This window comes from Elephas maximus, chromosome 4 (assembly GCF_024166365.1).
Source record: "Elephas maximus indicus isolate mEleMax1 chromosome 4, mEleMax1 primary haplotype, whole genome shotgun sequence".
In the NCBI taxonomy this organism is placed as follows: Eukaryota; Metazoa; Chordata; class Mammalia; order Proboscidea; family Elephantidae; genus Elephas; species Elephas maximus.
In genome coordinates, this window is record NC_064822.1 from 187,794,918 (window position 1) to 187,905,706 (window position 110,789).

Consider the following 110,789-nt stretch of genomic DNA (forward strand, 5'->3'; position numbering starts at 1 on the left):
GTTGCCCCAGAAACACTCAAACTCAGGACATTTCAGATAGAACCCTTCATCCTCCACCTCACCCAGCAGGGTCCACCACGCATCCTGGAGCCCTGGTCAGCACCCCCTCCTCTCTCGCCCTACCTGCTGACCCCCAATATGCCCAGGAGGTCCTTCTGCTTGCCCTCCTAGCCCTGTCCCAAGTCCACACCCTCCTGTCTCTCCACCGCTTGTGTCTCCCAGGTCACCCTGGCTCCCGTTGCCAGTCTCATGCCTCTGTCCCCACATGCCCTGATATCCGCCTGCCCTTCCCATGCTCCACTGTCCACTTTTCCAGAGACACACCCAGCTCCCTCCCTCCCCAGGCTCTGGTACACACTGCTGACTGCATATTTTCCGGGGGTCTGTCCACCTACTCCCTGTAAAACGTGAAGACCCTGGAGACATCCTTGACTGTGGCCACCCTGCCCAAAGGGCTCTTCCTTCCCTGGGATTGGCAAGGCTCATGCTGATGCTGTAATCTTTGGTCCAGGCTGGACACCAATGGGATTCTTTCCCAAAAATATGAAGCTGGAAGCAAGGAGCATGAGGCCTGGGGGTCCTGGGGTGGGTGGGGCCTGGTGTGGGGCCTTTGGTGGATGGGGTATGGGATGGGTGGGGCCTTGGGTGGGCTGGGGCCTTGTAGTGGTAGGTGGGGCCTGGGGTGGGTGGGGCCTGGTCCTTACTGACAGTCGCCTACTTGGGGCCCCATGGCTGGGGTCCTCAGACCAGCCTGGGACTTTTCCTTCTGCAGGTTTGTTTCTTGATCCTTCCTTCAATTCACTCCCCTCCCTAACAACAACCTCTAATTCCTTAAGCTGCTCATATGAGGTTCCTGTCGTAACCGAAAGAGTTAACAAATCCTTCGTGCTCTTCCTTGTCCCAGTCACCCAGCCCCCGTCCTCTCCCTCCCAGCAGGTGTGTTGCGGCCCTGGCACTGCCTGAGATCCCCCACCTCACCCCAAAGTGGCAGACAGTGAGGGGCCTTGCCAACGCTCCCTGAGGCCCCAGACGGGGCGGGTCTGCAGCTCTTGGCTCTCTCCAAGCCTCCCTCCCCCCAACAGCTCACAGCTTCCCCCCTCTGAATCGGGTTAGGGCGTGCATCCATCGGAAACCCTGGTGGCAGAGTGGTTAAGAGGTCAGTGGTTCGAATCCGCCAGGTGCTCCTTGGAAAATCTATGAGGCAGTTCTACTCTGTCCTGTAGGGTTGCTATGAGTCGGAATCGACTCGATGGCAGTGGGTGTAGTGGTGGGTGCATCCACCACCTTCTTTAGCCTGTCGCCAACCTGGACAGGTAGAACCATTACCCGGTTTGGCAGAGGAGGACAGGAAGGCTCAGACACCAGGAAGAACTCGGTGGAGCTCAGGCCTGGGTGGCCTCAGGTGCTCTCTCCTCGCTCACTGCCAAGGGCACAGAACAGAGCTTACTGAGGCCACCAGAGGCTCCATGGGGTCATGCGTCCCCCTCCTGGTCCTCAGCTGCCTCTGGGGGCTCAAAGGCAGGATGGAGCCACAGAGGTCCAGCCTTCAGGAGCCAAACACACCCTTCTGCCACCCAGCTGGTGTCCAAGTGCAGGGAGAAACAGCTCTGCAAGGGGTCTTGTCTCTGCCCAAAGCTCCTTAGCCACTGAGAGCACACCTGGGGTGTCTGAGGAGGTGCCATGAGCACCTGAGAGGGAGCATTGACCCAGGAGGAGGTGGAGACACTCCCACCCCACGCTGAGCTCTGAGCTCTGAACGGGGAGACTCCAGCAAAGGAAACCTGCCTTCCACGGACATCCGCTCTTCACCCTGATAGGTCGATTTTACTAATTTAGCCAATGTAAAGAGAGGCCTGGCTCAGCCCAGTGTTTCCTCCAGCCTCAGTGTCCTGATTTGTACCGGAGCAGGTGGTATTTCCCAGCACTGACTGCCCCCTTCCACAGCCGTGGGCTTGGGGCTGGGCGCCCTGCCACCGGGTGGCCTGGCGGCTGTGACTGAGACCACGTGGGTGGCACAGAGGCTGTGGGCGCCAAGGCTGCTGCTGACGCTCCCTCTGGCTCCCTCGGGCGATGACAGGAGCTGACGGCTTGGCAGCGGCTCCTGGGGAGGCAGCAGCCCGGCTGGCGGCCTGGCCGGTGGGGATGGCAGGAGGGGGCTCCCAGGGAGGAGAACAAAGAGCTGAGGGTGCTGGGCTTTGGGATGGGGTGAGGGGTAGGGTGCTGGATCGACTACGAGTGGATGGTCCCCATGGAGACTACAGCATGGGAGCAGAGGGTGCAGGACTTGGAGCCTCCCTCATGGCTGTGTGAGCCCAGGCAGGTCACTTAGCCCCTCTGAGCTTCAGTTTCCACTTCTGTACAATTGGAACAATACTATCTACACCATGGTCCACTGCTGTATCACCAGCACTTCAACTGTGTGTGGCACACAGTAGATGCTCAATATGACACATAGTAGGTGCTCAATAAATATATTTGGAGCCAATGAATAAGCAGAGTTAATAGAGCATGGGATTGGCTAATCTATGCTTAGCACCAACCAAAACCCAACCCCTTTGCCGTCGAGGCAATTCCGACTCATAGAGACCCTATAGGACACTGCCTGGCAAAGAGTTGTTAGTTGTGTCGAGTTGATCCTGACTCATGACCACTGCATGTGATCAGAGCAGAGCTGTCGCATAGGGTTTCCAAGGCTCTAATCTTTACGGAAGCAGGCCGCAACATCTTTCTCCCATGGAGTGGCTGCTGGGTTCGAACTGCTGACCTTTCTTTCAGTTAGCAGATGAGCACTTAACTCTTGGGCCATCAGGGCTCCTTGTAACCTCATTGTTTTGGGTCACTAAGTCAATTCTGACTCATAGTCACTCTTCGTGACAGAGCAGAATTGCCCCACAGAATTTCCTTGGCTGTAATCTTTACAGACAGAACCCTGGTGGTGCAGGGGTTAGGTGCCTGGCTGCTAACTGAAATGTTGGTGGTTCAAAGCCACCAGCCAGCTCCGTGGGAGAAAGATATGACAGTCTGCTTCCGTCAAGATTTACAGCCTTGGAAACCCTATGAGGCAGTTCTGCTGTGTCCTATAGGGTCGCTATGAGTCAGAAACGACTTGACGGCAATGGGTTTGGTTTTTGGGGGGGATCTTTGCAGAAGCAGACGCTAGGCCTTTCACCCACAGAGCTGCTAGGTGGGTTTGAACAGCACAACTTCCAGTTAGCAGGCAAGCACTTAACCATTGCAGCACCAGGGTTCCTTGCCTGGCACGTGCTGTCGTGTGCCATGGGTTGGTTCTGACAAGTACTGGTGTCTTTGTGATTACTGTGGTAGAGACGATTGATCAAGGGTGCAGAGAACTGAGCTGGCGTGGAGTCCCAGACTCAATTAGAAGGAAGCTGGCCAATGCGTTTGGAGGATAAGGTGGGAAAGGGGACAAGGTTGGAGATGTCCCCAGGACCAAGACACGCAGATCTGAGGCCACATCCAGGAGGCTGGACTTTATCCTGAGAGCAGGGGGAGATGACCACGTGGCTGGGGACTAGCAGGATGAGGCGAGACTGTCCTGGCCATCAGGAGGCTGCTGGGAACCCCGCCCTAGCCACAGGAGAGGGTTGGGGAGAGGGGCAACAGCACGGGTGGACAACTTTTCCAGGCAACTCAGTTGAGCAGGAGAGAAACAGGGTGAAAGCTGGAGGTGACGGGGGATGAACAGACGGCTTGTTTGTTAGGTCAGGAGACTCGGGCAGGTGTACACGCAGGTGGTGGAGACCTGGCATGCAGGGGTGCTGAAGATGCGGAGAAGGAGGTACGGCCTAGAGGAGTCCTGGAGGGAGGCAGAAGCTGGAGGGGAGGGAAGGAGGGACCCAGGGAAGTCCGCAGCTTGGGCTTAGGCTGGCAGGGATCTCTTAGCTCAGGGGACTACAAGACATCATCATCTTCAAGACAGGGGGCTGGGAGTCCCCAGAGAGCTGTGAGGAGGGGGCTGGTCTAAATAGCCTGTAGGGGAGAGCAGACGAGGGCTATGAGCCCTGCTGGAGCACGGGAGGCCCAGGTCAGCTCAAACCATACACGGGAGGGAAATTACTGCCCTGGCACACGTCGGGGACCAGAGCCGACTTCGAGGCCCTGTAGATGGGTGGGAGTTTGGCAGGCTTTTCGGGGTGATGCCAGCTTCTGTGACAACCTTCTAAGGACCTCGACATAACCACCCAGCCTCCCAATGCAACGTTCTACTTCCGGGGCCAGATCTCTGGGGCACCAGCTAGGAAGGTGTGGACAGCCCTGGAGGGCCCTAGGGTTCCCTTGCATTATGGGGAAACTGTGTGGAGGCACTGGCTATGGCACAGGGAGCAGGAGGCCTGGCCTGGAGAGGGTGCTGTGTGACTTAGGGCAGGTCACCTCTTTCTTGACCTCTGTGCTCAAGAAGTTCTCAAACGGCCCTTCTGGCCTAGTGCTGGAATTCTGTGCCAGCTCCCAGTCGTCACAGCAGAAGAGGAGCAGAAGGACTAGTGCCGTATGCTCAGCCAGCTCTCAGAGAATGGTGGCCCATCCAGGTGTCTGGCCCGGCCAGGAACGGCACGTGGAGGTTATTTCTAGGGCCAGCCCCTCACAGCAGCTGCTTAGAGGAGGATTCTCAGGCTACATTCTGGCTTAACGGGAAAGACTGCTGTAATTGATTAGTGATGTCTGCTCTGGGCACGCACGGAAGGCACACATGGAGGACACACATTCAGACTATGGTGTGTATGACTGCCACAGCAGCAACACCATATTACTTAGCGGGATTCTTCCCTCTTCCCGAGAGCTGCATTTGGTTTCCGTGCTGGTCTGGCTGCTACAGCTTGTGGGAAGAGAGCCTGGGGCTCATTTGGAGAAGGGGACCAGGATGGGCAGGGGGCTTGCAGCCAGGTTACCTGAAGGACAGTTGCAGGTCAGGGTGTTGTCCGGGAGGAGCAGGCTTCAAGGAGCTCCTGCTGATGTCCCCAAGACTCCCCAGGACCAGTCTGGAGGGAGCCGAGGGTTCTGAGCAGCCCAGGAGGTGGGGTGGGGGACAGAGGGAAGAAGCTATAAACATGACAGATGGAAGGGCCTTCCGACCAGCAGAGATACAGAAAATGGAGGAGGGCCCTGGGGAAGTGGGGCACGATGGGCGTAGAAGGCTTGCAGGCATGTGGGCTCCTTCCTGCCTGAATGCAGGGGCTTCCCTTCCAAAGAAGGGGGCAGGGGCAGCTGCGCCAGGAAGCCGGCCAGGCCTTCCCAGCTCCGCTGTATACATCCCCAGGACATTGCCTTTCACCAGGGATAACAGCAGGGAGATTTCAGGCATCGGCAAAAGCGGGGGTGCTTCCTGGGGCTCTTCTGCTGGCTCACCTGGTGCCTAAATGTTTCCCGAGAGCCTGCTGGGAGGCAGGAATGGAGCTGGGGGCCCGGCAGTGGATAGCAGAGGGCCCAGTGGTCAGGGAGGGGCTGGTTGGCGTCTGCTGGGTCTCTTGGGGACCATCATTGGTTTGCTGCTTGCCGGGAGTCCAAACCAGCATGAGGCTGGCTCACAGTCCTTATCCCATGGGATCGTCACAACCTTGTACGGCAGGTATCATTATCTCTGTTTTACAGGTGAGGCAATGGGCAAATCACCTGGCCTGTGACCTAGCAACAGACCGAGTTCCAGCGGCATTCTTGCCTGCTCACAGAACTGTATCTCCCAGTGCGGGGGTGCGGGGGGAGACTTCCAGCTGGAGACGTGGAGTCCCAGCCACGCCTGTCACTAGAGCCCAGCCCGCCCAGCTGCCTCCTGGGCTCCTGATCCCCCCCAGCAAGGCCCAGAGACTTAGGGCCCTGCTGCTGGGCAGGGACAGAGGTAGAGGGTCCAGTGGCTGTGGTCCTGTGGTGGGCTGGAGGTCGGCTGTCTGGGTGAGTGCATTCCTGGCCGGACTGGCAGGTCCTGCTGCCCAGTGGACGCAGGGGTCAGAGCAATGGGAGCCACTGAGGGCCTGCAAGAGGGGGACAGGCATGGTCTGAGGTCCGAATGGAGGAGAGCCCTGGCTCAGATGTGGGCAGCGGGGTGCTCAGGGTGAGCAGGGAGCCCAGGGTGGGGCATGCAGACAGGGAGGAGGGGGTCACTAGAAGTGGATTCTGAAGGCAGGTGGGCAGGACATGGGGTGTCATCGGATGTGGGGTGAGGGTCGGAGGCGAGGCATGAAGGCACCCAGATTGGGGTCTGTCTTGGAGCTGGGTGTCATCACTTCCCAGCTCTCCTCTACCAGCACATTTGTCCGGGGGTCTGCGCCCACCCGATGGCCCTGCTGTCTGCTCAGTCCCTCCTGGACACCTGCGCTCTACCCCAGACCCATGTCCTCAGTGTCTTATCTGAGCCTCCCACAGACCCTCTGGTGTGAGTGGGAGTGGCATGTGGGCTGCAGTCAGCGGAGGCCTGGGGTGAGCGGAGGCCTGGGGTCAGTGGAGGGCTGGGGTCAGCAGAGGACTGGGGTCAGGAGAGGGGTGGGGTACTTGGTCCTTGTCTGGCCTTCCCCAGCCTGAGCCGAGACCCTTCTCATTTGTTCCTTTCTGGGTCTCATGCAAAGCCTCCTTTGTTCCCTCTTACCCATGTCTGGTTCGGCACCGCCATTGGCTTGGCACCAAGGTTGGCCCGGCTCTGGGGTCAGACAGTGGTGTCGGGGCGGGGCAGCTCCTGATAGGCCATCCCAGGGTAAGGAGAATGCCTGGATCCGCCTGATGCCCAGAGCTGTCCTGAGGAGAGTTGGATGAGCCCGCCACGCCCCAGTGATGGTAGCCCATTGTCGGGGTATGCTCCCTGATATGCACCAAGACCCATGATGCAGGCAGGCTTTCACCTGTTCCCCGATGGGGACACTGGGCTCGGGGGGGGGGGTGCTGCACCCCACTGTGTCCTCAAGTCCTGCCACCATGGCCCACTCTTCCCCTTGGAGCTGGTGCTGAGTTGGTGCTCCTAGGACCCGGCCATCACGGGGCCCAGGCACTTCCCTCCAGTGGACCCCTCCCGACATCTCTCTACCCCCACCATGTCTGCCCAGGCATCCAGCCTCCCTTCCACTGCCCGAGGGGCCTCACCAGCCCCCACCTTCCTGGGGCCTTGTGGTCATGGGCTAGCATTTGGTCATGCTGAGGAGGAAGGGACTGAAGTCAGCAGCCTCTGCACCCTAACCCCTGCTTGCCACTTCCTCCTTCAAACCAGATCTGCTACTGGTTCCTGCCTCTATGATTGTTAGCTACCGTCAACTCCACCCCAGGCTCATGGTGAACCCATGCACAAAAGGACAAAACGCTGCTCAGTCTGTCCATTGCTGCTCTGACTACCATGATCCATTGGGCCTTCATTGGCTGATTTTCGGAAGTAGATTGCCAGGCCTTTCTTCCTGGTTCATCTTAGTCTGGAAGCTCCACTGCAATCTGTTCAACGTCATAGCAATATGTAAGCCTCCACTAACAGGTAGGTGGCTGCACATGAGGTGGACTGGCCAGGAATTGAACCAGGTCTCCTGCATAGAAGGCAAGAATTCGACTGCTGAACCCCCAGCTGCCCCCATTCCTGCCTCTAGGCCTTTGCTTATGCAGCCCCTCTGCTTGGAGTACCCTTCTCCCTCTGCCCATGTCCCCTGGGCTCCCCAAGCACCTCCCCTGGGCAGTCCTCTCTGCTCCCGCGGAGGGGAAAGAGCCTCCGTTGTGTGCTCCAGCCTCTCCCTGCTGCCCAGCAGGGTGTGGTCACTATCAGCTAGTAGGCTACACACCCTCTGGGCCCCTCAAGGGCAGGGCCTGGGCTGAGCTACTCTGGGTCTCCAGCTTTGCCTCCAGCTTTGTCAGTAATATAATTGGAAGCTTATTGAATATGAGCCACCTCCTTGCCCACTCCACATTGCACCCATTTTTCAGACAAGGAAACTGAGGCCGTGAGAGTTGAAGCGCGGGATCCAAGGCTACACAGAAAGCGCAGGGACGCAGGGACAGGAGCCCTTGGAGCAGGTCCCGTGTGGGGCCGGGGTGACCTGGCCAGGACCCTGGACAGCACAGCAGAGCCTGGGGCAGCGGCGTTGTCGTGGTCCCTGGAACAATGTGCTGGAGGTTTCTGACCTGGCCCTGGCGGGGGGCAGGGGGAGGGAAAGGGCTGGGTGAAGGGCTGAGAAGGTGTCCTGGAGCCTGCAGACTGGCCTTCCAGTGCCAACATCACCATCTACTTACTGGACAGGTTTCAAAGCCTCTTGGAGTCACAGTCTCCTCATCTGCAGTCTTGTGTCACAGAAAAGCTGAGGACCTGGCCAAGTAAACCGTTAAAATGCACCTCATGCGTAGCTACCACCTGTCTGTCAGTGGAGGCTTGCGTGTTGCTCTAATGCTGAGCCGGCTTCAGCAGAGCTTCCAGACTAAGATGGACTAGGAAGAAAGGCCTGGCAATCTACTTCTGAAAATCAGCCAAATGGGTCACAATGATCCAGTCCCATTGTGCATGGAATTGCCTTACATGGAGGCTCAGGAGGGGTAGGTGGCCAGGATGCTGGGAGGGGCACCAGGGGCTGGCCTTGCTTCACGAGAGCTGTCAGGGCTGCATCCTCCTGGCTCCTGCAGTCTGCAGAGGGTGGCTGGCTCTGTCTGGGCTTGGCTGGGCCTCAGTCCCAGCTCCGGAGGACTCCAAGCTGGAGCAGCATGGCCTGGGGCAGGGGACACCATTCCTGGGGCGTGTCTTGGGCCAGTTGTCCAGTCGCAAAACGCCTCATCGTCCAGGCAAATCTGACTGATGGCTCAGCTAAGTGCCGAGAGCTTGTTTTCTACAGGATCGTCTCCATGCCTGGCTTCCTGGGTCAGATGGGAGGGAGCTCATTTGGACAACAGCCTGACTGGGAGCTCCTGGGGCCTTTCCATACCTTGTCACTTTACCTCTGAGCAAGCCCAGGAGTGAGCTAGTACGTCGCCTTTCTCCCCATGCTAAGAAAATGGAGGTTCAGAGAAACAGGAATGTTCTAAGCTTCTGTACAAGTTGGTGGCAGAGCTGGGTTAGAATCAGATCCCCAGGCTTGGTATCTAGGGTTGTGATGGGGTTACAGCTACCACTTGCTGGGTGCCGACTATGTACCACACCCTCGAGGTAGTGATTAGTGCATCTGTTTTATAGAAGAAGAGACTGAGGGTCAGGGTTACAGCTGTAAGCAGCAGAAGCAGGATGTGAACCAGTGGTCAGGGAGTGGTTCAGGAGTTGGGACCATCATTGTAGTGTGTACCAAGCTGGGGTGGAGGTGGGGAGAGCCCAGGGTCCCTGACAGGGTGTGGCTTTTCCACCCTGGGTTCCGGGCTTAGAGGAAGGCCTGGGATGAGCCACATGCTAGACAGCTAGACTGAAGGACTTTGCCAGGTGACCTGCCTCTGGACTGTCTCAGGATCCAGACACACCTGGGCTGGCAGGTGGAGCCCTTGGAGGGGTCTAATGTTGCAGAGGTGAGGACACAAACCAGGCTCCATCCTTCAGGCTCCAGTTTGGTGTCACCTCTCCCGGGGAGCCTCTCCCAGATCCCCCAGCTCACACTGACCCCCAGTTCCCCTGAATTCCCCTGGCCTTCCCTGCCATGGAGATTCCCAGGGCCTAACAGGGGGCTTGGTGTGTTGTAGGAGCCCAGACCTGCTGAGTTTCCTGCACGTTGGGTACGAGCCAGGCACCGTCCTGGACCTGAGGAGTGTGCAAACGCCTAGAACCGCACCCCCAGCAGCACCCCACACTCCTCTCACACCCTCCCTGAATACCCCACACTCCCCACCCTTCATGACACCCTGATGCTCGTAGAAAAGTTGGAGATGACACAAAGATTCCACACGTAGAGTAAGGAACCACCCATCAGCTTACCACCAGGGGTAACAGTTTGCCCTGTATGCTTCCCATCTCATTTTTTCTCCCACTTTCCCTCTATTTTTCATTCTTTTTAACACTCAGAACTGGGTGCACTCCCTCCGTGTGTCCTGCTTCACCCACTCACCGATGCTTACCGAGCTGGCGCGTCATGTTCCTGCTACACCGCGCCAGCCACGTGATTTTAACGGCTGCTTGAAAGCCCTGGACGTACTGTGCTTTTTCAAGCTGGTACCCTCTGGCCAGGCACTTAGCTTGTTCCCTCTCTATTAGTTTGTCTTACTGTGGTGGCTTGCATGTTGCTGTGATACTGGAACTTATGGCACTGGTATTTCAAATACCAGCAGGGTCACCCACGATGGACAGGTTTGAGTGGAGCTTCTAGACTAAGACTACGAAGAAAGGCCTAGTGATCTACTTCCAAAAATTAGTCAATGGAAAACCTATGGATCACAACAGAACATTGTCTGATGTGTCGTTGTTGTTGTTAGGTGCCATCGAGTCGGTTCCGACCCATAATTACCCTATCTATGCACAACAGAACGAAACACTGCCCGGTCCTGAGCCGTCCTTACAATCATTGCTATGCTTGACCCCATTCTTGCAGCCACTGTGTCAGTCCACCTCCTCGAGGGTCTTCCTCTTTTCCACTGACTCTGTACTTTGCCAAGCATGATGTCCTTCTCCAGGGACTGATCCCTCCTGATAACATGTCCAAAGTATGTAAGACATAGTCTCGCCATCCTTGCTTCTAAGGAGCATTCTGGTTGCACTTCTTCCAAGACAGAATTGTTCATTCTTTTGGCAGTCCATGGTATATTCAATATTCTTCGCCAACACCACAGTTCAAAGGCTTCAATTCTTCTTCAGTCTTCCTTATCCATTGTCCAGCTTTCACACGCATATGATGTGACTGAAAATACAGTGGCTTGGGTCAGACACACGTTAAGTCTTCAAGGTGACATCTTAGCTTTTCAACACTCTAAAGAGACCCTTTGCAGCAGATTTGCCCAATGCAATGCGTCTTTTGATTTCCTGACTGCCAGTGCTAGATTATAAGGAAGGTGCAGGATGTGGCTGTGCGTGGGATCGCCGGGAGTCCAGGCTGACTCGGGGACAACTAACAACAACAACAACAAGCAGACTGCAGCCATTGCTGCGGAACAGATGCCTGGAAGGGAAATTTCTCCCCCAAGGGATATCACACGACTCTCTTCCTAGACTTGGAGACTTTGCACCGGCTGGTCCTTCTGCTGGAAACCCTGGTGGTGTAGTGGTTAGGAGCTACGTCTGCTAACCAAGAGGCTGGCAGTTCGAACCCACCAGGCACTCCTTGGAAACTCTGTGGGGGCAGTTCTACTCTGTCATATAGGGTCGCTATGAGCCGGAATTGACTGGACGGCTATGAACTTGGTTTGGTCCCTCTGCTGGGCTGTCCTTTGCCCATCTATCCTCAATTCATTGCTGTTAGCTGCTGCCCAGTCAGCCCCTGACTCATGGTGACCCCATGTACAATGGAGAGAAATGCTGTCTGGCCCCCCACCCCCATGATCTATTGCGAATAAGACCGATGTAATCCATAGGGTTTTCATCGGTGAACCTTTGGAAGTAGATCACCAGGCCTTTTTTCCTAGTTTGTCTTGGTCTGGAAGCTCCACTGGAACCTGTGCGGCATCATAGCAACATGCGAGCCTCTGCTGACAGATGGGTGGTGGTTGCGCATGAGGTGCACTGGCTGGGAATCGAACCCGGAAAGGCGAGAATTCTACCACTGAACCTGCACTGCCCGTCTACCCTCATGATAGAGTCTTCTTCCTCTGGTGTGCACACAGCACCTCAGAAGCCTCCCCGGGCTGCAACTGCCTGGCCTTTCTCCCTGTGCCCCCCGCTGCCCTCTTCTCCCTGGCGTGGGAAGCTTCTGCAACCTACCTGCCTCTCTGAGGGCAGAGAGTCTGCCTTCTCTCCTTTCTCTTCCCCGGCCTCCAGAACACAGTAGGCACCTGGGAAATGCTCCCCAGCAGGACGAGCCATCCCCTGGCTGGTTCAGCAGTGTGGGATCGTGTGGTGTTTCTATTACTCTCCATGAACAAGTGCCACTGTGTTATTAAATTTTTCCAAAAGCAGAATGTCGGCTGTGTTTGCCAGATGGGTTGCTCTTTTAGGAATGGGTCTATCCTGGCCCATCCATCGTTCCTCATTCCCATGCCTTTCAGAGCCCATTCATTGGGCACCTACTAAGTTCCAGGTCCCATGGGATGCAGTGCTGGGGCCTGAAGGAGTTGGACCCTCAGGGTGCAGCCTGAACCATGGTAGGTATGGGGGTTACATGAGACAGTACCTGGGACTGGGTGAGGAGCTCAGGTTTTGCTCCCAAGGATGAGCCAGGCATACAGCAGGTGCTCAATAAATGCTGTTCTAGGAGCTGCGGATGGGATAGGACTGGACGGATGAAGAAGCTGGCCTTGGAGGTAAGTGTCAAAGGAACTTCTCTGTTCTCGCTCAGGGAACCCTCAGGCCTAATCCTCCACTGTCCCAAAGCAAGTGTCCCCCCAAACTCCTCAGGCCACTGCCAGGCTGGGGCTTCGTCCTTGATAGGCAGCCGGTGAAGTCCACTGAGACTTTGAGCCCAAGGCTGAGACCCAGGCAGACTTGCAGCTCTCTCGACCGTCTCCCTTGGGTCGTTGCACCTGGAAGCCAGCAGCCCTGGGAGAAGAAAGGGATGCTTCCCTGTTGAATTCAGATGGGCTTTTGTGCTCTGCGGAGTCGGGAGTACCAGGACCCCTGTCCAGGCTGCTGTTACCAAGCCAATGTGTCCTCCTGCCTTGCCTGCCTGCCACATCAAGCTTGTACATCCAGCCTGGCCTCTTCACTCCTCCCCAGAAGTGCCCCAGCCCGGGGTGAGAGAAGTGGGGTCGGTGGACAAGGAGCCAGGAGGAGGGTGACTGCCCAGCCCAGGCCTCGATCGTCTCTCTCTGCAGCTCCAGTTTCTCCCCCTCATCGCCTCTATCAGATTTGCCAGAGCAAGTTCTAAAAAGATAAACCTGACCAAGTCAAGCTCCTGCTTAAAACCCCTCTGTGGCTCCCCATTGCCTCTGGTAAGGTCCAGCCCCTTAGCTGGGCATCTCAGGATCTTTGTCATCTGGCTCCTGCCATCCTCCGGTCCTCCTCACATTTTTGCCTCATCTCCCCTCTCTCTACACTCCCTCTTTCTCCAACCCCACTGAATTCACCATCCCAAACACCCCGAGGCCTCTCAGGATCCCAGGCCTTTGCACATACTTTTCTCTAGGCCTGGAAGAACTCCACACTCTTTGGCTCACTCACTGGGCATCCCCACCTCCAGGAAGCCACACCAGGTAGCTCTCCCCACTTCCCCCACCTGCACTGTCTGGGCAGACCCTGTGAGGGAGTTGTTTCATGTCTCCGTATGCCTCCATGAGCAGACTGGGCTGTCCCCAAGGGCAGGCTGAGCGTGCAGGGCCCGCACAACGTCCTGGAGGGAGGGGGCTGTGGGTGATCTGATGAATGGAGGGTTGGAGGGCACAGTGCTGCCCTGTGCTGTGTGTGTGAGGTGGGCGGGAAGGGGGGAGGCATAAACATTTTCCAAGGTGTATTAGATGGACCATCTAACCTCCCCGTCAGTCTGGGGAGCCCAGCATAGGTGACCTGGGCCCTGGACTACACAAGGACCTTGAGGGCAGCCCCCCAGCCTGTGGGCAGGGAGCTAGAGCATATGAGCGGCTTCTCGAATTCCCAAGGAAGGGACCACCGCAGCCAGGGTGCTAACCCTCTCCTACCCCCAAAGGCAGGGCATCTTCAAATCGGTTCCAGGTTCACTGAGGTCCTGACCTTCTTACCTGCCCCACCCCGGGCTCGGGGACTGGGGACCTGGGACCCCCAGAGGTAGAGTATGGGGGGGGCGTGGGCCTATTCAGACTGGGAGCTAGGGTCCGCTCCTCTCCAGAAGCAGAGCGGAAAGGGAAATCCCAGGCCCCCAGCGGGAGCAGACGGGTCAGGGTGCCCCGCGGCCCCGGGAGAGGTCCAGGCGGGAGCCCGCAGCGCCCGGAAGGAGCCGCGCACACCCTAGCCCGCGGGCCCGCCGCGCGGCCTCGGATGCGGAGGTGAGAGCGCTCGGCCCGCCCTGCGCGCGGCCGGACCGGGGCCGAGGGCGGTGCGGGCGCGGGCGCGGGGCGCGGGGCGCGGGGCGCGGCGGGCGGCCGCCTTCCCCTTCCGCCGCCGGCCCGCTCCGCCCGCCTGGCCGGGCCCTCCGCTGCGGGATGCGGGCGCCGAGGCCTGGCCGGCCGGGCGGGGGAGCGGGCGGCGGGGGCGGGGCGGGGCGCGGGCGCGGGCGGGGGCGGCGGGGGGCCCCCCGCCCCCCGAAGGAGGAGTCTGGCTCCCACTTGCTGCCTCGGACGCGCGGCGAAGCGGCCGCTGCCGGAGGAGCCCCCGCCCGTGCGCGCCGCCCTCCCCGGAGCCGGGCCCCTGCCTCCCTCCGCGCGCGCTGCTGCTCGCGGCCGCCGCGGCCGCCGAAGAGGAGCCCGGGGCCAGGTAGGGCCGGGGGCGGGCGCGGGCGGGGCGCGGGGCCGGGACCCTCGGCGGGCGCGGGGTGACGCCCGTGGCACAGCGCAGGGGCGCCCGCAAAGTTACTTTGGCCGCCTTTGCCGGGTGCTGGCGCCCCGGCCGGGCACCCTCGCCGCTGCCCTGTCCGCGGGGCGGATGCCGCCGGGAGGTGGCTCGGCCGGGGTGCGGGACTGTGGCCGGGGCCGAGGGGTCAGCGAAACTTTTCCCCTGCTCGCCGGTCGCTGCTGGTTGCTGGCAGAGTGGCTGGTAGAGCGAGCGGGCCGGAGGGGTGCAAGTGATGATGTGGTGACAATAGCCGCTCGGGGTTCTTGAGAGCTTACTGTGCGCAGCGAAGCCCCTGCCGGGACTTGAGGGTGGGGGGTATGGGGGACTAATGCTGGCTGAGTGGCTACTTTTGCTCTCCATTGCTGGAAACTCCATTCACCTACCTATCTATCCATCCATCCATTCATTCACTCAACAAATATTTACTGCTGCCTGCTATGTGCTCGGCCCAGGGGATTCCATGGCTAACCAGACAGGTCCCAGCCTTCACAGGCAATATTTCACCGGATGCCCAGCTAAGGAGCAGTTCAGTCCCTTAGGTATTTATTCTGTGACATGTTACAGGACAGTCAATTCAAGCACAGTGTCCTTTAACCTGCTGGAGACAGAGAGGGCAGTCTGAGAGCTGGTGTGCCCAGGAGCCTGTGCCAGGCCACTGTGGCTTGGGGTTCTGGGCCCACCCCCCTCCATTCCTCCCGGGTCAGGCTCTGTGGCTGGAGGTGGGTTCAGGAAGTCCCACACTGGAGCTGGCCCCCACCCTGCCCAGTGCTAGGCAGCCCTCTCCCAGAAGCCTGGTTGCCTCCCCCTCCCCATTTCCAAGGCCCTTATTGAATCGCCCGGAGGAGAGCTTGTTAAGTGGCAGACAATTATGAAATTAAACCCGGGGAACAAAGTGGGCCGGCTGGTGAATGGCTGAGCTGGCTCGACAGGAGTTGAGTGGGGGTGGGAGACTTGTTAGCGGGGATCCGCCGAGCAGTGGGGCTCAGGCAGACAGGAACACCATCAATATCCTGACTGGTCTTTGCAAAAAAAAAAAAAAAAATTACCCTAACTTCATGGATAATCTATCACATTGGGTAAAAATGCTCTGGGGGCTGTCAGAGAGCCCCCAGCTAACTGCCACGTCCAAGTTGGAAGCAAGGCCTTGGTCTGTGGGAGCCAGCGTGCTACCAAACCTTTTGGAGAGAGGGTCGGTCCTCTGCAGTGTGCTGCCTGCATGGGGCTGGGCCGGGGCAGGCTGGAGAGTACATCGGGGTTTTAGAGCCGGTGATGGTAGGGAGGCATTCTAGAACAAGGCGCAGTCTTCCGGGGACCGCTGGGTAGAGCCATGCATAATAAACTGTGCTTCACAACGATGCTTGGCTCCCTGCAAATTGTCTTTCCGAGTGGCAGCCCCACAACACTTGTAAAATCTGTCTTCTCAAGATGGATTTCAGGGAAATGGTTACATTTTTTCCAGTGCTCACTTGTTGGAGGTACATTAGTTGGCTGATGGCCAGTCAAAAGGTGATAACCCAGGCACCAAGGTTTCATCGTGTGCCCAGAAGCAGTGCAATGTGGGGCCGCCTTCCTCTTGATTTCTCAGCCCCAGGAAAATTTTGGAACACCTGGATTGGATTCGATTCCTCCAGTGTTGATGTGGGTAGGCTCTGAGGGTCACCTATGTTTTGGAGTCCTTTGCTGAGACTGTAGTGAGGAGGTAACGGCTGTGAGTGGGCTTAGAACCTTAGGAGCTAATGCCTTGTCAACTGTGATTATGGGGGGGTAGGGCAGGCCTGAAGTTAGGCAAGACACCCTGGACTTTGGGGTCTTTCTGCTAGAGCCCAGACTATATCAGAAATGCACAGACCAACGCAGAGAATAATGAGCCCAGAGAAGCCTGCTTTTAAAAATTCCCCAGCCCACCCGTGAGACTATGAAATTTTCATCCCGTGGAAGCGATTTAAGCGTATTTGTTTTCTCTTGAACTTGCTACATTCCCACTCAGCCAGTGACGCCCCCTCGTATGCTCACTTGACACAGGACACACACCTCTGTCCACTTGTTTGAGGAATCAGGATGGTCGCTGGATTTCACGGGAGGGAGAAAAAGTCAGCCAGTGCGGACTTCTGGAAAGAAGGAAACGCTCTCCAAAGTGCAGTCTTCCTTTAATCTATCAAAGAAGATTCCATTTCCCCGTTTCAGGCCCGTGAACTGATCATGAACAGAGGGCCAGAGAAAATTAATCAGTGAGGCAAAGACTTTTAACAAGTAAATATTATGCACAGAAAAACATGCAATTAGTGGAGGTTAGTTAACCCTTTCAAGTGGCGGGAGCTGCCGTTAAGAGTGGAATTTCTGCCTTCTCCCCGGATTGTCTGTCAGAATCTTTAACGTGACAAGGTAACATGTCTCTCCCATCGCCCCTCCCTCCCCGGGAACAGAAAAAAGGGTCTTTTCAAGCATCCTCCTTTCAATTCCTCTTCTCCCTGAGATCTCCCTGTTTGGCAATAGGTACCTTTGTCTCCCTGCACCTCTGCAGGGAGGGACCCTGGGGGAAAGGGCTCCCCAGATGAAGGGGCCCAGGAATGAGTTCTCAGGCCCACTCTGTACCCGCAGGTCAAAGTTAAATGAGAGACAGACCTGTTTCGTGGGGTCTTCTTTTTGGCCCAGACACTTCGTCCTCTAGGATCAGAAGGACCAAACGCTCAGGGTGGGCGGGGGAATGGGGGAGACTGGTAGGAATGCTCCACATAGCCACAGCCAGGTGTCCTGGACTGTGCTGGCCTTCTGAAAGCTGTTTCTGAAGCGGTGACTCCTGGATGTGCTTGCTCCCACATTATCAGACCATCAGCTAGCGTCCTCTCCAGACTGCCCTTGAAATTGTCTGACTTGGGTCTGAAAAGGTGGCTAAAATGTAAAAAGCAAAACCGACTCCAAGGGAAAAAAGAAAAAGAGGCTCCTTTTTTGGGAATGGTGTTGGAGGGGAAGGTAGAAACCTTCCTTGGTTAATTTGGTTCATGGTGGCTCTCCCTGGTGACCTGGCCATTCTGCTGCCGAAACAGAAGCTTTACTTTATCCTGACTTTTTTTACTCTGATGAGACCAGGCTTAGTTATGCTGTATTTCTATTTAAAATATCTGGAGCTGACGAGGACAGCCAATCTCATGAAAAATATCATAACAGATTGAGATTATATGTATTAATTTTGAGCTCACATAGTGACTTTAGATGTTGCTGTGAATTACCCTTTGGGGGGTTTCCTTGAGCATGAACCCAGCTTGATGCTAGACCCTGGTCGCACATCATAAATAGAAGCAGCTACCGTGGAAAGGAGCCCACCTCGCCCCTCTGGCTGATATTGATCTGCGGGAATTCAGAGCCAGGCACTTTGGAAACCCCTCTCTCCACCACCCTGGTCTCCACCTGGAAGTTTGCTTCCTGTAATGTCGCTTGTCAATTGCATGTCTTTGCGTTGCCATCCGCTCCTTCCAAGAAAAGATTTGAGGCGCAGCGTTGGTGCACACGACAAGACTTTCCGGCATCGTCCATGCTAATTTCATCACTTTAAGGAGAAAATGATGTCTGCTTCCCATTTCCAGCGTACCCCTCGTTTCCTCTTCATTTCATTCTCTTGCATTCTCCCGCAGTCCCGCAGCCTGCAAGACTGCAAGATAGATTGCACCGACCACCTGAGAGATGGGAGCCTTTCTCCACACCCTGCCCTTCCCCTGCCATAAGGAAGGGCTTTTATGGTTTGGGCGTTCATGGAAAGGGTTCCCTCCCCCAGTCTTCGCCTGCCCCGGGTTCCCTGTACAACAGGGAGGAGAAGGAGGAGAATGGAGTTCAGCTTTGTAAGTTTGTCTTTCAGGCACATTAGTTCATTGACCGCACTTTGGAGGTTTAATACTGCATTCCAAATGCCCCCATGATTACAAAAAAATACACTTCAACTGATCATAAAAATGGCAAAACCTCCATCTCCGACTTAAGTGTAGAATTACCATTGTCCTGATTTGAGTATGCTTCCGTGACATCTGCTTAATAGATTGCCCTGAAAACTGTCAATTCACGTTCACTTTCTCCGCAAAATGTAGCTGAATACGAGGCAGCGTAGACCCCTCTGCTTCCCACTGCCCCCCAACCGTGTACGCACCCAAACCCCCATTTGTGTTGCGTGTGACTTGATATAGAGGCGGAAAGGGACCCAGACTGCTGGGTGTTACACATCTGCCTCTTCCTTCCTTTTGTGGGTGGGTCTGTCTGTGTGCACATTTGAAACGGATCTGGGTAGCTTCCCATTTTCAGCTCCGCAGATAACGTGAATCTGCAAGTGTTTTATTTCCAAAACTAGGGCATAGCACTTTGGGGAAGAAAAACCCGTCCTTTCGCCATTATTTATGTGATTACTGATCTGCTAGATGGATCTAGAAAGCACCAAGAATTACAATAATTTACGGAGTGGAGTGTTGGTTTTCCAGCGTATTTCTCGGCCTGAGCTTTGTAAATTTCTGTGCGTCTCGGGCCTCGTTCTCTGCGATGGGGACGGGGGATATTCAGAATTTGCAGACGAGCCATGTGAACTGCCGGCATTCCTGGATAAAATTAAAGGAATAAATGAGCAGCTATTTGCGGCAGACAGGGCAGGATCCAGTAAGCAGCACTCTTCGTCATTCTAAAATAAAAGTACATAATTGGAAAATGAAGCAGCAGCAACGGCTGGGGGGCAGGGGCGTAGAGGAATTAGAAAGTGTAATTTAAAATCATGTAGTCATAATTCAAAATGGGCCCAGCTAAAAGGTTTTTAAGTGGTATTCGCTTTAAAGTCACTCGTGGTTGATCCTTTTTTTTTTTTTTTTCCCAAGGAACAGGGTCTAGTTTTCACTCCGTTTTGGATCCCTTCATCAGCTCGTTCAGGTGAGCTGCTGATACCAGCTACAGGCCAGTACTGCCTTCCCTCTGAGAGTCCACAGTGGGCAACGAGGGAGGCCACACGTAAGCTCTATCCTTTTAGGGACATGGTGGGATTAGGTCTGATTTTTTCCCCCACATTGGGCTATTTGTTCCTTTTCCTTTCCTAAGGAATTCTTGTTTTTACCAGTTTACGACATTTTCGTCTATTGCATATTCTTTGGCACAAGCAAGATAAGGGAACAAGATACAATGTAAAAGTGATTTTTGAGCTCGGGTGGAAGCGTGGCTAGTGAGAGAATTCATCCCAGACCCCACACCTTGGTACCTTTCCGTTAAACAGTACGTCCTGCATTTTGCTCGGGCGGGGGGCTTGTCACCACAGCCCGACATCGTCACGTTGCAGCTAAGTTCACGACAAAGCTTCAGAGAGCAGCCGTCTGCTGAGCTGAGGCGCCTTTTTCTTAGAGTCACTTTGGGCGAACGGTGAAGATGATTAGTTGTGTTCTGGGCTGACCAGTTAGTCAGACAGGCTGGGGCTGCCCGGCCGCCCCTGCAGGCGGTTAGAGGAGGAGACGTGGGCTTGGAGCAACGATGCCATTGGAATCCCAGCACAGAGCTCTCCGGGCTTTAGGATCAGAGAGCATTCCCCCGCAGCGAGGAAGGCCTTTGGGACTCTGTGGTGGCCTCTCTAGCCAGTCACAGATTGCCACCCGAGTTTAGGACTCAGGACTACAGGATTACTGTCCTGGCCTCACAGTTATTGTTCAGAACGCGCCACGGACGGAACAGAAACGTGCCCTTTGGGGGTGGTTGCCTTAACTGCCTCGAGCTGAGTGGACTTTGATTAGGGTGGCCTTGACCTTCCAAATCAGGTCACCTTTGAGAGCGAGAGAGGATGCTGCTTATGTTGATGTCTGTCAGACAACAGGCGTGAACTGGGACTGTCCCGGGCCATGGTCTGGGGCCCCCACTACACTGACTTTGGGGAGCCTGTGTGGGGTGGAAGTAGATGCTTCTGGTATATGCAGAGTGGGTCTGTCTTGGGAGCCTTCAGACCACTGATCCTCGTGGTGCGAATGCTCCAAGAGGCCCCCCGCTTATCTGTTAGGACAGATTTAGGCAGCGGGACCGCCGGTGTCTCCTTTGCAAAAATCGACCTGCTGCCTAGGGGGCTCCATGTAAGCTGAGGCCCTTCTCAATCTCTCTTCTGGGCCTCCAGCACATACTGTCTGGACTTACAGTTTGGGGGGCCTCCTCTGGGCCTAGAGACCCTGCCCCTGTACCTCCTCACCTGTTTATCTGTCTGGCTGCCCCCCACTGTGCCCCATGCCCAGTTTCACAGCTGAGTCATTTGGGGAACAGGGTCTGGCAGGAAGGAGGGGCAGTAGGTGATGAGGGGCTGACTGGGGCCCTGCAGTGCCGTGGGTGAGGAGGGTAGTGACGCGTTTGCCTGGAGGAGCTAGTCCAGGGCCAGGTTGTGCTGGTCTGTCCAGTCACAACCACCCTGGGAATAAATCAGTGGGCGACATACCCAGTAACGGGGCGTAGGTAGGGAAGAGGCCGGGAGCCCCAGAGTTCCAGGCAGATGAGGAGGGATCTGCCCGATTATCTGAACAGCCAGAGCCAATTTATGTAATTGCTGTCAGTAAGTTGTACACCTGTACGAAGTTGAATTGGCAACAGTTATGTGGTAGATATATTCACAACAATGATAAACAAAAAACGAAAAAAGAATAGCTTCTGAGGATGAATTTGGTTCCTTGGTTTGGAGGTTTAGGGTCATGGTTTCATGGGACATTCCAGTTAATTGGCCTAATAATGTGTTTAGTGCTTCCGTTCTACCTCCTAGTTCATTGCGTAGTGCCTGGGATCTTAGAAGCTTGCAAGCAGCCATCCAAGGCGCAACAATTGGTGTCTGTTCACCTGGAGCAACAGAGGAAAAAAGAGAGTCAGGAATAGGCGGAGAAAATGGGATGTGTGGGCTAACTGCCTCCATGAACAACTGCCTTCTTTGCCATGAGACCAGAAGAACTGGATGGTGCCCAGCTACCATTACTGAACATTTTGGTCAAAGATTCCATAGAAGAATCCTGACCAAAAGGGGGAAAATGCAGAACAGAATTTCAAATTCTTGTGGAATCCGTACTTTCTGGAGACGTGGAGGCTGGATGAACCCCTGAAACAATTGCCCTGAGGTCATCTTTAAACCTTAAATCAAAAATATCCCCTGAAGTCTTCTTAAAACCAAACAATAGTTAAGAATGTTTGCCTTATGCATTGTGCTCTTTTAAAAACTATATGAGATCAAATTGACAACAGCAACTCCAAAGATTAGACAAGAAGCTTAGGGGGCAGTGAGTTTATGTTAACGGGGGAGGAACAACTCAGAAAAGAGGATGAGAATGGTTGCACAACTCGAAGAATGTAATCAGTGTCACTAAATGGTACATGTCAAAACGGTTGAATTGGCGTATGTTCCGGCTGGGATCCCATGAACATTTCTGCTCGATCCTTGGAAGTTCCTGCATAGCTGCTGGGTTCCATTGGAACTTTCTAACCAGAGAGGAAGGGACATTTATTGAGCACTGATTGTATGCTGGGCCCTAAACTAGCTGCCTTTATGTGTGCTACTTCCTTTAATCCTCCTACCTGCCCCCGAGGAATGTTTTAGCAATCCTTACGTTGAGGTAAGAAAAACCCAGGTCCAGGGAGGGTAAAGCTGCTTTTGAGCCCTGTTGTCAGACTTGAAAGCCTGTGCTGTTTCTCTCAGTCATTCACTCACTCATTGATTCACTCACTCACTCATTCATTCGCTCCTTCACCCACTCATCATTCATTTACTCATTCATGCATTCACTCATTCACTCATTCGTTCATTTGCTAACTCATTCACTCATTCACACCCACTCATCATTCATTTACTCATTCATTCACTCATTCACCCACTCATCATTCATTCATGGACTAGTCTCTGATTTCTCATTCAGCTCAGACACAGAACTAGACTGTGTGACGGGAGCTTTGATAAGGGCAGCCCTGGGGGTCTGGGTGGGGGGCTTCTAACCCAGCCTGGGGGGGTGAGGGAGGATGTCTGAGTCAGTGACCCGAGTCATTGTGAGGACTGAGTGGGTGTGAGCCAGTAGACAGGTGGGTGCAGGAGTGGAGGTCGTGGGCATTTGAGGTGTCAGGGAAACCCTGAGTGATTGACTTAGGTCTGAATGGTGAGACGGAGTCCAGGGAGGTCAAGTGTGGCCTCATAAGCTGATCTGAGGAGCTAGGGCTTTGCCTCAGGGTTGTGGGGTGCTAATGAGGAGGTTTAAGTGTGGGGAGGGGATGGTGAGGTGAATCAGAAGTACGTATTAGGACATTTGTTCTGGAAGCTGGTTTGGTGCGGCCAGGGCAACGGGAGGACAAGGCTGCAGCAGGGGAGCCCAATAAGGGGGGCATGGAGGTGACACTTTCCTAGACAGGGGGCTTGGAGGTGACCCTCTTCTAGACATGGGGCCTGGAGGTGACCCTCTCCTAGACGTGGGGCCTGGAGGTGACCCTATCCTAGACGTGGGGCCTGGAGGTGACCCTGTCCTAGACGTGGGGCCTGGAGGTGACCCTGTCCTAGACGTGGGGCCTGGAGGTGACCCTGTCCTAGACGTCAGGCCTGGAGGTGACCCTGTCCTAGACGTGGGGCCTGGAGGTGACCCTCTCCTAGACGTGGGGCCTGGAGGTGACCCTGTCCTAGACGTGGGGCCTGGAGGTGACCCTCTCCTAGACATGAGGCTTGGTGTTAACCCTCTCCTACACATGGCGCTTGGAGGTGACCCTGTCCTAGACATGGGGCCTGGAGGTGACCCTCTCCTAGACATGGGGCTTGGTGTTAACCCTCTCCTACACATGGGGCTTGGAGGCGACCCTCTTGGGGCCTGGAGGTGACTCTTCTGGACTAGGGGCTTAGAGGTGACCTCTTCTAGACACGGGGTTTGCAGTGACCCTCTCCTAGACATGGGGCCTGGACGTGACCCTCTCCTAGACATGGGGCCTGGAGGTGACCCTTTCTTAGACCTGGGACCTGGAGGTGACTCTTTTCTAGATATGGGGCTGTAAGTACCCTCTCCTAGTCATAGACTCCCCGTACAGTCAGCGCTTAACAGCTTCTTGCCTCTTGGTGCCCCAGCTGACCCCCAGGTTCACCCTCTGTAACCCTGGCCTAACTGGACGCGTGGAACCTGAGGTCTAAAAAATAAATGCCTTTGAGGGGAAAACAAAAGGAGAAGCTATCTTTTGAGAGAATAAGACTTTTGAAAAACAAGCCCTTAAAAGCAGAAGGAATTGTCCAGTGAGTGCTGGGCTGAGAGAAGCTGGCATCTTTCAGCCTGAGCTCACAGGACCTTCACAGAGGGGCAGGAACACCGAGACGGGGTGAATGAGGAAACAAACACAGCGAGGTTAAGTGACCTGCTCAACATCCCATAGCTCAGAAGCATCTGAGCCTGAACCACACTCCCTCTAACTTCAAAGCCCAGGCTCTTCTCCTTTGTGGAAGCTCGCCAAGGGCTAACAGCAGAAACAGCAATCACCAAAGAGACCATTCATTGAGTGCTTCCTCTGCCTCAGGGCCCTTGCACTTGCTATTTCCTCTGCCTTGGTTCTCTTCCCTCAGGGCTGGACATGGCTGGCTCCCTCCTACCTCTTTTTAGAGAGGTCTTTCTTGATCATCCAATTTAAAGTAACCATTCCCCTGCCCCCCCATTACTCATGATCCCATCATCCTGCTCTGTCTTCTGACTACCTGCCCTGCCCATTGCCATCAAGTCAACCCCAACTCCTGTTGACCCCATAGGACAGAGTAGAACTGTCCGTAGGGTTTCCTAGGCTGTAATCTTTGCCAGGTTTTTTCTCCTGCAGAGTGACTGGTGGGTTCAAACCACCTGCCTTTCAGTTAAGAGCTGAGCACTTTGACCACGGTACCACCAGGGCTCCTTTGTCTTCTTGCAGGTACATATTATTACCTGAAAATATCTTTTCTATTTATTTATGTGTTTACTTTATTGCCCTCCCCGCCAGTTCCTTGAGGGCAGTGACCCCTTTGTTTTCTCAGGGCTCTTTCCAGCACCTGGAACGTGTTGGCCTGAGGCCACGGTGAGTGTTGAAGAGTAAAAGCTTTAAGTAATTAATTCCACCCTACTCTCTGTAGAGGAGGCCCCGGGTGGTGCAGATGGTTCAGTGCTCGACCACTAGCCTAAAGACTGATGGTTTGAACCCACCCAGAGGCGCCCCAGAAGACAGGCCTGGCAATCTGCTTCCAAAAGATCACAGCCTTGAAAACCCTATGGAGCAGTTCTACTCTGTACACGTGGGGTCACCATGAGTTGGAATTGGCTTGATGGCACCTAACAACAACTCTCTGTAGCTCCATTTTTTTTTAATTTAATTTTTCCATCTCCACCCACTTGCACGAGGAGGCCCCGGGACTGCCGGGTGCGTGACTTGCTCAGGGTCACTGAGCCTGGTGGGTCTTTGCCCAGCAGGCTCTGGTGTTGCTGCCTTGCGGGCGTGCTTGCTGTTTTGTGGACCAGGTGTAGATGCCTCCTGGCTCACAGCCGTTTGTTGTGGAAGGTGCAGCTCCCCTCTGCGGTTAGGCTGCACCGTGGAGAATGCTCGCGCTCTCGGCACCGAGACGCCTAGGCTGCTGCGGCTCCATAAATATTAAATGGGCATTAAAAGGCGGCTCTGCGTTCCCAGTTTCCCTGGTTCCTCCAGGCAAGGCCTGTCGCGCATCCCCTTTATGTGAAACGCGGCACTTCACTGCCGAGCGCCTCCTGGGACGCCTTGCTGCTGCCTTTTTAGGCTGGGTCCCCTGGTGCAGAGCTGTTCCCCCATATTGTGGGCGCCTGCTTCTTGGAACAGGGGTGGGCGGAAGCCCCTGGGAGTCCCTTTTCACAAGGGCTGTGCCTAGCCTGGACAGCCTCCTACAGGATTGTGGGGTAAGGGGGAGGGGGCAACGCCTCTTCAACTTATAGCTGAGCCCTTTTGACACTCACTCTTTCCAGACTGTGCTGGGCACTAGGGAGAGTCTGGCAAGCCACACCCTCTGTCCATCCATCCTTTCTTTCGTCTCTCATCCTTCTGTCTCTCCATCCCTCCATCTCTCCTGCCCTTGCCCCATCTCTCTTCTTCCCTCCCTCCTTCTCTCTCTCCATCCTTCTCTCCATCAATCCATCTCTCTATCTCTCCATCCACCCATCAACCCCTCCCTTCCCCATCTCTCCCTCCCTTACCCATCTCTATCTCTTCTTCCTTCCTTCTCTGTCTCCTTCCCTCTCTCCATCTGTCCATCCATCCATTTCTTCATTCATCCATCCATGTATCTCTCCATTTCCTCATCCAGTCATCCACTTACCCGTCCATCATCCATCCATCCATCCATCCATCCATCCATCCATCCATCCATCCATCCATCCATCCATCCATCCATCCATCCATCCATCCATCCATCCATCCATCCATCCATCCATCCATCCATCCATCCATCTCTTCATCTATCCATCTGTCCGTCCGTCTGTCCATCCATCTTCCCTCCCCATCTCTCTCTCCTTTCTCAGTCCATCTATCTATTCCTCCATCCATCTATCTATTCACCCACACAATCAGTAATTAAATATTAATGGAGTATCTGTGATAGGCCATGGGGACAATAATAATATAACAATAATAGCTAACATTTAATGAGCACTTACTCCGTAAGCAGTTTACACATGTCAGCTCATTTAATAGTCAGGACTATATGAGGTAGGAGCCCTGGTGGCTCAGTGGTTAAGAGCTCAGCTGCTAACCAAAAGTTTGGCAGTTCAGATCCACCAGCTGCTCCTTGGGAACCCTATGGGGCAGTTCTACTTTGCCCTGTAGGGTCGCTATGAGTCGAAATCGACTGAAAAGCAACAAGTTTGGTTTTAGTTTTTTGTGAGGTAGGTGCTATTTTTCTTTCCATTTTGTAGAGGAGGAAACAGAGCCTCTGGGAAGTTAAGCCACTTGCTCAGGGTCCCAGCGCTGGCGGGTGCTGGAGCTGACATACTGGGGTGAGTAAGGGAGATCCAGGCCCTCCCTCAGGGGACGTCCAGGCTCTTCATGTGACCCTGGAAAGTGGGACCCTCATCAAAGCATCTCTGGCTTTTCTGGGTAATGAAAAGCAAGTCAGTTTTAGCCAGCTGGAGAGGAGGGCAGAGGGGTCCAGGCTGAAGATGCCGGAACCCTGGAGCCAGGCAGCCTGGGTCTGAGTTTCAGCTCTGCCACTCAGTCTCTGCCATTCTGAGCAGGGGCCTTAACTTCTCTGCCACGCATGCTTCAAACAGGACATGTGATAACACCTATCTTACAGGTGGTGAGCAGTCAGCAGGATAGCCCTTGTAAAGTGGCTCTAAACAAGAGCCCAGCCCCCAGTAGCTGATGGCCTCAGGCCTACGTGGCTGGAGCGCAGGCAGGGCAGGCCAAGCAGGGCCACATGATCGAGAGTCTTCATGAAAGGCAAGGATTGCGAGCAGGGGAGTGATGTGGTCAGCTTTGCATTTGAGAGCACAGCTCCTAGAGATGTCCCCTTTGCTCATCTTTGACACCCTGGACCATGGGTGATGCCCCAGCAATTGATAAATAGCCATCAAATTGAACTGAATAGTGATCATATAATAGTAACAGCCCATGTTAGCTGGGCACTTAGTACCTGCCAGGCCCTGTGCCAGAGATGTCAATCTATTTCTCCATCTAACCTGCACAGCTGCTCTGGGAGGTGGTGTTACTATTATAAACCCATTTTCCAGAAGAGGATGCTGAGGCTCAGAAAGGTTAGAAAGTTGGCCTAAGGTCACACAGCAGGTCAGTGCAGTGCTGGACTCAATGCTGGGCCTCAGCATCTGGTGCCCTGAGGACTCTCCCAGGACTCTTGGGTGCCCGGCAGCTGCACCAGAAAGGACAGGGCGCAGACCTGCTCTGGGGGGGATTTTAGGTGCTCCAGGGCCATGACACCCTGAGTCGCCTGCCTGGCATCTGACCCCTTCGCTGGCATCTTCTGGGAAAGCTGACACACTTAGAGACAATTTGCAAGAAAAGGAGCGGACAAGTGTTTCCCAGGGAAAAGCAGACCTTTTCCTCATCTTCCCAAAGGCAGAAGAGGAAGCTGTGTTGTGAATCAGGGTGCATTTTTGGGGAGAGAGGGGAGAGGAGGGGAGAATGTTGCTGTTTATTTCACCTTGTATGGGAACCATCAAAATTAAAAAAAAAATTAATAACCTGTTTCTCCTTTGCACGTAATTAAAATGTTCTCCAGTCTCTAATTTTTGTCGTTTTCCTAATCTAATTTGTTTTCTGATTGTGTCGATTCTTCTTCCAAGCGCAAAGCAAGGGGGATTTTTCTTGGTTTAACGTGACTGGGGTATGACTATCCAGGAATAGTTTAAATTATGAGATTTTCTCCTTGGCTAAATGCAGTGCACATGGAATTGTTGAAAGGTCTTAACGACCCAAAACCGAAGAAAACAACAACAAGCTTCAAAGCATCTTGTATTTATACAGTTCAAAAGTAATTATGAAAAGGAATGAGAAAAATAGGCGGTCCTAGCATCGAGGCCACAGTGTTTAGTGTGTGGGGCCTGATGGGGTCTCACCCAGGCTTGTACTTTTAAGATTCTACATAGCTGGGTTGGATTGGCCAAAGGGGCATTTCAGATCAGTAAACTGAAATGCAGACTGCCCTTTTCAGTGAAAGAAAACAATAAATTATAGCCCACGAAAGCTGTGATTCTAAGTGAATTCAAGGCCTGGCTGGGAAAGTCGAGATTTAGGGGATTTTTTTAGTGGTTAATTGGAAACCCTGGTGGCGTAATGGTTAAGAGCTATGGCTGCTAACCAAAAGGTTGGCAGTTTCAACCCATCAGGAGCTCCTTGGAAACTCTAGGGACAGTTCTACTGTCTTATAGGGTTGCTGTGAGTCGGAATCTACTCAACTGAAATGGGTAAGTAAGTGGTTAAGAGCTACGGCTGCTAACCAAGAGGTCAGCTGTTCGAATCCACCAGCCGTGCCTTGGAAACCCTCTGGGGTAGTCCTACCCTGTCCTGTAGAGTCACCATGAGCTGGAATCGACTAGATGGCTGGCAACGGGTTTGGTTTTTTTGGTTTGATCAGGGAGAAGGCACCGAGGTGTTTGGGAAGGTTTCTTTAATTAAAAACTAAACTCCTTTCCCCCCACACCCCTGCTGCCACCCCCTGAGTTGCGGAGGTGTACGGCACTACGTATCTGGGAAAATCCCTTCTCCTGGTGCTGCTAAAAGATATCTTTAGGCGAAATTGGTGTTGAGGAAGGAATTTGTGGCCTGCTGTCTCCACCTGCTCAGGCTTGCAGGGGTGTGGGCGTGGGGCCGCGTGGGTGCGTTTTGGGGTGTATGAGGGGAGGACAGGGTTGGGGGTGAGCCCATCCTATCCCTGATTCTGAAAAGTAAGACTTAACTTTACCTGTTTACAAAATACCAGCCGTTGTCTTCCTTGGCCTCATCATCACCCTGTGGGCTGTGGTGGATTTTGTTGGAGAGGAAAAAAAAAAAAAATGTCTTAAGTATTTAAACATGTTGGACCATGCAGGCATCCTTCCACAGCCTTGTGGGGTTTTTGTCCCCTCCCTTGCTTCCCTTTCCTTTTTACCGAAGTATATTCATCAAACTGCTGAGTTGGAAAGATTTGTAATGAGTTTTTGAGCTGTACGACTGTTTTTTTCTCTCCCCCCGCCCTCTCCCTCTTTCTAAATCTTCATCTGACATTAAATAAAGCAAATCCCAAACAGATTAACTGTCGCATGGTTCTGCTCCGTCTCCTCAGTCTGTTTCCAGGTCTGGCGGGGGGCCGGGCGGCGGCGGTGGCAGCGGCGGTGGGAGATGCCCGGGCGGCCAGCGGAGGTCCATGTGGCGCCCTAGGTGGGATGCCGGCGTCCTGAAGGCAGAGGCCCTGGCCCTCCTTCCCTGCGGCCTGGGCATGGCCTTCTCCCAGTCCCACGTCATGGCCGCTCGGCGCCACCAGCACAGCCGGCTTATCATCGAGGTGGACGAGTACAGCTCCAACCCCACCCAGGCCTTCACCTTCTACAACATCAACCAGGGCCGCTTCCAGCCGCCGCACGTGCAGATGTAAGTGGGTGGCTGGTGGGGGAACCGCCTGGGGTGGGCTCCAGGGCTCGGGCGCCCTTCTGGCTGCTGGGCTCAGACTGGAGGGATTCTGGAACCCGAGGGTCACAGAGGCTCCGAGTCGGGAGGGACGTATGAGAAGTTGCAAACCGATGGCTTGGGGGTCGAATCTGGCCTGTTCTGTTTCATTTGGCAGGGAGGATGTTTGACAAATATTTAAAAATGAGGTGATTTCACATCAAAATCCGGACTTCTGGCTTCGCTTTTCAAAATCAAAAGGCCTGGCTCCTCCAGACCCACACGTGTTCCTGGCAGCATCTGGGGCTGAGTTCCAGCTGCCCTCTGGGCGGTTGGGTTTGTGACCCTTTTGTGGAGATGGGGAAACTGAGGCTGGGAGAGGGTGAGAGACTTGCCACAGACCCCATGGAAGGCTAGGAGCCGGATCGGTCCTGGCCTGGCTCTCCAGCCCCCCGTCCCCCTGCCTCTTGCCAAGACCCCCAGGCTTCTGTTGAGAAATCTGAGATGCTTTTCTAGAAGAACCAGAGAGTTCTGCACTGCGCTCGGGGCTCTGATGGTAAATAGCAGGGGTGCCTGAGCTGGGAGGCCCACGAGCGCAGACTCAGGCCATCCTGGATCGGCACCAAGAACTTGTCCCCGACGCCTGGGCTTGGACAAACCTTTCTTCTCCCTGGATTTTCTCTGAGCCCCGGAGAGGTGTGAGTGGCATGAGGTGGGGGCAGATAAACTCCGGGCCCTGCCCCAGGCGACTGTGTTCAGAGAAGACCCCTCTTCCGTGATCCTGGGCACCCGCAGGACATAACAGGCCCAGAGAGGAGAGGGGACTCAGCCAGCCCACACAGCTAACGGGCCCCAAACCTGGACTTGAACCCAGGCTGCCTGGCTCCAGTTCAGGGCTCTCTCATGTTCGGCATTCTTTCGTTGTGATGTCTGAGATGTACTCACTTCTAGCTCGAGAGTTCAGTCACTTGTCAGCTTGGTCTTGAATGTTCTTGAACATTCTAGAACATTCTCCTGCCCTTTTCAGGGTGCCTGCCTTGTGCTGGGCCTTGGTCATAGACAAGCCCTTGGGGAACCAACAGCTCCTCAGTGACAGCATGGGGTGGTCAGAACTGTGTTGAGGGTGCTCCGGCACCGGGAGACTCAACGGAGGCTCTCCTGACCTCCAGGTTGGGTCAGATGCCTCCCCGAGGCTCTCCCTTCTCTGCTCTCCAGCTCCCTCTAGGGCATCAAATGCCACCTGTTTCCCACCGCTGTCCCTTTGAGGAGACTGGAGAAGCTGGCAGGTAGACCCCAGAGAGGAGGAGCGTGGGGGTCTCCAGCCCAGGTTGGGAGGTTGGTGTGGCCTGAGTGCTGCCACTCCTTGCTGTGCTGTCTCCCTCAGGACCGTCCTCCTTGGCAAGGGTGGGTGCAGAGAGATTGTTGTTCGGAGAAAGATTTGGGAAGGCAGGCAGCCGCCAGGCCTGGGGTGGGCTGCAGCGCTGGGAACACCATCTTCCCACGGTGCTTGCTTCAGAATTCATGGGGGCTGCAGGGCTGACAGTCGGTAGCTGCTGACTTTATTTTTTGGTAGATTTCTACTGCGGAAGCTACTTCCAGTTTCCTTAGTGGGGCCAGCCCTCCAGCTGGGTGGGTCGAGGCCAAGGTCCCTAGATTCAGGGCTGGACTCCTGCCCCAGTGGGGATGGAACAAGCACCTGGGCCTCAGCAGAGCAGGTGGGGTTCGTGGGTCTGTCTGTTCCAACGCCCACCTCAGAGGGATCCCCAGCACCATAGATAATAACCACAGTTTTTGTTAATTTGTCGTGTCGACTCTGACTCATGGCGACCCCATGTGTGCTGGAGTAGAACTGTGCTCCATAGGATTTTCAAGGCTGTGACCTTTTGGAAGCAGGTCTCCAGGCCTTTCGTCCAAGGTACCTCTAGGTGGGTTTGAACCACCAACCTTTTTGTTTGTAGTTGAGCACCTAACTGTTTGCTTAACCCCAGAAAGCTGTCATTACAGTGCTCTGCCAGATCCAGGCCGACGCCTGCCTTAGGGAGCACTGCATCCTTAAGAGAACAGCCAGCCAGGGAGGTGATGGGACAGTCTCTGGAGAAGGGGACTTCTAGATTGAGACCCAGAGAGGAGGATGGGGTGGGGTAGCAAGTTGGGAGGGACCATGAGGAGGAAGTGGGCCAGCAAGTCAGAGTCCGAGGTGGCTGGGAGAAGGGCGGCTGGAGAACTGGACAAAGCTGCCCACGCAGAAGCTGCTGCAGCACTTGTTGGCCAGGCTGTGTCCGAGGAAGGGGAGTGAATGACCAAATGACAGTGTGGTTATTACCCCATTTAACCCAAGAGCATCTGAGGCTTCTTCATCACGTGTTCCTTCACGCAGTCTTTGAGCAGCCGCATAGCACATTGGTCAGGAATGCCGCCTCCGAGCTGGCTGCTACATTTGAATCCTGGCTTGGCCCTGACCTGTGGGGCTTACACATGTTGGTGCCTCTGTTTCCCAACCTATAAAATGCTGCTAAGAGTAACAAAAATAAAAAACCAAACCAGTTGTTGCCAAGTCAAGTCTGACTCATGGCAACACCACGTGTGTCAGAGTCGAACTGTGCTGTGTGGAGTTTTCGATGGCTGATTTTCTCAGACGTAGATTGCCAGGCCTTTCTTCTGCAGTGCCCCTGGGTGGAGTACAACCTTGAACCTTTCAGTCAGCAGCTGAGTGCGTTAACTTTGTGTACCACCCAGGGCTAATGGTAATACTGAGAGTTAAACAATTAGATCCACAGAGCAGGGCCAGGCATGTCACCAATGTTCAACGTTATTAGCACACGCCAGGCCTGGGCTAGGTGCTCAGGACACACCAGTGGTCACAGACACACCCCTGCCCTCACTGACATCTGGTGGGCGACAAACTGTTAGCAAAGGTGAGAAAGTGCACACCAGCACATGAAACAGGTAGCGGCAGGTGCCGTGGAGAGAAAGTTTAGTGGCTTTCCTGTGATGTCACAGCTGGTCACGCCCAGCCTGCACTGCTCTGGGTGGGCTGCCACCTCCTGAGCGGGGCTTCCATGGGCAGTGGAGCCCAGAGGCAGCAGGGGCTTTGGGCAGGTCCCAGAAGACCTTGCATGCTCTGAGCTCAGATTCTGGACTCCTGGTCCAGTACTCCCTCGCTGTCTGCCAGGCCACTGGGCTTTGAAACAGAGCTTTGCACAAAGCTGGGCAAAGCTGCTGCAGCATCTTGGGGTGGGGGGGAGAGCTGTCACTGCCCCCCTTATTCAGGCTCCACGTCCTGAGCGTGCTGTGTGCAGGTCTCCATGGAGAGTCCAGCCTGTGGAGGGAGGCAGGAGGACAAGGCCCCTCCCTGGCCTGTGATTGATGGCCGCCCTGGGTCTCTAGGGCAAGGGAGCAAGGGGGCCTTATTGAATAAATCCACAATTTATATTTAATGACAACAGTGACGGTGCAAACGTGGCCTTCCCGCGTGCTGTGTGATTTATGCAGTTGCCCCCAGAGACCCTGCTGGTAACGAGGCTGCCTCTGTCTGAGCCATGAGTCTCCAGAACTGGGCCTTGGAGACCAAGTGGCAGCCCCTAGGTGGGTGGGCAGGCAGGCAATGGCTTTGGGGTAGGTGGGAAGGCAAGAGCAAGTGCTGTGAGGGCCAAGGCTATACGGGTCTGTGGTATAGTCCCTTGTGGGGGCTTGGAGCCTGGCATAGAGACTCCTTCTCCAGCTTTTAAAACAGTGGTGTTGGTGGAGACTCAAGCTGTCCCATTAAAGACACTCTGAGTACCTCAGGCTCATGTGGTCCTGGGAAGATGTGGCCGAGGGAGAGGGGGCCCTACCGTGCCCCAGACCTGGACTGGCCCCTTTTGTGCATATTGTCTGCAGCCCCCAGCACTGCCATACCAGCAGCCTGACCCCCCTTCCCCAGATGAGGTAACCAAGGCTTCAGAAGGTGAGCCAAGGAGCCTGGGCCCAGTGCAGGGCAGAAAGCTGGGTTCACGCTGGGACCCTGTGGCCCTCAGCATGTCCTCCCCTGAGAGGACTCTGAGAGACAGGGTGACAGTGGGCCTGGGGGGGTGATGGTGTTGGGGCGGGCCAGGGGCAGGGCAGGGAGCTCTCATCCTGTATCCCTCTCCTGCTGGGCTCCAGACTCAGCCCACCTCGTTTCCAGAACATTCCATTCTTCCTACTGCCTCGGGCACATGCCTTTCCCTCTGCCTAAAGGATGCTTCCCTACTCTGCCCTGATAACACCGAAGCATCTGTGAGCTTAGCCCAGGTGTCACCTCCCTAGGACAGTGACTAGCTCACACCCCGCTCCAGCTCTAGGGGCTCAGAGCCTCCTCCCTTGCTGACCTGCGTCTCAGTTTGTGTTGCACCTTCATCTGTGCGACCATTTCCTAAGTGTCATTGCCCTGCTCCAGCATGGGGCCCTACCCCAGAGCCTGCACCATGACAGAAGGGGAAGGGAAGGTCAGAGCATGGCCAGGCAGCAAAGCCCAGCAAGTGCATTGGGGCATCGAGGAGGGCTTCCTGGGGGCAGCGGCATCACACTGGGCTTTGAGGGTGAACGATACTTTGACCTAAGGGGAGCCGGTCATTCTAGGTGCAAAGGCCGGGACGGGGGCAGGAAGGGCAGGCGGGGGACACGGGACTGTGTGGTTGGGGTGGAGGATCTACGCCTCTTTGTCACCTTGGACCCAGTGGTTTGTGTGTGGGAGGAGCCCTGTCCAGGGAGTCAGGGCAGCCGTTGTGCGATGCTGAGCCAGCCAGGGACTGCCCCTCCCTGGGCCTCAGTTTCCCCATTTGTAAACGAGAGGCCTGGACTAGAGGTCCCTGTACCGAATGCCCAGTCACACAGCTGGACACATTGTTGGAGCCTCTATGAAGGGAGGAGTCCTCTGGCCTGCATGGGCCTTCAGAGCCCCCACCTCCCCAGGAACCGGATAATGGGGGCGACAGCCTCCGTTTCTGGTGCCTGGGTGGGGTTTTAATGCCAGGAGTCACATTTCCAGGGAGCCGAGGGTTATGGGGGAGAGGCCCAAGACCGGGGCCAGGCACACTTTCACAGCGGGGTCAAAGCCATGAAGGCAATTTACAGACAGTGAGGGGCTGCCCCTGTCGTGTGGAGGTGGATGGAGGCTGGGGGCGGCGGGGGGGGAGGTCACAGGACATAGCAAGGAGGAGGCCGCAGAGCCGGGGCCGAGATCTGGGCACCACGGGCCACGTTCTTTATTCTGCACTGATTCAGCAGCCATGACTCCTGTCGGGACATCCACTGCCAGACTGCAGTAGCAGGAGACACTCAGGAGAGCTGGGGACCGGCTTCAGAGAGCCGTGGCCTGGCGCAGGGCGACCCCAGCAGGCAGGGGCCTGGACAAATCGGGATTCGCTCCAGGGAACGCGGACCATTTGGTTCTCTGCCTTCTTTCTGGTGCCCGCTGAGTCTTGTTTTTCTTGTCATACGAAGGTGTTGGGGCTAGATGCTCAAATGCTTGTTAGCAAAGACTCAGGTTCAAGTTCTACTTGTTAACTTCCTAGCTTGGAGTTTGGGCATGAGCCTAACTTGTCTGGGCCTCAGTTACCCCCAGGCTGCTGTGACTCAGCTTTTACTCAGAGTTTGGCCATCGCGTGTGTCAGAAACCCAACTCAACTGTGTTAAGGAGTTTGCTTACTTACGTGATTAGCTAGGAAGTTCAGGTTTGGATCCAGCTTCAGGCACAGCTGGACCTCGGAGTCCAATGATGCTGTCAAGCCCTCTCACCTCTCATGTTGTTGTTAGGTGCTGTCGAGTGAGTTCTGACTCCTAGCGACCTTGTGTACCACAGAACGAAACACTGCCCAGTCCTGCGCCACGCTCACAATTGTTGTTATGCTTGAGCCCATTTTTGCAGCCACTGTGTCAGTCCATCTCGTTGAGGGTCTTTCTCTTTTCTGCTGACCCTCAACTTTACCAAGCATGATGTCCTTCTCCACAGACTGATCCCTCCTGACAACATGTCCAAAATATGTAAGACATAGTTTCGCCATCCTTGCTTCTAAGGAGCAACCTGGTTGTCCTTCTTCCAAGGCAGATTTGTTCGTTCTTCTGGCAGTCCATACTATTTTCAATATTCTTCGCCAACACCACAATTCAAAGACTTCAATTCTTTGGTCTTCCTTATTCATTGTCCAGCTTTCACATGCGTATGATGCGATTGAAAATACCATGGCTTGGGTCAGGTGCACCTTAGTCTTCAAGGTGACATCTTTGCTCTTCAGCACCTTGAAGAGGTCCTTTGCAGCAGATTTACCCAATGCAATGCGTCTTTTGATTTCTTGACTGCTGCTTCCATGCCTGTTGATTGTGGATCCAAGTAAAATGAAATCCTTGGCAACTTCAATCTTTTCTCCGTTTATCATGATGTTGCTCATTGGTCCAGTTGTGAGGATTTTTGTTTTCTTTATGTTGAGGTGCAATCCAAACTGAAGGCTGTGGTCTTTGATCTTCATCAGTAAGTGCTTCAAGTCTTCTTCACTTTTAGCAAGCAAGGTTGTGTCATCCGCATAACGCAGGTTGTTAATGAGTCTTCCTCCAATCCTGATGCCCCATTCTTCTTCATATAGTCCAGTTTCTCGGAATATTTGTTCAGCATACAGATTCAATAGGCATGGTGAAAGAATACAACCCTGACGCACACCTTTCCTGACTTTAAACCACGTAGTAGCCCCTCGTTCTATCTGAACAACTGCCTCTTGATCTGTGTACAGATTCCTCACGAGCACAATTAAGCGTTCTCATACGCTCTCTCTTTCTGCATATCTCACCTCCTCCAGCCTTTTCCCCTGTTCCCAAACACAGGCGGGATTTCTGTGTGCCCCATGTGGGTGCCCTTCAAGAGTGTCTTATCTGCAGGAATATCCCCAACACCTCGCAGGGGCCAGACATTTAGGGGGCACTCAATATGCACTTGTCTATTGATGGATTAAATGAAATGAGGTAGGGCCTGAGGCCAGCTCTGGAATAAAACAACTTCAAATCCCAGCTCCACAGATTTCCATAGCTGAGAGTATGGGCAAGTCGGCCTTTCTGAGCCACAGTTTCCTCATCTGTAAAATGGGGACAGCCAGGGTGCCTAGATGGTCGTGTGGGAGTGAGGGTGAGGGGAGCGAATGCCTGTGAAGTGTTCGGCAGTAATGCACCCTCAATACCTGGGCAGCATCACCGTCACCGATATCCTGCCGGTTGCATTTCAAGAGTTGAACATTCGTTACAATGCAAATAGCTGGAGGACTGTGCTGGGAAATAAAAGTCTTTAGTTTTTTCTCTGGGGATTATTAGGCTTGCGTCTTCACGGTGCTCAGAGCCTCGGGGTGTAGGGAAATAAGAGCAGTTAATTAAAGAGCTCAGCGCAGCGTAGGCCCAGCCCAGTGCAGACCCTCGGAACACGCACCGTGCATGGTGGGCTTGTCGTGGGTGGTGGAAGCCATGGCCACTCAGGCTCCTCCGCTAAGGGGGCTTTTTGGAGGAGGGAGTGCCGGGCCCAAGGTGGATCTGGGGCTGGCATCCCTGTCTCTCCCTCTGTCTCCCTTCTTTGTCTCTCTTTGACTTCGTCTCTGTTACCTTGTAGCATCCTCGCAATGTTGGCTCCTTGGCCAGCTGGGAGATTTCCTCTGTGCTTTCTGGGCCAGATTCCAGAGAGACAGAGAGAAAGACAGGGAGAGATGGGTGGAGGGAACGGCTGGTTGGCTCACGTCTGCTTCTGGGTCAGGCCCGTAGCTGGGCCCTAGGCCAGCCCAGCAGTGACCAGCTGTCCTGGGTCCAGTCGCCTTGGGAGCAGGCAGGATGTGAAGTGGATGGAGGTCAGTTCTACCTGCAAGACTGTCACTTGAGGGGGAGGGTGTTGGGGGCTCCAGAGGGCAGAGGAGTGGCGGGAATTACTGCGAGGGAGATTTCAGCTTCCAGACCAGCTCAAGCATCGCCTCCTTCAGGAAGCTTCTGGGGCCCCAGGTCGGCTGAGGGCCTTCTCTGGCCCCCAACCCCTCTGCTGCCCTGTTGAAGCTGGCGACCGTATTGTCACTGTCCAGCCAGCTCTGTTTCTGCCACAGCCTGGGGCTTCTGGTGTCTCCAGCATTGAGCTCAGGGGTGGCACACAGTGGGAGCTCAGGACATGCTGTGTTGAATGAATGAATGAATGAATGAATGAATGAATGAAGAGGGCAAAGGACAAACTCCCAGCACCTTCCTGTCTGGTGGCTATTGGACCCTTTCGGGGAGTGTTACTTTCCCCAGTCCCTCTCACTCTGACCTGCTGGGATTCAGACTTGGCTTCACAGCCCCCAGGAAGGCCCTAGCGTGTGCCTCGGTGGTCAGGGTGGCTGGCTCGGCGCCTCCGACGGCGCGGATTGGGCATGCTGAAGCACCCTGTATATTAGCATGCTGAACCCATGCCTCTCGTAAGGGGTTAATTAAATTTCTTCGAAGTATATTGTCTGACAAAAAAAAAAAAAAAGGATAATTAGAAAGATGTCTTTAAAAGTATTTATGTAACTGATACGGCACCGCTTTTGGTTTGCCGCATAATTAGATTTAAACACAACTCCTGGAGTGGCATACTCATTTGGAGAGTGCTGCTCGTTGAAATGTCATTGCATTATTTTTAAGAGTTTTGAGTCTGGCGCAATCATTCAGCTGGGGAGGCAAAGAGTGGTGGGGGAGCCCTGTCCTGGGAGTCAGGAAGCTGGGTTCAGTGAGAATAACCGTGAGCTCCTTGCTTGTCCTGTGTCAGGAGCGGGCTGGGGTGGGCTCCCGAGGAACAGGAGTTGACACCCATCTGTGCAGCCCTTTGTAACTGTCTGAGTGTGCCCATTTTACAGCTGAGCAAACTGAGGCCCGGTGTTAGCTGAAGGTCACACAGCGGTAGTAAGTGGCAGAGCTGGGATTTGAACCCTTGCTTCTGATTCCAGGTCTGTGCCCGTTCAGGACTCTGGAAGGCCCTTGTTCTAAAATTGATGAGATCCTCTCATAGTTTCCAAAATTGCCCCCCACTCTGAGCGCCTTGATTTCTCTCCATGTTCGCGGGAAATGGCCCCCTCGGAGTCTGCTCTTTCGAGTGGACCTCAGACTTGAGGTGATGCGTTTTCAGTGTGGGGACATCATTCCCAAGGGGGTGGAAACTGGTTCTTGGAGGAGGGAGGAATCCCACTCTTTTTATGTCTAAAGCATAGGTGTACATACGGTGAGATGGTGGTGGTTCCGTGGTAGAATCCCCCCTTTCATGCGGGAGACCGGGGTTCGATTCCTGGCCAATGCACCTCATGTGTAACCACCACCCACCCGACATGGAGGCTTGGTGTTGCTGTGATGCCGGAAGCTATGTCCCTGGTACTTCGAACACCAGCAGGGTCACCTGTGGTGGACAGGTTTTAGCAGGCTTCCAGACTAAGACAGACCAGGGAGAAAGGCCTGGTGAGCTACTTCCAAAAATCAGCCAGTGAAAACCCTGTGGACCACAACGGTCCAATCCGAGACTGACCATCTGGGTGGCACAGGACCTGGCCTCACTTCGTCCCGTCCTGCACGGGGTCGCCATGAGCCAGGGGCTGATCCGATGGCAGCTAACAACAACATCTGTACAATACATAAACAGATACACGGTGTCTCTGTGGTGTCCCCATTTCAGGGGAAGTGGCAAGTAGGAAAAAAAATCTAAAGAGGCCCCTTAGCTCAAGGGATAAAGACTAGAAGATGGGAAGCGTACCCTTTAGTGCAACAGCAGGTCAGTTATAATACAGGAGCTTCTTGTGGGTTCAAGGCCAGGCTCCATTCCAAGTGCTTGTCACGACAACCCTCTGAGGTGCCCAAGTCCCAGAGGGGTAAGCTGAGGCTCTGGGAAAAATGTTTGCCTGGCTAGGGAGTGCAAGAGGCAGAATTCCAACAGGGTGGGCCTCACCTGGAGGCTGGGGGCTCAGTGCATGCTAGGGGAGGGGGGTGAGTGTGTGTTAGGGTGGGGGTTGGTGTGTTTTAGGGTAGGAGGTCAGTGTATTAGGGTGGGGGTGAGTGTATGTTAGGGTGGGGGTGTTTGTTAGGGTGGGGGTGAGTGTGTGTTAGGGTGGGGGGTGAATGTGTGCTAGGGTGGGGGTCAGTGTATTAGGATGGGAGGTCAGTGTGTGTTAGGTTGGGGGGTCGGTTTGTGTTAGGGTGGGGGTCGATGTGTGCTAGGGTCGGGAATGAGTGTGTGCTAGGGTGGGGTTGAGTGTGTGTTAGGGTGGGGGGGTCAGTGTGTGTTAGGGTGGGGGTGAGCGTGTGTTAGGGTGGGGGGGTCAGTGTATTAGGATGGGAGGTCAGTGTGTGTTAGGGTGGGGGGTCGGTTTGCGTTAGGGTGGGGGGTGTGTGTTAGGGTGGGGGATCGGTTTGTGTTAGGGTGGGGGGTGTGTGTTAGGGTGGGGGGTGAGTGTGTGTTAGGGTGGGGCTCTGTATGTGTTAGGGTGGGGGCTCAGTCCGTGTGGAGGTAGGGAACTCTGAGTGAGTTGTGGAGACCCAGGAGTAGGTGCGTCGTGGGAGTGTCATAGGGGTCGGAGGACATGGGCCCCATGACCCGTGTGTCCTCTCTCCTGCAGGGTGGACCCGGTGCCTCACGACGCCCCCAAACCGCCTGGCTACACCCGCTTTGTCTGCGTCTCCGACACCCACTCGAGGACCGACCCCATCCAGATGCCCTATGGCGATGTGCTCATCCACGCAGGCGACTTCACGGAGCTGGGGCTGCCGAGCGAGGTGAAGAAGTTCAACGAGTGGCTTGGTAGGTCCCCACCTGGCCCACCGTACCGGGTCAGGAGCACCTTCTGCCTGGCAGCCTTCCTCCCCGCTGTGCCCGGTCCTCTCCTCGGCCTCTGTCTGCCTGTTTACCTCCCCTCGGAAGCCCCCTGATACCCAGGCTGCTCGGACCCTTTCAGGAGCTCCCCCTTGGCCCTCATACCTTGGGAGCCACACCTCGGTCCTTTCCTAGCCCAGCACCTGTCCTGGTTGTAACTTTCGATTTGTTTGTGGGATTCTCCCAGGTTCTCTTTGTCTGCTTGTGTGTCCGTCCAGTTCCCAGTGCCTGGAGAAGAATTCATTCAACAATTTATTCAATAAAGAATTGTTGAATGAATGAATAGCTGAATGAGTGAATGACATGGTGGTGTCAGGGCTGGTGTCAGCTGCTCCCCAGGGAGGGGATCTTAGGGCTCTGTGGTCCCCCAGGGGCTCCAGGGAACCAGGTGTGGGCCATGGTTTTCACGAAAGCCCCTGGCTTCTGTTTTTGGTTCTTTACTTTTTTCCAAAATAGAAAAGAAAGAGAAACCTGGGGTGTCCCCGGGAACAGCCCCCAGCCTTGGAATCCGGAGGCAGCTCACACGCGCACCTCTGCCACCTCCCCAGGGACAGATAGACGGCCACGGGTGGTCAGCCTGCTGCCGTGGAGATGTGGGTGTGGGCGGTCACCTCTGTGAGAGCCCCTCGAGGCTGCCAGGTGGTCCCCACCTGCCCAGGGTGCCCCGCTGTGTGGTTGGCTGGAGCTGGTGCGCAGAGGCTGGAGTGAGGCGGGGCGGCTGGAGTGAGGGACAGGCCCAGCTTTGCCAGTTGAGACAAATGCTTACATGCAAAGCCTTCCCCTCTGCTTGGCAGACTGGGAGCTTTAAATATTGATTTTTCAGATGGGAAATTCTAATGACAGCCTCCATGTGGACTGAAACGTGTGGAGGCGGGAGAGGGCTTCTGTGGGGTGGCCGAGGCAGGGGAGAGGCTGGAGGGCCTGTCCAGGCCTGGGCTGTCTCCCCCGCAGGGGACATCTCTTGGAGGCTGGTTCATATTCCCGCTCGGCTCCTGCGGGTCTCTTGGCTGACTCAAGAGTCGGTTTCCATGGCAAATCTCCACGCTCACTGTTGGCTGAGCACCTACTATGTGCCAGGCATGGGCAGGCAGTCTCTCTGCTCCATTGCTTACGTCTGGCAACAGCTGTCTGAGGTGGCTGTTATATTATACCTGTTGACAGAGGAGGAGATTGCCTGCCCTGAGGTCCCCAAGGGTGGGGACCGTCTGTGGTGTACACCCTGGCCCTGGGCGTGTTCCCGCAAATGCTGAGTGAGTGACTGGGCAAAACCACTGCGTGTGAAATGGGTGTGGGCACCCAGCGCTGTGGACTCCCAGCCAGGGTGGGTGGCGGGTTTCCCTGGGGACAGGCGAAGGCCTTGTGGGAAATTGACTGTGCCCCTGGGCTTTGACACAGGAGTTGGGAGTCTGCCCCTGGGGAAGGCAGCTGTTTCGGGCAGAGGCCTGGCAGTGGGAACTTGAAAAAAGGAATGATGTGGAGTGGCTGGAGCGGGGGCTCAGGAGGACGTGCTGGACCTGGAAGGAGGGACAGAGCCCGATCGTGACCATATTCTCATGTTGACTGGGACCCAGGGAAGGGCTTTTTGCCTGGGAGGGCCGGCATGTTTAGATGAGTAATTTAGAAAGGTCTCTCTGCCTGCCCCTTGGAGTCCCTGGGTGGTGCAAACAGTGAATGTGCTTGCTTGTAACCCAAAGCTGGGAGGTTCAAGTCCACCCAGAGGTGCCTTGGAAGAAAGGCCTGGCGATCTGCTTCTGAAAAATCAGCCATTGAAAAACCTGTGGACCACGGTTCTGTGTGTGTGTGTGTGTGCGTGTGCGTGTGGAGCACAGTTCTACCCTGACACACATGGGGTCGCGAGGAGTGGGAACTGACTCGTTAGCCACCGGTTAACTATCTCTCGGCAGACGTAAGAGCAGCGTGCCGCGGGAACGGGGGGCCTGTTTCATCATTTGCACTTGTTGGAGATCTTTTTCTATTTGCCTGGGTTATTACGAGGGAGGGATGTGAGTTGACAAAGGGGCCTTCCTTTTGCTAAAGGCTCCTTGTGCCAGGGCCTGTCCTCTTTGCTGCCTTGAAGTGTTTGCAGATGTCAGTACTTGCCGCTCCGATGGGGGTGGGCCTCGAAGAGTCAGGTGCCGGGCCTTCGGCTGATCAAGGGAGCCGAGGCCTCTTCGGGATTTGCGCCTGGGTGAGAGCTGAAGTAGGAGCTGGTTGACGGAGGCCCGTTTGCCGCTGGCTCTTTGGGGAGCTTGCCCACTGCTCAAAGGGCGGTTCCCCTCAGCGTGCCGGCGTTTCGAGCCCCCAGGGAGTGGGTGGTTGTGGCCTGGAGATGCGCTGTGCACTCATTAGGCACACCTGGACAGGTGGGTTTTTGCATATGTCGTTAGTTGCCATTGAGTTGGCTCTGACTCACAGCAGCCCACGTACGACAAGTGAAATGTTGCCTGGTCCTGCATCATGGTCACGATCTTTGGTACGAATGAATCCATTGTTGTGGCCACTGTGTATTTTGAGTGCCTTCCAACCTAGGGGCTGATCTTCCAGCACTATACCAGACCATGTTCTGTTGTGATCCATAGGGTTTTCACTGGCTAATATTTGGAAGTAGAATGCCAGGCCTTTCTTCTTAGTCTCTCTTAGTCGGAAGCTCTGCTGAAGCCTGCCCACCATACGTAGCCCTGCTGGTATTTGAAATACCGGTGGCATAGCTTCCAGCATGACAGCAACGCGCGAGCCCCCACAGTATGACAAGCTGACAGGTGGGTGGTGGTTTTTTGAGTGTTTAGTTTGTGCAGGGCACTCTTCTAGCCCCTTGGTGTGTTGTTGGCTCGTGTAATTCTCCTGACGGTGGAATCAGGCAGGGGTTATTGTTATCCCCATTTTACAGAGGAGAAAACGAAGGCCCAGAGAAGTAGAGTAACTGGCCCAAGGTCACAGAGCTAGTAAGTGGCAGAGCTGGAACTGAAACCCAGGCAGTTGGACTCCAGAGCCAAGCTTGTGGCATCTCCTCTGTATTGCCTCTCCTGTTCTTCTCATCCTTCAGAAACATCTCTGATTTGACTTAAAGGGGTAAATACTGGATGAACTACAGGTCTAGCCTTTAGTACGTGTCAGGGTACAGCAAACGGATGTAGCGCTGGAAGTGCTCACTCGTCTCTTTGCCAAGAAATATGGAGGACAGCTACCTGGCCAACCGACTGGAAGAGATCAATATTTGTGCCCATTCCAAAGAAAGGTGATCCAACAGAATGTGGAAATTACTGAATGGTATCATTAATATCACCTATAAGTAAGATTTCGCCGAAGGTCATTAAATAGTGGTTGCAGCAGTATACTGACAGGGAACTGCCAGAAATTCAAGCCAGCTTCAGAAGAGGATGTGGAACCAGGGATATCATTGCTGATGTCAGATGGATCCTGGCTGAAAGCAGAGAATACCAGAAGGATGTTTACCTGTGTTTTATTGACTATGCAAAGGCATTCGGCTGTGTGGATCATAACAAACTATGGATAACACTGCAAAGAGTGGGAATTCCAGAACACTTAATTGTGCTCATGAGGAACCTGTACATAGACCAGGAGGCAGTCATTCGAACAGTACAAGGGGATACTGCATGCTTTAAAATTAGGGAAGGTGTGCGTCAGGGTTGTACCCTTTCACCATACCTATTTAATCTGTATGCTGAGCAAATAATCTGAGAAGCTGGAGTATATGAAGAAAACGGGGCATCAGGATTGGAGGAAGACTCATTAGCAACCTGCGTTATGCAGATGACACAACCTTGCTTGCTGAAAGTGAGGAGGACTTGAAGCACTTACTTCAAGATCAAAGACCACAGCCTTCAGTATGGATTATACCTCAACATAAAGAAAACAAAAACCCTCACAACTGGACCAATGAGCAACATCGTGAGAAACAGAAGATTGAAGTTGCTAAGGATTTCATTTTACTTGGATCCACAATCAACACCCATAGAAGCAGCAGTTAAGAAATCAAATGACATAGTGCATTGGGCAAATCTACTGCAACAGACCCTTTCGAGTGTTCAAAAGCAAAGATGTCACTTTGAGGACTAAGGTGTGCCTGACCCAAGCCGTGGTATTTTCAGTCACCTCATATGAATGCGAAAGCTGGACAATGAATAAGGAATATGTCTTTGAATTATGGTGTTGGGGAAGAATATTGAATATACCACCGACTGCCAGAAGAACGGACAAGTTTGTCTTGGAAGAAGTACAACCAGAATGCTCCTTAGAAGCAAGGGTGGCGAGACTTCGTCTCACTTACTTTGGACATGTTATCAGGAGGGACAGGTCCCTAGAGAAGGACATCATGCTTGGTAAAATGGAGGGTGAGCGAAAAAGAAGAAGACCCTCGATGAGATTCACCAAGTGGCTGCAACAGTGGGCTCAAACATAGCAACGATTGTGAGGATGGCTCAGGACCAGGCAGTGTCTAGCTCTGTTGTACATGGGGTCTCGATGAGTCGGAACCGACTCGACAGCACCTGTCTTAGTCGTCTAGTGCTGCTATAACGGAGATACACAAGTGGATGGCTTTAACAAAGAGAAATTTGTTTCCTCACAGTAAAGTAGGCTAAAAGTCCAAATTCAAAGCGTCAGCTTCAAGGGACAGCTTTCTCTCTCTATTGGCTCTGGGGGAATGTCCCTGGTCGAGGAGCTCCTCAGGTGCAGGGACCCTGGGTCCAAAGGACGTGCTCTGCTGCTGGTGCTGGTTTCTTGGTGGCATGAGGTCCCCAACTCTCTGCTTGCTTCCCTTTCTTTTTATCTCTTGTAAGATAAAAGGTGGTGCAGGCCACACCCTAGGGGAACTCCCTTTATCTTGGAGCAGGGAGGTGACCTGAGGAAGGGTAGTGTTACAATCCCGCCCTAATCCTTTTAACATAAAATTACAATCACAAAATGGAGGACAACCACACAGTAATGGGAATCATGGCCTAACCAAGTTGGTACACACATTTTTGGGGGGACATAATCAATCCTTAACAACACCTAACAACAACAAAGGTCCAGATGGCGCTGTTTGGGGCCAGATGCTGGACATCTGCTTGCTGCCTGGGTGACTGTGGCAACCATGTGACCTCTCTGAGTTTCCGTGGCCTCATTTTAAACAGGAGTCGCCAGGCTCCTGTGTCCTGCCGCCCTGGAGGTTGTTCTGAGGCTCCAGTAGGACGGATGAAACAATCGAGTTTTCTAAACTCTAAAGTGCTGTGTGAACATGATTATTGCTCCCGCGAACCGGCGTTTGCCAGATCAGGGCTCCCCTGGGTATGGGGTAGGGGACCAGGGGGCTGCCCAGGAAGGGGGACATTTGATCTGAGCCGTGAAACTGAGTAGCAGGGAGAAGAGGGGGTGCATGTGTAAGGAGCCCCAGGGTGGTGCAAACAGTTAACGCTCTCGGCTGCTGACTGAAAGGTTGGAGGCTGGAGTCTACCCAGAGGTGCCTCGGAAGAAAAGTCTGGTGATCTGTTTCTGAAAATCAGCCATTGGAAGCCCTGTGGAGCACAGTTCTCTGACACACATGGGGTCACTGTGAGTTGGCGTCAGATCGACAGCAACTGGTTTCCTGGTTTAGCGTGTGCAAAGGCGGCCAGGTGTGAAAAGTGTAGGCTTTCTGAGAGTGTTGATGTATGATCTGACTTGCGTCAACAGTTCACACACACACACACACACACACACACACAGAAACGAGACTGGAAGGAAACATCATTCTGCCATTCCATATACCTCACCGAGACCCCGCTGTGTGCAGGCCTGTTCTAGACACTGGGGAGGAGCAGGGAGTGAGCCCATGTTCCAGCGAAGGAAGGCAGTGGATCATAAATGCACGCAGAAGCAGTAAGAGAGCTGCCAGGGTGACAAGTGTCTGCTGAGAACTGACCCAGGGGACGTGATGGTGACTGAGTGACGATGGCTCAGCTGGGTGGTCAGGGAAGGCCTCCTGGAGGAGGTGCCCTTGGGCGAGGCCTGAGAGGTGAAATTCGGGCAGCCTTGTGCCCAGCTGGGGGAGGAGGCTTCCAGCAGAGGGCAGAGCTGGTGCAAAGGCCCTGGGGTAGAAACAGAGAGGAGGAGGAAGCAACTGGGAAACAGAGCAGGGGAGGCGGGAGTTTGAGGAGTTTGAGGAAGAGGCGGGTGCCGGTTCATGTAGCCCTCATGGGCCTGGGACAGGAGTCTGGGGAGTGATTCTAAGTGTGAAGGGGGTTTGGAGGATTTTATGTCAGGGAGTGTTTTCAAAGGCCATTCGGGATTGCAGTGGAAGAGCAGACACAAGGAGACCTGTGAGCTGAGGCTTCGTCCGCAGTGCCAGCCCTATCAGCCCTGGGAGCCTTGGATGGCAGCGTGTGGACCCCAGATGAATGGGAGTGAGGGCTGTGAGCTGGGTGACCGGACCCAGGGCAGCACAACGGGTTGCCTGTGGGTGGGACAGCAGCAAACAGGGGCTCCAAGGGGGTGGTGTGGCTGGCCCCCGAGCTGGGCAGGGCAGGGCAGTGACGGTGAGTGTGGTCCATCGCTGTGGCAACGGGGGACATAGAGAGTGTGGACAGAGGAGGCTCACGGAGTGGAGGCCGAGCTGGGCATCTTAGGATGAGTCATTAGAGCTGAGGCTACAGGTCACCTGGACCAACTGAGGAGGCCAGGTATCCCAGGTGGGTACAGGTGCTGAATCCACGTGGAGAGGCCGTGCCCTCAGTACCTGCCTCCAGCTGTGATTGCAGAGGCCGTCAGCTGACCTGGAGGCCCTGGCACCCTCACGTCTTCCCTGAGGCAAGCACACCAGCCCAGGTCCTGCTGCTGTCTCCGTGAGTGACACTCATGCCTCCGAGCCTGGATTGGCAAGAAGGCATAGAGCCAGCTGCTGTGACTGGCAGGTACCGCCCTTGCTCCCCCGCCCTGCTCTGCAGCCTGGCCGCCGGCCCTCACCCTTACAGTGCCCTCGGGAATGACTGCAGGGAGGCTCGTTCTCGCCCTTCTGTTCTCGCCCCTTTGCGGCACCAGGTGCGACACACGTCTAATTGAGCTCTTCTCCAGGGTCTGTACTGTAGCCTCTCTGGGCACCCCTTCTCCGACTGCTTCTCCATCCTCCTCCTGCCCGTGAAGAGCCTCCTCCCAGGACATCCCTGAGCCTCTCCATATCCTTTCCAGAAGTGCGATGCTCACCCAGACCCCTGCTCTACCCCTACCTGACCTGCAGGGCACCTCCATCTGCCCGCCGTCTGGGGCCCAGCCTGCATAGCCACTTGGCCTTCCCAGATGAGACTGCAGCTTTGTTATATCACAAACTGAACCCCCAAACCCCTGACCCATCCCACTGGCTATGTAATCAGGTGCCACCTGTGTGGCATTGAGAACCCGCAGCCACAGCACCCTGTCCCCCTCCTCCCCTCCCTCAAGTCTGATGTCACCTGACATCTGTTGTCATCCTGGCCCCGCTGTTGTCCGTTCTACATCCTACCCATCCCTCCCACTGTCCGCCCCCCCGACTCATTATGTCACCTGCCGAGCCGCTGCCCTGCCAGGCTTCCTTTCCTGCTGCAGGATCCTGCGCCCCGCCAGGGCGGAGACCATGCCCTGGTCCCCCTGCGTACTCAGAGCCCAGCCCGCCACCGAGGGGAGCTGGGTGGACATTGAATGGAGCTGGGGGCGGGGGTCTGTGAAGCCCACAAAAAAAAAAAAAAAAAAGGAGCTGGTTAATTGAGTGGCTGTACCCTCAGTGGAATTAGGCCGGGGAGGGAGGCGAGGGCCCGGTAATGGAGTATTTAGAAGTTATAATTAACTTTTTACCAGCGCTCTAGCACAAAACGATATATAAGACAATATAAAAGGGGTCCAAGGATTTCGTTAAATGGAGCTAGGTCTTTTGCAAGTAAACCCTTAATTAAAATCTGTGAGGGAGGAAGGGAGAGGGAGGGAAAGGGAGAATTCATTTCGAGGCAGTGGCTTTGGTTCTGGCCTCGTTTGCCACTTGTGTTGGAGGCCCAAGCCCCAGGGGTGGGGGGGCTGGCTGCAGAAATGGGCTGTTCTGCCTCCTTGCGAGGGATCCCTGGTGGCACAGTGGTTAAGTGCTCTGCTGCAATGCAAAATCTTGGCGGTTCGAACCTACCAGCTGGAGAAAGATGTGGCAATCTGCTTCCATAAAGATTTATAGCCTTGGAAACCTTATGGGGCAGTTCTACTCTGTCCTATAGGGTCCCTGTGAGTTGGAATAGACTCCACGGCAAAGGATATGGTTGGGGTTTTGGCCTCTTTGTATTTCAGCTCAAGAGCAGATGGAAGGAGCACCTTCTCAGTGCAGGTGGGGCTCCTGGTGGAGGCTAGGGGTCAGAAGGGGCAGGTGGGACCTCTCCTCGCCCAACTGGGACAGGAAGCTGATGACAGACACAGAAAGTACTACGATTTGTAAAAAAGAGACTTCTTTTTTTCAGCTGCAGCTAGAAGGTGACTATTCCCTTTTCCCCTCTGTCTCCCTCCCAGGTAGCGGCTTCCCAGGGAGGCCACTCCGTCAGACTTAGTCTCTTCCTTTGCGGGGAAAGGGACCCCGATGTGGAGGGTTGAGCAGTCATGGCTCTTGGACCGGGCAGCCCGTGCAGTCCTGCTTTGTTCTTGTTTTATGATTTTTGACCTCCGTCTGCACCCTGGCCACTTCTTACCACCCCCCTCTCATGGGACACGCTCCCTCTATTGCTCAGCTCTGCCCCTGGCGGTGTGTTACCACGTGTTGCTCCACAACCTGTCTCTTCTTATATTCCACTCTGTAAGACCTCGCCATGTGGCTGTCACTTCTGACGTCCACTGCGGAGCGTCCTGGAGCATCTCTGGGTTTGTGTATCAGGCCTGAAGACTGTCCCTGGGTAGCCTCAGCCCTCATACGTGTCCCCCGCCCTATGCGGGACTGCCCTGGGGCACGCCGCGGTGGGTGCGGGGTGGCCGAGTCGTCAGGCAGGTACTCTCCTGGTTTCCCCAAGCACTGCTGGCCTTCTCTCCAGGGCGCTGAAACGTCTTCCCTCCCCCACGTGGGGGATGGTGGCCTCCCCCAGGAATGGCCGAAATGCTCAGGGGGTTAAGCAGCTCCAGGCTCCAGAGACCTTCCGGCTCAGTTGCACTCTACTCAGTGGCAACCGTTTTTTGTTTTTTTGGTAGTCACCGTGACTGGTAAACAGGGTCTTTGACTAGCGAGAGAGGAAGATCGATGCTCAGATAAAAAATGGATGAACCGTGGAGCAGAGGTTTGGTGTTCATCTGAAAAATTAATTTTCCATATTCCTCATCAAAAAAAGTCCTCACGAAGCCAAATTGTGTTTTAGGGGCTGAAAAGGAGGAAATTAACTTCTAATAAAGATGAAAAATCTCAAATTCTAAGTTGTAGTCAAGCGATTTTGGCCAGCCATAATTACAGTATTTTCATGTTAATGTATAAACCCCTTGAAAGGTGTGTTTAAGTGCTAATTATCTATTTACAACAGAGTGGCTTTGAAATGAAATGAGACTCTCTGGTGTGTGGGGGGATTTCAAACTGATGTTTTGCAGTGGTGTTCTTTTCTTTCTTTTTTTTTTTTTTTAAGATCATCATTCTAAAACTTTCTACCTTAAATTAAAAAAAAAATAAAACAAGGTAGAGACGTGCTTCTCTGCAAAGGTGTGGGCTGTCTGAAAGTCCTTCATCGGTTTTCTTTTGTGTATTTTGTTATTTGGGCTTTTTGTTTGCTTCTTTGTATCCCATCTTGTTTCAAAGGGTTTGAGATGGTTTATAAAAACAAGGATGGTAAAATGGTAGGTATCAATGATAAGGTTGTTACTGCTTGTTGGTGGTTACTGTTGAGTCAGCTCTATATAACAGAAGGGAGTGTTTCTCAGTCGTGATCATTGCCCACCTCCGTGATCATTGCCCACCTCCGTGGTCATTGCCCGTCTCCGTGGTCTTTGCCCATCTCCGTGGTCTTTGCCCGTCTCCGTGGTCTTTGCCCGTCTCCGTGGTCTTTGCCCGCCTCCTTGGTCATCGCCCGTCTTCATGGTCATCGCCCATCTTCATGGTCATCGCCCATTTTCAGGATCATTGGTGTGTCTGAGCCGTTTGTTATAGCTGTTGTGTTGTTCCGTCTCATCGAGGGTTTCCTTTGTTTTTCATTAAGAGCTTGACTGCTCACTGAGAGGTCGGCAGTTTGAATCCACCAGTTGCTCCTTGGAAACCCTGTGGGGCAGTTCTACTCTGTCCTACAGGGTCACTATGAGTCAGAATCGATTCAATGGCAACAGGTTTGGTTTTTTGGTTCTACTTTACCAAATATGATGTCTCTTTCTAGAGACTGGTCTTTCTTGATGCCATGTCCAAAGTAAGCAAGATAAATTCAGAGTCAAGCTTAGAAAAAAGAAATTAGGGCAGCTCAGAGGGAGGGCCTGGAATATTGGCACCAAGGTCACACAGGCTCTATGGGCTTTATGAGTTGGGAGCTTCCTGGGGACCAAAGTGAAAAGGGAAATGTATCCGGCCAATGGCTCTGATTGTTGGGAGGATGATCGCCCTAGCTTCTGTGGTAGATCCTTCTACTGTCGTCTGTTTGATGCCCACCTTATTTGTCTGTGGGTTCCATGTAGAGCTGTGTCCTTGTCACTTTTGAGCTTTGTGTAGGACCTTGGCAAAGGTTTTTGGGATTTGAGTAATCATATCAAATATTCTGTTAGTGTTTGCCAGTATGTAGAACATCGCCATGTCTATCATTCATTTTGTGCTTTTTTTCTTCCCCCTTCCCTTTTAGATTGATTGAAGTTTCTCTTTTTCCCCTCTACTGGTTTGGAGATTCTACATTCTTTTTCAGTTCATTTAGTGGGTACTCATAAATTTTTGAATATGCATATCTGGCTTAACACAGCCTAGAATTAACATCTCCAGCCTCCGGAGGACTAAGGACTAAGGAACACGCCTACCCTGGGCACTCTCCACACCATCTCATGGATCTTTGCTGTCTGATGTTTCACTTTGTAACTTGTTTTTAATCCTGCCCCAAAATCGTCCTCAGCCTTACCATTTGTTTTCCAGTCTGCACTTGATTAGAAATACCCACATTCGTTTCCTCAGGGGCTGTTTGCCGAACACCTGTTAGGGCATGATTCTAGGCATGGGGCTGCAGCCTCAGCTAAACACAGACCCTGTTTCTGTGAGGCTGAAGTTTAGGGAGAGGAGACATGGCCACAGACAAACGGATTCGTTATCTGTAAGGGAGATCAGGGTAAGGGAACAGGGAGTGATAGCAGGGCCAGCCCCTCTGATGAGCAGAGACCTGGTTACCACGGTTACCGTGAAGCGAGCCAGCTGCGCCCATGTCTGGGGAGGGCGTTCTGGGCAGAGGGAGCAGCCTTGAGTCTGGATTGTTGGTGATGCATTTGAGGACCGGCAAGGAACCAGGGCCGGCGAGATGGGTGGGAGAAGCAGAGGCCAGAAGGAGGATGGGGAACAAATAGGGTGGTCATGTCCAACAGGGGAGTTGGGTGGCGTCATGCAGGAGGTGGGGCTTGAGGTGGGCCTTGGGGTTTGGGCAATGTTTGAACAAGTGAAGAGCTTGGGTGCAGACCTTCCAGCTCCAAGGGGCAGCCTAATCCAGGGCCCTGAGGCTGGAGCTCCTCCTTGCCATTGGTTTGCATTCATTCATTCATTCAGCAAAGGTTTGTTGAGCACCTACCTTGTTCTGGACTTCATGCAAGGAGCTGAGGAGACACAAAAAAACAAACTCATGCCATTGAGACCATTCCGACTCATAGTGACCCTATAGAACAGGGTAGAACTGCCCTGTAGGGTTTCCAAGGCTGTAATCTTTACAGAAGCAGACACCCACGTCTTTCTCCTGTGGAGCTCTTGGTGGATTTGAACCGCCGGTCTTTTGGTTAGCAGACGAGTGCTTAACCAGTGAGCCACCAGGAGAGGAAAACACCCAAGACTCCCACTCAAGAGACATATGAGCGAGAAAACACCAGGTGCTTGATAAGTGGTGTGGTGGGAACAGAACACGGTGAAGCGGCAGCATTGGTCCAAGTCAGACCAGACACAAAGGTCCAACCCGCAGCTCACCTGTCCCCCAGGTGTGAGACTAGAGGCCGGGACTCACCTACCCTAGCCTCCAGTCCCTCACCTGTACAGTGGAGGATGGTAATGCTCTCCTCCCAGGCTGGCGGTTGTGCAGATGGAGACGATGTGTTAAAAATGACACGTGGTCTGGGGCTTTGCTGGAGCCTTCTTTTCACCTCAAAGTGCGGCCACAGCTGTTTGCCGTCTTTCAAGGCTGCGGAACCATCGGGGAAACTCTTGGTTGTTCGAGAAATCACTAGTTGGTGATTTAAGAGTTGGGGGAAGCAGGATTTTCTAGCTGCTATGTTTTTTTTCTCTGCTCCCCGCTCCTATAAATATGGAGAGATGTGTCTGCTATGAAATAAGCCTGTGAGTTTTTTAAAATGTCATTTTCATGTTGGATTTAATTCCAGAATGGGAAGCGTCAACAAGCCAAAAAATCTCGGCCAGGGTAGAATTAAAACACTCTGTCCCTGCAGCCTGCCTCCTGCACCTGGGGTCAGCAGAAACCTCGACAGAAGCTCTCTGGCTACCTAGGCCTGAGAGAACGTGACCCCAGCTTAGCAAGAGCTCGGAAACCAGCAGATGCTACAGCCATTATCACAGAGCTGCCTCTTGCCAGGTGGTGTCTCCCCACCTAGTCACCTGGGGAGAAGGTCTTGTCAAGGTGGATTCTGCTTCTGCAAGTCTGGGCTGGGCCTGTGATTCGGCATTTCTAACAAGCTTCAGGCCATGTCCCTTTTGTTCTTCCGTGAACTCTTTTGGGGACCACACTTTGAGTAGCAAGGCCCTGGACCAGCATGCTGTCCTAAAGGACTCTCTGAGATTATGGAAATGCCATGTACCTGTGGTGTACCATCCAATATAGTAGCCACTAGCCGCATGTGGCTATTGAGCGCTTGAAATGCGGCTGGTGAGACTGAGAAACTGAACTTTGTGTTTTATTTAATTGTAACTAATTTGAAGTTAAATAGCCATGGGGAGTTAATAGCTACTGTTTGGACAAAGCAGCTAGAAAACTCTTCGAGCGGTCTACGTTATGGCTCCATTTCACAGATGAAGAAACTGAGTCCCAGAGAAGTGAAGAGCTGGCCCCAGATCATACAGCAGATAAAAGCAGAGTCAGGATTCTAACCCAAGGCTTATGCTTTAAAAAAAAGTTTTTAAAAAATATGTCAGGTGGCTGTTAGGAGTTGAACTGTGTCCCCCCAAAATGTGTTGGAATCCTAACCCCTGCATACCTGTGGATATAATCACATTTCGGAAGAGGGTTTTCTTTGTTAGGTTTATGAGGCCATATCAGCGTAGGGTGTGTCTTAAACCAATCACTTTTGAGATATAAAAAGAGCAGATCAGGCCCAGAGACAAGCAAGCAGATCTGGGGAAACACAGATGCCACTTGGAGGAACACGGGGGCTAGAGAAGCTGAGACAAGGGCTTTCCCCTAGAGCTGACAGACAGAGAGCCTTACCCTAGCGCCAGTGCCCTGAACTCAGACTCTAGGCTCCTAAACTGGGGGTGAATAATTTCTGTTTGTTAAAGCCATCCACAGTGGTATTTCTGTTACAGCAGCACTAGGCAGCCAAGGCAGTGGCCATTTTTATATGAGACCTTCCCCACGTGTCCAAAAAATCTTGGCCCTTTCTTTTAGCACATTTCTCCTTTCCGTGACAGTCAGGAGGAATGCTTTATCTCATCAGGGCTGTGATGGCTGAGATTGTGTGTCAGCTAGTCTGGGCCATGATTCTCAGTGGTTTGGCAGCCCTATGATGTTGTGATTAGTTCCATGATGAGATTTGATGTAATGTGATCACACTCTTGATGGGATCTGCTGTGAGTAGGTGATCAGTTGAAAGGAAGCTTCCTTGGTCCCGTGGCCTGCATTGAATACAAATGGACATTCTGGCAGGGCTCGTGGGCTTTTGCTGGCTCTGGATCCTGCAGCTGGCTCCTGTTCACCTGACCTCCGGTTCTTCGGACTTGAGCTAGCAGCTTACCTGGGGTCTTGCCTGCCGATCTTGGAATTCGTCAGTCTTTGCAGCCTGAGAGTGACAGCCCTGCTCTTTGACCTCCCGACCTTGGGTTCACCAGCCCTGCAGCTACGTGAGTCAGGAGGAGCCTCTATCCTGATCCATGGACTTGGGATGTTCAAGCCTCTACAATTGCGTGAGCCGTTTCCTTCATATAAATCTCTCTCTGAATGTATTTATATACTTTACTGGTTTTAATTCTCTAAAGAATCCAACCTAAGACAAGGGCCAACTAAAAAAAGTCATGTTTCAGTTGCTGGGGGAATACGAGAACTTGCCAGGTTTTGCGCTGAAGCCTGGTATCCGAGGCTCACAGGGACTTAATGACAATAATGAGTTTTTCTAGACAGCTCTTTACTGTTTATAGGTGCTGTCACATTGTTCACTGTCCTGGGTGATGTGGTCCCCACTTTATGGCTTAGAAGACCGAGACCCACTGTGGAACAAGGTTTTCCAGCAGCCACCTGGCTCTGACCACCTGGGCGAATTAGCACCCTGACCTCAGAGCCCTCTGTTCCTCTAACTGGCTTTATGTATTCTCTATCTGTATCTTCCTGACCTGGCTCTTGTCGTTTATTCCTTTATCGCTAGTCTTCCCCTGAAGGTCCGTTCCACAAGGACAGGATCTTATAGTCTTGTGAGGGTCTATCTCCAGCACCATGGACAGCGCCAACCCCTAGTTGTCATTCTGCCCAGAGCCAGTCATTATTCTCTCGTGTTTCTGTCTCTTCAGCTATAACGTGGAGTGATGCTCTTTGTAGGGCTGTTGTGAGGATCGAGTAAGACCCTGTGTTTGGGATCTCATTTACGTGCATGAGTCTGGAGAGGCCCCTTGGGTTTGGATCCTGGCTTCCCTCTTCCCTGCCACCTGGCCTTGGATATATTATGCCCCCTCACTGAGCCTCAGTTGCCTTACTTGTAAAAGGAGGTTGATATTCGGAAGCTTCAGTGAGGCCGTGGGTGATCTGGGTTCAGCACAGGGCCTGGCGTGGGATCGTTGTTCTTAGTCGCTGTTGAGTTGGCTCTGACTCGTGGAGACCTTGTGTGTATATAACAGAATAAACTGTTGTCCGGTCCTGCGCCATCTTCGTGATTGTTGGTATGCTCGAGTCCGTTATTTTGGCTGTTGTATCAAACCATTTCATTGACCTTCCCTCATTTTCGGTAACCCTTTGCTTTACCAACTGTGATATTCTTTTCTAGAGACTGGTCTTTCCTAATGACCTGTCCAGAGTAAGTAAGCCTAAGTCTCACCATCTTTGCTGCTAAGGAACATTCTGGCTGTACCTCCTCCAAGACTGATCTATCCATTCTTCTGACAGCCCACGGTATAGTCAGTATTCTTCACCAGCACCACAGTTTGAATGCATCGGTTCTGTTTTGGTCTTCCTTACTGACTGTCCAGCTTTCACATGCATACGAGATGATTGCAAAGACCATGGCTTGGGTCAGGCGCACCTCAGTCCTGAAAGTGACGTCTTTGCCTTTTAACACTTTAAAGAGGTCTTTTGCAGCAGATTTGCCCAATGCAATGCATCTTTTGATATTTTGACTGCTGCTTCATGAACTGGCATGGGATAAACACGTAACAAACATGGCAACGATTGTGTTGTTGTTATTTTGAGCATATTTAAAGTGCCTGGTACATAGTAGTGGTTAAGTGCTACAGCTGCTAACCAAGAGGTCGGCAGTTCGAATCTGCCTGGCGCTCCTTGGAAACTCTATGGGGCAGTTCTACTCTGTCCTATAGGGTCGCTATGAGTCGGAATCGACTCGATGGCACTGGGTCTGGGTGGGTACATAGTAGATGTGCAGTTGATGGTAGCTTTAATTACAATTATTAATATCCTCTGGGAATGTTTTCCTTTTTTTTAACCAGGTATTTGAAACTTAGGATATAGTTCTTTGAAATTAGTTTTAAAGAAAGCAGATTTTTAAAAGCGTATAGGTTTGTTTCTTTGATTTCTCTTAAGAAGAAGGATTTCACACCTTTCCCAGCACGCACGATGAAAAGCAGATTTGAGAGCTCGTGGAAGGCCGTTTGGAGCTAATTCTGGACTAGTTTGCCAGCCACGACGCTAAAATGGACGCAGCTAGCTGACAGCGCCGGGCTTTCTTTGGTAACGTCTCAACCTCTCAAAATAGTCATTTTCCAAATGAACATTTGTCATTTTGGCGTTCACATAGAAACTTTCTTGTTCATTGATCCAACCACTCTCCCTCCCAGCTTAAAACTCTTCAGCGCTTCCTTTGTCTGGCAGTCAGGTCGCCTTCTGGTGTGACCCTAACTGCCCTTCCTAGGCCCTCCTCCCTTGTCCGCCTTAGCCTTCTAGGCAATTGCCAAATATGCCAGATTTTCCCACCTCCATGCCTTTTTCTTGTGTGGGGCTCCCCACCTGGGATGCCCTTACTTGCCGTGTCTGCTGTTCATCCTTGACGCCTGTTCTTATTATCATGCCTTCTCAGCAACCTTGCCTGAGCCCCTTCCTCCCTTACTTCTGGTCAGGAAAAGGAAAAATCTCTGCGGCTGTGTGGCTCCCTGGGACTTGATTGTCACCACGCTATAGATTCCAAATTGTGTGTGTGTCTGTCTCCCATGCAGACCACAGGAGAAGGGACTGGGAGCCATTTCTGTCCCCAGCTCCCAGCACATGGCTTGGCACATGCTAGGGTCAAGGAAAATGGAATGATGGAATGAACAAACAGGTGGCAAAATGACTTTTATTTTAGTGGGGCATTGGTGGTAGAATTCTTGCTTCCCACGGAGGAGACCAGAGTTTGATTCCGGCCAACAGTCCTCATACACAGCCACCACCCGTCTGTCAGTGGAGGCTTCCATGTTGCTGTGATGCTGAACAGGTTTCAGCGGAGCTTCCAGAATAACACACTAGGAAGAAAGTCCTGGTGATCAGCTTCTGAAAATCAGCCAGTGACAACACCGTGGATCACAACAGTCAGATATGCAACTGATCGTGGGGATGGTGCGGGACCCGGGAGCGTTTCATTCCACGGTTTATGGGGTCGCCATGAGTTGGGGCTGACTTGATGGCAGCTGACAACATTGAAAAAGTTTATCTAGCTTTCAAACACTTGGTTTTACTAAGAAATATTTTTAAAACAGGGACCTTTACTCTTAACCGCTCTCAAGTACGTTTTCAGTTGCGACTTCAAAGAACGTTGGCTTGGGCAAAAAAAAAAAAAAATTTTTTTTCCCATTCAAATGGGTTGTCTGTAGCCTGAAGGTACTTGTGAAACCTTTTGGAAAAAAACGTTTGCTCATTAACACACCAAAGATTTGGCCCTGTAGCCGTGCCTCTCAAGCCAGGGCTGTTAAACTTCAGGTAAAATCCATGCTGGGAATTTTCTGGTGAGATGGAGCCAGGCGCAGACTTCCTGTCCCAAGGCCTCTGACTTAGAAACTTTTGATAAGGGGGTAGCCAGGACTCTAGATAGCCATTTAGTCTCCTCCTTTCTTTAAACCTCTATGACTTCTAAAATTCTAGGATTATCTGTTTCCAAGATTAGAACATTTGGCTTCCAGGGTTCCAAGATCTAAAAAACTGCAATTCTAGCACTTAGAGTTCCAGCCACCATCCGTCTGTCAGTGTGTCCTGCTGTGGCACCTTGCATGTTGCTATGATGCTGGCGGCTATGCCACTGGCATTTTAAATACCAGCAGGGTCACCCGTGATGGGTTTCAGCAGAACTTCCAGACTGAGAGAGACTAGGGAGAAAGGCCTGGAGATCTACTTCTGAAAATTAGCCAGTGAAAAACCCTATGGAACACAGCAGAACTGATGTAGTGCTGGAAGATGAGCCCCCTGGGCTGGAAGGCACTCAGGCATGCCGAGGGTCGTGAAGATGGCACAGGACTGGGCAGCATTTTGTTCTGTTGTACGTAGGGTCACCACGGGTTGGAGCCAACTCAGTGGTGACTAGGCAGCAACAAAAACAAAGAAATCCAAGAACCCACCGTTCCACCTGCTCGCGATTCCAGTTGTCTGGCATGCAGGGGCGTCAGTTTTCCTCCAAGATGCTTGAATGATCCGACTCTTCTTTCCAGTAGTATGTCTGTCCAGATAAATACTACATAGACCTGGAAACAAAAATCCTCACAACTGGACCAGTGAGCAACATCATGATAAACGGAGAAAAGATTGAAGTTGCCAAGGATTTCATTTTACTTGGATCCACCATCAACAGCCATGGAAGCAGCAGTCAAGAAATCAAAAGACGCGTTGCATTGGGCAAATCTGCTGCAAAGGACCTCTTTAAAGTGTTGAAGAGCAAAGATGTCACCCTGAAGACTAAGGTGCGCCTGACCCAAGCCATGGTATTTTTGATCGCATCATATGCATGTGAAAGCTGGGCAATGAATAAGGAAGACCGAGAAGAGTTGATGCCTTTGAATTGTGCTGTTGGTGAAGAATATTGACTATACCATGGACTGCCAAAAGAACGAACAAATCTGTCTTAGAAGAAGTACAGCCAGAATGCTCCTTAGAGGCAAGGATGGCGGGACTGTGTCTTACATACTTTGGACATGTTGTCGGGAGGGATCAGACCCTGGAGAAGGACATCATCCTTGGTAAAGTTGAGGGTCAGCAGAAAAGAGGAAGACCCTCAACGAGATGGACTGACACAGTGGCTGCAAAAATGGGCTCAAGCATAACAACGATTGTGGGGATGGCGCACGACCGGGCAGCGTTCCGTTCTATTGTGCATAGCGTCGCTATGAATTGGAACTGACTCAAGGGCACCTAACAACAACAACATGCCTGAACTTGAATATATGAATCTTTAGAGATATAGACAAAATAACCAAGTCTACTTATAACATCTAAATTACTCTAGTCACATATTTTAGATATAATTTATAAAATATTTTATATGAGAAATATTTTTCCATGCTCACATTTTATGAAATATTTGTGTTCACATTCAAGTACATCTTCTGCGTTGGTATCAATGTCATCACTACGGACTTTTTTTGTTATCCAACATACTTGTCCAAAGCATGTCGTGATGACCCGTGTCTTAGTTTTTGTGGAGCAGCACTTCTGAACACACAGAGTTACAGATACCCATACATGATCTCACAGCATAACTGCATAGCATGCACTGTGTTGTGTTGTGAGATCGACAGTCATTCTTACGTTGCTTCTTTGAAGATAGCTTTTTTTTTTCTTTATTCAGTTAAAGAACCAAAGTGCTTTGGTTTCCAGCACTTTGATGTGCCAAGGTGTGGTTTCAATCCTGCTTGAGCATTGCTGAGCGTCTTGAATTGTGGGTGTTTGGGCAATTCCTGGCCATTATTTCTTCAACTTTTGTTTCTGTCCCATTTTCTTTCTGGAACTCTAATTTCACATGTGTTAGACTTTTTGGCTGTATTCCACATATATCTTACACTCTGTTCTTTTCCATTTCTTTCTTTTTTCTCTTTGTGTCTCTTCTGAATGTTTTTATTGGTTTCTAGTTCACTAATTTTACCTTTTGCCGTGTCTAATCTACTACTAAAGCTAGCCAATGAATGAGTTCTTAATTTCAGCAATTATACTTTTCAGTTCTAGACTGCCCATTTGATCTGTTTTTATAAATTCCAATTCTCTGTTGGAATTCTCCACCTTTTCATCTGTTTCACCCATCTTTTCCTTGAACATTATTAGAGTTTTTTTTTTTTAGAGTACCTGTCTGTTAACTCCAATACCTGAGTCATCTGTAGGTCTGTTTCACTTGTCTGATTTTTCTCCTGCTTTCCAGATACTTGCTGTTGTTTTTGTTAACATGCATTTTACTTTTGGCTTGGTGTTGGATGGTGTGGATGGAAAATTAGAAGCCGTAGATGATCCTCCTACAAAGAGACAAGTTTTCTTTGGTAGACAGAATCTTGGCAGATAACCTTGATCCTGTCAACGTGTGGTTTAGGGCTTTGTTAGGGCTCATCTACCTTGGTTTTGTCCATACTCCTAGGATGTGGTCCTTATTCCTAGGGTGTGGCTGTTCTTTTCTCAGCTAAAAGCCAGGGAGTTTACCAGAGTCCCCTTATCTTGGCTTGACATCTCACTTCTGTGGTCCCAAGACCACCTGAGTGCAGAAATTTCTGCTTAGTGCTTTACCTCTCTCTCCACTGCTGTTTTCTGCTGGATTTTTTTTTTTTTTTTGAGTCTCATCCTGTGGATGCACTGCTCAGGAATCAGCCAATGACTTGAAATAATCTTGTACGCAGGGTTTTAGGCTTCGTTTCTGCAGCTCCCACCTCTCTGGCATTGCATTCCGCAAATCCCAGAAACTCCGGCAGACCTCAACAATTCCCTTGTCTGTCTTCTCAGCTCAGTAGGAGTGCTGCCTTTTGCTGGGCTCTGTTCTTGAAACTGATTTGAAAATGTCCTCAGGGAAGAAGCCAGGGTGAATCTGAGTTCATCTCATGCATTTCCCTCCCCTCAACTCCTGTCTGCGCTGGTGGCTCTTCAGTGCTGGCGAACGCTTGGCAGGAGGGTTAGTCCAACACGAGGAAGACCTTCATGACCCAAACCAGAAATGCATATTACAGATTTTTAAGTTGTTTGCCTTTTTAAAGTGAGATATAATTCAATACCATAAAGTTGACCCCTTTAAAGTGTACAGTTCATTGGTTTTTAATATATTCACAAAGTTGTGCACACCAACCGCTGTCGAGTTGCAGCATGTTTTCATCACCCTAAAAGAAACCCCACGCCCTTTATTAGTCATCCCCCTTTCTCCCCTTCCCCGGCCCCTGGCAACCACTAATCTTTCTGTCTCTATGGAATTTCCTGTTCTGGAGGTTTTCGTGCGATATTTGTCCTTTTGTGTCTGACTTCTTTCACTTAGTATAATGTTTTCAAGGTGCATCCACGTTGTAGCATGAATGAGTACTTCATTCCTTTTTATAGCTGAATAATCTATTTGTATGGATATAAAAACCAACCAAACCTGTTGCCATTGAGTCGATTCCAACTCATAGCAACCCTACAGGACAGAGTAGAACTGCCCCGTAGGGTTTCTAAAGAGCGGCTGGTAGATTCAAACTGCTGACCTTTTACCCATTCATCAGTTGGTGGCCGTTTGGGTTGTTTCCACTTTTTGGCTAATGTGAAAAATGCTGTTGTGAATATTTGTGTACAAGTTTTGGACATATATTTTAAATTCTCTTGGGTATATACCTAGGTGTGGGATTTCTGGGTTGTATGGTAACTCTATGGTAACTTTTTGAGAAACTACCAAACTGTTTTCCAGGGAGATTGTACCACTTTACATTCTTACTAGTAATGTATGAGTGTTCCAGTTTCTCCACAACCTTGCTAACACTTTCATTGTGTCTCTTTGACTATAGTGATCATAGGAGGCGTGAAGTGGTATCTCCATGTGATTTTGATTTGCATTTCCCTATAAGCATCCCTTTGTGAACTTATAGGCCATTTGCATGTCTTTTTTGGAGAAATATCTATTGAGAAATCCTTTGCCCATTTTTTTTTTAATTTTTAAAAGCTTATTTTTTATTGTGCTTTAAGTGGAAGTTTACAAATCAAGTCGGTCTCTCATATAAAAACTTATACACACCTTGCTATGTAGCCCTAGCTGCACTCCCCCTAATAAGACAGCACAGTCCTTCTCTCCACCCTGTATTCCCTGTGTCCATTCAACCAGTTCGTGTCCCCTTTTGCTTTCTCATCTCGCCTCCAGACAGGAGCTACACACACAGTCTCATGTGTCTACTTGAGCCAAGAAGCTCACTCCTCATCAGTATCATTTTCTGTCTTTTAGTCCAGTCCAGTCCCTGTCTGAAGAGTTGGCTTCAGAAATGGTTCTAGTCTTGGGCTGACAGACGGGCTGGGGGCCATGACCTCTGGGGTCCCTCCAGTCTCAGTAAGACCATTAAGTCTGGTCTTTTTACGAGAATCTGAGGTCTGTATCCCACTGTTCTCCCGCTCCATTACGTATTCTCTGTTGTGTTCCCTGTCAGGGCAGACATCAGGGGTTAGCTGGCACCATCTAGTTCTTCTGGTCTTGGGCTGATGTAGTCTCTGGTTTATGTGGCCCTTTCTGTCCCTTGGGCTCATATTTACCTGGTGTCTTTGGTGTTCTTCATTTTCCTTTACTGCAGGTAGGTTAAGACCAATTGATGCATCTTAGATGGCCACTTGCTAGCATTTAAGACCCCCGACACCACTCACCAAAGTGGGATGCAGAATGTTCCTTAATAGATTTTATTATGCCAGTTAACCTAGATGTCCCCTGAAACCATGGTCCCCAGACCCCCATCCCTGCTACTCTGGTCTTCGAAGCGTTTGATTGTATTCAGGAATCTTCTTTGCTTTTGGTTTAGTCCAGCTGTGCTGACCTCCCCGGTATTGTGTGCTGTCTTTACCTTCACCTAAAATAGTTCTTGTGTATATCTAATTAGTGAATACCCCTCTCCCTCGCTCCTCACCCTTATAACCATCAAAGAATATTTTCTTCTGTGTTTAAACTTTGTCCTTTCGTGACTGACTAATTTCACTCAGCATAATGCCTTCCAGATTCCTCCATATTATGAAATGTTTCACAGATTCATCGTTGTTCTTTATGGATGCGTGGTATTCCATTGTGTGAATATACCATAATTTATGCATTCTTCTGTTGATGGGCACCTTGATTGCTTCCATCTTTTTGCTATTGTAAACAGTGCTGCAGTGAACATGGGTGTGCATATATCTGTTCGTGTAAGGGCTCTTATTTCTCTAGGATATATTCCAAGGAGTGGAATTGCTGGATCATATGGTAGTTCCATTTCTAGCTTTTTAAGGAAGCACCAAATCGATTTCCAAAGTTGTTGTACCATTTTACATTCCCACCAGCAGTGTATAAGTGTTCCAGTCTCTCCACAACCTCTCCAACATTTATTATTTTGTGTTTTTTGGATTAATGCCAGCCTCGTTGGGGTGAAATGATATATCATTGTAGTTTTGATTTACATTTCTCTAATGGCTAATGATCTTGAGCATTTCCTCATGTATCTGTTAGCTACATGAATGTCTTCTTTGGTGAAATGCCTGTTCATATCCTTGCCCATTTTTAATTGGGTTATTTGTCTTTTTGTTGTTGAGGTTTTGCACTATCTTGTAGATTTTAGAGATTCGACACTGACTGGATTTGTAGTAGCCAAAAAAGTTTTTCCCAGTCCGTAGATTGTCTTTTTACTCTTTTGGTGACATCTTTGGATGAGCATAGTTGTTTGATTTTTAGGAGCTCCCAGTTATCTATTTTCTCTTCTGGTGTTTGTGTATTGTTAGTAATGTTTTGTATATTCCTTTGCCCATTTTTATATTCAGTTGTCTTTGTATTATTGCGTTGTAAGAGTTCCCGATATATTCTGGACATTAGGCCCTTATCGGATATATTATTGGCAAATATTTTCTTCCATTCTGTGGGTTGTCTTTTCACTTTCTTGATAGCATCCTTTGAAACACAGAAGTTTCTGATTTTGGTGAAGTCCAGTTTGTCCATTTCTTCTTGGTTGTTTGTGCTTTTAGTCTTATATCTAAGAAATCACTATCTAATCCATCCAAGGTCACAAAGATTTACCACTATTATTTTCTTCTAAGAGTTTTATAGTTTTAGTTCTTAAATTTAAGTCTTTTGTCCATATTGAGTTAATTTTTGTAGATGGTGTAAAGTAGAGGACCCAACTTCATTCGTTTGCGTGTGGACATCCAGGTGTCTCAACACCATTTGTTGAAAAGACTGTTCTTTCCCTATTGAATTGTCTTGGCACCCTCATCAATAATCGACTAACAATAAATGTAAGGATTTATTTCTGGACCCTCATTCTGTTCCATTGATCCGTAGGTCTATCCTTACGCCAGTACCATACTGCATGGATTACTGTTGCTTTGTAGTAAGTTTTGGAATCAGGAAGTGCAAGTCCTACAACTTTGTTGTCCTCTTTCAATTGCTTTGGCTGTTACAGATCCTTGGCATCTCTAGATGCAATTTAGGGTCAATTCAACAATTTCTGTGAAAAAAGCAGCTGGGATTTTGATGCAGTTTGAGTTGAATATATGGATGAATTTGGGGAATATTTCCATTTTAACAATATTAAGTTTTCTAATCCATGAGCATGGGACGTCTTCCAGTTTTTTCAGGTCTTTAATTTCTTTCACTGCCCCCCCAGGCATATGTCAGTTTGTCGTACTGTGGGGGCTTGTGCGTTGCTGTGATGCTGGAAGATATGCGGCTGGTATTCAAGTACCAGCAGGGTTAAACATGATCAAAAGTTGATAAATATACAATCAGGATGCACGGGTAATTACTGGTGATTGGAACGCGAAAGTTGGAGTCAAAGAAAAAGGATCGGTAGTTGGAAAATATGACCTCGGTGATAGAAATGATGCTGGGGATTGCGTGATAGAATTTTGCAAGATCAATGACTTCTTCATGGCAAATACCTATTTTCACCAACGTAAATGGCGACTATACGTGTGGACCTTGCCAGATGGAATACACAGGAATTGACTACATCTGTGGAAAGAGACTATGGAAAAGCTCAATATCATCCGTCAGAACAAGGCCAGGGGCCGACTGTGGGACAGACCGTCAGCTGCTCATGGTGCAAGTTCAAGTTGAAACTGAAGAAAACTAGAACAAGTCCACGAGAGCCAAAATATGACTGTGAGTATATCCCACCTGAATTTAAAGACCATCGCAAGAACAGATTTGATGCATTGAACACTAGTGACTGAAGACCAGACGAGTTGTGTAGTGACATCAAGGACATCATCTATGAAGAAATCAAGAGGTCATTGAAAAGACAGGAGAGAAAGAAAAGACCAAAATGGATGTTAGAAGAGACTCTGAAAACTTACTCTTGAAAGCTGAATAGCTAAAGCAAAAGGAAGAAAAGATGGAGTGAAAGAGCTGAACAGAAGATTTCAAAGGGCGGCTCAAGAAGACAAAGTAAAGTATTATAAGGACATGTGCAAAGACCTAGAGATAGAAAACCAAAAGGGAAGAACATACTCGGCATTTCTCAAGCTGAAAGAACTGAAGAAAAAGTTCAAGCTTTGAGTTGCAATAGTGAAGGATTCCATGGGGAAAATATTAAACGACACAGGAAGCATCAAAAGAAGATGGAAGGAATACACAGAGTCATTATACCAAAATGAATTGGTTGCCGTTCAGCCATTTCAAGAGGTAGCATATGATCAGGAACTGATGGGACCGAAGGAAGAAGTCCAAGCTGCACTGAAGTCATTGGCAAAAAACAAGCCTCCAGGAATTGACAGAATACAATTGAGATGTTTCAACAAACAGAAGTAGCACTGGAAGTGTTCACTTGTCTATGCCAAGAAATTTAGAAGACAGCTTCCTGGCCAACCAACTGGAAGAGATCCATATTTATGCCTATTCCCAAAAAAGGTGATCCAACCGAATGTGGAAATTATCGAACAATGCATATCACACACGAGTAAAATTTTGCTGAAGATCATTCAAAAGCAGCTGCAGCAGTATATTGACAGGGAGCTGCCAGAAATTCAGGCTGGATTTAGAAGAGGATGTGGAAGCAGGGATATCATCGCTGATGTCAGATGGATCCTGGCTGAAAGCAGAGAATACCAGAAGGATGTTTCCTGCCAAAGCATTCGACTGTGTGGTTCGTAACAAATTATGAATAACGTTGCAAAGAATCGGAATTCCAGAGCACTTAATTGTGCTCATGAATAACCTGTACATCGATCAAGAGGCAGTTGTTCAAATAGAACAAGGAATTACTGAGTGATTTAAAGTCGGGAAAGGTGCACGCCAGGGTTGTATCCTTTCACCATACTTATTCAGTCTGTATGCTGAGCAAATAATCCAAGAAGCTGGAGTCTATGAAGAAGAACAGGGCATCAGGATTGCAGGAGGACTCATTAACAACCCGCATTATTCAGATGACACAACCCTGCTTGCTGAAAGTGAAGAGGACTTGAAGCACTTACTGATGAAGATCAGAGACCACAGCCTTCAGTATGGATTACACCTCAACATAAAGAAAACAAAAATCCTCACAACTGGACCAATGAGCAGCATCATGATAAATGGAGAAAAGGTTGAAGTTGTCAAGGGCTTCATTTTCCTTGGCTCCACAGTCAACAGCCATGGAAGCAGCAGTCAAGAAATCAAAAGACACATTGCATTGGGCAAATCTGCTGCAAAAGACCTCTTCAAAGTGTTAAAAAGCAAAGATGTCACCTTGAAGACTAAGGCGTGCGTGACCCAAGCCATGGTGTTTTCAGTCGCCTCATATGCATGTGAAAGCTGGACAATGAATAAGGAAGACCGAAGAAGAATTGACGCCTTTGAATTGTGGTGTTGGCGAAGAATATTGAATATACCATGGACTGCCAGAAGAGTGAACAAATCTGTCTTGGAGGAAGTACAACCAGAATGCTCCTTAGAAGCAAGGATGGTGAGACTGCGTCTCACATACCTTGGACATGTTATCAGGAGGGATCAGTCCCTGGAGGAGGACATCATGCCATCATGCATGGTAAAGGACCAGCAAAAAAGAGGAAGACCCTCAACAAGATGGAATGAGACAATGGCTGCAACAATTGGCTCGAGCACAACAACAATTGTGAGTTTGGTGCGGGACTGGGCAGTGTTTTGTTCTGTTGTACATGGGGTCACTGTGAGTCGGAGCTGACTTGACGGCACCTAACAACAACAGCAACAATTTCTTTCAATGATGTTTTGTAGTTTTCAGTGTACAAGTCTTGCATTTCTTTTGTTAAATTTATTTCTATGTATTTTATTTTTTTGATGCTATTGTATATGGAATTGTTTTCTTATATTTTATTTTCAGATTGTCATTGCAAGTGTATAGAGATACAATTGATTTTTATGCATTGGTCTTGTATCCTGGAACCTTACTGAACTCGTATATTAGTTTCGATAGGTGTGTGTGTGTGTGTGTGTGTGTGTGTGTGTTCCTAAGGGTTTTTGCTATGTGAGGCCGTGCCATCTGTGAACAGAGATAGTTTGACTTCTTCGTCTCCAAACTAGATGTTATTATTACCTAAAATCCATCGTTTCCCTTAGGATTCACTCTTTGTGGTGCAGGTTTATAGTGGTTTTCAAGCCTTCTATTTCCTTGTTGATCTTATGGGTAGCTTTTCATTACTGACAGTGGGGTGGAGAAGTCTCCAACAATTATTCTTGAATTATCTATTTCTCCTTTCAGTTCTGTCATTTTTTCTTGTTGGACTCTGTCGTTAGGTGCATATATGTTTATAGTTGTTATGTCTTTCTGATGAATTGACCCTTTTATCATTAGAAAACGTTTTTCTTTTCCTTAGTAACAATTTTTGTTTTAAAGTCTCTTTTGTCTGATATTGGTGTAGCCACTTCAGTTATCTTTTGTTACTGTTTGTGTGGTGTATCTTTTACCATACTTTTACTTGCCACCTATTTGTGTATTTAAATCTAAAGTGCGCCTCCTGTAGAAGTTTCTGCTTGGTTAGGTTAGTTGTCACCTGACTTTTAATGGGACTTTATTTCTCTGTATGGCTGAATAATACTTCATTGTATGTACAGACCACATTTTGTTTATCCCTTCGTCTACTGATGGACACTTGGGTTGCTCCCATTGTTTGGCTGTTATGAAAAGCGCTGCAGTGCACGTTGGTGTACAGTGTTCTGTTTGCATTCCTGATTTCTCTTCTTCTGGGTATATGACCAACCCCCAGTTTCGCTGCCCGTCTTCCTTCTGACCTGATGTTCCCGACATCTGTGCCTTTGGAGCCTTTGTTTTTTCCTGGAAGTGACCTCCCCTCTTCTGGGGCTGGGGGTGGGGGAGGTTGTGGTCCCTGGCTGAGTGGGCTAGGGGAGGGGTCTGGGGCCTCACTGCACCTGGGTCTCTACTTCCTGAGCCCCCTGGGCTTCTGGGCACAGCTTGGCCCCCTCCGCAGGACTTTGGCCTCTGCTTTCTCTGCTTGGCTGAGCTGGGCTACTCTCCGTCTCTTTCCAGTTTCCAGTCTTCTGTCCTTGGAGGGTCACTCCTTTTTACTTCTTTACCGTGGATGCTGTGGCGTGTCAGCAAGGGGCATAGATAAACACGTGTGCTCATGGTGCTCTGTCCTGTGTAAGCGCCCCCTTGGCCCCGCTCTCTGACCCCACTGACCCCATTAACAACCTCTGGCCCCCTCCTCCCCATCCCTTACACACCTGGAGGGTCTTAGGAAGCTGAAAGGGCTCCCAGAGGTCAGGACCTTTATACTACTTGTTCATGGTACAGATGGGGAAACTGAGGCCCAAGGAGGGGAAGGGCCTTGCCTTGCCCCAGGTTGCATGGTCAGGTGGTCGAGAGCTGAGGCTGGAACCTAAGCCTCCTAACTCCATTCCAGGATCCTTTCCTTAGCCTCATGGTGTGGCCTTCCGGAACACCCAACGGCAGTTGTTTGGGAGTGCTTTGGCCTCTCTGACCCTTGTTATCTGTCATAAACAGGTTGCCAAAGAGTCGATTCCTACTCAGGGCAACCCAATGTGTGTCACAGTAGAACTTTGTTCCGTGGGGTTTTCATGGCTGATTTTTTTGGAAGTAGATCTCCAGGCCTTTCTTCTGAGGTGCCTTTGGGTCGACTCGAACCTCCAACCTCTCAGTTAGCAGCCAAGTGTGTTAACCATTTGCAGCACCCCCATAACACCCCCTAGATTCAGTAAATATGTACTGAGCACCTTCTCAGGACCAGGCTGGGTGCTGGGGGGTGGAGACGTGCATCAGGCAAGGCTCTGCCCCACAGGAGCTCCTATGCTGGTGGGGTGGCTGAGAAGTCAAGCTGCAGCGGCAGCCTGGCCTGACCGTCTGAGAGAGGGACAGCCTGAGTGTTGGGGGCCCCATTGCCCTGCCAGGTCTCAGGGAAGACAGGGTACTCACGGAAGGCATCCAGGTGTAAGTGGCCCCTGGGCTGCCTGATAAAGGGGGCGTCGAGTTGGTGTTTGCTTATAAGGCGGGGCGGGAAGCGAGGCCCGGGTGGATGCAACAGCATGATCCAGTATCAGAGGCCTGAAATAGTCCAGAGGGGTGCAGGGTGGGTGTGGGTGGCGAGGGCAGAGGTCCGAGCACCAGACAGGGCTTGACCTGGTGGGAGTGCTGTGGCCATGAGCTCTGGATGCCGCTATGTCCAGTGTCATCAGTTGGGGCCCTCACAAGGGCTGTGTGAGCACCACAAGGGGCCTACTGTGAAAGCCTTTGGACGTCTATATCCTGCCATGCTGTGACTCCAGGGAGCTTCCTATGAAGACTTTCTGGCTACCGAAAAAACCCAAAAGAACAAAAAACAACCCCATTACCACCGAGTCAATTTGGACTCATGGAGACTCTGCTCCGTGGGGTCTTCTTGGCTGTAATCTTTACAGAAGCAGATTGCCAAGCCTTCCTTCTGTGGTGCCGCCAGGTGGGTTCGAACCGCCACCCTTTAGGTTAGTAGTCAAGCACAAAATGTTTGTGCCACCCAGGGACCTCTTCTGGCTGTGTAAGGCACCCTTATTTTGGGGGGAAAGCCACAGAAGCCTTCTGCTGTCCCTCTCAGCCTAAGTCAGATGGGCCCTGCGGTAGCAACGGAAACAAGCGTTCGAAAATGATGAGGGCTGAATGTTCCTGTTTTTAAAACATTTCCCAGGAAAAACAAATGTTTGAAAGTTAAACATTTTGGCTATTAGGACGGAACAGAAGAAAAAGCGCATTTGCCTTTTAAATACGGGCACCAGCGTTGAGTCACGAATCCAGCCGTCTTCCACGCGGGACCCGAGCTGGCTGGGTGTGCGCTGGCCTGGCGGGGCCCTGCAGCCGGTGGGGGTGGTGCTGCGGTTCCAGGGCAGTGGGCCCGGTGGTGGGTGTCACAGCGCTGAGCTCTGGACAGGCAGAGCTGTAATGAGCTACTGTGTGTCCCTGGGCAGGCCTCTTGACCTCTCTGAACCTCTTTTTTTATCTCCAGCCTTGCCACTAATCTTTCTGCAATGTGTAGTAGACGATGGTGTTTAATCCTCCTGACAACCCCAGAATGCCAATAGATAACAGTTCTGAGCACTGTTCGGGTGTCTTCATTATTCTGAGAACCCAGTGAAAAGCCTTGTTGTTGTGCTTAGTTGCCCTCGAGTCAGCTCTGACTCGTGACGACCCTGTGTGTGCAGAGTGGAGCTGCTCCATAATGTCTTCAAGGCTGTGACCTCTCAGAAGCCCATCTCCAGGCCTGTCTTCTGAGGCTCCTCTGGGTGGGTCTGAACCATCAACCTTTTGACTAGTAGTCGAGCGCTTCACCGTTCGCACCACCTGGGGTCTCTAGAAGCATCGGATGTAATGGCTCAGCACAGTGCCTGGCACAGGAAAATGCTTAGCACAGGGCAAGAACTCCCCAATTCTATGGGCACAGCCCACACAGTGTTTCCGTTGACAACCCTGGCCAGAGGACCAGGCTCTGGACTCCAGCCTCTCCCATCTGTTAGGTGACACACAGAATTCCCCTTCTGCTGCGTCCCAGCTGCATCGTCCGTGGGTGCTTGGCTAGGGGTTCTCGTCGCTGGCTCACGCTCGCAGCAGACTCCTGAGCCCTCTCCGTCCTCACGTTACTCTAGTCTGTGCGCCATACCAAGAAGTACGTTGATGTGAACCTCCCAGACATTCGGCGAGTGTTTAAACACAGAACTGTCAAAGACGTACTAAAAATGCCATCAGCGATCGTTCTGCCGCCCCTTTATTCCAGCCCCCTCTGCTGCGTTCTGCGCGATTGGAATGGGCGGAAGAAGCCGTAAGTGGGCACTTTCCTGCTTGTCGCTGCGTTTAGCAAGCACTAAAACTCCGCCGGGCTCCACGCGCCGCTCCGGGAACGGCGTAGATAATGGAGAAGCCCGTGCGTATCTTGTTGTATTTAACCCATGATGCGGTTTGGAGGCAGCACTTTCTGTTAATGGGATGGATAGATATCTGCGGTGAAGAATCCTAACCTTTGCAGGGAGATTAATCGTGGAAGCACGAAGAGTGAAGATTCCCATTGGAACCCTTTTTTGTTCCCCGTGGCATTGTGTGTGACATATGGGATCTGTGTGTGGAGGTGTAGCTCTTTGTGTGCATGTGGCAAATGGAAAGTTAAAACCACACGGTCGTCCTCCAGCACCCTGCTGAGGAGTACTGAGTGGTCCTTACCACTGAGAAGTCCGTGGTTCACAAATGCCAGCCTCTTAAATAATTTGGCTGAGAAGAAAAGAAGCATTTTGGGAAGATGGCCTGGACAGCATTATGCAGAATAGAAATGCACAACAATTTCTTCCAGCTCTCAAAAGCAAGGGGAGGCAGAAGTGATTTTGACATCACGGACCTCGTGTGCTGGGCAGAGGTTGGGAGACCAGTATCCTGACCCACCTAGCAGTGCTCACCTGGCCTATCTCCAGGTGCAGGATCATATCTCTGCTCCATTCTTCCCAAGTGCCCTCTTGTGTCTTTGCAGTCCCCAACAGTCCGCTCCTTGGGTATGTCCTACCAGAGGCTGGGGTGGCCATTGTTCAGGTGTCCCTGAGGGAGGAGGCCAGGGCTGGAGCCTCTGCTCATCATTGACCTTGATCTGTGTGGCCTTGAGCAAGTTCCTTCCCCTCTATGAGCTTCCCTTTCCTCCTCTGTCTGGTGAGTGGCTTGGATTGGAAGCCCTGCAGGCCCCATCCAGGAGTGACTGCATGACTGTGTTGTCTGTCATTGTGTCCCCGACAGTGCCTTGCCCAGGGTCAATCAGGTCTGTGAAGAGCTGACCAGGGTTGGGAGCTTTATGAAGGATCCAGCATAGGAGAAGAAAATGAGTTTCCTGCTTGATGAGGACTCAGGATGGGTTGGCTGTATTCCTAGCTTTGGCCGGGCTGATGGGGGAGGTGGGTAAAAAAAGCAATGAACCCCACCTACCCCACCTGCCCCCTCTCTGAGCACTACCAAGGCCCACACAGCCACTCAGACACCTGAGCCACCGTGCCCAGCCTGGGTGGGCCCTTCAGACAGTCTTTATTCTGGCTTTCCTGCCTGTGCTTATCCTGGTGTGTGGGGTAACAGCACATTCTAGACTCCAAGGTTGCTGCTGCTACATCGCTTTTCACACCTGCCTGGGGGACACCTCATCTCCTAAGGCTAAGGTGCTTCCTGGCACCTTGACAGGGCAGGTGCTCCTATCTGGACACTAGGGAGGCTCCCGTATGTGTCACCCTTCATATCTGCCCACAGGGAAGGGTGGCAGCAAGAAGGGACAAAGAGAATGACATTAATTGCCCGGTGTGCAGAAAAGTTTATATTCATCTCGTTTTTCCCCGTGAGACCCTGCACATCAATCACTTGTCTAAGGTCTTCAATACACTCCCCTCATCTACTGCCCACATACAGGGTGGCGAGATGAAGCCAGGCAAGAAGGCCTGTAATGATTGGCTGTTGGGCATTTTATCCATGGTCAACCTGGTAAGAGCAGGAAGATGTGAGACCCAGAAGATTAATGCAGCCTTTGGTTGTAACAACAGAGGTAGCAGCCCTAGAATGGAGGAGGGGATTTTTGCACAGATGATGGATGGATGGGTGGATGGATGAATGATGAATGATGGAGTGGATGAATGAGCAGACAATGGATGGATGAATGGATGATGGCTGGGTGGATAATGGAGGGACGATGGATGGATGGATGTAGGGCTAGTTCTGGCTCCCCCATCCTGACTCTGTAGCTCTGGCTCCTCCATCCTGACTCCCACCTGCAAGAAAGCAGGGCCAACTGGAGAATATTTCAGAGAAGGATAATCAGGATTGAGGTGGGGCGTGTAAAAAGCATACCTGCTAGGGACAGTTGGAGGAAAAGTTCGGAGTAAAGGAGGGATCCGGGGAGACAGAAGTCAGTTGGTATGAAAGAGGTAGGCTGTCTAAGGATAGAGAAATTGATTGATAAATGCATCTGATCCATCCATACGTATATCCCTCCACCCATCGTCCATCCATCCGTCCGTCGTTCGGTCCGTCTGTCCGTATCTGGCCATCCATCCACGCATCCATCATCTGTCCATCCATCATCTGTCCATCCATCATCTGTCTATCCATCCATGCATCCATTATCCATCCATCCACCCATCGTCCATCCATCTGTCCGTCGGTTGGCCCGTCCATCCATATCTGGCCATCCATCCATTCATCCTTCCACCCATCATCCATCCATCCACCCATCGTCCATCCATCCGTCCGTAGGTCGGTCCGTTCGTCCGTATCTGGCCATCCATCGTCTGTACATCCATCCACCCGTCCATCCATCATCTGTCTATCCATCCACGCATCCATTATCCATCCATCCAGCCATCCGCTGAGAGGTGAGTAGCATGAAGGTGCAGAGTGCTGGCTCAGGATGGGGGAGATAAGGCCAAGCCACAGGGTCTCTTAAATGTCCACCATCCTCTGTGGTTGTCGATCACTTTGTTATTGGTTTACATAACGTTAGGCACTCTCTCTGAGCCTCAGTTTTTCCAGGTGTGAAATGGGGATAGTAATACGTGTCTGTGAAGGTTATGTCCAGTTGGTGAGTTTCAGACAGACAAACCTTCAGCTCAGAGGGGGCAGGCATGGAAGGTTTCTGAATTCACAAATGGATGTGCTCCTGCCTCCAAGCCATGTGGCACCCATCTGTTTGGGTGAGCCTAGGGAATATTTGAGCGTGTCGAACCAGCATGTTGTGGTTCTTGCCCCCCTGCCTGGCTTTATGTACAAAATTCAGTCCCAGTCCCCCATCCACCCTTCCCTGGGAGGAAAGAAGCCTCAGTTCCCCTCCTCTGCAGAGGTGGGAGGCCTGGGAGGAGCCAACAGCTTCCTGCAGGCCTTCCCCCACCCTGAGTAGTAGGGAGCTGCAAAGAGAAATGAAACTGTAAGTTAGAGTAATTTGCTAATTTGCTTAAGTAACACCCCCAGTCAGCAATGTGACATAAACACAGGCGCGTGGTCTGCAGCTCTCCAGCCCGGGTGGTGTGAAGCAGGACGGATGGGTGATGTGAAGTGGAAGCCGTAATGTATCACAGCCCGAGGCAGTTGGAGTAACCACCCTCCCACCCCAGCCCTGTGGGCTGCTGCCTCCCCGCTGAAGACTCGCAAGGTGGGCGGTACTGCTCCCATTTTATATGCATGGAGAGGGGCTCCATGAGGAGTCCCACAATGACTCCATGATCTGGTGGCCTTGCTAGGGTCTGAGTCGCTGACCCAGAGGGGTGGGGCCTGCTGGATTTGTTACCCACTGTCCCACTGGCTCTGGGACCTGGCCAGGGCTCCTAACCTCTGAGCCTTGTTTTCCTTGGCTACCCAGCAACGATAATAAAGCGTAGCTTGGAGATTTTGCAGGGATTTGAGATCCCAGCCCTTGACCCATGGTGGCTGACCTGACGATGGGGTCCAGGACATGACAGACATCACTGCCATGTCCTCTGTGACACTCCCCAGCTGTGTGGGCCCGTGCAGACTTCTTCCCTCCCCACCAGCAGCCTGAACACCGGTATTGAGGGGCTCTCCTTCCCCTGTGGGCAGCTCCCTTGGCCAGGCTTCTGCTGGGCTCTGTTCAGCTGGGGGAGGAAGCAGACTGCTCAGTTCCCCTGGGCCAGGCCTGGTGGGCTGGACTGTGATGAGAAACACAGGGTGTGCGAGGCAGGGAGGCAGAGAGGGCCTGGGGAGCTTATCCCCAGGGCCTGATTAGAAGCACCCCAGAGCAAGGGGGCAGGTCTGCTCCCTCCTTGTCTCCAGGGATTTCAGCAGGCAGGTCACAAACCAAAATGCCTGCAGGGGCTGGGCAGTACCGTAACATGAGTGCCATGGGCTGGGTATGAGACAGTAGGGACAGGTGGTGACTGGGGCAAACTGCACATTTGAATCCTGTCTCGGGGGCACAGATACTCAACACTCCCTGACTGGGCCAGGATTGCAAGATTTTAAAACTTAATTATTTGCTTCTAGAAACAGAAAGAATGGAGTTTTATGGGAATCTCCCAAATTTCTAATGCTGGCAACAGATTCAAATTAAAAAAAAAAAAATGCGCCAAACCAAATACGTCTGTGGGCAGGTCCAGCCTGCAGGTGTTTTGTTTGCAAACTGTGGCGCAGGGAAGCTGATGTGTTTTTGAACATCAAACGTCATCGTACCATTTCCATTTATTATCTTCCGTCATTCCGGAACAGTTTCGTGAGGTGGGCATTGCTGTTCCCATTTTATGGGTGAGGCAATCAAGGCACAAGGAGGTAAGTTGCACGACTGGTTTGTGGCAGAATGTAGGCTGTCACAGCTAGGTCCCACACTTGTAGCCTTTGTCTGGCTTCCTGAAGGTGACCACCACCACAGGAGAAAGAGCACTGTTTCCTCAAACCTGCACAGAAGTGTGGGTGGTTGTCTTAGTCATCTAGAGCTGCTGTAACACAAATACCACAGGTGGATGGCTTTAACAAAGAGAAATTTATTCTCTCACGGTCTAGAAGGCTAGAAGTCCAAATTCAGGGCGTCAGTTCCAGGGGAAGGCTTTCTCTCTCTTTTGGCTCTGGAGGAAGGTCCTTGTCCTCAATCTTCCCCTGGTCGAGGAGCTTCTCAGGTGCAGGGACCCCAGGTCCAAAGAAGGTGCTGTGCTCCCAGTGCTGCTTTCTTGGTGGTATGAGGTCCCCCTGTCTCTCTGCCGGCTTCTATCTTTTATATCTCAAGAGATTGCCTCAAGACAATCCAATCCTGTAGGTTGAGTCCTGCCTTACTAACAGAACTGCCGCCCATCCTCCCTCATTAACATCATAGAGGCAGGATTTACAACATATAAGAAAATCACACAATACCCGGAATCATGGCCCAGCCCAATTGATACACACATTTATTAAAAAAAGTCAATCCATGAGGGTGGTGGTGAGTCGAGGGTGAGCAGATTGCCATTTTCTGCCTGTTTTTTGCTAACCTTCTCTCTCACCTCTAGGATGGGAATCAGGCGGGCGTCCAGCAGTCATTTGCTGGGGCCACAGAGCGCAGCGTCAGAATGGGCAGGTCTCAGCAGGGAGCTGCGGAGAAGTTTTAATTGGGTTCAGGAGCTTCCATTTCATTACAGTTAACAACAACAAAAAAAAACCAAACCCAGTGCCGTCGAGTCGATTCCGACTCATAGCGACCCTACAGGACAGAGTAGAATTGCCCCACAGAGTTTCCAAGGAGCGCCTGGTGGATTTGAACTGCCGAACCCTTTGGTTAGCAGCCGTAGCACTTAACCACTACACCACCAAGGTTTCCTCGTTACAATTAGACTATAATAATATTGTAGTTACGGCTGCTAACTGAAAGGTCAGTGGTTCGAACCCACCAGCCGCTCTGCGAGAGAAAGATGTGGCAGTCTGCTTCTGTAGAGCTTTAAAGCCTTAGAAACCCCACGAGGCAGTTCTACTCTGTTCTGTAGGGTCTCCATGAGTCGGAATCGACTTGATGGCAGCGGGTTTGGGTTTGGTTTTGTAGTTACAGTACATGGGTCTTATTGTACCACACGACTGAAAGTGTAAGGCCTTCTCTGGAGCTTACTTGTGGGCTGGGTAGGCGAGCTTCCTCCTGGAACGCTCGGGGAACCGAGTCTGGCTGCACGGCCATCACGTCTGTTCCAGTGCTGTGGGCTTCAGTGTCCAGTAAGGCAGACAATTGTCAGAATTTGGAGCAGAGATGTTTCTGGCCTGTTGGTGGGACGCTTGCACGTGGTGGAGGTTGGGTTTCAACAGGCCGAAGGGCCCTGCTGCCCCTGGACTGTTGTATCGTCCCGCAGGCTGAGTGCCGGCTGTTCCCCTAGGGGGATGAGGGGCTCAGGGAACCCTCGGGGAGGGGCTGAGGGAGCCCGTGGGGCAGAGAGGGCCTCAGCGGGCATGCACACCTTATCAGGGAGGCTAGGTGGCTGGCCCAGGCTCAAACAGCTGAGAGGTGACAGAGCCAGGATTTGGACCCTGGTCAGCTGGCTCCAAAGCCGGCGCTTTGCCCTGAGTGTGACCTTGTGGGGGTCACGTCCCAAGGACAGAGAACATGCATCGTGCAGCGCGAACCTCTGCTGGCTCAGGGGAGGCCCATCGTCTCTCTATCTTCCTTCTCTGTGCGACCTGGAGTGCGAAGGTCGAGGACCCTGAGAGGGCTCCCTTACACGCCACTCCTCAAGGCCCGTCTGCTGCACTAAGAGCGTGGCACAGCGTCCTGAGGCAGGGCTCTGTGTCCCTGCCTGTCGAGGGGCACTTTCCTGGGCCCCCCAGGAGATCAGTGGAGCCCATGGGAAGCACCTGGGGCCAAGGGCTGGCCTTGACCAGCTTGGCCCCCTCCAGGCCATGTGTCCTCTTACATGTCACAGCCCAACACTCTGGGAGTCAGTTTCTACATCCCCATGATGGGCTGATAATGGAGCCTGGCTCAGTGCCTTGTACGTAGTGGGGGTCCATGTGTGCACACTCTGGGGCCCTCTGGGATCGTTCTAAAGGTTAGTGTCTCTTACACCAGCTCCTTCCACTCTCAGAGGTCAAGTCACTTAGCTGCTGCATTAAGTTGTCGTCGTTACTTATTTGTGGGATGGCTGTGGGTGTCCCCATTGCAGCCCTGAGGCCCCTGCTCCAGGCTGGGCATTGCGTTGGCACCCAGAGGTGCCTCAGAAGACAGGCCTGGCAGTCTGCTTCCAACAGGTCACAGCCTTGAAAACCCTACGAAGCAGTTCTGCTCTGCGCTCGTGGGGCCTCCATGAGTCAGAATCGACTTGACGACAGCTAACAACAACGAAGGGGTGGTGGAGCCCCCTGAAGGACAGACCTCCACCTCACTTTTCCCCAGATAATCCACTCACTATAAAATGAGCAGGAAATACATTTTCATTGTGTGGTGCCTCTGAGATTTGGGGGTTTTGTTTCAGCAGTTAGCGGGCAGTACCCTGACTAATAAGGAAGGCCTACCAGATGGCTGAGCTGGATCTTAAAGCCAGCTGAGGATGGCGGGAAGGGTGAGCCAGGCAGAGGGCATGTCCGTGGGGAAGGGGCCAGGAGAAAGGCTGGGGTCTTTTGGCTTACTTCGACGTTGTGATTTGTATCTAAACCAGGCGCCCAGGTGCCATCGGGACTGTCTCCGTGCCCATGGAGCCCAGCAGCTGAGGCTGGTGGGAGGTAGGGAGTCCTGAACCTGGGTCCGGGATCAGTCTGGCTCTTGGGTGGGGTGGGGGACTGGGGCCGAGGGGCTGTGGGCCCTACCGGTGGCTGACCAGGAACCCAGCTCACACTGGATTACCAGGAGGCACCTGCTGGGGGCCCTGCAAGGTAGGCCCCCCCACCCCTGAGAAAGGCAGGACAGAAGGTCTGGCTTTGAAGGATTTGTCTAGGAGTTTGCAGAAAGCACAGCTAGGATGATGTGATTGCCCAGACACATTGTCGTGTTGGTTCTGTTTAGACTTGACTTTCATTTTGAACGACATGGAGGTGGGCGTGATGCTGTGCGTGGGGTCCCCAAAGGTTCTGAGTGGGTTCTGCGAAGAGCTTGCAATTCCTTTGGGGACATGGAGATTCCAGACACCAGTGGCTGGGGCAGTGAGGCTGGTGACAACCAGGGCTGGAGGCTCCGGGCAAGGTCTTGTGCCAGTGGCGACTGACAGGACACAGGAAACTGAGGCCAGGCCTGGGGTGTCTGCAGCTCACAAGCTGCTTACCCTGCCCGCCCACCCACCCCTCTCACTGGTCTGGTCGCAGGGCCGTTGGCTGTCTGGGCCGGGCAGGCAGGGCTGTGGGGACTGTGACCGGGCTGTTGCCTCCGGTGATCTGAGGGCTCTGGAGTGGGGACAGCTGGGGCAGCCACCTCCCCCACCCCCGGCCACACCATGGCTCCTGGAAGGGCCACCAGCGGTCCGCTGCGTGTCTGTCTGTCCGCCCCTGCAGGCAACCTACCCTACGAGTACAAGATTGTGATCGCTGGCAACCACGAGCTGACCTTTGACCAGGAGTTCATGGCCGACCTCATCAAGCAGGACTTCTATTACTTCCCATCCGTGTCGAAGCTGAAACCTGAGAACTACGAGAACGTGCAGTCACTGCTGACCAACTGTATCTACCTGCAGGACTCGGAGGTCACCGTGCGCGGCTTCCGGGTCTATGGCTCCCCATGGTGAGTGCTGAGGAGGCTGGGGGGGAGAAGGAGTGGGGGTCTGGATAGGGGAACTGGAACGAGTCTCGGTTCTCCCCCGATCCTCCACGTGACCCTCAGCAGGTCACTGTGGCTCTCTGTGCCTCAGCTTCCCTGTATCTAAAAGGAGAATAGTGACATCGGCCTTACCCTCTGTGCTGTGTGCTGTCTCATGTACAGACAGGCATGATTATTATCCCCATTTTACAGATGAGGAAGCTGAGGTGCAGAAATGATGAGGACCTTACTGAAGGTCACATGACTAGGAAGGGCAGAGCCGGCATTCAAACCTATGCAGCCTGGTTCCAGAACCCCTGCTTTCAACCATCAGTCCGTAGTGCTGGGATCTTTCCCCATTGCTCACCTCCTTGCAAAAAACAAAAAAAGGCCCGTAGGTGGGGGATGAAGTTTGCTCAGCGTGGCGAGGAAAGGCAGTTGGAATTGCATGGAAGGCCAGATGTCTGGTTTACTGCATGTGAACCACAGCTGTTTAAAAACAAACACAGCCAAGCCCTTATTCCCTGCTGGGGGCACAGGAATCTGGCCTCATCTCCAAGCTCACCTGGCTGGGTAGGGCCAGGCGTGAGGAGGGTCATTGCTGCTCTGTGTGACGGGCAGGTGCCCCAGAGCCCCGGGCAGCAGAAGGACCCCGTGGTGCAGTCTTGTCTGAAGAAAGTCCGTAGGATGCGTGGCCTGGGGCTGGAGGGGCATTTGGGTGGAGGGGAACAGTGTGTGCAAAGGCCTGGAGGCATGGCCTGTCCCTGGCCAGCCGGGGGCCACCTGGGGGCCTGGGGACGGGTGCAAGACTCCTGCTTGGGTGAGGGACGTTACTCTGCAGTGGCTCCGGGCCTCCTTCCAGTGCAAGGCCGCCAGCCTGAGGGCCACAGGGTCACCTCACGGTATCCACTGCTGGTGTCATTCTTATCTGGTGTTTCCTGCCCCTGTGTCTCCCACTGGGCTGGTGAGGTGGGTGCCCGAGAGAGTGGAGAGGGATCGGCAGACCTGTGGCTTGTGTGCTGAGCTGACGGGCAACTCCAGGCTTGCCCAGACATGCTCAGCTTGGGAATGTCAGGGCCATGGTGCTGGGTGCTCATCCAGGCCACAAACGTGAACACCGTGCTCTGCTGTCCCAGAACCATGGCAGATCATCCGTCCGTGCGTTCATTCATTCATTAATTCGACAAGGGGCACCTGTTCTGCTAAATGAAGTGTACTTAGCACAATGCCTGGCACATAGTAGGTGCCTAATAAATATTGTCATTTTCCCCCTTGCCATATAATTTTGAGTCCCATAATAAATGTTACTTGTAATCCACCAACCAGAGATAGTGACAGTTAACTATTTGGTATTTTTTCTGCGAATTTTTTCTGTCAGCCTAGCTGTTCATCCATGGTGTTCCCTTTCTCTCACTCTCTCTCTACCTATCTGTTGTCCGTCCGTCCGTCCGTCCGTCCACCCCCCACCCCCTACCCCCACCCCCCTACCCCCCACCCCCCACCCACCTACCTACCCATCCATTCATCCATCTTTATGTTTATCTACCTATCTATCCATCCATCTCTCCATCTATCTATCATCCATCTGTCTTTTTATCTGTCTATCCATCCATCATCTATCTTTCTGTCTGTCCATCCATCCATCCACCTACCCACCCATCCACCCACCATCCATCCTAAAACTAAGCTAAGGCTGGCTACATATATGAAGTTTTACATCCTGTTTTGGAAACTAATATTTGCACCATGAGCATTTCCTAAACACTGAGCATTATCACCCAAAAAGAAGTGCCAATTTAATGGCTGAAAACAGCATCTTATTGCCCACCTATCCTCTCACACAATGGTGTGTGTTTTATTAAAATGTGCACTGAAGTGCACAGATCCTATTCACATATCTGTGAATTTTCATAAATGAAATAGAACGTGAGCAACACCCTGAAAGATTCCCCCTTGCGCCTTCCCAGTCACCACCCTCTGCCCAGGACGACTGCCATCTTGACTTCTCACAGCGTAGGCCGTTTGCCTGTTTCTGTCGTTTCCGCAATGGAATCCTCCAGCGTCACCTCTCTGGGGCTGCCTCCTCTCAGGCAGTGCTGTTTGTGAGATTCGGTCAAGGTGTTGTGTGTAGAATACTTCGTTATTTCCCCTTGTATGCATGCAGTACATAGCTGCCCTTGAGTCAGTTTCGACTGATGGCGACCCCATGTGTGTCAGAGAATAGTGCTCCACAGGGTTTTCAGTGGCAGTTTTTCCCAAAAGGAGGTAGTCAGGCCTTTCTTCCGAGGTACCTCTGGGTGGATTCAACCTGCCAACCTTTTGGTTAGCAGCTGAGTACTTAACTGTTGCTGCCACCCGGGTATCCTCCATTGTATGAATATACCACGAATTATTTGGTCATTCAGCCGTTAAGAATCGTGCTGCTAGGATGGGCGCTGCTGTGAACGTTTTCGTACATGTCTGTTGGTGGCTGGCTCTGTTGGGCGTATACTCAGGGGTGGAATTGCTGGATTGTGGTGTAGGGGTGTACCTAGCATTAACTGATGGTGCGTAACAGTTTTGCCAAGAGGCTGTGACAGTGACCATGGTCACCAGCCATGTATGAGAGCTGTATCTTATTGTTTTAATTTTTAATTCCCCGACTAGTAGTGCTGTTCAGTATTTTTTTCAATTGGACATTTGTTTTTCTTCCATTTGTAAATTATTTGTTTATGCCTGTTGGCCATTTTTTCCTTTTGGGGAATTAATATTTTTTAGAGTTAACTTAGGACCATTTTATATCAAAACAATATAAACTGTTGCCATGGTTGTTACGAGTATGTTTTCATAGTTTCTCATTTTTCTTTTAGATTTGTTTTTTTTTTCTCCCAATTGGGGCATTATAAATTCTTAGACAGTAAAATTGCTCCACCTTTTCCTTTGTGATTTTGTCTTATGCTTTTATGCAAGGAGCCATCTCCATCTTGCGATGGATCATACATTCCTCCTGAGTTTTTGTTGTAAGTAGTGGGCTTTTATTTATGAATTTCTAGACCAAGATATGAGATAAGAATCTAAGTTAATGGCTAATTTTTCTGACATCCTTTGTGAGTAATCCATTTTTTTCTATATGGTTTTGTGATGATTTCTTTATCTTCCAATGAAACTTTTATGCATTATCATTTATACATGTTATCATTTATTATCTCTCTATTCCTGTATGTCCTTATGATAGCTTTATATTATGTTTCAATATGTGATACTGTAAAAATCCCTCCATTCTCCTTTTTCAAAAACTACTTAGCTAGTATTGCATCTGTATTCTTCTAGAACTTTAGATTTACTTTGTTAATTTCTCCCAAAACCTTGTTGGAATTTTAATTAACATTGTAATAAAACTGTACATAAAGGTTTAAAAAAATTCAATATCTTCACAGTAACTCAGTCTTTCCATCTGGGAGAATGACACAACCCCTATTTGTTCAAACTTTATTTTTATTTTTCAGTTAAGTTTTGCTTATCCTTTAATAAATACTTCCAGGTAATTTGTTTTAAACAAAACCCAAACCCATTGCCATTGAGTCGATTCTGACTCATAGCGACCCTATAGGTCAGAGTAGAACTGCCCCATAGAGTTTCCCAGGAGCACCTGGTGGATTTGAACTGCCGACCTTTTGGTTAGCAGCTGTAGCACTTAACCACTACGCCATCAGGTACCTTTTCAGCAACTTGCAATTGGATTTTATTTTTAACTTGATATGAGTCTTCGTAATTTAATAGTGGCACTTGTTGCATTGTTGTTTATTGTCATAATTGATATGTTTAGTTTTTTCTCATTTCTTGTTATATGCTCTGTATATCTTTAGTTTTTCTCTTGTGCTATACAGATTATATTTGTTTTTTATTTGGGTAATTTGGAAGGCATACATTGTCTTTCAGGTTCTACATGTCACGGCTTTTCAATCTGTCAAAAATATTCTTCAGCTTACGTTTATCTGATTATAAAAGTAAAAACTTAAACGGTGTATTTTAATTCTTCCCTATTTAAAATAAGGGATTTAATTTAGCCCAATTTCACTATTCTCTTTTATTTCTTGACTTTTTAAAATAATTTTTATTGTGCTTTAAGTGAAAGTTTACAAATCAAGTCAGTCTCTCACACAAAAACCCATATATACCTTGTTACACACTCCCAATTACTCCCCCTAATGAGACAGCCCGCTCTCTCCCTCCGCTCTCTGTTTTCGTGTCCATTTCGCCAGCTTCTAACCCCCTCCACCTTCTCATCTCCTCTCCAGGCAGGGAGATGCCAACATAGTCTCAAGTGTCCACCTGATCCAAGAAGCTCAGTCCTTACCAGCATCCCTCTCCAACCCATTGTCCAGTCCAATCCATGTCTGAAGAGTTGGCTTCGGGAATGGTTCCTGTCCTGGGCCAACAGAAGGTCTGGGGGCCATGTCAACCAAGGTCCTTCTAGTGTCAGTCAGACCATTAAGTCTGGTCTTTTTATGAGAATTTGGGGTCTGCATCCCACTGCTGTCCTCCTCTCTCAGGGGTTCTCTGTTGTGTTCCCTGTCAGGGCAGTCATCGGTTGTAGCCGGGCACCATCTAGTTCTTCTGGTCTGAGGATGTTGTGGTCTCTGATTCATGTGGCCCTTTCTGTCCCTTGGGCTCGTAATTGCCTTGTGTCCTTGGTGTTTGACTTTTTTTAAAACTATAATCTTAGACCTTTGACCCCAGATTATTATTTAATAACAATGGTAATTATTTTCATATAAGAATGAACAAATCTGTCTTGAAAGAAACACAGCCAGAATGCTCCTTAGAAGCAAGGATGGTGAGACTTCATCTCACGTACTTTGAACATGTCAGGAGTGACCAGTCCCTGGAGAGGGACATCATGGTTGCTAAAGTAGAGGGTCAGTGAAAGAGATGGAAGACCCTCAACGAGATGGATTGACACAGTGGCTGCGACAGTGGGCTCAAACATAACAACGATTGTGAGGATGGTACACGACCGGGTGGTGTTTATTGTTCTATTGTACATGGGGTCACTATGAGTCAGAACTGACTGGACGGCTCCTAACAGCAACTGCCTTATCAAGGCAGTTCTCCAGGGACTGGTCCCTCCTGATGAGATGTCCCGAGCACGTTGGACAAAGTCTGTCCATCCTTGCTTCCAAGGAGCATTCTGGCTGTACTTTTTTTTTTTTCCACTGAGGTGTAATTTCCATGCCTGTGTAGATTTTAATTCTGCTATTGTGTGATTAGCTTCCTTGTGACACTTCCCTGACTCCTATTTCATCCACGCATCTTTTCATTTCATCCTGTTTTCTGCTTATGACTGTGTGTAGTTTCATATGAGTGCCTGAGCAAAGATAGAAGGTAATGACAGCAAAACACTTAGGAAACGTACTCTGACCTAGCCACTGTGCCAAGAAGGCCATGAACATCAACTCATTGAATTGTCACATCAGCCCTGTGAGGTAGGTCCCATTTTACAGATGAGGAAGTGAGGGCAGAAAAGCTGAGGAACCTAGTACAGTTATATGGCTAATGCTGAGAGCCGCCCAACAGTTGTCTGGCATTGTTCTGTGATTGCATTCATTCATTCATTTACTTAAGACAAGACTTACCAGGTGCCTTCCGTGTGCCCTGGTGCCACAGCGGTTAAGCATTTGGCTGGTAACCAAAAGGGTGGCAATTCAAATCCACCCATCTGCTCCTTGGAAACCCTATGGGGCAGTTCTACTCTGTCCTATAGGGTCAGTATGAGTCAGAATTGACTTGATGGCGGTGGGTTTGGTTTGGTGTTTCTGTGTGCCAGGCATTGTTCGCACGCCAGGGATAAGCAGTGATCATTTTCAGCGGTCTGCCCCCTTCTGGGAGTCCCTGGGTGATGCAGACGGTTAAGCCCTTGGCTAGTAACTGAGAAGTTGATGGTCTGGATGCACCCAGAAATACCCTGAAAGAAAGGCCTGATGATCTACTTCTGGAAGGTCACAGCCCCGAAAACCCTGTGGGGTGGTACTACTCAGCATACACGGGGCCGCCATGAGTTGAAATCAACTCCACAGCAATGAGTTTGGTTTGGGATTTTTAGCCCCCTCTGAGCCTTCAAGCTCTGGCCCCTGTCCTTTGTGTGGCGTGTGTTTCCATAGCGCTGTGCTCGCCCCTTGCAGGGTAGCTGGGCAGCCCCTGCTTACTGCCCACTCGGGGCTGGGCAGAACCCTCTCTGAGCCACAGCTGGGTGCCCATCAATGTGCTGTGTGCCCACCTCACGCCTCAGTTTCTGGCATACGTTCATCAAAGACCGCCCACCCCCAGGCTCTCTGTCGACAGGTTGACTGCCAGTTTTTGATTTTTATGTTCGTAGGAATTCTTTTTTTTTTTTTTTTTTTTAACGTCTCCAAAAGTATTTTGATAGGGAACTGGGAAAGGCTGCAGCAGGCTCTGCTCACCAGGTCACACTTGAAGCTGGAACCTGCGTCCTACGTTTACTTGTTGACGTGGAGGGAAACCCACTTCCAACTGCACGTATGTTCTGTACGTGCGGTAGTGGCGGTTCAGTGGTAAAATTCTCGCCTTTCAGGCAGGAGACCCAGGTTCTATTCCCGGCCAATGCACCTCGAGCACGGCCACCACCCGTCTGTCGCTGAACAGGTTTCGGTGGAGATTCCAGATGAAGACGAACCAGGAGGTAGACCTGGCAATCACCCACGAAAACCTTATGTATCACGGGGACGGCGCAGGATCAGGCAGGTTTCGTTTCGTTGCGCGCGGGGGCAGCATGAGTGGGGGGCCGACTCGACGGCAGATCACGACAACGCCAGATGACAAATAAGATCTGAGGTTATGTCTACGACCCAGGTGCCCGGGAATGAGGAGTCATTTAACTTGGGGTGTGCCGTACCACAAAATGTTTCTTCTGTATTCTGCACTCTGGCTGACACCCCACAAAATATTCCACTCCATGAACTACGGCTGTATTCAGCAGCCCCCTGGAATTAGCGATCTGTTCCTAGTTCTGCAGGAAAAATGATTTCTATTCTGGTGACTGGGGAGTCTCTAGGACAGACGTCAGCATTGACAGGCTTAGGGACTAAGATTTTACCTGGAAGAAGTGCAGGAAGGAGTGACTTCTGAAGGTGAAGAAGGCTGTTGGGAACGTTTCTGAGTGGTGATTTTGGTTAGAAGGCGCAACGCCGGGGATAGAATCCAGGGTTCTCCTTGTCTTGTGACATTGGGCTTTCCTATCCTTGAAATTCATGCTTTGACCTAGACTCACATCTGCTGAGCAGCTACTCAGTGTCTTGTGTCAGACGCTGGACTCTGCTTTCCCAGAACTGTGATGTCACTTTCTCTTTGGAATTGTTCTGTGGCCAAGGTATCGTAGTTGCTGTCGTGTGCTGTCGAGTTGATTCCGACTCATAGCAACCCTGTAGGACAGAGTAGAACTGCCCCTAGGGCTTCCTAGGCTCTAATCTTTACAGGAGGAGATTGCCAGGTCTTTCTCCCTTGAAGCTGCTGGGTGGGTTCCGACTACCAAACCGCTGTGCTGCCAGGGCTCCTTACTTCAGGGCTCACCAGCTGTTATATCAGCTCCCATGGCTGATGTAACAAACTACCACAAACTCAGCAGCTTGAAGCTGCGTACAGGTAGTATCCTACGGTCCTGGTGGTCAGACGTCAGCCTCAGCGTCACTGGGCTAAGTCAGGGTGTCGGCAGACTGCTTCCTTCTGGAGGCTCCAGGAAGAGCCCGTTTCCTTGCCTTTCCCAATTTCTGGAGCTGCATTTCCCGCCTTTCTTGGCTTGGGGTTGCTTTCTCCATCTTCCAAGCCAACAGCACGGCACCTTCAGGTCTCTCTCTGCTTCCTTCGTCTCATCTCCGTCTTCTGCTGTAGTATCATCTCCCTCTGGCTCCGTCTTGTAAGGAGCCTTGTGATTACATTTAAGGCTCACGGATAATCCAGGATAATCTCTTCATCCTTATCTTAATTGCGTTGCAGGTAAGGTAACATAATTCACCGGTTCCAGGGATTAAACCAATACCACCAGCGGCTGTCAGGTCGACTCCAACTCCTGGTGACCCCGCGTGTGTCAGAGTAGAACTGTGCTCCATAGTTTTCAATGACCGATTTTTCAGAAGTAGATTGCCAGGCCTTCCTTCTGTGAGATGCCTTGGGGTGGACTCAGACTTCCAATCTTTCAGTGAATAGTCAAGCACCCAGGAACTCCTGACAGGGATCAGGACCTAGATACCTTTGGGGACCATTCTTCAATTGACCACGTCTTATGAGTGGGGCCCTTTGCTTATTTAAACCACCTGTGGGGTCCCAGTGAATTTAGTGCTTGGCTGTGAACCGAAAGGTCTGTGGTTTGAACCTACCAGCTGCTCCGCCGGACAAAGATGGGGCAGTCTGCTTCTGTAAAGGTGACAGCCTTGAAAACCCTATGGGGCAGTTCCACTCTGTCCTGTAGGGTGGTTATGTGTCGCAATCGATGACAACGGGTTTTTGGTTTGTGGGGTCTCTGTAGGTGTTTGCGTTGGTGCCTATGATCTATACCACCTGCGTATGGGGAAGGTGGAGGAGGGGCCGTTCCTGTGCAAAGTCTGGAGGCCCGATGCACATGGTGTGTTCAGGGCATTCTGCTGTGTGGGAAGGGATGTGGAGGGGGTGAGGCAGGAAGGGAGAGCAGAGGTCAGCTGCAGGAGGCCTTGAATGCCAAGGGCTGGATGGCAGTCCTCTCCATTGTACCATGCAGGCCGAGAGTGGGCCTTTTTCTTCTAGTGTGTTCGTATGTTGTTGTTGTTAGTTGCCATCAAGTTGGCTCTGACTTGTGGTGACCTGACATAGAATGAAACATCGTCTGGTCCTGTGCCATCTTCATGACTGTGGTATGTTTGACCATTGTTGTGGTCATTGTGTCAACCCATTCCATTGAGGGCCCCCATTGCCTCCGGTGATGACCTGTCCAAAGTAGGCAGATTGAAGACTTAGATAGTATTCTGTGATCCCTAGGGTTTTCATTGCCTAATTTTTGGAAGTAGATTGCCAGGCCTTTCTTCCTTGTCTTAGTCTGGAAGCTCCCCTGAAACCTGTCTACTACGGGTGACCCTGCTGGGATTTGAAATACTGGTGGTTTATAGCTTTTGGCATCATGGAGCCCTGGTGGCACAGTGGTTAAGAGCTACAGTAAACTATGGCTGCTAACCAAAAAGGTCAACAGTTCCAGTCTATCAGCTGCTCCATGGAAACCCTATGGGCAGTTCTACTCAGTCCTATAAGGTCCCCGTGAGTCGGAATCGACTCGATGACGATGGGCTTGGTTTTTGGTTTGGTGGTATAGCTTCCAGCATCGTGGTAAAACGCATGCCACCGCAGCATCGCAAAGTGACACTCGGGTGGCGGTAGCTTCCTGCCAGCTTCCCTGGTTTCTCTTAGGCTCCATCTCGGGCTGGGAGCAGGTGGTGGGAGGCCAGCCCTGGGCCATTTGCTGGGTGAGTTTCACTGCATTTGCAACTGGTGTGAGCTAATTCCCTGCACCTGCCTCCCTTCCACGGGAGAGCTGATCCCGAGCAGTTCAGCAGGCCCAGCTGCCACCCTCCCTTCTGAGACCCGTGTGCCGGGGAAGTGGGTGCCCCGGGAGCCGCAGCCACAGCTGTGCTTGGGCAGTTAGGCGGTGAGGGAAGGGCCACTCGGATTTGGGCCCCACCACTTTTTAGCTGTGTGACTTTGGGCATATGACTTAACCTCTCTGACCCCTCTGTATAACCAAAAAAAAAAAAAAAAAAATCTAACCCATTCCATTGAATTGATTCTGACTCATAGCGACCCTATAGGACGGAGTAGAGCTACCCCATAGGGTTTCCAAGGAGTGGCTGGTGGATTCAAACTGCCAACCTTTTGGTAGCAGCTGAGCTCTTAGCCACTGTGTTAATAGTGGGAAATAATTCCAGTTACCAGCTGCCGTTGAGTTAACTCAGACTCCTGGAGCACCCATGTGTGTCGGAGTAGAACTGTGCTCTGTAGGGTTTTCATTGGCGGATTGTTCTGGAAGGAGCTCGCCAGGCCTAGTACTGTGTCTGGCTCATCATAATAAATATTTGTTGAATGGATGGGTGGATGGGTAGGTGGATAGATGGATGACTGGACAGATGTATGGATGGATGGGTGGATGAGCGGACAGACATATGGATGGATGGGTGGGTGGGTGCCAGGCTGTGACACTACAGTTGAAATTCAGGTGTGGCCTGGACTTCCTGTGTCTGAGTCTTTCCGCGGCCTCCTCCCAGGCCCCCCACCTCCTCCCACCACCACCTTGCAGGATGGTTCCCTCCTCCCCTGTGCTGCTCACTCCTGCCTAGCACCCTCCTCATCTCCTGCCACCCTCCCCGTCCTCCACCACCCTCCTTATCCCCTGCAACCCAACCTGTCCCCTGCCACCCTCCCCATCCCCGCTCCACCCTCCCTGTCCTCCCCTACCACCCTCCCCTTCCCCCCTCCACCCACCCCATCACCCCCAGGCTGAGGACCAAGCACCCCTTTTCTCTGTCCCCTGGAACGAGCGCCCCCTCCATCACCACCAGCAGAGACTTGGTCACATGACCCCTGTCCGGTTGGACAAGGAGGGGACGAAAGTCTCACTGGGGCGACGTTTGCACTGCCACCCTCTCAGATAGGCAGGGGAGGTGGCTTCACCGTCAGGAGCAGGCTGGCCCTGAGCCTTTGCAGAGAGCGGCTTAGAGGAAGGGGGCGGGAACCACTGCAGAGGAAGGGGCAGAACTCAGCTGTTACACAGCCTAAGTGTTAAAAAAAAAAAAAAAAAACCCGTATACATACCGTATTCATTTATGGGTTTTGGATGCATTTTTTGTTCTCATTTAACTGAAAACGGCCCTGATTTAAAAAAAAAAAAAAAGTGAGGGAGGGAGCGGAATTGGCACACAGCTAGTCCATCTGGTCTAATTACTTCTGGTATTTTGAAAGAAGGAATCTAAACCTGCTGAGACGTTAAACTTTGAGAAGGGGCTGCGGGGCCAGCCTGGGCGTCTAGCTTGGAGGCCTGGCTGGCTGCCTTGGGGCAGGAATGGGCTTTGAGGCTGGGCAGGGGTCAGGGCTGCCCTACAGGCCTCTCTGGGAGCCAGGAGCCTCGAGGACTGTGCAGGCCACGGGCAGCAGTGGTTCAGTGGTAGAACTCTCCCCTTCTGTGCAGAGACCCGGGTTTGATCCCCGGCAATGCCCCTCGTGCGTAGCCACTGTCTGTCAGTGGAGGCTCGTGTGTTGCCGTGATGCTGAACAGGTTTCAGCGGAGCTGCCAGACTAAGGCAGACTAGGAAGAGAGGCCTGGCGACCTACTTCTGAAAATCAGCGAATGAAAACTACGGGTCACAATCGGCTGGTCCACAGCCCATCATGGGGACGACACAGGACCGGGCAGTATTTTATCCCAGCCGTTGGGCCGGGGTCGCCGTGAGTCGGGAGTGACTCCACAGTAGCTAACGGCAGCGTGCAGGCCGGACTCGGAGACATCCTGCTGGGTGGGTCCCAGCCGAGTGACCTTGGCCGAGTGTCTGCCTCCCAGAATCTTGGTTGTCTGTGAAATGACAGCGGGGACGGCCCCTTCCTAGGGCTGTCCTTGGGATTCAAGGTGATGGTGTGTGTGAATTGCTTGGCGCACAGTAGGCATTCAGTGCATGGTAGCCGTCCACCTCATCCCCCAAACCTCTCCAGCTGTTGCCTATGGCCGCCCAGGGTGGGGGACTGGGACTGTGGCCGCCCAGGGTGGGGGACTGGGACTGTGGCCGCCCAGGGTGGGGGACTGGGACTGTGGCCGCCCAGGGTGGGGGACTGGGACTGTGGCCGCCCAGGGTGGGGGACTGGGACTGTGGCCGCCCAGGGTGGGGGACTGGGACTGTGGCCGCCCAGGGTGGGGGACTGGGACTGTGGCCGCCCAGGGTGGGGGACTGGGACTGTGGCCGCCCAGGGTGGGGGACTGGGACTGTGGCCGCCCAGGGTGGGGGACTGGGACTGTGACCGCCCAGGGTAGGGGACTGGGAAGATAAAGCTCGTGTGTATATAGCCCAGAGCTGCCTGGCACGGTTGCCCTCGGGAGGTGTGGGGCCAGGGGCTCCGCGAGGCTGGAGGTGGAGTCCAGCATTAACCTCCACCCCTTCCTTTAGTGCACACAGGGTGGGCTGGGGTGGGAGGTGGGGACTGAACAACCTGGGGTTCCGTCAACCTGTGCCCCTGAGAGTGGTGCAAATGATTAAGCACTTGACTACTAGCCAGAAGGTTGATAGTTCAAGTTCACCCAGAAGTACCTTGGAAGAAAGGCCTGGCAATCTACTTCCCAAAAAATCAGCCATTGAAAACCCTATAGAGTCTAGTTCTACTCTGACACACATGGGGGCCCCATGGGTTGGCGTGGACTCAGCTGGTGCCCTGGAGGAGCTCAGTCTACTTGTTACGTGATGTCATTGTCATAGCTGTCCTGGTTCAGAGCAGTTCAGTGAGGGCTAGACTATTGTCCCCATTTTATGGATGAGGAGACTGAGATTCAGGAAGGGAAGCGACTTGCTTAGGGTTCCACAGTTGTCAAGGAGTAGAGCTGGCACTGGCTGGATGGAAGGATGGTGGCCCCGCATGGGACTGGGTTCTGAGAGATGCTAAAATGCTTCTTTTTTAAACTTCATAAAAACTGAACACCAAATTCATTGCTGTCGAGTTGATTCTAACTTATAGCAACCCTATAGGACAGAGTAGAACTGCCCCTAGGGTTTTGGAGGCTGTAATCTTTATGGGGAAACCCTGGTGGTGTAGTGGTTAACTGCTACGGCTAACCCAAAGGTCAGCAGTTCAAATCCACCAGCCGCTCCTTGGAAACTCTATGGGGCAGTTCTACTCTGACTATAGGGTCACTATGAGTTGGAATCAACTCGACAGCAACAGGTTTGGTTTTGGTTTTTTGGGATCTTCATGGGGTGGGCTTGAACCTCTGACCTTTTGATTAGCAACCAAGTGCTTAACTGCTGTACCACCAGGGCTCCTCTTCAACTTTATAAGAAAAAAAGAATTGAGGATGATATCATGAGTCCTAGCTCTCTGCTTGCCTCTCAATTGCCTGTCTCCAGAATGTGGTCCAGGTCTTGGGCGTGCAGTGCAGGGTGGGGATTCCTATCTGGCATGGCACGGGCACCTGGCTACGCCCACAGTATAGTGATCGCCAGCCTGGCCAGATGCGGCTCCATCTTTTTTGCCCCCCAAACCCGGCCATGCTCCACCCTCTCCAGGAAGTCCCCCATCTTCCACCCAGTTTGAACTGCCGCCCCTCCACTGTACTCTCAGCACTCAATCCTTTCTCCTGGCTCTGCATGTGGAACCAGCAGGCCTGGGACTCTATGCCACGCGTCTGACCCAGAGTCCTTTGCTCTTTCTCTTGAGAAAATCTTTTCTAAAGCATTTATCTTAGAGTCTCTCCCCAGTGATTCTGAAGTTCTGGGGTGTCGTTTGGAATTGCAGCCTTGTGTCTGGCAAAGCGTGATCTGGGGGAGGCCCTTGTAACCTGGTTTGGGGTGTCTCCCTCCAGAGCAGATGGTGTCTGCCTGCCTGTGGGTGTGACCAGCCAGGGACTGCTTGAAGTTAATTTCTGGGCTCTGGGCTTCCTGGACCACGCAGGTTACTGGCCTGAGGATGGACCCCAGTTAGAGGCTCAGAGGGGTGTTTTCCTCCCTCTGGGGGAGGCAGCCAGTGGGGGCCTTCTCTTGCCCACTCTTTCTCTGAAGCCCTTTGGGGGACTGGCCTCATGGAGGACAGGTCACTGTTATCTCCCTCATTAACTTGCTGCACAGCCTTCTCTCTTGCTGCTCCAAGGCCATTAAACCCATGTCCCCTGGGTCAGGGGAGGCCCCTGCCCCCGTCCCCCACACCTGCAGCCCCAGCTGCACACTGCTTTTCTTTTTCCTCCTAGTTTTTGGCACTTGGGGCTTTCCCCTGCTTGTCGCCATCCAGCTGGGCACCTGCCATGGTGCTCGTTACACTTTATCCTGCCTTTCTAGGTGGGTGTAGCGTGGGGCACCAGCCTCCCTGGCTTGTTCAGGCCAGTGAGGCAAAGACTCTTTCTCCCCTTGAATACCTGAGCCCTTGTGGTTAAGCATTCAGCTGCTAACCAGAAGGTCTGCAGTTCGAATCCTTCCGTTCCTTGGAAGCCCTGTAGAGCAGTTCTACTCTGTCCTATAGGGTTGCTATGAGTCAGAATTGACTCCACGGCAACGGGTTTGTGTTTTTGGTCTTGGTTGCATTCAGCAAGCCAGTACCATCCGTAATGAACCCATTTAATCAGCCTGGTGACAGGCCAAGGCAGGCTGACTTTCACCCCATTTCACAGAATAGTAAAGGAGGCTCGGGTGGGTGCATGACTGGCCCACCCAGGATCTCAGGCCTAGAAGAGCTGTGCCAGGTTCTGGCCCTGTGCATCGGCGGGTCTGCTCCTGGAGCAGCCGGCCTTGGCCAGTCTTGACCAGCCTGGTATAGGCTGTGCTCATGGCCTTCCGTGGTGGGCTGCAGAACCCAGAAAGGGCCAGGTCTGGGTTCCTGTCCCCTTCAGTGCCGTCCTCTCCCTGAGCCTTGGCTCTGTGCCTGTGAAAGGGGTCCCTTCTCCCCTCACAGGGCCATGGCCAGGGTGAAAGGAAGTGAGGACTAGGCGGTGACTGGTCTGGGCATACAGGGACCCCAGTGGCCTCCTGCTTCCCTCCCCTCCCCCAGCCTTGAGTCCATATTTGGTCAGGGGTCGCCTGTCTGTCCAAGGGTGGCTGTGAGGCCTCACCTGGCCTCGGCTCCTCCTTGGGTGATGGCGGAAGTCCTGGGTGCAGCAGGAGGGGCTGGGGGCATCCGGCTTCAGGCCACAGGTCAAAGGGCTCCTGGACCTGGTTCCCCTGGGACCTCCAGATTCTTGTCATTCCACACCTCATGTACTACAGCCAGGTGAAGAATTTTGGTGGAGGGAAAGAAATTCCTCACAGACATTGGCAGGAGCTGCCCTACACTCACACACACACACACACACACACACACACACACACACACATTTTCTGTCTCACATACACACAGGTGCATACGTTTTTAGTCTCACATACATGCACACACACACACACACACCAGCCACAGGCATGCACACTCTCATGCACACGCGTCAACACACACAAGAGTGCACTTTCCTCTCTGTATCTCCCTCTCACGCGTCCAGGTAGACTTGATTTCACATGGTGGTTTTCTTCTTCGTAGGAGACCCCTCAGCACAGGCACGCACACGTGCTACGGGAGATTAATGTTTGAAACCAGTCATCTGCCTTCTCCAGCCTCAGGAGTCCCAGCGAAACAAAAGATGCATGATTCCACACATCAGAAGGGTGGGGGAAATTGATTAGGAATGACAAAGGACCCCATTTTTCGGTTCCACTTATCTTGCCGCTGACTTGCCATAAGTGGTTATATGCTGGGCAAGGTGTGTGACTGACAGTCCTCGGGGACGTGTCATGGCACTCTGGGCAGCCCTGCCGCCATGACAGCCAGCGGGGTCCCCAGGGGCAGTTAGTTGGTGTGGAGCTGGCCCCTGCCGCAGCGTCCCCTCAGCCCACCAGCCGGGAGTTCCTGGAGGGCAGGTGGACGGCTCTGGGTCCTGGCCTGGGGCCACAAGAAGCGGGGGCAAGGCACCTCTCTTTGTCAGAGTTGGAGGTTGACGATAGAGCTGGGGACTAAGATGTCCCCAGGTAGACAACCTGGGGTGAGGAGCCAGCACCACAGTCCTCGCTTAGTCAGGGATTGACTCGCCCTGGGAACCAGGCACTGTGTCGCTTACTTCTCTGAACCTCAATTTCCCCTGCCTCAGAATGGAAGTCAGCCACCCAGGGTACTAGGAGTGCCCGGGAGGGATTGGGGCCAGTGACAGGTGTCACCTCACCTAAGACGCTCTCAGTATTGACTGTCTCTGAGAGAACCGAGTGCCCCCGAGAAGCCTGGCCTGTTTCGGGGGGCAGGTGCTGGGGTGGGGAGAACAGATAGGCTAGGGGTCTGGATGGAGCATGTTGCCTGGACTCAGGAGAGGGATGGGGACGGGACCTGGTCACACTCGTTGGGTGCTCAGAGGATGCTGTTTTAAGGGGGGTGCTATGTGGCTAAAGCAGGTCACTCTCCCCTCTGAGCTTCAGCTTTCATTCCTGTAGAATGGGGGACACCTTCAATTCTGGCCCCCAGTCAGTTCTCTGTAAGGCTCAGATCGCCTCTTCCCCCAAAGGGCTTTCATGGGAACTCAGGGCAGCTACCCTGGCACTCGGCACCTCCCTGGGCCCTCACCAGGAGAATGGGCTGCCTAGGGAGGCAGGGAGTGGCCCCCAGGGGCAGCGAGCCTTCCAGGGGGTTGGCATGTGGGGGGCGGGGTAGGTGTGTGTGAGCATACCGTGAGGCATCATCTGTGAAATGGGCGCATAATTCCACTGGGGAGGCTCACGGAGGGTCACGAGCTTAAGGGGCGAAGTGCAGAGCCCAGCCTGGCCCCAGCAGACGGTGAGTGTTACTGATTGTTCTTGTTGGTGTAGCTCCTGGGGCTCCGTGACCGCCAGGGCTCTGGGGCGGGGCTCCTATGGGAGGGTGCAGGGGGAGAGGGCTAAGGCTTAGTTCCTCCCACCTGCCTGTCCAGCAGAGCACCTATTCCTTCATTCCGTCTTTCATTCATTCTTTCTTCATTAATTCATGTACACCTTGAGCAAAGCCTCCCTGAAGAGAGGCATCAGCACATAAGGTGTGGGGCTTCAGGGATTAAGAGACAGATTCAACCTGGACCTGCCCTCAGGGAGCTAACACAGGCACTCAGAGCAGGGAGGGGTTGCCTGTGCTTGGGGCATGGTGGTGATCAGGGAAGCTTCCTAGAAGAGGCGGCCTTTGAGCTGGGCCTAAGGAATCATGGGACACGGACTGGGATGGGAACTGGGGAAGTTGGGAGAGTGCGAGCCAGAACCTGGAGGTGAGGGAAGGCCGGCTGCCTTCGGGAAACAGAAGGTGGATCCTTGTGGCTGACTGTTGGTAGGCTCAGCAGGAAATCTGAGCAGGGTGGTCCAAAAGGTGGGCTGGGGCAGAACCTAAGGCCCTGCCTGCCAGGTCTGGGCTCTGGGCTTGTCCTGGAGGCGGGGGTGGGGGTGGGGTGGAGCAAAGGAGGCGGGGTACTGGGAGCCAGGGGTGCCCTTTCCCCCTCTGCCCAGCTAGGCTCTGAGTGGGCCTGGCAGGCCAGGAACTGGACTGGGACATGGCAGGGACCATTCGGAAGCAGCTTGGGGGTGAGGCAAGAGGTGGGCAGTGAGGAGGGGGAGCCATGGCTTCTTGTCTGCAGGCAGCAGGCTTGTGGCTTTTGGACAGAGGGTCCTGTTTTTGTCGACCACCAGCCAGGACACAGACACTGGCCTCTCTGTGTGCCATTTCCTGTCTCTAACACAGGGCCTCCCCTACAGTTCAGTCCTGAGGCTAAGCGGCCAGCAGGGAAAGTGGGGCTTGCAGAGGACGGTGGTCTTATTTCCACAATTCTGGGATGGGAGCAAGGAGCCAGGCTGGGAGTCGGAGTTCCAGCTTGGAGCCCCGACTGTGTCACTTCATCACCAAGGGACCTTGGATGAGTCCCTCAGTTTCTGCATCTGTAAAATGGGGCAATGAGAGCAGCTGGTTCCTGGGGTGGGTGTGAGAGTGGGGTGGGAGTGAGCGTTGCCTGCAGTGGTTTGTGGAGAGCTTTCAGAGCTGGGCCTGTGGGGGTGGGCAAGTGCTGATGTCCCACCCCAGGGAGACTTCCCTGTCCCTGTCCTCTTTGCTTTCCAGGTGTCATACTGTGTGTGACCCGGCTGCACTGCTAGGCTCAGTTCCACCCATGGACCCCCAGGTCTCCCGGCATCCCCAGGAAATGCTGGGTAGCCAAGGGTGGCCATGCCCCAGGCTGATTAAATGAGCCCTGAGTATACGTGCCTGCTCAGGGGCTATGAGCCTACCTGCCTTACCTGGGGAGGCAGAAAAACCAGAGATAGGTAGGCTCCACTTCAGTCATTTTTATGGACTAGGATCCCCCCCCCTGCTGTTAGGGAATCTGAAATTCACACTTCCGGGGAAAATCGTCTTAATGATTGGCCAGGAGGAGGTCATTTGTATTGGCTAAGCGGGCTTAATTAGACAGGATCTGAAGGTTACCAAAAGCGCACCAAAAAGCTGTTAAGGGGTTAACCTCTGAGAGATTACATTGTATTCAGCGCTCTGTTAAAGTTTGAATTAATTTTTCCCATGGGTTTGTTCACATTCTAATTTTCAACTAAATGAGACATCTGTTTCAGAAAAGGAAAATTTGCTCTGGTTGCCATGGCAACTATCATTCTGTAAGAAAATTATTCCAATCGTTACTTGAGAGCAGAAAGACAGAAACTCAGGACGTAAAGCCGCCTCCCGTGGCTGAACCGGGGTTGTGATTCAGCGCCCTTCCTGGGGCCTCTGATGGGCCCTGGACAGTGGGGTGGGCAGTTGGGCCAGCCCCCGGGGGTGATAAGGCTGGGCCCAGGCACTGGGTTGCTTTGGAAACGGGTACCAGCACCTGTGGCCTCCAGCACCGTGTCTTGGGCATTCATGGCCTCCAACTTTACCTCCGGGTGGGGGCCCTGAGGGGTGCACTGGGTGGAGCTCCTTCCACAGCAGCCCACCCCAGTGGAAGCGCGTGCCGGGCCGCCTTGGGTTTCAGCCTCCTCCCCCCAGGGAACGGGTGGGGATCCGCAGGGAGCCACCGGTTACGGTGATGACATCCATTTCCCAGGTCATGCTGGGCGTGGAGGGGCCCATTTCTTTACCAATGACAGGCTGGGAGGTTCAGGGAGGCCGGCACTTCCTTCTCGTGGCCTCTTTCTGTAGCAGAGATGTGGGTAGTTGTTTACATGAACTTTGACTGGAGGGGCCAGGGGTTGTCCAGGCCAGTCATAGGCGTCTGGGAAGGGGGCTCACTCTGAAGAGTCTGTCCCCATTGCTCCCAGCCCCTGTCCCCTCCTGCCCTGCCTTTGAGAGCCTCCCTCCCCCACCGCCCCCAGCCAGCAGGCTGTCCTGGAAATGTCCCTCCGGGTGCTTCTGTGCCTGACTTGACTCTTCCCACCCCCTAGCCCCCCAATTCTCATGAAAGCTGGAGCATTGCCTCTTCCCATTGACAGACTCCTGTGTGTTCAGAAGGCGTTTTCGTAGTGGTAATACAATTAAAGGAACCCTGGTGGTAGAATGGGTTTTTGGTGGTAGAATGGTTAAAGCATGTGGCTACTGACTGCAAGGTTGGCAGTTTGAACCCACTAGCAGCTCCACAGGAGAAAGACCTGGTGATCTGCTCCCCCAAAGATCACAGCCTAGGAAACCCCATGGGGCAGTCCTGCTTTGCTACATGGTGTCTCTATGAGCCGAAACTGACTCAGCGGCACCCAACAACAACAGCACAATTCAGTCCTCTGAACCCTCCTCCCCCGGGCCAGGCAGTGGGGATACAGCAGAAAGCTAGACAGACCCTCCCTGCCTGCATGGGGGAAGGCCTGGGGGCACAGGTAAAAACACCGAGGCTGGGTGAGGTGAAGTGCCCAGCCCAGGGGCAGCTCTCCAGTGCCCTATCCATCCATCAGAGGGGACAGAGCAGCACCCCTCCTCTCATGCTGTGGTGTCAGCCGACGGTCCCAGATGACAGTTCTCCCCCCACCCACCCCAGGCAAGACCCACTCTCCTGTACCTTTGAGAATGTTCTGATGGTTCCAGAGCTGGCTGGGTGGGTGATGGGACACGGGGTGCGATGGGGAGGGAAAGGTGGCGGGTGGGTGGGTGATGGGACACAGGGTGCGATGGGGAGGGAAAGGTGGCAGGTGGGTGGGTGATGGGACACGGGGTGTGATGGAGAGGGAAAGGTGGTGGGTGATGGGACATGGGGTGTGATGGGGAGGGAAAGGTGGTGGCTGGGTGGGTGATGGGACACGGGGTGTGATGGGGAGGAAAAGGTGGTGGCTGGGTGGGTGGGTGATGGAACACGGGATGTGACGGGGAGGGAAAGTGGTGGGTGGGTGGGTGATGGGACACGGGGTGTGATGGGGAGGAAAAGGTGGTAGGTGGGTGGACAGGGGGTGATGGGACAGTCTTGGACAGGTTGCCTGAGACCTGTTTTCCACCTGGCTCTGCTGGAGACCTGCTGTGCAACCTTGGCAACTAGAGCAACCTCTCTGGGTATAACCAGGGGTGGGGTGGGTTCCAGCCTCCCAGGATTCAGGTGATATGCTTCTAAGAACCAGGCAGGTGTATCTATGGCAAAACTTGTCACCCCAGTCGAAACTCGTTAGTGCTGGGTGAAGGGATAGTAGCCCTGGAACAGGCGGAGGCAGGGGTCTCTGGTGTGTTTCTGAGTGCCTCTTTCAAAAGTCATCCCCTGCCGTGGCGTTACAGGAACTAACACAAACTACTCTCTCCATACTGATGAGGCCGCATCCCACCTTGTAAATATTTGATTAAAAAAAAAAAAAAAAAAAATATTTGATTAGATGTTTGAAAAATGGAGCCTCAGTACACACGTGTGTGGGCACTATATAAATGAAAATATATTTAACGGAAGCATTCTTTTCCTACTATGACATACTCCAATGTTTTCTATTGTTCTGTCTTTTTTTTTTAATGCTGCTGTGACCCATTGCATTGCAGGGTGAAAAACCCTGCTCTAGGCCAAAGTTCTTCATGCAGACTCAATGGGTGGGTTTCAGGAGGGGTCCATGATGATGGTGATAGTGATGATGATGGCAATGATGATGCTGCCAGTGATGATGGTGGTGGTGTTGATGGTAGTGGTGATGGGGATAGTGGTGAGGACGGTGGTGGTGTTGATGGTAGTGGTGATGGGGATAGTGGTGAGGACGGTGGTGGTGTTGATGGTGGTGATGGGGATAGTGGTGAGGACGGTGGTGGTGTCCATGGTAGTGGTGATGGGGATAGTGGTGAGGACGGTGGTGGTGTCCATGGTAGTGGTGATGGGGATAGTGGTGAGGACGGTGGTGGTGTCCATGGTAGTGGTGATGGGGATAGTGGTGAGGACGGTGGTGGTGTCCATGGTAGTGGTGATGGGGATAGTGGTGAGGACGGTGGTGGTGTCCATGGTAGTGGTGATGGGGATAGTGGTGAGGACGGTGGTGGTGTTGATGGTAGTGGTGATGGGGATAGTGGTGAGGACGGTGGTGGTGTTGATGGTGGTGATGGGGATAGTGGTGAGGACGGTGGTGGTGTCCATGGTAGTGGTGATGGGGATAGTGGTGAGGACGGTGGTGGTGTTGATGGTGGTGATGGGGATAGTGGTGAGGACGGTGGTGGTGTTGATGGTAGTGGTGATGGGGATAGTGGTGAGGACGGTGGTGGTGTCCATGGTAGTGGTGATGGGGATAGTGGTGAGGACGGTGGTGGTGTTGATGGTGGTGATGGGGATAGTGGTGAGGACGGTGGTGGTGTTGATGGTAGTGGTGATGGGGATAGTGGTGAGGACGGTGGTGGTGTCCATGGTAGTGGTGATGGGGATAGTGGTGAGGACGGTGGTGGTGTTGATGGTAGTGGTGATGGGGATAGTGGTGAGGACGGTGGTGGTGTTGATGGTAGTGGTGATGGGGATAGTGGTGAGGACGGTGGTGGTGTCCATGGTAGTGGTGATGGGGATAGTGGTGAGGACGGTGGTGGTGTTGATGGTGGTGATGGGGATAGTGGTGAGGACGGTGGTAGTGTTGATGGTAGTGGTGATGGGGATAGTGGTGAGGACGGTGGTGGTGTTGATGGTGGTGATGGGGATAGTGGTGAGGACGGTGGTGGTGTTGATGGTAGTGGTGATGGGGATAGTGGTGAGGACGGTGGTGGTGTTGATGGTAGTGGTGATGGGGATAGTGGTGAGGACGGTGGTGGTGTTGATGGTGGTGATGGGGATAGTGGTGAGGACGGTGGTGGTGTTGATGGTAGTGGTGATGGGGATAGTGGTGAGGACGGTGGTGGTGTCCATGGTAGTGGTGATGGGGATAGTGGTGAGGACGGTGGTGGTGTTGATGGTGGTGATGGGGATAGTGGTGAGGACGGTGGTAGTGTTGATGGTAGTGGTGATGGGGATAGTGGTGAGGACGGTGGTGGTGTTGATGGTGGTGATGGGGATAGTGGTGAGGACGGTGGTGGTGTTGATGGTAGTGGTGATGGGGATAGTGGTGAGGACGGTGGTAGTGATGGTGATGATGTTGATGAAGATGATAGTGATGATGATGGCGCTGATGATGTTGGTGGTGATGGAAATGGTCATGGAGATGATGATGGCAGCTTCAGTCTATTGAGTTCTTGTTGATGTTGTTAGGTGCTGTGGGGTCAATTCCGACCCATAGCCACTCTGTGTACCACAGAGCAAAACACTGCGCCATGCTCACAGCGGCTCATTGTTGTAGCCACTGTGTCCATCCACCTCGTTGAAGGTCTTCCTCTTTTCCGCTGACCCTGTACTTAGCCAAGCATGATGTCCTTCTCCAGGGACTGGTCCCCCCGATAACTTGTCCAAAGTATGTAAGATGCAGTCTTGCCATCCTTGCTCCTAAGGAGCATTCTGGTTGTACCTCCAAGACAGATTTGTCCATTCTTTTGGCAGTCCATGGTATATTCAATATTCTTCGCCACCACCACAATTCAAAGACGTCAACTCTTCTTCGGTCTTCCTTATTCATTGTTCAGTTCTCACATGCATATGATGCGATTGAAAATACCATGGCTTGGGTCAGGCGCATCTTAGTCTTGAAGGTGACATCTTCGCTCTTCAACACTTTAAAAGAGGTCCTTTGCAGCAGATTTGCCCAATGCAAAGCTTCTTTGATTTCTTGACATCTATTGAGTACTTACTGTGAATCACATCGTTTGAAGCACTTTACATGGATTAACTGATTTAGTCCTCTCAACAGCCCCATTGAGGTGGACAGAATTATCCTCATTTTACAGAAGAGGGAACTGAGGCAGAGAGAGAAGTTAAGTTACTTGCCCCAGGTCACACAGGTAGTAAGAAGTGGAGCCATTCTAGCCCAGGATCCCAAGATTCCCTTGAAATTGAGTATGAAATTGTGTGTGTATGTGTGTGCACACGCTGTGTTTTTTGGCAGAGAGAACCCTCAGCCTCTGCAGACTCTCAAGGGCAGGCCTGTGTGGGTGTGTCTGAGGTAGGAGGTGCGCTCTGGTGGGACCGCCCCTGCTCCCCGAGCCACCCACCCAGCTGCCATCCCCCAACATTCGTTGCCTGGCTGCCTATCCTCCTCACATCTCGGGGACTTGCTGTGGATGGGGAACCCTCAGGACAGGCCACACCTGCCCCCTGCCCCTGACCACCTATTCTCTCACAGACCCAGAGGGAAGACCCCCAGGTCCACTGCCGGGGAGTGAGGATCAGGTTTCCTTCCTCAGGCCTCCTGTACAAGTGGTCTTTCTGGAGCCCACCCATGGGACCCCTTCCCTTCCCCTCCCTCAAGAACAAGATGGGAGCCACAGCCTGCTTCCTTGAGACAAGAGCTTAGGCTGATGGGGGCTGGGGAGATGGTGGCTAGGAGGTCCTGCCCACTTTGGTAAGTTCTGCTGGGGGGCTATCTGGAATGTTTCTTTCAAATGTGGGGGATTGGTTTCAGCTTTGAAGTTTTGGCTGTAATCCCAGGGCAACAGGAGAAGTCTTGTTTGACATCCTGCTAACTATTCATTAATTCTCGCTCACTACCATTCTTTAAATGAGCATTTATTTGCTCCCTGGTGCTGAGTGTTCAAAGGCGAGAATGAGGCTTTGGAGCAGAGCTTTGGAGGGTAAACCTGGGGCTGGAGGCAGGGGTGCAGGAGGAGAAGGGGAGGGAGACAGTGTTCTGGGCAGGAGTCATGGCGTGAGCAAGGCAGGCAGTGGAGGGGATCCCGTGTGTGTCTGAAACGGTGAGAGGACCTTTGACTTCAATGGCCATTGTGGTCACCCACCCTCCTCTTCATGGGCTCATGGTCCAAAGGTTCCGATGAGATTCAGGAGATTGGCACGGGGTTGAAGGATGGAGGAGAGAGGGTGTCAGATCGGCGTTCGAATGGGACTTCTGCTGATTCACTGTGTGACCCTAGCCTTTTCCTCTTCGTCCAGAACCTGAGAGGGTAGGACTAAGTCAGGGTTTTCAAATGGTGTTCCATGGAACCCCCAGGGTTCCAAAAAGGTGCATATTCTGAATACCAATAGGGAAGAACCGTTGGGTGGATAATCAGAGGTGTCAGCGCCCCATGGAATGTCGTGTGGACCACGGGAGGGATTTAAGTAGCAGCTACGTGCACGTGAGAGGCTGCGAGGGTGAAGCCCAAGCCCACCCCCGACTCACGCAGTGTGTGCTGGCAGGGTGAGTGGTGGCGATGTGGCCAGCCTGGGGGTTAGCAGACCTGGGCCCACGTCTGTGATCCACTTCACCTCTCTGAGCCTCGGGCTCCTCATCTATAAAACTTGAATAGTAATGGTCCTTAATTCAGAGCGTTCTTTTAACAGTTTGTAAAGTACTTAAATGAAGCCTGGAAAAAGTGGGAGTGCGGAAGATGGTGGTGGCCATTCTTATTTTCTACCCCCGCTCTTCAGTTTTCTCATTTGTGAAACAGATACATTTCTGTCCAATGTTGCTGCAGGGGTGAAGTCCCTGGAGCGGTGGGTGGGGAGGTGATGGTGGTGATGGTGGTGGTGGTGCTGGTGGTGGTAGTGATGATGGTGATGGTAGTGATGATGGTAGAGATGATGGCGATGATGGTATGATGGTGATGGTGGTGGTGATGATAGTGTTGGTGGTGATAATTGTGATGGTGGTGGTGATGGTGGTGGTGATGATGGTGGTGATGGTGGTGGTGGTGATGGTAATGGTGTGATGGTGGTGATGGTGCTGGTGGTGGTGATGGTAATGGAATGATGATGGTGATGAGGAGGAGGATGGTGGTGGTGATGATGAGCCAATCAAGGGAAGTGACTTGCATCGATGGGCCTAGGTCTGGCTTGGGTCACAGAATGGGATCATGCTGCTTAGCCAAGGTCCATCTAGCCCCACCCTTGGAGCTAGAGGTGGGCTCAGCCTTACCTGGACCTCTGACTAGGAGCTCAGGTGGGATCAGGGACTGAGAATCCTCTACCTGGAATCCGCTCTCTCCTGGCAGAAGCTCACCTGCCCCAACTGGGGGAGGGAGGACGGAGGAGGGCTACCCTGGGGGAGGGGGAAGTTGGGGTTGAGAATGGTCTTCTGGGGGGAGGGAGGTGGGCAGAGAATGTTCGTGGGTTTCCTCAGAAAAGCTTGGAGCAAGAAACACCGTTGGCAGAAGCTTATATATGTATATATATATTTTTAAAGTAATTTTTTTTGTGCTTTAAGTGAAAGTTTACAAATCAAGTCAGTCTCTCACACAAAAACCCATATAGACCTTGCTACACACTCCCAATTACTCTCCCCCTAATGAGACAGCCTGCTCTCTCCCTCCACTCTCTCTTTGTGTCAGAAGCTTATATATTTTTAACTTGCATTTTTTATTCCATCAATAATACCTCCATAGGAGAATAGAAACTACAGGTAAGCAAGAAGAAGAGGGGAGAGAATCGCCTGTGACGCCACAGCCCAACAGCTTGTCAGTGTTCTGGGCTCAGTCTGGGCGAATCTCCACCTTGATTTGGATTTCTAGGTCCAAGTCATGCTCTCACCGGCTCTCTGCCCATCTCCTCTTCGCCTGTAGGCAGCCCTGGTTTTATGGCTGGGGCTTTAACCTCCCTCGAGGCCAAGCCCTGCTGGAGAAATGGAACCTCATTCCTGAAGGTGTAGACATCCTGATAACCCATGGACCACCGCTGGGTAAGAGAGCCTGCCGCGGAGGGCACGGGGCATGCACGCGTGTGCACTTGTGCGTGAGTGTATGTATATGTGTGCATGTGTGTGCGTGTGTTAGACAGGGTTGGGGGGCCGTTGAAGAGAGGTGAACAGAGGCCTGCCTGGCCTGTGGAGAAGAGCCTGGACAGGCAGTGTTCTGACACCAACATGCTGGGGTACCTGGGACAAGTCACCCCACTGTCACCCTCATTTGCTGAGCACCTACTGTGTGCTGGTGGCTTGATATGTTACCTCATGGGCTCCTTGCAATGATGTGGGGAAGTCAGAATTAGTCACCCATTTCGCACATGGCAGATGAGCTCACAGAGGCCAGGAGGCAGCCCTGGGCTCTTATCTCCCCAGGCCTGAGTCCCCCTTCCCTTTGCCAGCAGTCAAAGAAACTTGTTTCGCCCACCCAAACAGAAAGGAGCCACAGTGAACTCTAATTATTCGCTAGGAGTGATCAATTATTCTTCGTTTGTGTAGCCATGTGAGGATAATCAGCAGCCGCCATATGCGGCAGCTCCGGGAGGCCGCTGGTGCGAGCCTGCACAGACGCGGCCGTGGGAGCCATGCTGCGTTCAGTGAGACGTTCATTTCATGATCTCGGGGTGTGTGTTCAGGAAGCTCCTAACACGGAACCCCCTCCTCTCTGCTCCGTGCTTGATCTGCTCTGCTGCCAGGTGCCAGAGTGCCCTTGGGCCAGACCGTCCCCTCTCTGGCCTCAGTTTGCTTATCTGTGCAATGGGTGGATACCATCCTTGAGGCCAGTTGGAGCAGGAATGGTCTGGGGGGCTAACAGACACTGAGCTCTCCTGCCCCCCTATGCCTGTCCCACCCTAGGCTCTTAGGGCGACCTCAGGTGGCTCTCACTAGTGCCCTGAGGAGGAAGTAGGTGAGGCTGCAGTGCGGGAGGCCCCCACTGGTACAGGGCAGAACCAGGGTTCCTTCCCTGAAGGCCAATGCAGGGCAGGGTGGTGGAGAGCCAGCTTAAGAGTGGGAACTGTGTCAGGCCTGGGACCCTAGGGCCAGCTGTGTCTCTGCGGCTGCCAAAGCTGCCTGCTGGGCTGTGGGGGCTGGGCCTTCCCGGACCCTGGCACCTTCTGTTGTGTCCCCTGTACAGGCTTCCTGGACTGGGTCCCCAAGAAGATGCAGCGGGTGGGCTGCGTGGAGCTGCTCAACACGGTGCAGAGGCGCGTCCAGCCACGGCTGCACGTCTTCGGCCACATCCACGAAGGTCAGTCAGGGGGCGGGGTGTGGGCCTCGCACACAGGACTCCCTGCAGCCCGGTCACCCCCGCCCCGCTCTCTCCAGCCAGAAGGGAGATAGCCCAGGACTAATTTCCACTTTGTAAGCGCCTCATGCACATATTGGCTATCGCTGAGTTATTGCTAAAATGTTTAATCGTAGGAAGATGAATGCAAAATCTGGCAAAACTTGGGGGGTCAAATTTGCTGGCTCTGGCCTCTGTAACCTTGCTGTGTCTCCAGCCTTGGACCTCTTCAGGAGGTGGGCAGAGACTTCCTGGAGGAGGGGACACCTGAGCCATGGCAGGGAGGATGCTGCACTTGGTCATTGTACCATGAACTACCCAAGGGTGTGGCCCTGGCTTTTAGTTTACATTCCCCAGGCCTGGCATACAGTAGGTGCCTAATAAATGTGGAGGGACTGGCTGCCTGCCTGAGAGGCTTTAGTGACAGGGATAACTCCTCCCCCCCCACTGCCGACGGTACATACAGACATGGCATTCTGGCTCTGTCCTGGAGGACAGGAGCCACTTGCCCCAAGCACATCATTGTGTGTGTGTGGAGGGGGGAGGGGGGTGTTCCCTGCACATTGCAGGAAAGTGGGCGGGGCAGGTGTGTTGGGGACCGTCCTGACAGCTCATGCTCCCCCCCAGGCCCATTGCTGCATATGGATGCTCCTTACTAAACCCTTAGGCGCCCTCCGCCATCACCTAACTGGAGCCTGGTTTGGCCCCAGTTCGCAACAGATACCTCTTTTCACTCCTTTCCAACATTAAGGCTGTCTGTCCAGAGCTTCCCTGTCTGTCCCATCCTGCCCTGCCAGGAAGACGTGGGCTCCGGTGGGACAAAGATGGATATGGTTTCCTCCAAAGAGATCCCTCAGGCTGCTGAGCTTCCACCTACAATGGCACCTGGAGCTCCCTGTAGGCTTTGTCCATATCACATCATTTCCCTGCACGGAAGCAGTTAGGCCTGACAACCTTTTCCCAAGGGCCTCTGCAGGATATGGTCATGGCAGCAGGACTGGTCAGACCTCTCCTGACCCTAGAGGACCTTGAAGACTTTCGGGGCAGCAGACTGTTTCCTGCAGCTCTACTATGGGTGTGCAGTGCCATCAGATCCAAGGCGGCACGTGACCTAAACCCCAAGCCTCATGCTGGTACAGGCACAGACTGGAGCTCCAAAGAATGCGGAGGGGTCTGTGCTGAAGGATAAGGAGGGTTCTGGCAAGTAGACATTGTGGGAAGAGGGACTGGTGAGGGCAGAGTTTGCCAGGAGAAAGTACATGATGGTGAGGACAATGATGGTGATTATAATGCTGAAGATGACAATGGTGATGATAGTGATGGTGATAATGAGGGTGATGATGATGACGGTGATCATAGTGGTGATGTTGATGGTGATAGTGATGATGAGGGTGGTGATAATGGTGATGATGAGGATGGTGATAATGATCATGGTGATGGTGATAATGATCATGGTGATAGTGATGATAATGATAAGCATAGTGGTGTTTATTGTGATTGTGGTGATGGTGATGGTGGTGATGGTGGTGATGATGGTGATGGTGGTGATGATGGTGATGGTGGTGATGGTGATGGTGATGATGATGGTGATGAGGGTGGTGATTGTTGTGATGATGATAGTGGTGATGATGATGGTGATGATGCTGGTAATGGTGATGATGATAACAATGAAGGTGATGGTGGTGATGGTGATGGTTTTGGTAATGGTTGTATGTGGTGATTATGACGATGGTGATGGTGATGATAATGATGAGGGTGGTGATGGTGATGGTGATGGTGGTGATGGTGATGATAATGATGAGGGTGGTGATGGTGATGGTGGTGATGGTGATGACAACGATGAGGGTGGTGATGGTGATGGTGGTGATGGTAATGACAACGATGAGGGTGGTGATGGTGGTGATGGTGAGGGTGGTGATAATGATGAGGGTTGTGATGATGATGACTCAGTAGGTGTCTACCCTGTGCTGGGCACTGGGCTGAACTCTGTATGTGGTTTATTATCTCATTTGATCCTCAGAGTAGACTTGAGAGTAGAGTTTATCACTGTCATCTCTATTTTGCAGATGAGGAAACTGAGCTTGAGGGTTTCAGTAGCTGGCCTGAGACATATTCAGCCCACAGTGTCTGAGTGCCCCCCAATACCACTAGGCCACCCCACTGCTCCTGGTCCAGGCCTGATGCATGTGTGCTTGCCCCCCAGGGTATGGTGTCATGGCCGACGGGACGACTACCTATGTGAATGCATCCGTGTGCACTGTGAACTACCAGCCTGTGAACCCACCCATAGTTATCGACCTTCCCACACCCCGGAACTCCTGACTGCTCCCCGTTGCCCATCCCTGCCTGCCCACGTGTGTCAGCTACATACACCTGGCCAAGAGCACGGACCCCCACCACCCTTCCTTCCATGCAGGACAACCCAGATGACTTGTCTGGCTCTGGGGATGGGCTGAGGCCTTGGAATGAAGAGAACCCCTCTGACTCTTCAGGCCCCTGTCCCCTGGGGTCGGGACCCTGCGTTGCCCTGTTAGGGTTCCGCAAGCATCACGTTTTCTGCGTGTACATCCTGTGTGTACCTCCTTGAAGGACTAATCAGCTCATGGCCCGCCTCGCTTGGGAGGTGATCAAATCCTCATCCTTCCCGGTTGGACACCTTCGTGGGTTCAAGAAGTCGCTGCCCTTGGGCCACCTGGGACAGGTTTTGGAAGTTCTCGCACAAAACCTCCCTCTAACTGAGGGTCTGTGTGGTTGGGGAGCCCCAGGGGTGGGGGCTTGGTGGGAGGTTTTGTAGCCTGGGCTCAGACAGTCCTCCTTCTCCTCTCAGCCTGCCTTGAGGCTGACCCCTTGGCAGGAGGGGGCATTCAGGGACATCTCAGGAATCCGGGCCTCACCTGGCCAGGCCACGAGCGGTTGGCCTTGGGTCATTTCCCCTTTCCTTCCTATGGGCATTTTTGCTGACTTGAACAATGGCCTGAGCACCCCAGGCACTCCTCTGCAGCCTGGATTTTGGGGATCAGCTGTACAAAATGAGCCATCTGTGTGCCCAGGACTGGTTGGAGGGCTCCAGAATCGTGGCGGGGCAGCCCCTGCCCTGTGGGGGGCTGCACAGCTCTGCAGAACGCATCCGGGGGGTGGGGTCTGCAGGCCGAGGCAGTGGCAGCCCTGCCACACATGGGCACCTGCGTGTGTACGACACACACACACACACGCACCCCTTAATTTAATGAGGCGTGGCTGTGCTTCTTATTACTGTCCCCAGAAAGGACTCCGTTCCTCGGTTCTGTTTCCCCCACATTACTCAGATTCTTTCAGGCATGCCCACAGCTGAGAAAGGCTGACTGGCTCGAAATCTGTGTTGGCCCAGGTAATGGGAGGGTGGCACTGGGACAGAGCAGGCCTTGGGCTCCAGCAGCCCCACTCTGAGGGCTTTGGCTTTCTCATCTTTAAATCAGGACAGCGAGTTGGGTTTAATCTCTGAGGGAGAGGGAACCAGAAGGGCCGGGATTAGGGTGAGGTGAGTGAGGCAGGGTTGGGGCAGGCCAGGGTCAGATTCTTTATTAAAAATTGTGATATTTTGTTCATCATGGATTTTTTTTGGGGGGGCAGTATTTTGATTTTAAAAATATTGCATTAAAATTGTATTCAGTACCTTGGTTTTTTGTCACTCCCTGGAATTTTATACTTGAAAGGGATGCCTCGCTCCCCACACCCTAGCCCCAGCCCTGGGAACCAGCATTAAACAAACCCTTTTGCAGATAATATAATCTTATTTTACCCTCAGATAGTCCTGCATAGTTGGACTCAGGTGCCCCTACTTTAGAGATGAGGAGATAGAGGCCAGAGAGGTGAGATAACTTGCCTTAGGGCACAGAGCACAAAAGGAGCAGAGCCAGGATTTGAACCTCGGTCTCTGGCTATAGATCCTCACTTTGGCCACCACCCAAAGCTCCGA

General features: G+C 52.2%; 1 protein-coding gene across 3 annotated transcripts; it reads left to right on the forward strand.

The window, feature by feature from the left end:
* The first annotated feature begins 14,336 nt into the window (after positions 1-14,336).
* Positions 14,337-110,363, forward strand: MPPED1 (metallophosphoesterase domain containing 1). 3 transcript variants are annotated; one of them, XM_049884605.1, is made up of 8 exons: positions 18,280-18,321; positions 19,333-19,384; positions 29,235-29,539; positions 40,147-40,328; positions 79,420-79,645; positions 105,431-105,546; positions 106,685-106,798; positions 109,038-109,216. In XM_049884605.1, exons 3-8 carry the CDS (start codon positions 29,316-29,318, stop codon positions 109,154-109,156), a joined length of 981 nt encoding a protein of 326 aa, XP_049740562.1. In that variant the 5' UTR covers positions 18,280-18,321; positions 19,333-19,384; positions 29,235-29,315; the 3' UTR covers positions 109,157-109,216. The 3 variants fall into 3 exon arrangements, with proteins under 3 accessions (XP_049740560.1, XP_049740563.1, XP_049740562.1); XM_049884603.1 differs by lacking the exons at positions 18,280-18,321; positions 19,333-19,384 and adding an exon at positions 14,337-14,410; XM_049884606.1 differs by lacking the exons at positions 18,280-18,321; positions 19,333-19,384; positions 105,431-105,546; positions 106,685-106,798 and adding an exon at positions 14,337-14,410 and having other exon boundaries at positions 109,038-110,363.
* The last annotated feature ends 426 nt before the right edge of the window (positions 110,364-110,789 follow it).

Bases quoted from the DNA above. Each gene is read 5' to 3' on its own strand.
- MPPED1 (XM_049884603.1), top strand. From the start codon at position 29,316: ATGTGGCGCCCTAGGTGGGATGCCGGCGTCCTGAAGGCAGAGGCCCTG. The intron at 105,547-106,684 runs GTAAGAGAGCCT...TCCCCTGTACAG, and splicing joins AACCCATGGACCACCGCTGG to GCTTCCTGGACTGGGTCCCC. The intron at 106,799-109,037 runs GTCAGTCAGGGG...CTTGCCCCCCAG, and splicing joins CTTCGGCCACATCCACGAAG to GGTATGGTGTCATGGCCGAC.